We start from the raw sequence: 144,179 nt of genomic DNA, 5'->3' as shown, positions 1-144,179 counted from the left end.
TGTGCCTCTGAGTTCTTTCCCTATGTGTCTAGTTTTCAAGTGTTCTTGTTCACAAAATGAGTAGCATGCTACAATTTGCATCAAAGCTTTATAAAATTCAAAGACAAAGGCTGTCCTTGAAGACTCTATCACCGATACCAGTGGTGGCAATATGGATCTTGAAGCCCAAATTTTAAAATTGCAATCCCTTTGCCCTTTGACAGGGTTCAAACTTGAGTATGACAATGTCAGTTATGTGAAAACTAGGACATTTTTACAAGAAAATCCAACAGAAACCATACAGATTTTGTATTTGGATACTTTATAGACTGTCTACTTGTGCCAGTGCCTATAAATGACATAGGTACATGGTGTGCCAGTGCAAAACCACATTAAACAAGAAGCCTGATGTTCTGGTGATGATCTAACATTTACTCTACTTGATACCCTTAACACTTACACTCATTTTTAGCACTGCATTACTTGGTCTCTTGAAATAAAATTGAAAACTAAATAATCTTAGTGGAAAGTCAAATTAGAAAAGAAGAAATTAGTATTAACATTTTAAGAAATAACCGGGGGAAAATGAGAAAATTATTCCACATAAAAGATTATATTAATACAAATGGAAAAGAAGCTAATCAAGAAGAGAAACCTGAACACCCACAAAGGAGTTTGCAAGCTGTCCTGCATTGATTTTATTCTTATGATTAGAGAGATAATATCTGATGATGAACACAAAAAACTAAACCCTACTTGTACTGTTATATGAATAAAATCATAAGCAGCCATATCATGCCAACCTGCCAAGTGAAGGCTTCTAGTAATTTCCCTCCTCACAGCACACTGCATTCTTACACCACAGACATACTCAGCATGGAGCAGATCTGCACCTGGTCAGTGGCCTCCAGATTCAAGATTTCTACCAGAAACCAACATGCAACAGATGTTCATGTGGTCTTGTTTTGAGGCTTTACATGGTGGGGCAGATTTTGCACTAAAAAACCCTATTTTTTTTAGCCATCAAGAACTCATCTCCAAAATTCAGACCTGAGTCCATGAACTGAAATGTGGTCTATGCCAGCTTCAAAGGAATTGCTCAGGAAGTAGACAATCTTTTCAGAATACTCCATCCCTACATACCATTTTCCTAGCAGCTCAAAACAAACATATATTTTTTCTCACTTTGGAGGAAAATTGGTTGAAAGCATCTGTTTTTCATGCCTCCACACTTTTTTAATTTAAAGAGCAAGCCCAGAAATATATAGCGGAACTAATATGGGCTACAGTCTTTTTACACTCATATGTACTATCTGTAACTGAAGCAATAAAACTTTCAAATACAAACGACCTTTTTTATGTCCACTTTTATTTGTCTACCATTCAAATAATAAAGAAAGTCTATAAAATAGTTCTACTCTGTAACTCTTGAAGTTAAATACAACTCACCAAAATAATGAAGGAACAGCGTTCTTTTAAATATAGATCCGGTGGTAGCTTAATTAAAGTTAAATACATTCCATTGCTATGAGGCACTTCACAGCAATACACAATTTATTATCTGGGATTAGTCACTGGGTGGAAAAAAAAAAAGAAGTTAAATGCTCGCTGATTTAGATTAAGGTAGTAGAAATGTAGGATGCTACCAATCTATTTTGTCATTATTTTTACACCACGCTAGCAATTAGTTTCAAGAAATTAGAAGCAAAGACAAGGAGCTGATTCTTGGATTCTTTTTGTTCATGCAGATAATTTAGTTGTATTTCTACACATTTCAAAATATAAAAATATGGTAAAAAGTTTCAAGTAAGTATGCTTTAATTTTTAAAATGTTTATTAATAGGTTAATTTATTAATTGAAATTACCCTTTATTCTGGGTTGTTCTGAGCAGTATTCTGCTTGTCAGTTAGCATTACATCACTCACGTGTGTGGTTTTTATTGTATATTATTCAGATTAAAAGTTTGTATAGGGCCAGTATAAATGTCATATAATCTACAGCAAGGAAGTCCTGGCTAGGGAGCTGGTCTGTCTCTCTGGTTGCACAAACACGAAGGGGATGACTGGCCAGCACACCAGAGAAATGTCTGCACCCTTGGGACCTCGGGCCTGCCCACGGCTGAGGGTCACTGCTCAGCCAAGCTCTGCCCATGCCAGAGCCCACATGCTGCAGGACTACCTGCCAAAAAAGATGATTTCACAGGTCATGTGCAATGCAGACCTCATTTAACTCATTTAATAAAAAAATTAGCTGTTCTGGAGTGGATATACAGATTGTGTTGATGGTTTCCTGAGTTAAAAATACTTGTGACTTAATCAGACCACAGTTCCAGAAAAAAGACCCCAATACTTGCTTTACACAGAAGTAGGATTGGAGAATTTTGACCAGAAAGTTAACTTAAAAACTGGAGATTGTCTTTCCTTTGTATTATAATGATACCATGACTATGCATTGCAGATGGTTCCTTAGTTATGTCCCCAAACTTACCCAAAAAAGCCCAACATTTGAAGAAGTTTGAATACAATGACTGAATACAATGATTTACTATTTGATTTTTCAGCAACTAGAGAATAGATGTGAGGTGGATCAGAAAATTCCAGTGTGATTTTTTAAAATAGTTTTAGGTAAATTTAGGGAAATAGCTAAACATCTGGAGGTCAGAGTGACAAGTACAAGAGGGAACATACCAAAAAGCAAGTAGGAGTTACAGTGCAGATTTAAAAGTCATGGTGGAACTCTGGGTACTAATAAGCAATTGTGAGCCAAGAGAAAATATAATGTTACTGAGGCACATGTGGCAAGACAGAAATAATGAAAACAGAAACTGTTATGCAATAACAGTCTCAATGCAGAAATTATTCAGTGCCTGAAACGGGCACTTCCATGAACTATCACAGAATGCCAGAAACACAGAATGGTTGAGGTTGGAAGGCACCTCTGGAGGTCATCTAATCCATCCTGCCTGCTGAAGTAGAAAGATAAGTTGGAGAACATGTGCACCTAAAAACAAAAAAGGAAAAAGGATAGAACCCTTGTTGCACAGGAAATCATTACATGAAGATTTCACAGCATAGCACAAGCACGACAAATTACATGGCAAAAGTTCAAAATCACTAATGACTGGTGCATAAAGATGATGTGTCATAAAGGTTTTTGCCTAAAGAGAAGGACTTCGTTTTGCCAACGTGTACCTTCCAACTTCGTCAAAAAAGTCATTGCATTCCAGCAGTACGTGATTGGATTGCATGAAGGTCACGATTACCTGCTGAGCCAAATGGGAAATGCAGATGAGACACCACTTTCCTTTGATGAGCCATCCAATAACGTCATTGGAAAAATAGGCACAAAATCCGTCATCATCAAAACTTTGGGGAATGAAGAAATGTGCATTACAGTAATGCTGGCAGTGTTAGCAGATGGTATAAAATTGCCACCGTATGTGATCTTGAAGCGGAAAACAATGCTGAAGGACCAGCTGCCTGCTGGAATAATTGTTAGGTGTCAAAACCAAGGATGGATGTCTACAGACTTAATGAAGGATTGGCTGAACATCGTTTGGAACAGGAGACCAGGTGTGCTGGTGCACAAAAGGAGAGTGCTTGTCCTAGGTACATTCGGAGGGTATCTAACACCAGCAGTGAAAGATATCATTGGAGGAAAGAATGCAGCCCTTGCAGTTGTACCAGCAGGAATGTCACAACTGTAGGTGCCTGATGCAGCAGAGAACAAGCCCTGTAAAGAATGCTTGTAGCCTTTATGGCTCTTGGCACGGGATCCTGCTGTAACTCCTACAGGGAAGATGAAGTCCTAGTGCAGCACAGCTTTGTCATTGGATCAAGACAATATGGGATCAGAGAAATCCAGATGTTGTCACTTAATGCTTTAGGAAAGACTGAATTTCAAATTCCATGAGAGGGGCCAATGATGAGTTGAGTTCAAAGAGGAAGATGAGGGTGATGAAGACACTAAACACGGGAAAGAATTTGAAGATGGTGAAGAGAGCAGCAGTGATGGAAATTATTGTGCTAGATGGAAAATTTAAACTGCAATTGTAATAAACCATTAAAGATGAAAATAGACTAAATTCAGGTGAATAATTAAAGAAATTTCTATCCTTGATGTATGTCGGTAAACAGACATGTAATATACTTCTTTGTTTATAACCTTTTTAATTACGGATATTATTTTTAATTCAACATCATTGTCCCTGGGTAGCATGAGATATTGTCTTTAACTTAAAAATGCTAGAGAAAACATTTAATAGACAATATTCTGAGAAAGCAGTATTAGATGAAGAAATCTGAGAGCTAACAAAAGCAATTTGTCTCCAAACTATTTACCAATCTGTCATGTAAATAGAAGATTTGTCAAATTATTTTTTAAAAAGCCAACAAAAAACAAACCACTTTTCAACTAGTACTGCTACTGGACTGAATGATAAATTCCCTAAGTTTGGGGAAGACAAGGAGGAGGATTTGTTGTGAATAAGGTTCAAAGACTTGCCCATTGTTTTTATTTCAGTGTTGACATTCATCAAAACCCAAGGAAATAACCCAAGTATTGCTTTGGCAACCTGTAAAATGTGACACAAAAAGGCCAGCCTGGTTCTCCTCACTCAATGGCAATAGAGCTGCCATTGCACACCTTCATCTCTGGAATCTGAAGATCTGGAGAGTTCACAGATCAAGCTGCTTCAGAGACAGCTGAAGAAGGAAGCTACCTCCAAGACTTTGATCCTTATTGAAACCTTGCCAGAAGACATCCAGCTCTTGAGACTTCACTTTGTGCAACGAGGCTGCTGTCTACGAGCAGCAAATCTGGAAGGTTAGAGCTGAAAGCCATGAAATTCTCACCGTGGAAATCAAAAGCTCAGCAGATGCCAAAGCTGTGCTGTAGAACAGTTTAAAAAGTCAGTGTCCAACTTGAAACTCAACACGTATCTGTGCCAGAAATGGCCTCTGCAACGAAGGGCACCAATGCAGCTGCCTGTGCTGGAGAAAGGGAGAGGCAGAGACACCAGCAACAAGGTCAAGAAAAGACAGGCGTGAGCCAACAAAGTCTTTCCACTGACTTCAGAGGGATTTGGATATCTTTGCAAATACCTTCTAACTCAAAGGTCAGCAGTGGAAAATTTGGATGTTTAATATTAGTCTCTTTTTTATAACAAAATATTCTCAGCCTAAGAATTTCCAGGTGTACAGCATTTTTTGTGTTGTTGTGTGGAGGAGATCAATGGTCTTTTATGGTGAAATACACTTGCATTATAACTGGTTCCCCAGTACATTTATTTCTTCAGAAATATATTGCCTTATTTATCCATTCCTATCAGCTTTTCATTTCAGTTTTTTTTTCTAAACATTGGTATTGGATATAGAGAAGCCAAGAAAATTCAAGGCAAGGTCCAAAGCTGACCATTTTTTTCCTTTCTTTTTTAATGAAGACTGCAAAACAGCACTGATGATTTCAAAATGTATGTCTACAGTTTATAAGCACATCGACCTCCCTGCCATTCTGTGATGGAGCCTTAGAATTCACACAATGCCTGTCACTATTTTTCAGATATTTAATAAATCTGGCTCAATGATTTTCTGACAATTCTCTACCAAAATTATTCAGGCAGTCGGAGACCCTCTTAAAAAAAAAAAAGGGAAAGAAAGAAGAAAGGTCAAAAACACTGCTGTATGGATTCAATTTTGAGTCAATAAATTGTTGATTAATCTGGCTCATGGTGTGTATAAACTCAGGTTTAGCTCTATTGGTAATCATCTCCAGAGTGCCATACAGCTGCATGCTTTCATTTCACACCAAGGGAGCAAGGATTAAATCCCTAATGGAGAAGACATATAAACAGGTTTAGTCTTTGCAACCAGCACAGTCCCCATGGCAGCATATTTGTGTATACAGCCTGTGAACGTGTGGAGAAGAAGGAGAGACTGGTTTAAAAAAAGAAAAAAAAAGAAGGTGAAGGGTGACAGCAGAAAGGAGAGGCAGAAATTCAAGTGGAGCAGGCAGTAAGTTTAGCAGGGTGCTTTGCTGTTTGTTAGGCACCTCCACCAGCCACACTCAGGTGGCATAGCATAAAATATCTCTCCTGCTCTGAGTGACAACATATGTAGGGTGACAGTCTGAGACTCTGAGCTGTTGTGTGCAGGCTGCTGATAGCCCTAAACTCCTAACAGCTCCATGAGCTCATTAGTATGCCACCCTGACCATTAGGCCTTCTGTAAAATGTGGTTTTACCCAGACCCGTATTTTCCATCGTATAATCTTCACAAAGCTGTCCCAAGATCTCTAATATAACAGTGTTAAACAGAATGCATTTGCAAGGCTTTCTTTTTTCTCAGAGAATTTTAATCCCATTTATTGGTAACTAGCTTTTAAAATGACATTTTTCCTTGCTGCATTTAGCTTAGTCCAAGGGGAAAAAGAAAAAAAAAAAAAGATGCCAGATGTCACGGGGCCAATAAGCAGGTGGGCCGAAGCTTCTGTACCAATTCAAACTGGCACTGCATCAAACCTGGTGGGTATAACCTTTAATTCAGTGCTTCCCTGGCACCAGATCTAGTGCCATCTGCTTAGCTTTGCTAAGCTGTGCTTGTTTCTGTGCAGGGACGATGCCAACAATGCAAACTGTCTCCTACATGTGCAGGGAATCATCGGTGCAACTAGTTTTTCAAGACCCATATGGTGGCATCTGCAAATGTACACTGTCAGCATTGCTACTTGTACCACCCTTCGTGTTTAAGAATGGAAGGAGAGAGCCCTGCTTTGCAATTCACATCAAGCTGAAAGGATATTCTCTCCCTCTGCACTCCGGCTTTTTAGGGCAACCCTGGGACAAAGAGAACATGTCGCTTTAAAGGAGGAAGCAGTATACTTGGGAACTGGGGAAAATCAAGAAACAGTTGGCAAAAAAAAAAAAAAGATGATTTTATAGAAACCCTCTTAAATCATTGCCTGAAAGCTTGCCCAGTGCTGTTAAAGCAAAAAAAAAAAAAAATCACTGTATCTTGACTCTTGGGGCTATTGAATGGGTTCAGTTCCAAGTCACCCTAAGACATGAACACTTAAGTGTCAGGAATGGATGTCATTCCGTCACCTCTTCTCCATGAGGTGCCACCATCAGAGGGACACAGCAGGTAGAGGCTGGCTCCAGCACAGCTACTTTAGTGTTTATTCCAGGCATTAAGAAGAATGGCTACCCACACAGAGTGGAGAATGAAATTATAGCCTATGCACAAAGATGAGCAAACCAGAGCTATTAAAACTCATTTCAAGCTCCCCAATTTAAGCTTCTCTTTCTTAAGAGAGGAACAATACTTCCTCCCAGCTGCAAGGACAGCTAGGGGGTATGTGGCCATGGACAGCTGGTGCCTCCTCCTGTCCTCTCCTGTCCTGTTCCCTCCTCTTCCCTCCTGCTGCCACACACTGTCCTCGAGAGCACAGGCTTTGCCAGCGCTTTGCAGAGCCAACAGGTGTGTGTGGTTGGAGGGGAAGGGCAGAGAGGCACCATCCTTGCTCACACCTCTGAGCACTGGCTTGGCATTTTCCACTCCATGATTTGGCCAGTCAGGCAATGCCAGTGGCTCTGACACGTTCCCACATATCACTTATGTCACTAAGCGAGTTCCTGACACACTGCTCTGCCAAGCATCATCAAAACACCTCTGTGCAGTCAGGAAAAGTATGTGTTGACCACAAAGAGCAGCTCTCCTCACTGCAAAATGATTAAGTGCTCTCACAAAAGGCCAGAAAAATTGGCACTGAGGGTTTTGAACAAAGACCCTTCCTTCAGATAGCAAATGCTGCGGTAGAATGGTTAAATACAAATAGAAGACTTTTCTTCAGTAGAATACACATTTGATTTCATATTTGATTTCATAGGACTTTTCTACTGATCTAACAGTCTTCCAAAAAAATCACATTTATATAGAGCATAATTCTACCTGACAGTATGGCTTCAATCCTTCGTCCTTCTTCCCTTTCTCCATGTTCCTCTGATTCCCAAACAGTTCTGTAACATTTTTAAATAAGGAAAAGGTTAATCCAGCAGTTGGGGAGTCATGAAGCCTGCTACCATTGTCCTTTGAAACCTCAAGCAGGTCTCTATTCCTACAACAATATGGGCTCCCCCCTCCCTTCCTTTAAGTGTCATTGCACTCCCACTGCATCATCAGTATTTCCCTCTCTGGGTCAAATTCTGCTTATAGGTCAAAGAAGAGGCAAAAATTATTCTTAATTTGCCTGAAAGTTATGAACCCTCACTAATTCATATCTTGGTTTCAAGATGTTTGGATTGAACATGTAACAAACTAAGCTAGTATTACTCTTTCTTTATTTTTAATTCTATCAGTTGTTTTGCCTTTCCTTTATTTAGTGCAAGATAACTGATCAGCACCAAACACAGCTGCAAGCCATGTCATTGGTAATGAATGAGGACTTTTTTGTTGCTATTATGAACTTGCAGATAGCTTTAAACTATGACCTTTAAATCACACTAGTCCAAAGCTGCCATTTTTTATTTTTACACTCCATATGTTCCTTTCCTTGACATTCTATCTCCTGAAAAATTATAATTAAAGATTATAACTAATAGAAATTAAAACTTCCTTTATGGAAGGACCAGTCTCTCTTAGGCAGAAAGATACAAGTAGAAGAAAGATTAATTTATTACTTTGAGACATTGACAAAGAATTTATGCCACAGTAATGTGGCTCTGAGTGTAAGACTATAATTTCTTCCTCTAAAATTGTTCACTATGATTGGTGTACAACCTGCATGAAGTTTCTGAAGGTCTCATCATGCATACTTCTACAAACAGACAAGAAGAAATTGCACTTGTTGCAAGTTTGATTTGGATGTTGCTAGAGCATTGCAGAAAACAGTTAATGGCCCAAACCCACTGCTTGCACTGTTAAGCAGCATTTTTGTTTTTACAGGGAAAGATTATTTGCAAATACTCCCTCTTGTGATCAAAGCTAGAAAACCAATGGAATCATTTCCCACTGGTTCAAAACTCACTGATTGACATTGTTCAGGTGTTGCAAGTAGCCTGCATGCAGGATTTTTTAAGCCCTTCCATTATTTGGTCTTGTAAAAGTGATTGTTGCCTTTCAGAGACATTAAAAAAAGGCTCATTCATATCCTGATGAGACAATGCATATGCTGAGTTTCTTATTTCATTTCCTTACTCATGTGAAGAGGCCATATTTGAAAGGACATATTTGTTTCTCCTTTCCTGGTTGATAAGACAATATTTTAAAATTGCATTGGTCGGTGAGTCTTCAAGGAAATAAAGGAGTGTTTAAAACAAAACATCAAAGATCATTTTTTCATCTTAGTGTCTTCATTGAGTTAGAAAAACATCCTTTATTCTGACGCAAATACCTTGACCCTTGGAATTTCACCCTTTGACATGGAGTAGCCACTGGACATTATGAAGTGCAAAATACCTGCCTTAGACTTTCCAGAAGAGAGATTAAAATGCATGAAAAGATCTAAAAAACAAAACCAAAATGCATAACCCATGTTTGAAAGAGCTCTTAAGCTGCCTTTTCGTGCTTAGTCCAAAAGAAATGTTGGTCTTAGAAAATTTTAAGCCCTTGGAATGACATCTGAGTTCTCACTCAGAAAGCTCAGGTTTGCAAAAATCCGATTGCATCTCTTAAGTAATTTTTATTTTTCATAAAAATATGAATTAGGCCCTCAGTGGTGCCTTGTGCAGGTTTAAGTGTTAAGTTTAATGTCCTTCCATGTTACTGAGAGTTTGTCATTAGTGCCTGCTCTTTGTTTACCTCACGGCTCACTAGAGGAGCGACACCGTTGGTTTTGTTCTATCAGGGACCATGGAAGAGGAATGACACTTCACAAATGAAGTCTTGGGAATGGTTTGACGAAGAGAATTTTGTCTTGTCTTGTTTTGTTTTGTTTCGATGATGAGAAAGTGTTAGTTAAAGACAAAAATTTGCTAGGGAAGTTAGAAATTAAATACCCAGACTTTGATTCATTTATGCCATTTCACTCAGCTCTAGTTGCCCTTTCCAGCTACCCAAGGTAAATTAAAAGGAACCATGATCACTCATGCTTTTCTATGTGGAGACCAAAACTGTGAATGCATCTGGATTTGCTTCTCTTTCTAAAAATTACCGCATGAAATGTACACACACAGTTGCACAGTCAGTGGAGAGCCTCTATCCTGAGCCACAGCCAACCATGTCTGTGGAAGATCCCAGCCCTACATCACTTTCCTTGCACCCCAGTGCAGAGATTTACCTGGTTCTGGTCCCACTGGGTTTGCTTCTGAATGTTTTTCTGGATGATCTTACAAGTACCACTGAAGTGCCTGAATCAACAAAAAGCCTTTGCACGCTATTTTACTGATGCATATTCTATACCATCTACATTCTACATCAAAACCTAGGAAATAACCCTCACGCCTTGGCCAGTTTTCTTCCAGGGTCCTCAAGGCTCAGCAACACAGTGCCACGTGCTCCAGAGTAAGAAATGATCAATAGAAATGTGCCCCCGGTATTTTTGTTCATCCAACTTATTTGTGTCGAAACATTCATATCAAATTATTTATTTCCTCTTTGTCAGCAACAAGTTAACCTTGGTTTGTCTCAGCTTCTGAATGAAAAATCTTCATATAAACTAAGAATAGAGCAGACAAGGCACAGCCCCTAAGCCCAAATTTTGCTAGAGCACCAGACTTGCATTTCACAGGAAACAATGGTCAGGGTAAAACCCTTTAGTGCTTTTCACACTCCACTGAATACTGTTCTAGTGCATTTTCTTCAGGGCCGTTAAAAAGCACATGCAAGAAACAGTCTCTGGCTTTTGGAAGTTTAGAGGACAGCAAGGCTGGCTCCCTGCAAGCAGGGCTGACCTTTCTAAAGCATTTATTCTGGCATTCCAGGGGCTGAATAATCTGAGAGACAGACATAGAGCACATATAAATAAATGAATCACACAGAGGGATATAAGAATTCCCATGCAGGATATGCCTTTTGCAATGTGTTAACCCTTTCTGCAGAAAATTTATGGACAGAGATGTTGTGTTGATAGCTCCAGTCATCTGTGCTAACTCTGCCATAACTTCATCCATGTGGAGTGAACTATGTCTTCAGCAATGTCTGGAATGTTCCCACATCTGCTTAATTTGTTTCAGAAATGCCAGCAGTGTCACAAAAATGTTCATCTACATAGGCTTGTACAGGGTCTCAAGCTCTAATAAATACTAGTACTTATGAATCAGTGACATTATTTTTTGTATATTTAAACCGATTAAACACAATGAACAATAACAGAGACAAGAAAAGTATAATCCCCATTGCTGTTACATTCCCATTTAAACAGATGTTTCCTTCCCTTGTTTTATAGACTGGAAGAAGTAAATTAGTTGCAGAGTTTGACAACACATTTTTTACAGCAGCTTACAAACTATTTTAAATCACTAAGCAGGAGTATTAGCATTGCATTTGCTCCAAGGCTACTATGGTGGTGAAACAGGTTTAAAGGCACTTCCTGAAGCCTATGAATGATTCAAACCCACTTAATATGTAAAATCATATATACATGCCCTCTCTCAGATATTATATGCTATGCCTATCTGCAAAGGAATACCCACCAGCATCTAACGTATAGTCTTTATTGAGAATTCCAGCTCTGAATGGGATCACTTGCCAACCACTGTAGAAACATATAATCTCTGTTCACAAAGAATTTATAGTAGGATTGTAAATCAAAAGGCAAACGGAAGATCGAGTCAATGAACAAGAGTATGAGAAATCCAGGAGAGGCTGTAGCATCCTAGAACACTGAGATGCTTAACCACTCTCAAGATTCAGACAGCCAGGTATATATTGATCTTGTCAGAGTGTGTGATTATCCTTTTATTTCATTCCTGGTTGGCAAAACCAGTCCCTGCTTGTTCAGCTGATGATTATGCAATTATGCTCCATCCTGACATGCTCTCTGTCCCCACCACAAAAAAAAAAAATTATCAAATCACGCTGGGAACAAAATATTAGTATTTATTTGCTGTAAGGAATGCCTGTCACAAGAAAAAAAAAAAAATAAATTGAGGTGGAGTTGGGGAGTTGCACTACCAAACTGTTATAGACAAACATTGAAAAGCATAGGCTGAACATATTTTTATAGAAGGTTGTCCTGGTTCTCACCAGGTCAGGGTTAATTTTTGCAGAGGGGCATGGCTAGGGCCTGGACGTTATTCTATACCACCTAACTTTCTGGGGATGGGGAAGGGCTCCCTTCTGTGTAGGGGTAGGGTGATGGTGGCTCCCTGTGAGATATGGTGAGCATTTGCATCTGAATCCTTCACATCTCTTAAACACCTTTGTTATTAAATATCGTTGCTGTTACTGTTAGTTTTCTTATCTCATTGCTGGGTCCAGTAAATAGTTCTTATATCAACCTGTGCTTTTTACCTTTTGTGCCTCCAATTCTCCTCTGCAGCCTGATGCAGGGGAAGGGGAGGAGTGAGGAAGGGGGGGAGTGAAAAACTGGAGAGTGGTTTAGAGCAGTTTCAGTGGGAACACTAAATTGGAGAACACCATTCCTAAAGCAAACAAAGGTAGATTCCCATACTGTGAAATGCACATGTTTCAAAGAATACACAAAACCTTGGTTTAATTCTTGGCCTCACATGTTGGGTTAGGTCCTGCAGGAAACATTAAAGGTGGAGGCACATGAGTAAATATCCAAAGGTCAGGTCAATCAGCAGAAGGAGTTTGCACAGAGGCAAACTACCAATTTCAGATATGCAAGAGCAGGGAAAGATTTGGGCTGAGAAAACACTGAAATGTAGCTCTTTTGGAGATGGCTGAAGTCTTGTGGCAAATTAACACTTTCTTTTCCTGAGAGCTGTCTTATGACCTTGGTGAAGGAAGTGAAAGGAAACTCTATCCTGCTACAACCTGAAACCTCTCCTGTGTGGCAGTAACACTTGCATGGTGTCAAGGACTGCCTGGTCTTACAGCCTCCACACCCCGAGATGCCAACATGCTCTTAGTGCAAAGGATGGAATCCAAGATTAATAACATCCAGTCTGCACCCATCCTGGAGCATGGCAGTGAGGTAACCCATGGTGGTGAGACAGAGAGCTCCACGTTATGGAAGCAGAATCAACAATTCTTTGTTTTCTTAAATCAGAAGTTTGCTACTACAAACAAGCAGTGCTTCTCCTAATGGCTTCTGTCTTTCCCAACTTCACAACTTCAGCATAGTCTCAAAGAAAATGCAGACAAGAAAAAAAATCTCTGTAGTGCATGTAACAGCTTGTTCAATGCAAGGGAGAGAGACGCTGTGGAATCAAAAGAGGACAACAATGTCTCAGAGAAGTCTCCAGATGATGAGAAAACTGAAGTAGATTAAATCTGTTGGCAAACACACTCTCTTTTATTCACTTCTGCAACTGAACCGCTCGATCCATTAGAAGAGTGGCATTCAAATATAGCCCTCTGGCCTAGCTACCTACCTGGAGGTTGGCACTAGCTCTCTGACAATATGGTTATGAGGAAGGTGCAGGAGACAAAATATCTGTTCTTCACAACAGAAGATTGATATCAGAGACAGTACAACCATATGACTGAGCAGACGGAAAGTTTGGGACACAAGATACATGAGCAAAACTTCAAAAACATTTAAGACACTCTGAAGTCTGTGGAGCAGAAAATCAGGAGAGACATGAAGAAGAATACCATCTTAAGAGGGAGAATTGAAGAAAAGCATGTTTGAAGTTACAGCAAGAACACAAGGACAGGAAAGTACTGACGCAGCTCATGCAAACTGTTACATTGATATATATGTCCTGATCTAGAAAAACTCTGGATTTGAACTTTTTATACATTTAAAAGAAAGGCAAAGAATAAGTAGCATTGAATTGGTTTGAATGAAAATATAATACTTAGGAAATGAGAATTGAAACCTGATCAAGAAAACCAATGGTCCCACAGAACACTAAAAGTAGATAACATACCTGCAATTTAAACTGCAATGCCCGAAGTGACTCTAGCAGTGCTGTCATGGGGTCTAAAAAACCTACAGTGCATCTAGGTGCTCTATGTGCTCCTCTCCCACAGCTCTGCAGATTTCTATGCTAAGAGAAGCAGCAGTGAAAGTAAGAGAAACTTGAAGCACACTGTGGGTTTAGCTCCAAGAAAGGACCAAGCAATCACCTGTAAATGATTTGGAAAACAAATAAACAAACAAAAACCAAAATTTAAGAAAAAAAAAAAAAAAGAAAACCAAATCCCCACAACAATGATAATGACAAAACAGGAAAAGAAATAGAAAAGCAGTTAAGTGGTGCACTCTGAAATGTCTCCACTGAATTATGATAAGTATGTATTAGCTGCAGTATGTTTATCTATGTCCACAGGAGAGGATTAGCTGCAAACATTCTTCTGAGATAAACCAGAACTATTTGGTGCTGGCACTGTTAAATTTTTGTGATATGCAGGTGTTTGAAGTATGTGTGCAGCTTCCTCATTGGTTTTGTTCCAGGTATTTCTACTGAGAGCAGTTTTACACTAGATGTGACGAGGTGCATAGAACAATGGCAAACACTCTGTGCATCTAAGAAAAATAGCTTTATTCACACTGAAGCTTAAAATAGTTTTGTTTATTAAAGGCAATGAATGTAAATACTCCCTTGGGGTCAGTGAATTTCATCCCCTTCCAGTTGGCAGGCATCCCCAGAGGCTGTGCAGTGCAGTGCTCCTTACAAATGGACGTCAGCACAGCTGCCCCATTTCTGATAGGAGAGAGGGCATGCTGTGAGCAGGGGTTTGGGGGCCCTTGGGTAGAAGGGTGGGTAAAAACCCTCCTCCACAGTGCCTGGTATCTTTGCAATGCACCTGTGCTGCACCAGAGCCCTTCTCCCAGCCCACTACAATTTCTGTCCTGCTCTAAATGGTTTCACACAAAGTCAAGATCTGCAGTTTGTCACCTCCCACCTCTTCCTGTTCCCAAAGCCCTTCAGCTCAGCTAGGCTCCAAGGATCCAATTTTCCTAACCCTCTTGAGGTGACAGGCCTGGAAGATTTCTCCAGTGACTTTGAAAGTCACCTGCTTTCTCTCTGTTTGGTGTCTTGTGATGTCCTCTGCATGCTTATTGCCCTGAATGTAGTAGCCATCACATAGCAGTAATTTAGGTATTAATTTCAGAAGTGGTGCTCTATGTGACACAAAATCTAGGCACAATTCTGATGACTCACTCCAATAGCCTTGTTGCCAACCTAGACACCTGAAGAGGAGGTCAGTTAGACAAACTCCCTGAAATTTTACAACTACACATTTTTAACTTCTCCAGTTTTCACTGAAAAGCAGTGTGTTCCAGTTAGAGGATTTTTCCAAAGAAATAATTTCCTACATCAGAAAATATAATCCCTACTATGACTTAGAAGTATTTCAGTGGAATACCAAAGGACTGCTTGTTATTTGTTCTTCTCCTGCCATTCCTGCTGTTCCACCACTGCTTGTACACTACGTGTACCTGAAATATTGAGGCAGCTCTCTCCCTTCAGACTGATTCATGTGTAAGGCCACTACAGACTTTTACACTACATGTTTTAATCTTTTTTCTTCTGCCTGCTGAAATCCACATGCTCAACTCCAATGCAATGTGACCTTTTGTTTACATGTAGTTTCCAGTGTGTTGAATGGTTTATTTTTTTAAATCTTGTCAGTGTTCCAGTTTCTGAAACACATTATTTTGTTCTATGGTGCAATGAGACCTTGAAGTCTCCAACTATTTATCCACATGCACCCTTCTCCACTACACCTGTCTTTCATCACAGGTGATTCCCACTGGAATTTTGAATTACCTATGAGATCACATTGGTATTTCATTACTAGTAACCATAAAACGTGTTTCACTCTTGCTTTCTTAAAATCTCACATTTAACTTCTCATTGAGTCGTACAACTTTCAGATGAAGCCATCAAGGATTTTTTGGCACTTTTTGGATGAAAGAAGTGTATTTCCAAACATTAAAGATTACAAGTTACTGATAGGTTCCAATGGACTGTGGATCTACTCCTGTGTCTCTTGAGTTAATGGGATTTTTACTTCTGGTCATGGCTGGGACTCCATCTGGCTTTCATTAACTGTAATGCTAGAAGCATTAAAAATTTCCATTAAGTAATACACCTAAAGTTTAGGTTTACCTACATTAATTACAGGGCAAGAATATATATATATATACACACATATATGCATATAATGACTTGAAGATAAAGTCTTGACACACTTAATCTGCTCATAATTAAAGGAACAGATTTATTAGTGCTACTAGAAGTTGAAAATACCTATGTTCTAGTGGAACTTATGGACTTATATCTTCCTAACTTTTATTCTGAGTTCTGTAAACAACAACAAAAAATAATTTCGAATGGCTCACATAACAATACGGCATTAAAATATTCTGCTATGCATCTTAAAATGACAGAACAGAACAAAATTACCACAAAAAATTAATGAAAAAAACCCTAAAATATCAGCCCAGAAATCTCTATGGTCTTAATTCTGCAAACTGTTTCAGCAGGTCCTTTAGGCCTTCCACAATAAGCGCAGCACTGTAGCACACAACTAATTATTGCCAAGAATGTCAGTAATAGAACTAGATACAAGGGTAGAGATACAACATACCAGAACATCAAAAAAAGATCAGCAGATATGCACTCTGCTCAAGGCTTTGGAACTACCAACCTGAACCCTTCTCTCATCTTCCTCTGTAAGCCTGTAGAGCATCTTACCCACTTATCAGGTCTTACCAACAGCTGAGACTGAGCCACATTGTATAAAGTGATTTTTACATCTCTAAACAGTTAAAAACCCTACAACTTAAAAAAAAATCTTTTTACATGTTTTTTAATTCCTATCTTTTACATGAGATTTCAAGTTCCTTGAAATTTCAAGACTTTATTCTGAAATAATCTGACAATTTTTCATTCCCAGTTCCACCTTCATGTACGGTCTGGTCTGCTTCTAACTATTGCCTTTAATCAGTTTTGTCATATTTTCAAATATACTTTCCACTTCCTGTTTTTTTTTTTTTCCCCTGCTGGACAATAACATGTTCCTTCCTAGTTCTTTTTCTATGAAGCAAACACACCAAGATCTTCCAATCTCTTCTCACAAAAGCAATCCATCATTCCTCCCAATAACCATTATTCCAGTTTGAATTTAGATGACTTAATATGAGTGACCAGAAACTGCAAAAACTTCTCTGTATGCTCATAATATGTCTTCAGAGTGAGACATGAGGCTCAGCTGATTTATCTAAGGGCAGAGCCTGCCACTTTCTTGGAAGCATCTCTTGGATTTCTTAGACATATCCTGAAACCAACGAGGGCATCTTGCTCTCTCTCCTCTGCCATTTCCTGCCATTGAGCTGATCAGAGAATTCCTCCTAGCTGCCCTTCTAAGTGACTGCTCTTGCACATTTTGCTATTAAATTACAGCTCTTTTCTGCTATTCCAGTCCTCCAGGTAACACAGATCTTCCTGCATTATGCTTCGATCTTCTCCATATTGACAAAACCTCCAATTTTGTCTCATTACCACACTGCCACTTTTTATGCCTTTGTCATTACTAAAGCTATTAAGGAAAGGTATGAGGAGAGGAAATAGTTACCAGAGGGAAAACCTGAACACATAATTTACTGTGCAGCAACTGCCCACATGCATCCAACTACCTGTAGTGAAACAGAGTAGCTGTCTCCTATTTATCACAGCACACTGAGCAGCAAGTGTCTGGAGAGAAATAGGTACTGTGCTTAAGCTGCAAACTCACACTCTTGCCCATGATGGTCATGACAATTGATTAGGTGTCCTTAATCAGTCCCTAATGATCCCTCAAGAATGCACAGTACCTCCTTCCAGCCTGATGATCCCCTTCAAGCAAGAGCCGTTGCATGATTGTGTTGTACTCCTTCAGCTCGTTAGCTTTTTTCCTAAATTCCCTTCTAATCCCCATTCTCCCTATTGCAATTAGTAAATTCCAGTGGAGCACTATGTGAGATGCCCTGCTAAAGTCCAAGTGGATTTGACCTACCCTACTTCTTAGATAAGTCAGTCAGAACCTGTAATATCCCAGATCGCAATTTTTCCTTTCTTAATATGGGTTTATACTTCCTACACTCCATCCATGCTCTCCACCTTGTAACTTATAAAAATAACAGCTATCAAACCCTTACTGTTTCATGTGTCATTGAAAATTAACTTCATGTTTACTCCTGGTGCATGATGAAATTACACTCTCCAGATTCTGATTTTACTTCAACTGTGAAGATTTCAGATTCTCTTCTTTTTCCCTTGGGTACCATGATTATTATTCAATCTTAAATCTTGTTATTACTGAACAATGATTCAATAATTACCTATTATTGAATAATTATTCATCTCTGTCCTTGGCAAAAACTAGGAAAACCAAAACATTTTGGGTCTGACCTCACCCCCTGCAAAGAAGAATGGCTTTCTTTTTTGTTCTTTTGTTAGCTTTGCTACCAATAGCTTTCTGCTATTTCATAGAATCATAGAACACTATCATCTGGTCCAAGATTTCTTGGCAAAAGAATGGTCTAGACAACATGGCCCAGCATCCTGTCCAGCTGAATATCAAATGTGTCCAATGCTGGGGAACCAACCATTTCCTTAGGGAGATTATTCCAGTGGCTGATTGTGAAATATTTTCCCTTTTGTGTCCATCTAGAATCTCTGCACAATTAGAATCACAGACACATAGAATGGTTTGGGTTGGAAGGGACCTGAAAGGTCATGCAGTTCCAACCTCCCCTTGGGCAGGGACACCTTCCACCAGACCAGGCTGCTCAGAGCCCCATCCAGCCTGGCCTTGAACACTTCCAGAGATGGGGCTTCCACAGCTTCTCAGTGGCACAGATTGCCACTGGCAATCTCTTCCAGTGTCTCACCACCCTCACAGTAAATTATTTCTTCCTAATATCTAAGTTAAATATCTAACTTACTTTCTTTCATTCCTCCGTGTCCTCTCACGACATGCCCGTGAAGAAAATCCTTTTACAGATTTCTTGTAGACCCCTTCAAGTACTGGAAAGCTGCAATAAGGTCTCACCAGAGTCTTCTCTTCTCAAGGTTGAACAGACTCAGTTGTCTCAGCCTGTCTTGGTGTAAGCCTGTTTTACTTTAAATTTTTACTTTCAATGTATTTGTGCCTGATGTATTTTCTACATTTTCTCCTTCATATTTTTAGAAAGGTTTTGCAGTTTTGACTTTAACATATCTCAGGGCTCATCCATATTTAAGACACTGAATTCTTAAATCCACCACACTCTGCTCATTGGGTTCTCAATATCTTAAACAGTAAATAAACCTTACTTAAGCACCTATTTTTACTTAGATTTCATTCAATTCAAATAGAAATCGCTGCTGATCAGAATACAATGTAATTGTCTGAGACCGTAATTTTTGTAATGCTCTCACTACTCACACCAATTCATAAATTCTTGTTGGTCTGGCAATTTTGCATCAATAGGGCAGCCACCACATCCAGAATGAACTGCAGCAGGCAAACCTCTCACGTTAGGCTGGCTCCTTCAGCTGTGGCTAAAGTCTCCTTTAACAGCACAGCCCTACAGCTCCTGGCAACACTGCCTCTGTTCAAGAAGCTGTCCATTCTGAATCTAAGTGTGCTGATTGCCACTATTACTGCCATGTGGAAAATAAGGTGTTTATTAGCTTTCTCAAAGGAAATTTATTCCAATTGTGTTATTTTGTGTGCTGTATTCTTTTTGAACAGTTAATTGCACTGTTAGTATTTAAAGTCTTGCACTAATTTTATTTTTTTTTTCCATTTCCTTTGAGCAATTTTTTTGTCCACTCCTGTGGATTGCCACACTCCAAGCTCAGGTTCCCTTTCACCAGGGTTCACATAAAAAGTTTCAGGTGAGTAAGAAGTGTGCCCTGACAGCCAGGAGTGCCAGCCTGGGGTGCATCAGGGACAGCATCACCAGCAGGGCAAGGGAGGGGACTGTGCCACTCTGCTCTGCCTGGGGCAGCCTCACCTCGAGTGCTGGGGGCAGCTTTGGTGAACACAACATTAAAAAGACATTAAACTTTTAGAGAGTGTCCAAAGGAAGGCAGTGAAGATGGTGAAAGGCCTTGAGGAGGAGTCATGTGGGGAGTGGCTGAGGTGACTTGGCTTCTTCAGCTTGGCAAAGAAGAGAGTGAGAGGGGACCTCATTGCAGCCTGCAGCATCCTCCCAGGGGGAAGTGTAGGGACAGGCACTGATCCCTTCACTCTCATGGCCAGTGACAGGGCCTGAGGAAATGGCCTGAATTTGTGTCAGGGGAGGTTTAGGGTGGATATCAGTTGGATATCAGTTCTTCACCCAGAGGGTGGCAGGGGACTGGAACAGGCTCCCTGGAGAAGTGGTCACAGCACCAAGCCTGAGAGAGTTCAAGAGTGTTTGGACAATGCCTTCGGGCACTTGGTGCGATTCCTGGGGTGTCCTGCACAGACACAACAAGTTGTACTTAATAATCCTGGTGGGTCCCTTTCAACCCAGGATATTCTGGGATTCTAGGTTTCCCTTATCTCTGGATTGTCTGCTTTCACAATCTGTATCAGGAAAATATATTTCTCAATTGATGGTCAAATACTTACTTCTCATAAAAGGCACACATTTTTCTAGTCAAAGAGACAATACATTGTATCTCTGCAGCTACTTAATCTGCTTAAATGATCCTTTTCTTCTTAGCAGCCATTCTTTTACAACCTGCTATTTCTTTATCTATGAGTTCAAGAGACCTATATGCACATGAGAAGAGTTTTGAACTGTAGAAATGGCAGGCAGCTGTTGGGATTTTTCTTTCCTAGCTGGGGTTGATCCACCAGCAAAATGGTTTTCTCATGTAACCATTCATCAAAGTATTTGCTGAATGACTTTTAGTTTTGAATAAATGACTGCAACCCAATTTATTGTAAAACATCTCCACTTTTGATACTCAGTTCCATAGTCTGAAAAACAAATTCCTGTGATCAGAAGCTCTTTCTCCAAAACCAGAATTTTTTTTCCTCAGATGAATTAGTTATTTGTCATTAGTATTGCCAGCAAACAAATACATTAAAACAGCAGCTGAACATAACCAAGTAACAAAGTTTTAGTTGCAAAATTAAAAATACTGAAAATATTTACAAAAGCATTTTCTCAGATCTGATTTTTTTGTATTTATCTCTTTTTGATCCAGCCAACATCCAGAACACACTGATACTCAGAAAGAGAAATAAGAAAAAAAACCATCAGTAGCTAAAAATCCCAAGCATCTAGTCTTCAGGAGGAATGGCATTTTGAAGAAAAAGGCTGGAGTTAGAACCATATTCTGTTTATTTTCTCTAAATGAATTGGACACATTTATAATAAAATAATGCAATTTTTTATCTGTTAAATTAATTTAGGTAAATTAATTATAAAACAATTATCTGAGGTTTTTATGTCATGCAGGAAGTGTCATTTATATGCCAGTTGTATGCAAAGAGAGAAAAGGTTGCCCTCTTAATTTATTTTAATGCATGCAACAGTGGAACACGATTTAATTGAAACAAAAGACAAGAGGATGAAAAGAATTTTTTTTCTTTTTTTTTCCCCAGAAAAATCCAAAGCATTTGCATTCAGGGCCTTGAAGCATTTCCACATTATAAATTATATATTTATATGTAAATGGACTTCTGGCTTCTGTTCAGAATATTTGGCAAATTGAATGTTAGATTCTGCTGTCTTTATCTACATAGGAATATTCCCTGAATATTCCTATAGATTTCTAAAGCTTTGCATAACTTAAGCTACCATATGTAAGCTACATGTGAAGGGTTTTATGACAAAATGCATGCATCTGTGAGCTTTCTACTCCCCATTTGAAAAATAGGGTCTCATACCTGCAAAGCTGAAGCAGTTGAACCTTGGGATCAAACTGAAGGTTGAGACTCCTCTTTTAATCTTAAAAAAAATTTCTCCATTGGCATCTGCTCCCTTCCATGTTGGCATGAATTTGTGATAGCTTAAAATGAGTGTTTTTGAGGAAGAAATGGGAAAGGAGAATAAAAGAAAAATCCTACTTACAATAGTCCAGGGATTGACAAGGAATACCCTAACACTGAGCAAAATCGTGATCTCTCAAAAAGGGGACACAAGTGCAGAGGAGAGGAAATCAATTCAGACTATCCAACAAGGTCTTTGTTTTGCTCAGGAATCCCAGACTGAATCCAAGAAATTTTTTCTGAAGAAACTACTTCATATCTTCACAACTTGAAGGTCAATTAATTGTTTCCTGGAAAAATTATTTTGTCAGTGCAGTTCATGAGCAGTTCCTAATTATGAGCCTTATTTCACAATCTTCCATAATGATTGTACTACTGGAAAGAAAACAGGTTTAAATTACTCAACTCTGACTGCACAAATTGACTTATATGTTAAAGGTGACTTGTTAATAGGAGCTATAACTTCAATACCAAGGAAGTGTAGGAAGACATAGAGCAGAATACACTTTACCATACCTCTTAAAAAAGGGAAGGTGATATATTACTGAATCTTTTGTTGTTAGTGGAAAAGAAGTCATAGAAAATTACAATAATATGGCAATATGAATAATAATAAACCTTAGAAGAACTTAGCTTTCCTAACTATTTCTTACCACAAATATTTAATAAAATATTTGTTTTGTTGATAATTGATGCATATTTTCCTCATAATATTTCTCATGAAATTTTGTAGTTGTTTGAAAAACAACAAACCAAGAGAAAGAGAAAAAGAAGAATTTTCCTTCGGTTAGAAAACTGCAGATCTCTATCTAGAGATCTCAAGTTTCAAAGGAAAAGCATTCCAGGTGAATGTTTGAACATAAACCCTCTACCCCAAGGCCTTTTTAAAGAAAACAATTCAGTGGTTTTCTCTTTGGAAAACATTTTAAATACTGCAGTCAGAGACCTCGTGCTGCAATTCATTTGTTTGGGCTGGATTCTCCATCACTACATTTGTCTCCACCTGATAAAAAAGCAAGAGTATATCGTAGGATAGTATAGAAATATCCAAATAAGCTTAACACTGGAATTAATTAAGCTTTATAGCATATTATAATGCACAGGATAGAGTCCCACACTCTTTCTGGAGCCTGGGCCACCTCAGTTCCTGATACCTCTACAGTGCTTTGTGAGAGTCTGTCTGAGCACCAAGTCCACGAGAGCAAGAAGAAGGACAGAGGTACCAAGACATCATCTCCACCTCCATCTAACAAGTCCTGATGCATGCCAAAAGTTCAAATTTCCCACTCCAAAGAAAAGAAATCCTCAGAAAAATTGTTATTTCACAATTTGTTGATATAGATACAAAAATTTGACACTAAATGATAGAGCTGATACTGCAACAATGACACAAGAAACAGGAAAAATGTTCGTTTGCTGTCACATAAAACCATTAAAAAGAATATTTCACAAATACAAATCTGATAGAAAGTCTGTTGGTTTCCATATGTAGATTTCAGAACACTACTTTATAAAAAAGCTTTGTTCCAAAAAGCTACAAAACAAGCATTTTTGGTTGGAGTTCCATAATCCCATAATTTTACAGCAGAATTTAAGACAATAGCTCTACTTGTCAAAAGTTCCAAGGGAAAGGTAGAAGCTCCTGCTGATGACTTAAGATGAAAAATAAATTCTGATTTTAAACTAACACTTTCTATTTTGGAACATGTATTTGCATACAGAATGGGGTTTGTCTCGTTTGAGCAAAAAGCCTTTGCCTTGCAATGGAGAACAGGGGGTGGGCTGTGTCATGAAGCTCAGACACAGTAAATCTGGAGCCATATTTTAGTACTGGGCTACCCACGAGCTCAGAGGCACAGCTGATTTCCTTCAATCTGGAGTCCCTCCTGGAGTGTTAGTAAATAACTAACTGTTCCACTCAGGCAGGTGCTGTTACAAGGCAGATTATAATTACATCTACGCTGTGGTTGCAAAAAGAAAAACACAGTGCCTTGAAACCTTAAAATTAGAATGACTTCAGGTTCAACCAACTCTATTTAAAATGTGGACGACAGCAAAACTAGAAGGCCCAATAAAATAAAGTATCACAGCCACCTAGTATAATTAAAGCGAGTCATGCAAAAGATTTACTGGTTAACTGGTATAATTCCCCCTGGATGGGAATACATCTGATCTGTGGCCAGCACTGCTCCAAACACTCTTTCTCTCTCTGGAGTCCAAAATAAATATCTCTGTTGCATTTTGAGGGGTTACAATCTCCTGCAGGGCAGGAGGTCAGTGCCCTCTTCAGTGTGACACTAAACAGAAAAGGGGAAATTCTGCCGATGAAAGTTTTGCTATTGACTTCATCTAAGCCAGGACTTCATTCCAAGTGTTTCACCCACTCTTAAATTTTAGTAACGCTTATCTTATCTAGCCTAAGAAATTTAAATGGCAAAACAACATCTGACATGCATGTAAATCTAGAAGCTTGGAATCTGGGGTGAAGGAAGACAAGTTCTCAAAAATTGGTTCCACATTCACTGAGATATGCTCAGCCTGCTATGGGAATCTCCAGCATGCTAGTGCTTGATCCTACCTTTCCCCAGTTTCAAGGGCAATATCTCTTCAAACTTCCGAAGGAGAATGTGGTAACAGGCATGCAAAAATGAGTGAACTCTGCCTTTTTCTGGTATCCCTCATAAATCACCTTTGTTTGCATAAAGCCCAAGGCAAAGTCTATTGAAATCAGTATAAGCCTTTTTCTTTTGGATCAAGGCCATTATCTGTGTTTCTCCTGCTTCTTTCTCTTTTGGCTGAAATGTCACATCTCACTTAAGCATAGAAGGGTGGCCAACAGAAGAGATGGAGCCAGCTACAGGAGTGTCATGAGAATACATGAATGAGACATGTATATTCATAGAAAGATTCATTTTAAAACAGAATAGCAGAGCGAAGACACATCAGTTGCTCTTGCACACTGATAATTTACACATTTTACACATTAGTACTTTGCTGTTCTACAGCAAAAATGTAGTTACTATAGCAACTGGTTTGTCATATGACCAGGATTCTATTTTTAATAGCACTCAAAGGTACATATTAACATGCATAATATACGGACTACTTATGGGGGCTGAAAACATATATATTAACATTTTAAACCTTAAAAGAGACAATCCTTGCTAATTTCTCTTACTGTCTGCATTTTTTTTATTAGGCTACCTATCTAAAGACTCACAAAGAGTGACAGAATAAAACTGTCATTGTGAACTCATGCAGTTTTCACCTTTGTGGTGCGGGAGACCAGAGGTGTCTACGAGGTTCAGAGCTCCTGAGAGTTCCAGGGCACTGGCAAGGTCCTGATAGATGTTTCCAAGAGCTTTGGTATCTTTATCACCAGCTTATCATCTTCTCTTTCTCCCTTTTTTTACCATGCTCCTGAGCAAGCTTATTTTTTTGGATGACTTATATTGAATGAATCAAGAAGACATCTTAAGGCATCAGTTTCTTTTCTCAGTCTAACATAGAAATTGTTTCTGTAAAGATGTCATCCATCTGCAACAGACACAAATGAGCCATATCCCAGTATCAGAGAGCTCCTGGAGTCCCTTTCACAGGATGGCTGATATGACACCTTTCTCAGTGCTGTTAAACAGAATTTATTAAATTGTAGATTTTCAGTCCAGTAGTCGAAATTAGCGTAGAAAAGGATGTTTAGGGAAAAATTAATTCTAGAAAAGAGGTGCAAGTGGGTTGTACATTTTTTCTTCTTGTCTCATTTGACTTTAACACTGACAAATTTTTGGTGGTGTGGGTGTGGGGAGGACTCTTACTGAATTTGAAACTCCCATACTGGGACCAGAATACCCCTACAATCATTTACTGCAGCAGCCAGGGAATATACTGCAGCAGAGCTTCTCAGGTTGCACCACTTTACAGTTTGTTTTGGAGGCCAATGCAAAGCACTCCTATTGCTCTATTGAGCCTTAAACTACTTAAGATTGTAACTGGTTAGGGAGGGGGAGGGATCCCAATTCAAATTATTTCAACCTTTTCACTCCCTGTGGAGACTTAACATGCTGTCAAGCCCCCTCTGACTTCAGCTGATGGCAAACTTAGATGGTTTCTACTCCAATATATAGTTTTAACCTTAGAGATCCCTTAACACAGAACTCCATCTATACCGTGCCCTATAGCCTTCAGCAAAGTTGTCCACGCTGCAATTCTGAACTCTCAAAGGTAACCTTGAAGTATAACTCAGGTTCTTTCATGCTATGGGAGGCTTACAGGAATCTGATGTCACTGACTTATGGGTAGCAGAGAGCAGAGAGGCGACAGATGCAGAGCTGCCAGGGGTCAGGAAGGAGGACTTTTGGTATTGCTGCTGCATGTCTGGGCCCAGAGAATCAGGTCAGTTCTCAACATCCTGCAGGAAAAAAGTGCATCTGTCTCTCAGCATGCTCATGTCATCCATGGAGCCTTCAGTCTGTGGTTGATGCTGCAGCTGACATTCACTGGCTGTGTGGCTGTGTTGCTGGTTGTCTGGTGTGGCTAAAATTATTCTCACATTGACCCAAACTTGAGCACCAAAGGAAAGCGTCTCTCTTCTGGTGTCATACTTTTGCAACAAGTGACTTTTAGGGTGCCCACCAGTATTTTTCACATGAAAACAGCCTATGCAGAGACCCCAAATGAAATCGTCCCCTTGCCTGACTGAAAGAAAAGGTCCAAAAGCCAGCAGCTCAAAAGGTTTGGGACCACAAGGAGTGTTGCAGTTAAAGAAGGTTTGTCATATTCAGTGGCTAAATGGTTTCAACAAGTGAAAAAGACCTTGCATTAGATGGTAGCTCCGATATCTTGGCAGGAGGAATTTGTATGCAATTATTTGTGCAGGAGGAGAGAATCATGAAGAATGCCTTATTTAAATCCCAGTAAATAAATCCAAACTGCTATCGCATGCAGCTCTGTTTCTATTACTTTGCTATTATCATGGTATACAACAGAAAGCTTCATTATCTATTTACATCAACACTCTCACAGGCCAGAATGCTTTTTTGCTTTCTGTTGCCATTATGTTGTATTATGTGTGGCAATGCCATAGCAACCCAAGATAACACAAGTAGTGTAGGGCAACAGTGTAATATTTTCTGGCTTTTGTTTTGAATGAGACAGAACACAGCTACCCACTCTATACAAGCTACACACAAACACCAAAGATTTAGCAAAATAAGTAGCAATTAGCAAACCAACAGTACTTATTGCAAGCCAGCATTTGTTTCCCTTGTGTTCTAAAGGTTTAAAATCACTGAAGGGTATCACTACAGCATCTCAAAGGATTGAGCAACACATGCAGCAGTGTTGTGCATAGGTTTGGTGTTTGTCACCATCCACTGATACATGTTTGATCTAATTGAACATATGTATGAGACGTCTGGGCATCTCTGTTGTATCCATCCCATCTGAACTGGGTCAGGTCTTGAGTTAATAGGCTAAAGGCTGAGGATACCTTAGGATATGTTTATTTGGCAATCACCACAGAAGTGTTATTTTAATAGAACTTGTTGAGAATAAATAATCAATATGTGCAGGCAGAGTGAAATGACATTTTCAGTCTCCTGAGACAATGAGTTCAGAGTGCCTTCTCTGAAACATGCACTGATGACCATGCCATGACCTTGTGTGAATAATGTGTTTGGGCAATCAGGCACAGGAAAGTATAGAGAGTATGATCAGCCAAAGTACCTAACTTTCCTCCTGCTTGTTTAGCTTGTGCCCTGAAATCTCTCTGATATCCTGGGGATGATGTAATCTGACAGAGTTCAGCTTTTCAATATATTTGGACATTCACCATAGATTGTCCATTGCTAGTGGTGTGGTTTTGAGTCTTCTATCTAAAAATGACACACAAGCCAGTTCACACAAGCAATACATACTCATGTAGTTGAATTAATTTGAATTAATTTTGCTTTTTTCCCCTTCATCACATTAGAGGGTTTTTTCCTGTGCTGATTACATTGAGCAGGGACCAGATGACAACCATTCTGCAAACTCTGACCTATAGATCCTATCTATGCACAGAAACTAGGCATCTAAAAAGATTTAAATATGCTTTGATAAGCGCCAATAAAAATGGTCTTACTGCCAATGAACAGTGTTACAACTAATATACCATTAGAGTTAGTTTTAAGCATTGCTAAGGCTGACTTAGGAAGCTACTGAGCTGATGTTCAGATGTTTGAGGGGAAGCAAGAAGCATATTTGGGCAAGCAGGTAATGACTGAAATGACTTCCTAACCCAAAATACAGAAGTATGCAAATACCCTCAGGAACCTAACTTACATGGATGCCAAAGCTTTTCTGACCTCCCTGTGTAGGAATGGATGAGGATGAAAGAAAGAAATGTTCTTGGAGGCAGACAAGGCAGATGTGGTTAGTGCCAGAATTAGGATTACAGTGAGCCTCAATGGAAAAGCCCATCTGGAGCAAAGGGTGCTCTCCTGGATAGGCTTAAAGACACAGATAAGACAGAGTAAAGCCCCTAAACAATCTGGAGTAATTTGATCCTCCTGACCATGGAACAGGATATTGATATTTTCTTGTAAGCAGAAGTAATTGTGCATACCTGACTAATATGACTTTTTTCCTTAACTGGTGTGATCTGTAAATTGTTCAAAATACTGGATAGTTTCTTGGGTTAAGAATGGAAATACACTTTATAAATATAGTTGAGTCACAAGATTATTTCACAACCATTTAAAAAGTGCTCATTTTCATACTGCAGGTGAAGCCAGAGTTAATTAGCATTAGTCACTGGAGAGAACAGTAACTCACCTAAATTTTTTTTTTGCTTTTGCTAAATGGATTGCAATTACTCCCCCAGTAATACTGTGATAACAAAGTTTAATACATAGAAAAAGTATTAAAAGCAACAACAATGCATCATGGGAGAGTAGTAACTAAAGAACAGACTGAGTTAAGTTTTTTTGTTCAAATTTAGAAAAAAATATTTCTCCTAATAAAGACAGGTACTTTCAACATGGTTTTCATGGTTTTCTTTCAACCCTGAAAGACTGCAAAGATTAAAAACAAGAAATCTTAAATAAGCATTAAATATTTTTATAATTACATACATCTGTATTATTTTATACAGATGTTTACAATTTGGAAGGCAACATTAGAACAACCAAAGGTCTTTTCTATGTATAAGCAAGCAGAGCCATATGTTCAGGAAACTGAATAAAACCTATGTATTGTCCCTGTAGGTTTGAGGTTTGGGGATTTTTTTTCCCCATTGTTTCGCTTCTTAATTCTGGTATTTCATTTTAATACAGTTTGTTAGCAGAGGTTAAAAATATCCTAGTTCCATCCCATCAAGTGTTAATAGTACTGTTAAAGAATTGGGTATCAAACATTGCTGATGAGATCCCAATAGTCAAGGGAATGGCTAAATCATTCCATAGCAGCACAGTAGGGACACTGCAAGTACAAGGCTGTACAAAATCCAGGGTTTTCATTATTGTCCCTAGAAAACAGTGAGTAATGCCACCTTTGTCCTCCAGATCAAGCTGGAAGATGAAAATACTTTTGCAGTTCACTCATCATTAAATTTTAATATGTCATGAAAAGATAGGTTGCTCTCTTTAGCTCAATGTGCAGAGCAACTCTCTCACAAATCCTGCTGTAGGTAAAAGTTGAAGTCTACAGAATACAAAATGCTTTAGATGTGTATCTATTTTACAATATATAGCATTTTTTTCCCTAAGGACTATGCTAGAGAGACATGCCGTAACAATCCAGAGATGCTGCCAGCAATTAGGCAGTTGGGTGACCTAGAAATCTCTGTTACACTTGTGTTTGCTTGCCAGTTCTTCATGTTCTGTCCTGAAAGACTGTTTTGTTTTTGTTTACACAGCTCTTGTAGGCAGAATGAGTAAACTTCTTTTCCCTGCTTTTGCCAGGTTGCACTGATACAGTATTGGCTTCTCCATTTAGAGGCTTTGGATGGGCATTTCAGAATATTTGGTTTGACCAGAAATCAATTTTCGTGTCACCTAAAAGAAAATATCTTTTTAGAGCTGAAAGTATTTGGAACTATCAATCAGGTAGAGCTGACGATGAAGTTTACATGTGGTTTAGAGAAGTGATCCAGATGTAAACCTTACTTAATCTGAGTCAGGATCAGTGAGACACCTGCTAAAAGGAAATTCCCTGTGGGAAAAAAAACACCTTTCCCAAAAATATCCCAAATTTCCCATCTCCCTCCTTCCTTCTACCACTACCTTTTCACTCTAGGTGTTATGTCTGTTCTGCTGAGATATTTATAATCTCCCATTCAAAGCCCTCCTTTGGGGGTCTCAGGCTGAGAAAGGAAATAAGGCAACGGGAGCTCTCAAAGGAGAAGCAATTTTATTTGCTGCCTGAAATATTTTGGCAGAGACTCATTAAGGATGCATGGGAAGAGTTTAGGCAACTGCCTGAGATGTTTGTGATATCTTCTGCTCAAACTGTCCAAGTATGTGGCCCTGACTGAAGAAAACAGTTCAAAATTCAATAATTTTTCTTGCTTCTTGGAATAGCAAAGATTAAAATTGTACATTTTTGACATATGGAGCACTTTCTCACTTGCCATTGTCTGAAATGAAAAGAGAACAAAAAGAAAATTATTAAAATTATTATGGGCTTTATTTCTAATTTTCAGAATAACTGTTTTCCTTTGGGTGGTATCTAATCACAGTGTGCTCAGAGTAAGGGGAGGAAGTTTCAGAAACTTATACATTCCAAACATATATTTTAAAAACACATTAATGTTTCTCTCAATCAACAAATATTAAAACAAAATGTAAAAATAAATAGTTACTAAAAGTCTAAATATAAATATAGCAGAGGAAGTATAAATTTAAACAATTATAAAAAGCAGAACTCGTATAGCCAATTTCACTGGAAGCTCCTCAAAATATATTAAAGATTAAAAAGCTTAAGACTTCAGTTGCAGTATGTTCTTACATTGAATATTAAGAAAACTCAAAGTTCTACTATTTAGAATAATATACACAATAAAAATGTGATGCTGTTACAGAAAGGTTAACACTTTCCTTACCAGAGCCTGTAATTTAACATCTCTGCTAAAGAGTACATTTTTATGTACTCACCAGAATTACCAGAAGAATCAAAACAAGTTTTTTGACATTAGATTTTTTCATTTCATATCACTTCTTATAGACACTGTCCACTATTGAACATTTTTAGACATTTCCAGCTCCAAAATGCTCTGAACTTCCTTCTCTGCTCTGAAAATTTCTGCAAGTCTGAAAACAGATGAAAATAAACTATTTCACATTTTTGAAGTGGAATAGATTTTATTTTGTAGCAGATTAAAATTAAATACTCTAAAGATAGTACTTAGTTTGCCACAAGCAACCTACATGACTATATTCAAGCCACTGAGTCTATTTCTCTGTGTTCCTATAGATAGCAAAAGATACTTCTATATTTGCCAACTGCAGTGCTTTGTGCATATACTTAGCTGTCATCTCTCAGTTCTTCCAAAACCCATGAAAACCTGGAAAGACACTGAATGTATAACTGCTAACTCCCCATCTCCTTTTGCATCCATTTTCAAAATGCACACAATCCATACCAAAAAACTTAAGCCTGGAAACAGGACATGCTCTAGGCACTAGCTTTAGAGGAACTTGTAAGTGGGCCATAAATTTTACAGCATATAAGAAGCAGACGCCTGCAAATAGCAGGCAAACACTTGCACAACTGAGGCTTCCCTCACACTGCAGTCATCCATCCATCCATCCATCCATCCATCCATCCATCCATCCATCCATCCATCCATCCATCCATCCATCCATCCCTCCACCCCTACCAGCAGGGTCCAAGCTGTGCAAGCTGCCTTCTTCCACGCCAGGGATGTGCACTGCTTTGAAGCAGTTCATCACCTGGATAAATAATGCAGCTGTTTGTTTTGACAGCTAAAAAAACCATCACTGTATCACTGACATGCCACTGAAGATGTCAGAAGCCAGGCCATTTCACTGTGCTGAAGTGCTTTTCCTTTTATTGCCAGGCCTATAACGAGATTATTGAAATGATTCAACAATAGTCAAGCTGCAGTTATAGATACTTGTTGAAAGTAAATAATAAAAGCATTTTATCAGAATTGCTGTCATTTTCCTGTTGAGGGATACATCTGTTTCATAAGTACATTTTTATGTGTGCCTGCCTTATGTGAACCTGCTCTAATTTAGTTACACTGATAGGTACAGTTGTAGCTTTCTTTCTAACAGTATTAACAGATGAATAGGGCAGTCATTTTCAGACAGCAATTTGCCACAGCTACAGTCAAAGTGGATTGCATTGAGACTGCAACCTAGCAAGAACTGGGATTTTATTATTATTGTTGCTGTTACTTTGCTGTTAGGTTGTTTTTTCTTTTTTTCTTTTTTTTTTTCCTTATTTTTTTCCTTCTTTTTTTTTCTTTTTAAGCAGGCTACTTGTTTGGTATGCATTAATTTTAGACAAAAATCCAAAGGAAAACCAAATGGGGGTCAAAAACATTCTTCTGAGAACACCAGTGGTAAAGTGCAGCCTACAGATAGGAAAAGGTACAGACAACACCACCTTTCCTAGTCCCAAATAATGTCCAGAAATGCAAATCCTGATCACTCAATGCAGCTGTCCAAAAGACGTGCAAACAGTCAGGGACTTTCTTAGCAGATGACAGCCAAGGAGAACTGCAGAGCAAGTGGATGCAACATTGCATTTCTGAGGAGAGGAATCTGTACCTGTACTTGGAGATACAGGGAAAACACATGCAGTTTTGAAAACCAAGTGCTTTTGTACTCAGATCCAAACCTCTGAGCTATCCATTTGATAAGTCTAGGTGCTGTTGTTCAAAATAGCAATCCCACAAACCCTGCCCAGGCACCTAAAGGCAACTAACCTCCTGTCCAGGAACATTTGTCCACATTCGCTGCCAAGAATCAACTTGACCACTTCCAACCAGTTTTAACTGAGAACAGTCTGAAACCTATGAAGTTCCACCCAGAAGTCAGTGACCTTACAGGGGAAAGACACCTGAACCAACATCCCCTACCTACAGAAGTGAGGTTCAAGAGCACAGGTTCCCCTTTCTGCTTGACTTCCTGGCTAACTGGCCAAAACACTGCCCAGTGTCCTGGGCCTGCCAGGATCTCTTACCTCCACTTTCTAGATCCTTTAAGAACTGAACCTGTGCTCCTGCAAACATAAAGAGAACTCTATCTAAATCCATGTTCATGTACTATAGGTTTTCAGACCTCTCCCTTCCAGGGGAAGTAGGGAAATGCCTTGTTCTTTGAACACTCACAAGGAAAGCCCCATGGAGCTTTTCTCCCTGTGCTTTCCTCACAGTAAGCTTGTCAGGGAAGAAGATGTTTCACCCAAGTCTTCACCAACACACGTTACTCCATCTTGCAATGTTGCAACAGACAGCAGCATCCACCTTACACCTATTTCCAGTGGTGAACAAGGCAAGGAGTGGTAATGAACAGCTCTAGGAGATCATCTGCATCTCCTCTTCAGTGAAGGAGTGGTTACAGTGACACCCCTGCCCCACCACCCCACCCCTCCTGTGTGATGAGACACAAGGAGGAAGATGGGCATGAGGAAACTATTTTATTGTTAAGCAAATAATTACTTCTGCCTGAGTTCAGAGGCTCTAAAGACTAAATTTATTGGAAATTAAAATGAGCCAATAAACAGTAAGATAAAACAAACACTGAATTAACAGCTTTTCAGCATACGAATTTCCACTGCTAGAGTTTATAGACATCAGTGTTTAACTTTCTTTTCTCTAATTTCCTAGATGCCTATTCTTAGCTAGCAAAATCTGTGTAGTGGGGAATTCTGTTGAAGCCCTCTTTCCTTTAATTTGCAAGGAAAGAAGAACAGGAGCCCAGTCAGCCTCCAGAGACAGGCTGGATTCTGAACAATATTGCAACTTGGCAATAATGAAATCCTTTCATCCTCTTTAATGTTTGCATCTGACAGTTAAATTCAGAAACTCTCAATTACTGGAACCTAGAAATATCAAAGTGTGCTTCATTATTGATTGCTACTACCACTCCAAGAATATCTGTCGGGAGAAACATGGGCATAGGCTGCCCAAGATCTCCTCCTCTGCTCCCAAGAGATATGGGGCAGTAAAACCTTGCAGGGTGAAGAAAATTGCATCATTGCAAAGCCAGCTTGGACTGTGTCAGAAAAGTTTCTTTTATCAACTTTTATTTTTCAATACCCTTTGTTTTGCTTAGAAAAATACTGCTTTCCCGCATTTTTATCTCCATCCTCTTCTCCTTTTAAATAATTTCAGAAGGAGGAGGTTAAGCAATCAACAACCCTGAGGGACCACCTAAGTCAAAGGTTACCTTCAGGGGTATTTTCCTTAAATTTATTTCTATAAAAATATGCAATGGCAACAAGTGATCTATTCCACAGCAGAGAAGAAGGGAGAGCTGCAGCTGCATGAGCTCAGAGACCTGGCATGATGCAGGCTCTGGAGGAAACCCCCCCAAAAACCTCACTCCAGAGTATGGAGGAAGAAATGAGCTCCTCCCTGCTCCTGGGAGTCCTGCCTCTGCTTGACTTCACAGGAGCTGGCAGGAGCACTGATGGGAGCTTCCACAGAGCCAGAACTTCTCCCCAGGATATGAGAATCAGCACAGCACTGTTAAACACATCCTGAAAATCTGCCACGTCTCATGAAAAAAAAAAAATTGGAGGTGGTTTCCCCTTCTCCTCTGCAGAGAGGGAAGCTCCTCACACTGTTTGTATTACATCCAAATATCTTCTTCAAACAAAATATTTCCCTTGTGAAGCAGCACAGCCAAAAACCTGGAAGAAACCTTGGTACAACTTTTCCTCTGAGACGACAGTCCTTACAGGGAAAAATAAGAGCACAGTTCTGTGAGTGGGGAAGACACTGAGACTAGCAATGTGGGGTGTTAGATTAAGAAAGGGAAAATATAGTTGAATGCTATTGTTCCAAAATAAAATCTGGTCTCTTGGTGTTGTTGGCCTTTTTTAAAGGACTGAAGACACACTCAAATTTTTTGTGTATACACATGTAAAGATAAATAATTAATTTATACAAATATATTGTATGTTAGGCATTAAAAGCTTGACTAATTGTGGAAGTTTGTTTATTTTACCTGGAAAAAATAGATAAAGATCCTTGAGGGTATGGCATTTTTCTCCTTCGTCATACAAGGATCAGCACAAGGAATCTTGGATAAAACCAGAGATTCCTGGACAGCACAGTTGCATAAAAGGTAGGTTACCTTTCTTGTCCCGTTGCATTATTTGCTGTCACTTGTGTTGATAAAGATACGCCCATCTTTTTCTTCCTAGTTACTTCTCAAAGCTTTGCTGCTTTTGCATTTAAAAAGAAAATTTCAGTAAGCCAATAAAGATAATTTGCTGTGCCAAAAAATTTGCTGTGCCTTAGAAACCCAACTTAATTGGGGACTCTGTTTACAGTTGTTGTACAGACAGCTGCTTGTTGTCCTTTTCTAACTAAAGTGATCACACTGAAAAGAAAAATTTTGAAGCTTTCTACCCTTCTTCTAAGTCATCCAGCCTGTGAGCTGTGGAACCAGCAAAGTCTCTTGCCCTAAGCATTACCTGCCAGCAACCCACACTACATTCCCATCCAGCACAGATCTTCCCACAACACCTTCAGTTCCTCCTTCAAGACTTGCTGGGTCTCACCCCATCCGACGGACACCTCAGTAGTAGCTTGTGTGGTGGCTTTTTGTGGAACAGGCATCCAGCAGTGTGTTGAGGAAAGCACATCTGTTCCTCCACTGGTGCAGCTACACAGCACACAGCTGCTGGGCTCATGCTGCAGACGCACTCTCAGTTGAGGAATTAATTTTGGCTATCCTCTTCTATCCACTTAGTAAATTTTCATGGATTTGGTACATTTACATCTTTGAAGTCAGTTATTGTAGAAAGGGGTAAATGGGCTCAAAAAGATAGGGGAGATGAGAGGACTAAGATTTTGTGATTGTTTAATTCTTTTCACATAGAGCTAAAAATGCCTACTCTCAAAAAAAGTCTTTTAAAATATATTTTATCCACCAAACATTCCATGCAAGTGGTTAATGTGCCACAAGGAACAGAAAATCTGGAAAAAGATGTTTTCAGACTACTTTTCTTGGGCCCAGCATCTATTTTTTTCATTTCCACATTAAACAAAAAAGCCAGTCATATGTAGGTTAATAAAGTGAACACAAGGGAGATGTACCTCTAAATTGGAGCCAGACGGTGAATAACAGAGCAGGAATGTACTTAAACCTCGGTACCAGCTCGTGACAAGGTCTGCTCTCTGTCTTAGCCCGTGGATTTTGGAAAAAAGCTTCAGGAGCTGAGAGAAAAACTTTCAAGCTGACAAATACTCCTTGGCTGGAAAAGGCTCCTGTTTTAATTCAGCACAGATGTGACTTTTAATGAAAGCATTATGGCATTGCAGCTGCATGGATGATACAAACCTTTTTAAAGGAATAAATGACTCAAAATGCTTTATTTTCACTGCACCATTATGCTTGACCTTTGCTGGGGTACAATCCTAAAACCAGCTACAATGCTGTTTATGCTTACCTGTCTGTTATCCAGCCTAATCTTGGGAGAAATGGGGCAGCCTGACTCGTGCTAGATGAGAAAATAGAACAGCCCTTACCTCCCATGTGGGATTTAACACTTTGCAGGATTAGGTGTCTGGTGAGTATAGACACCAAAGGTAAACAAAAGGAAAAAAATCTAAATGCACCAGACAGGGAACTGCAAAGAAATACTGGGTCACATTAGCACAGAGTCACTAGATAACCGAAAACTAGGTCAATGTGAGGAACACTGGGAGCTTTTGCTACAGCAGTCATTCTCCAGAAATTAAGCTGGATCCAAGGGCCGGCTATTTGGCTCGTATTCAGACACCTGCTTCACACAGGCACAGGGGTAAATTGTAAACCTAATTTCTTTCCTTTGATTCATGTCTTAATTCTGCTGGGCAAGAGACAAGACAGACACCTGTGTAATAAACTTTTTTTTTCTATTTAGTCAGGTAGCATCTTCTTTTTCTCACCTAGCTTCTGTCTGATTAGAGTCCAGTGGTTTCCTTCCATGAAGCAGCAGCTCTGGGGGGTAATTAACCACACATACCTTACAACAGGATAAATCAGCTCCTAGAGAGAGGCTGTCTCTTTCCACCTATAGAAGCTCAGACCAGACAGCTTTCAGATAGCCATTAAGGTGCAGCAAATCCCACCCTTATTATATACAACCCCACTGTGTAATTAAAAAAATAATACTGAAGTCAAGCATATCTTTTCCATCTCACAGAACAAGCACTGTTGCTCTGAACATACAATCTAAGGTTAATTTTAGGCAAAACCTTTTTAGTCCATCTTCTTTCCTGCTACTGTTTCTGTATATTTATTTCAGATTTGTTCCCCTACAAGGAAGAAGAAATCAACCCCCTGTGGTCAGCATTTTCTTTCACCCAAAATGCCCTATATCGACACTGCACTAGTCTGGCCCCGATTCAGCAGAGCACTTGTCCATTTATTTAAAGACTGCTGAATCAAGGCCAGAGGTACCATCCTGTGCTCAGCAGTGAACTAATAAGCCAAATATTGTGGAGTCAAGTTCAACATACCGAAAAATTCACATTTATCAACTTGTATTCCTGGAAGTCTCCACGTTTCTGAAAAAAATTTGGACTTTCACTGATAATACTCTCTGTATTGGAGGTGCAATATGTTGCATCTTCTTTCCTACTCAGTAAAGTTTTAAAAGTATTTACAAATACTCCTGTAAATCATTGGTACAACAGCCTCCAATAATTGACCCATAAAATGTGTGTAATATGCAGAGCATATGGAAATAAAGAAAGCATTGTAAGAGACCAGTTCATTTCCTAGGGTAGCTAGAAAAGGAAATAAGGAAACCCTGGACAGCTGATGAGAGAGCCTAAACAATTCTGTTTAAAGGGAGAAAGTTTAAAGTTATTATTCTTTAGCAAATCATCCTGAATGAATTTCATCATTCTTGATTCAAATGTGGTTTTTTGACACTTTAATTATAAAGAAACCATTCCTGAACTATACAATATGAACAGAGATGCCATAAGTTTAAGTAAAATGCTATTACCAGCTCATTTTGCAAAATTCACAGCCTCATTCAAATTAAACAGCATTTCTCTACAACAGATGAAGTGAATATTACAAAAATGAAATTGTATGCATGGGTTCAGGAATATTTTAACTATTTTATACTTTCTATACATATGCATGCATGTGTGTGTGTGTATGTGGTTGTCAAAATGGCATGCTTGCAGTTTAATAAGTATATTTTTTTCCTCACAGTAAAATACTCTTATGTTCCTGTAAATTAGAGACATTCACTACAGCAGTATAATGAAGCAATGTTCATTAAAACAGGATGTGTAGGTAACACATTTCTATTACCACATTACAGCATCCACTTAACTAAAATACAGACGACTCTACGAATTCACCTAATTTTTTTTGCTTGTATTCTCCTGCTCTTCATTTATTACTGAGCTACCACATTTATACACATTTGGACAAATTTGCTCCAGAATAAAGCACAACCAATCTGCACAGTACAATGTTTACCTCTCACCCCTTGTCTTTTTTCTTTCCTTCTCTTCCTTTTTCTAGTCACAAATCATTTTCAAAAGCTTTGACTGATTAGTTGTCAGTTTTCTCCCCATTTTAAATTTAACAAAAAACCAAAGTTGAGCTCAATTTGTTTTTCTTTAATAAACACATGCTTCTGAATAATGCAGGGTAAGCAGTTACTTCAGGTATTACATAACACTGTAGCTCAATTGATAACATTTTCAGCCTGTAAATCAATTGCTAAATTTGTATGACAAGCACAGTTCGTGTGACATTTAAGCAAGTGACTCACTTTACAAATTTATGGACTCTTCTCTTCCTATAATGCTAGAAAACCAGGAAGCTTTAGTGCTAAAGTATTTTGATTCCAAAATGTTGCAAACTCTGTTTCATACTTAAGGGATCTCTGTTCCTCTGCCATGCAGCAAAAGGGCACTGCAGAGGGTACAAAACATAAAGGGAGACAAACTGTAAGAAGCCCTTTTCAACATCAGCCAGGAGTGAATTGGAGCCCTTTGCTCCACCATATATAAAGGAAAAAAAAAAAAAAAAAAGCAAAAACCTTTAAAAAAACTCTTTCCTTAGGGAACAGAGCAGACATTTGTAGAACTTCTTTTCTTATAAGGTGTCCTCAATTCAATATTAGCTGAGGGAGAAAAGCAAGATGATAGTTGCAAAGAGAAGCAAAAGCACAGCAACAAACCTAATGTCCCATATTACCTCACATTTTCACATTCAGGGTAGACAAACATGCAAATTTAAAAAAACTTGTCTGGTTACACTGAAGGTAAATATGGTGATATTTTTGTCCCACTGGCATTAAGGCAGCTCAGGCTTTCCCTGAGTTACTCAGTTCCTTACTGTACCTCCTTTGTCCAGCTCTATTAAAATACAGCACATGCAGAAGGGTATTAATTCAAATTGCACAGTTGTATATACACAGACTGACCTGATTTATAAGAACAGTCTTCAGTAAGTACTTAACACCTTGAATCTCCAGCTCAGCTGCACTCAAATAACATATATTGGACTCAATTCTCACCTCAGCTTGCTCAAATGCAAAACTCCCTGTGGTTTGGGGAGCTGGTGGCTAATCAAATGCCAACCAATTAATGAAAAATAAGAGGTAAGATATTAGCTACACTGAAAACCACCAGCCAGCACAACAGGAAACAAGGCTGAGTGAAATTATAATTTCAGAATGCTATTAATTATTTGCAACTGAAGAAGGAAAACCAGTCTTGTGGTTAAGAACCTGTAATAGGACTTGGGACCAGACAAGTGACTTGCTTCTTGGTTGTGTTAAAGTTTCTCTGAATAACTTTGTGTTGGCCAATTTCTCTCCCACATCATTATCTTATATATGACATGATAACACCTACACCTGTTTGTCTTCCTGCTTCTCTGTCCTCTTTCTTCACCTTCACCCATAGAAACACTGGTATGGGAAGTACCCTCTCCTAAGGGCCTGTTACATTTTTTTTTCCCTTTTCATGGAAAAATACTCCATGGGGTTTAGGTTAAAGGAATATAAAGTGCAAAATTTTACCGTACGATTGTTTTTTTGAAAAAAAGTCTGTTAGACTTGCTAGAGAAAAATGCTGAAGTCTCAGTGAAACTATATCTATATGCTATTCATAAATCACAAATTGTATGCATATAAAGATATTATATATTTCAATCCTATTCAACTTTATCATATCACAAGCCCTAAGCTTGACTGCAGAAGTACTATTTTTCAGCAACATTGAACTGCACAAAACCTTCTGCAAAATAAATAGAATCAGCTATGAATTAAACATTATTCAATCTTAAACAAGTCTGCATATATAATTTTACTATAAAATCAATAAAATGTTTCATTTTTTATTAAACAATATAGTCAGCATTTTTCTCTAAGCAAGACTGTCTTTTGGTGAGGTTCTAGGGCTTATATTATGCAAAACATCAAAGTCCAGGGCCCACTTCATGAATATATATACCTTTTCTTCCAGCAACCTCAGCAATTATAAAACTTGCCTAATTTTTTTTTTATTCTGCACTGAAATACATTAATTGAATGGATGATATGCATGCTTGTTAAACCACAGGGGGTTGAGTGACCAGATAAAAGCTTTTTTTACCCTTATCAGGAGGCCATACCAATTGACTGAAAGACTTAGTTATCTTCCCACAAATATAATCAATGAAGCTTAAATTTAATATTACATAAGACAAAAACACAGAAATGCATTTTTGAGTACACAGGAAAAATAAAAGCTTTTAAAATAGTTTTCCTCCTCTTTTTTAGCAGTCTGTGCAGCGTGACATATCCAAGCACATTGACTACATTAATACATGTATGCCTTAATAGATCAATACCCAGAACACACTTGCTCATAATGCATTACAGATGGTTCTCTGCTAATTATTTACATTTTGCTGTATGGAGGCTGTGTTGCTCACTGCTTTGATGATACTTTGAGTTACTGTTTTGATGACTCCAAATAACTTTGAAGACTTCAAGGTGATGCTGTGTTCCACTTACAAGTCTTCTCTTGCTCTTATATATGTGTTAGCATGCAAATTGGAAGATTTCTATTTACAGGCCAGACACTAAGTGAAAAACAATCTGCATCAGATAATTTAAAGAAGATAGTAACCTATGCTTCTTATCCATTGCTTCTATACTTGACCAGTCAACAATTCAAAATCTAAAAATTATTTCTCTGCTTGCAGTGTTTGTGTTGCTTTCTTAAGTCTTGTGAATAACTATATTCAATATCTATTCCATGTTTTTCAGGAATAAATCTCACACACTGATCTACTCTATTAAGTGTCATCTTCTGTCAATTAGTTTTCTTCATATTATTAAAATATTTATTTTTAATAACAAAAGATACTTTTGGGGGAGAAAATGATATTATTTCATGTAATTGAAAAGAGCAATGCTATATTTATCAGTCATAATATCATTAACTAATTCATCATTCCAAGCATGTACATTTTTTAATATACTATTTCTATTGTTTAGCTAGAACTATGAAGTCAATTTAAATTTACATATTCTTTTCTGATTATTCTGAAGGAAGAATTATATAAATCAGAAGAGCAAAACACTTCAGAAACGGTGTTGTAGAAGTGGAAGAAAATACTTTTTTAGTTTAAAGGTGGAAGAAGGCTTCTGCAAAAACTTCCAAATTACTTTGTTCTTCTGAGTCACTTTAATCCCTTGCAGAGCATATCTTCTGGAGTGACCTCCTTGAACCTTTGTGACCAAGGCAATAAAACACCAAAAGACCTAGAGATTAGAAAAGAGAGTCTTGAAACTAAAAAGGGTGTTCCTCAGGGCTATAAGTTACACCAACAGAGTGAGAATGAATCCCAGTGGGAAGGGAAGATCCTGTATCCCTATCATTAATTATCTGCTTAGTAATCTACTCCCATTATAATTGCAATACTTTCCAAATGCAGCTCTCCTTTCTCATGCCTGCAGCAATGCACATTGTTCCCCGTCTGACAAAACCAGCCTTTGTTTGGGAATCACAAGCTATGTAAACTGCAGAGAAGTCTTTAGGAGAAGAATCAGATCTTTGTGGTGTTTACACTACACATTTCTCTTCAGTGTTTTATACACGTGATTTGCCCATAGAGCCTCACGGATATCCTTATAGCATAATTTAAGAGATATTGATCTACATGTCTAAATGCTGTTTTGTCCTTTGCACAGTTTTACTCACCCTATGTGTCTCCATTATTTGCTTGTTCTTCTCTATTATGCTTGTTCTTTCCTGTTGTTTAAAAATAAAGGAAACCCATTTTATTCTGGGGTACAACTGAGGACACCAAAACCTTGCTCAGAACAACCCACAAGAACCATTTGGAGCAGAGACAAGCACAGTGCATATGTTTAAGAAGAGGAATGTGTTCAATCCTGCCGCTCACACGAGTGGCCTCACCCCGCGCTCCGAGCGCTGCCCGCCCGTCCAGCTGCTGGCCACACTTCTGCACAAACCTGCCAGAGGCACCACGGCCTGACCCCCCCACTGCTGACCACCCCCTGCCACACTGTCCCTGAAGGCACCGAGTGCTGTGCCCTCTGTTTTTATATATTGCAGAACACCACCCTGCTCCTGCCGGGGCTGCCCTGGCTCTGTCAGTGCTCATGCACTGATAACAGAACATCTCTCCTGGACATGGTCCTGGGCCTTGAGAAAGACAGGAAAGAAAGCTTTCAGTGAAGACAATAAGACATGAAATGCATGCCTGCAGTATCACAACAATGTCAAATTTAATATTTATGTCAATATTCTATATGGGCATATATAGTGTAGACAAATTTGAGAGGCTTTCATAATTTTTTGCTCATGTTTTTTTTCCTTTTCCAAAGAGCGCAAAATTATTGGAACACTCGCACTCCTTCAGTTGGCAATGCTATTTTTGCTAAAGCTAACTCCTGATTATATCAAGTATAATTCAGCAATGGCTCAGCTGTTAATGAAATATAAGAAAGGACATTTAAAAAAAGAACAAGGCCTATGGTTTTTGAAAGGATTTGTGGGAATTGGGGAACAGTTACCATTCACTAAGACACTTGTTTTGCCAGCTGCATACGTATATTCTGCCTCCATGAAGATCCCTAATCCACAAAACTGAAACAGTCTTTCAGGAAAGGCAATTGTTTTGTGGGGTTCATTGTTACAAAGGCAAGCAAGATAATCAAGAACTGATCATTTATAATTGTATCTTTTAGTAATAGATATACTGGCTTGAATGTGGAATGTTTCTAAATTACTTTTTAGCAATTCAATATCCTTTTTGCTTCTTTGCTTTGTTTTTTTTTTTTTTAATAACTTGGGACATATTTTATCTTTAAAGTTTGCTGTTTAATTTTCTAATACTTTTAAAACACAGAAGAGAGGTGGCAATAAAGTAATCATTTTACATTAAGCATCAGGAGAGGAGTAATGAAGTGGAATCACAGTGTTCAAGTCCTTCATTTACAAAACACTCTTTTATCCCAAACACCTGCATCTTTCCCCAGGCTAAGGGAGTATTTTGACTTAGACTATTAGAAGCTCTAGTGCATTATCACTTCAGATCACCTACAGCCAACTGATTCTGGGTGCCAATTAATGTTATTACCACCTAATCAAATGCTACTTAATGCAAACTGTGGGCTATACCCTTGGCTTTGTATACAGCCTGAGATTCACAGCTGAAGAGCAGGAACCATTTGCCAAGGGCAGTCTGCAAATATTACACTAAATTCTAAGCCAAGACAGAGAATTAAAAAGAATTACATCTATTTCAAGAGGGAGATCTTATTATAATTACTTTCAAGGTATTATATGCAAAGGTCTTATTGTCAAGAGTATCACAGGTTTAGAGGTTTCAAAAGCATAAAGCTAAGTAGGAGTTCTGTCGGAATATTCCCAAAACTGGAGTGGGGGAAGGGTGGACTAGGCAATCTCCAGAGACAACTTCCAACCTCAGCTGTTCTCTGCTTCTCTAATAATTAGCCTTCCAGGTGGTGGGCATGCAACTGTGATATACAACCGGCTATGGTACACGGCCTTGTGCCCTCTCACAGCCACGTGAATGGCTGCTCACGTACCAAATCCAAGGTATCTCCCTTTTCACCTTCATCTTCCTGAGAAAACACCTTAATCAGCAGCTTGTAATCTGAGGTGGCATTTTCTGAATTTCTCCTATCTTCTCTGCAGGTGTTACTACAGTATTAATGGTAAATGAACAGACACAGCAAGCTTGGGCTTCCTGAGCTCAGGAGAAAGCCCAAACACAAAAGGATTAGCTGCAGCTTTGCTACACTCATATTATTATATGAAACACCAAAATATGCACTGCAACATGTTTTGGAACTTGGGAACTCAGGAAAAACTTTCCTGGGTGATGCCAGAATCTCTGAATCTCCTTGGATTTTTTGTCCCAGGAGCTGCCAACAGCTCGCCTCCAGATCCCATAAGGTCCTCAGACACTTGCAGCTGTCTCCTGGGAGTTTGCTGGTAGAGTGTCATATCCCTGCAAATGAACAAAGAGGAAGCTAAACCTAAGACAATCTTCCCTTGCAGTTATTCTCCAACTCCTGACACCGACAAGGAAAGCAGCACCAACTGTCTTCACAAGCATAAGCACTGGTCAGCATGGGCTTTTCCACCAGATCAAAGTTCACTAAACAGAACATGCACAAGCCTCCTCCTATAAATTCTGATGAGGCAAAACTAGCAGTAGTCATATGATAAAAAGAGCAAATCAAGCTTTCACTTTCCCAGTACAAATTCATGCAAAAGTTCTGACAAAACTTTCTGACAGCCTTAATGCCTTTGTTCTATTCTTTGTCCTGACAAGGAATGACATAAAAACATGAGGTCTAAACCCTAATGCTAATTTGGTTTGACAAATTTATCAGGAATGCTCACATACTCGTTTTTGATCCAGATCAAATGTGGACTTAACAGACCCAATACTGTACTGTGCAGCCACCACCTTCCTGCAAAGGGGAGTGTGTGCTTCTCACACTCCCAGCAAAGACCATCCTATCAACATGCTCTCAGGATTTTGTGTGTCAGAGCAAACAGCACACTTCTCCACTTCTGACTCAATTTCAGAAAATCTTGCACACAAATGGAAATTTTCTGATATCTTCCTGGAATGCCATTCAATTTGCATGGGAGCTGGGCTTCAGTAGCTGGGCCTGTAAAATGTGTTGGGTTAGTTGCAATCCATTCACAGAATATGAGATCACTATCTGATACATTATTTGAAACCCTGCCAAAACATACTTGAGAAATAAGTTATCTCACAAATTATTTCTGAAGAATTTCTTTTCTATTATAATTAAAAGCCACTTTATATACACTAGGCATCTTATTTCCTTAATTATTATCAAACAGTTCCTGAATGGTTTATGCATTCATCCCCAAACACCCCAGCCCGTTATTCCCCACTGGAATATAACATATGCTGAATAATAATTCTATGAATATCTAAATGGCAAATATTCTTTTCCAATATCTGTTTGCTGACCAAACTTTTCATTATCAATTAGGCAAGACTAAAGAAGGCAGAAAAGAGCAGTGTCATCCCAGCAGATATGCTCTAGGTGCTATGTGATGCCTTGAGTAGAGGCACACTTGGACAATCCTGTAGCTGATTTACATTTGACATCATTGCCAAGGGTTCTCCACTGCAAGGGCAAAGTCCATTAGTAGACCACACTGGGTCCCCAGGCCTTGCAGAATCCATTCTTCAAGTTGTGTTTGATTCAAGTTCATCATGCCCAGACCTTAACTGCTGACACCCTCTTGGTCTATGTGGTCTTCTTTGTTTGCTTTTCAGATCCAGCTTGAGAAATTTCTCTCAGAGTTGGTCACAACTGAGTTTTGGTGCCTACTGCTTTTATTCTTCGCTTTACTAATATTTTCTAGTAAATATAGACACAACCATATTCAAACATTTAAAGCATTCAAACAAAATCATCATTATTCTCCTTTGACCAAGTGCCAAAAAAGTTTAAAATAATGACATTCAGTCCCTTAGTAACACCTTTCTCCAAGGTGAATGTGGCAAAGAAACACTCTGAGTTTTCTGGCTTAACTATTTGGATTTTATTACTGTATCACACATGACAATTTGGATTTTATTACTGTATCACACATGACAATAATCCTAACAAACCAGGAAAACAATATTTTATTAGATAATAACCTTGTTCATTAACAAATTAAATTGTTTTTGTAAAGCTTCATGCATCTCTCAGAAATCCTAAGATATGCTTGAAATTGCATAGAAATATAGGAATTAGAGTTTTAGCAAAAGAGAAAGGCAATCAAAGTCCAGGATTTCTGTGTGCTTGAATCTCATATCTAATTCTCAGCCTAACTGCATGAGGTCAGTGCCTTGATTCTAATTCTCAAAGAAGATTACAGGTAAAGTCATTACCATATTAATAGCTGCTTTTAACTTAGATGCCACCAAGGTAGCTGCAACTCCATGTGCTAAAGTTTGCTGTAAATGGTTGCAACCATAATGAAGGCTATTGAAATTTGGCCGTAGAATATTTGAAGAGGTGGAATCTGTGAAACTAACTCCTAGAAACAAGTCAGAAAAATGAAAGTGCAACTATTTTGGAATGGGACTCCAGAATTCAAGGTCCTTTTGACTTAAACCTGCCTTTGCTGCAATGCTACCCACTTATTTAAGAGGTATAACTGTAAAATATTTGTACCAGAAAAACACAGACAATCAAACTGAGAAAAATGTGAAAGAGCAAAAAAGGGGTTTTATCTGGCCAGGTTTTGAACAAACAAAAAGTTAGTAATGCAAATTGCCGACTAAAGTGTAAAGCTTTCTGAAGTTTTGGCTTTTAGACATCAGGGCTTTTTAAAATTTTGTTTGTTTCTTATTGAATTTCTTTTAAGGCTCTTGTTCTAGCCTATTAAGGAAGTGTGTTCTTGCTGTAATTACAAATGAAATTTTTACTCTCACTTCGATGAAAGAGCACAGCTAGTTCTTTTTGAAGTGATATAAAAGAGTCCATGTAAAAGAAAGGAGTCATATTTTGATGTAAGAAAAATCCTGGCTACAGAGTTTCTTCAGAGAACGCTTAAAACCAAACAAAAGTTGCTTGGGAGTTAGATTAATTTTAATGAGCTTCCAGGAACATTTATGACATATCTACCCCAGTGACCACAGGTGGATATCCCTGCTGGGTAACACTTGGCTGCTCCTGAATAAAACAGCAGAGAGCAAACAAACAGAAGAGACGAAAGACAAAAGGAAGATATTTGTGTCAGGCTACACTTAATGAACACCTGCACTTCACAGGCATGGGTAACTATTTACCACCTTCTTCTCTCCAGATAAATATCTACTAAGAAATTAGTCCTCTTTCTGTATCAGTGACAAATTAAATGAAACCCTTGAAGACTGCTTGAAGGAAAACTACGCATAGGTTAATTTTCCTTTTTTGTATGTCAGGAAAATAATCATCAAGGGAGCATCTAATTAAAAAGGACTCAACCCTTTGAGCACAGTTATGCTTGTTGCTTCATAACAGAATGACTATTGACCTGGACATGGAGAATGCAGTTAAACAGATCTTCCAACTTTAATGGTCCAGCTCCTTGGCATCAGAGCACCCATCAGAAAATCACCTGTGTAAACTTCAAACTATCCTCAATAAGAGAAACCACAAGGTATCATTACGTATGGAAGAAAGGTCTCAACATCTATTGCACCACTGCTAGTTTGGGAACTTTGCCCATTTGTCTGGGTCTGCCTCCCTTCCTCTCATTTGCAATGGTGATTTATGCACTGGGGGGCTGGGCTTGTGCAACATATTTATGAGCCCCAGACAAGTTACCCAAACGGGGCAGAAGTCTGAATGCAAGCTGTGTGTGTAGTCCATGTGCCACAGCTAACAGGGGAAAACAGCTAACAAACACCAAAAGTGCCCAAAAGCTAATTTCACAGATAGTGTAGAAGGGCAGTAAAACCAGCAGTACATTGTAGATAGTGCTAAATTAAAGTCCTGATCAGAGCATGGGAAACAACCACTCCCCACTGCACACTGCAAGCATACTAGTGGCAATTCCACAAGGGGAAGCCATAAGTTCCTCCAGAGCTGCCCAGAGCAGAAGCTGAAATTCTGGCATGTCCAGCACAGTATTGCTCACAGGCTGACATCTGTCCCAGCAGCATGTGCCATCCTGCCCATCAGAAGTGTCTGTAAAACACCAGTGTCCTTGCGGTATGATAAACGAGTATGCCAGTACAGGACAGTGTGTTTTTTCAAAGATGCTCAAGGACTGACAGGAATCTGGAATAGCTGAAGAGTTAATTTTAAAGGCTAGATGTAGAAGTCATCTTAATGAAATTTACTTAGGTGTCCAATACAAATTAGCCACCTGAGCACATCCAGGAATTTTGTTCCCACTTAGTTTGAAATCCTGACCACTGGTTGGATGTCTCTTCCTCTGGAGAGGACTGTTCATGTTCAATGAGCATAAATGGAAATTAGACATTAGTCCAGAATAGCCATGGAGGGCCAGATGGCTTAGGCTTGTTTTAGATTAGGACACTTGCATTTAGGTGCTCAAGTATGGATATCTTAATATCAGACTGAACACTGCCCTCAACTTCTGGCCTAGCCTAGGAAAATGTTGTCTTCATGGGCTGAGGAAAAGGCACACCCCCAATAAATTTCCCCAAGATCTGCAATCAGGCAGAAGTGTGTGCAGGAGATTTTTGGCTCCTGACTAAACCAAATGGGTCACTTTCAGACTTTAAACCTTATGAGCAAAGAGCAACTCACAGCAAAATCACAGAGCAGTTCTTCCCCAGGTATTAATCCCTTATTACTTTTTGGTTTGCTTTTAAAATATTCTAGAGGGAATAATTTCATTTAAGTAATATTAGCGCTTCTTTCCATCTATTCATCTTGGTCCCCTCTTTATTTCTCCTACACCATAAATGATAGCATTTTTGCCTCACCTTCTCTCTTTTCTTGTTGTGTGGCCTCAAATGATTCTTTTTATAAGTGATTACACAATCTTCTGCTGCACTGACCTGGATCTGAAGAAAACAGACCTTGTATTTCATATTTTAAATTCTAAACAAGGAGAAAAAGGATGAAAGTTCCATTGGCAAAAGATTTTTCACTCAGATCCTGTATTGTATCTACTGAGGGTTTTGCATTCAAAAATTTTGGATGCACAGGAAGAGAAAAATACTTAGAGAAAGTAGCAGTACTGGTATTATTGCATTAATGTCAAAACAAATGTTCCACGCTCTGATGGCAAGCAAGTCAATCCATCACCAAGGGTCAATTGCTTTTGCTAAAGGTGGCTTAGTTGTCATTAAAACAAATACACTGTTGTGACAAAAGCATCATAGGAATTATGCTCTGTGCCCCTTACAAAAGGAGCCTTGACATCCTACAACAAAACTGGACCTTTGGTACAAAAGGCCAAAAGCTTCAAATACTCTGTGTATGACAGAAGAGAAGAGGAGAGGTCAAAGTGCACCTCCTGGTGTCTTATGTCCTCATAATAGCCGCTAGTGAAAAAATGGATTATCCTAGGAAATTGGCCATATACTACAAAGACAGAGAAAGTACTCTCAGTGTTCTTTGCCAGCCTGTCAAGGGAAATCCTGACCTCAAGTCCTCAGTGATTGAACAGCCAGGTACCCAAACTGTTTCACAATCAACTTGTGACACCCCTTTGCCTTGCCCAACATCCCAATTCTGACTGTGGCCAAACTCCAGTGCTAGGGAGAAGTATATTACAGAATTTGAGATTCTGCCTTGTTTGGGAGGTGTGGATTTGCAGATTCTTTCAAAAATATTGCAAGATGTTTATCTCACAGCGTGTTGATACCAAAAAGATCCCTGCTACACTGTAATCTTCATAAACAAAACAATATATTGCCTCAAACTAAAATAACACAGTAATTCAATACAGAAATTTATAGACAACATGTGACACTTGAATTAATCTCAAAGACTGGATTTACAGTGCCCCCCTTTCTAAGACATCAGGAGAATCAAGCAAACAAAAGTCTATGTTTCTGCACAGAGTATTTTATGTTCAACACTTCAACATTTATGTGCGGCATTATTTACCCTACACAAAAATATAGGTTTTGTGCTTTTCATTTATTCAACACTTTAGAATTGGTAATACCCATAGGTATATTACACCCACAAGTTTATTCCCCTGAAAACGCTAACCTCCAGAAAATCAAATTTTACATGTTAAATTAAAGGTAGCTCTAATTTGCAATCATAATTCACTGTAAGAGATCATTATACAGTATGTGTGCCCAAGGAGCTACCTTATCCTGGTAAGGTACGCCACGCTAAGGACTGCTGTGAACGAATGTGACACATGAGAATGAGGGAAAAGATACATCAAGTAGCTCCAGCTTCTGACTATAAGATCTCCACACTGCTAAAGCAATTCTAGATGTGGCTGATAATCTGCCAGAACCCACCAATCCCTCCAGCCTGGCAAAGGAACCTCACTCACACACTACTCACCTGCAAAAACAAACCATGTCTTTGTAACTATGCAGAAAAAGTGATGCCCCCAGGGCGTCTCCCTTTTTGAATGGTCTTGGCGTTAACTCTTCTGTCGATGAACATTTTATCAAGAGCTCAATCATCAATGTAATCTTTCTGATTACATTGCATGAACAGGAAATTCTCAATGTACCAGTTATTCATATTCCTACTTAGCCTAGATCTGAGCTGGGTGTCCACGTCAATGATCCCTATTCAAAGAAGCCATTCTGAAACAGAGTTGCTAAGGGTCTTCCCAGACAATTAGCAACTGAAATGCTACCCTGCTAAATTACCATTGTTCAATTCTACTCCCACACCAGGGAAGCTCCTGGTTCATCACTATCCTCTTCCTTCAGAGCTAGGAGCAAGAGACCCCCAAAGAAAGCTTGGCTGTACCATCTCCTGCACAGACTCATATACTGTGAGCGGTGTAAAAAGGCAAGGTTCACTCAGGATGATGCTGCACTATCTTATTTAGGGTTGCCTAATATATATCAAGCCTAAATTGCTCCCTGAATCCCAAAGATCACTCCCACAACCCTGCTACAGCACGCAGTAGTGAATAAATCTTCAGAGTGCTACCATTTCTCAAGGTGTCGTTTGCTGTCCTTAACGCAGCAGGAATAACAGAGTTCATGTTCCTTGACAGCCTTAAGTGTCCTGCAGAAAGAGACTGCCCATCCCTCATAAACTACAAGGTTTCAGAGGATTTGTGGTCTGAAACGGGCCAGATGCTCCCTCAGAGCACTTGCAGAGGTCAGAGGCAGCGGTGCCAAGGGTCCTCTTACACTCCTTGTGTGCATTGGCTGCTCTTCTATTAGAAGAGTGTCTTAAAAAGCCTGTATGAAAACAGACCCCTTTGCCTTCGGGCATTGTTTACTGCCACTGATCGCAGCATCAGAGTTACTCTCCCTGATGTGGTCTATCGAGTATTTCCTGCTTAAAACTAATAAGCTGTGAGAGTGTTATTTGTTCCCCCACCTCCCACTTTTTCTAATTTTCACTGCAAACACAGCTTATTTACACTCTGTCTCTTTTAAAAATCAAGTGTCAACCAAGTGCTAAACTGCTGCTATTTGCCAACGTTTCATTAACACCTTATTAACTTCCAACAGCTGAAGGTGACTGGACCCTCACCTCTGTTTATTTCCTCAAAGTAACAGTTAACTGAAGCATCAGGATAGAGGCACCCCTGCAAATATGACTGAAAACAAATATGCATGCAGAATATAATCAGGCACAACTTCAGCCAGATCTGCTAACTGACACATCTAGTTAATTTTATGCACTGTCACATACTATCAAGTTTTGATTTTTATTAGGATGATAATAAAGATCTCTGCTTTTCTACCCTAGCCCATATCAGAAACTGGCTAAAACAGAAATACAAACCTTGGCCAAATTAGGCCACGAGTAGTTTGCTATTTCAGTTTAAATACCAGGTACAAAGGTGTGATCCTCTTGTCATGTAAATCAGCACAGCTCCATTGATTCCCATAAAAACTGTAGTGATTCCACAGCTGAGCCTCCCCCGTGTGTATATATATGTACATACATTCTTCTGTATTGAATTCCAGTCCACATACATATAACTGTAAAAGAAGGGGGGGGGGAAGGCAAGCCCCTAGAAATGGGACTCCCAGAACAGGAGGATGGGAAACATCCTCCTTCAGAGGTATCTCTGAATAAAAGGAATTAAAGCTTTTCTTCAGCTTTCCCCTATTCTCCTGCCCTAAACTCCCTCTCCTACCACCCACTTGTGTGTCCTCATTTATTTTGAAAGAAAAGGGACAGGAGAGCTTAGATATATACATTTGCTATCTCTCTCTCTTTCTTTGTTTTTCAAACCACAAAAAAATCTTTCCTGACAATATATATATATATATATTTTTTTTTTTGATCCCACCCTTCTAAACTATCATTTTGCACACCTGGAAAAACGAACTGATTTGGTGGAAAGCAATATAGAGTTTTTTGTTCCTCTGCCCAAATAGGCAGGGTCATGGAGCTCCAGTAATGCTGGAGGAGCTGGAGCTGGAGTTATGGTTGTTCTCCAGTGCATACTTTTATTTTTGAATGGCATACTGTTTTCTACGACTGCATCACGTATGTATTGACTGCAGGAGCTCAGCTGTCAGAGGGCTAGTTATCACTTTTCACTGTCCAAACAGGAAGAATATAGACATTTCCAATAAGTTAAAGAGGGGGAGGTCTCTTCTATGAATAAGCATTCAAGAACTTGAACTAATCAACAACAAAATTTTCATGCATATAGTCAAAAAAAATCACTTTCTGAAATAATCATTGGACAAGCTGGTAAATCACAAACCAGCTAAGGTGAGAAGAGTAAAAGGAAAGGAATTGGCCAGTATTTAGTCAAAAGTCTAAAGCCCACAAGTACAAAGAATCATATGGGTGATTAATAAAACATGGATAAAATAAATTGGATAAAATGACATAAAAAAATAACATGGATAAAATGGGATGCTGGTGCCACTAACAAAAGTAATGTACCTAGTTATTTCAAGGGCAGAACCTTGAATTATAGTTCTCATCTCAAAATATTGTGTTAAACTAGAACATTTAAAAATATTTGCAAGCTCATAATATGAAAACTAATGTAGCTTATCTGCATTTTTTATTTTGCATCTACCCAGGAACACTCAGGTTTTACTAGTTTTGGTATAGGCTACAGAATAACTTTTAATCTTTTATTCTGTTAGTGTTCATTCTGTTTATGCTTATTGTTACACAGAGACTTGTGTTCAAGGATTTAAAAAAGTCTGCAGGGTGGTATTTTTTACTTGAGGATTGAAATGAATGCTTTGCTCTCAGATCTCTGCAAGTACATTGGACCAAATTTTGGTCTCATTATCACCAATTTAAATCTGGAATAGTTCCACTACTCTCTGTAATGTTACTCCCAGTACATGCTGATTTAACTGAGTTCACAAGCTGGTCCATTGACCTAAGTGGTGTCAGTGGGAATGTACTGTGAAGAAAATTTGATCCACTAAATTCAAATCCTCGAGGTGTTGTTCAAGCAGCCAAGTTGTTTAGAAAGAAAACACTGAACTTGAATGTTGACCCTCCATCCCAGCTGGATCTCCACGTAAACTGTGCTCCTGCTGTAGCCTTTTAAATAGATCAGCAATTTACATTTTAAATAGATCAGCAATTCAAATCAGTGAAATGCCAGAATGTAGGTAGTGTATAGTGAGGAGAATTAGCACTACCTGAAATTTCATCAGCGTTCAGCAGCATAACTCTCTGTACATTTTCTGAGAGCAGGGACTGGATGAGGAGGGGCTGTGAGGATTTGGCGACTGCATGTCTGGACCCAGGGATGGCAGAGGTGGCTGTTAGATAAAGGACAAGCAGAGATGGACATAGTGTCCCAGATTGTCACCAGACCTTGACTGGTGATAGCAGATGGGGTGAAGCATGAACCTTGCTGGGGAGGAACATGACGAAGAAGAATCTTGGACAACTGCAGGAGGCACAACTGTGTTCTGGCCTGGCGTGGTTTGCTTATGTGGATGCATCCCACAGGTATTCAGAGCGTGGGGAATGGAGTATATGGAGCAGGGATGCCACAAGATGATGGCTCTGTGTTCCAATTTGTACTCCTTCAAATGCCCAAATGTTTCCAAGAATAGGAAGCATTTGCTCCTGGGAGTTCTGGGATCTACTTAAACGGATGTGGGTGCCTCTTGGTTTAAATTACAGTGGCCTATAGGTTTTTATATCATGTTCTTCAATTTTAGTGCTACAGTAAGCAGTCAAAATCACACCAAAGATAAATGACTGGTTGTGAGAGCAATGCATAAACAGAGGTAAATGGAAAGGCCAGTGTTAAAGTGTACAGCTTTGGGTGTTTTCTTCTGAAGGTCCCTGCCCACATCAGTCTGTGTCACACAGTGGCTCATCAGGCCCTGCTAGGCAGAGGTCTGTCTGTCCTTCTGCCTTCCCACAGAGCCACACACACAGCAACAGCCGCCTGTCCGTGTGCGCCCTACAATAATCCTGTGGGATTGCTTGTAAGGTAGAAGCAGCCGGTTCTTCTGAATTACTGGTGGGAAAAAATACAACCATCACAGAGTAAGATTTTAATGAGATGTTTTGTGTTCTTGCTGCCTTTTGCAGTGCTTCCTAATTTCGTTTTTTATTTGGTCCCTCTCTTCTCGTATTTAACCATTGCTGCTGGGCAGTGAAAAGACTTGGAGCTACCTTACGTGCACCTTTGACCTTCAGCACTAATCTTACTGTGAATGGGTCAGATGATTTGGGGGTGATAAAACGCTGCTGCAGTTCTCAAGCCCAAATAATTTCCCCGTCAAATAAATGGTGAAGCTTCGGTACTCACGCTCATCTACATCCTTCCTTCGCACACACAAAGAGACTTTAATTGCTGCCGCCAATTAAAGGCTGCGGAGGCACGCGCCCCTCGCCCCCCGCCGTGCCAGGTCTGTCTGTCTGTCCCCCCCGCCGTGTTAGGTCTGTCTGTCCTTGTGTCGAGGAATTCCGGCGCGTTTTATCCGCCTCCCTCACGGCCTGCCACACGGCGCAGAGCGGTGTCACACACTCCGCGTCCGCCTCGAAAAGCATCTGCGCCGATCACAACACAATTATTCTTAGTCCCTCCAGCTCTGGCATTTGTTCGCCTCACACCGGGAGGAAGGATAGGGGGCATTTGCTTGGGATAAACACGAATGACTGTGGGAGATCCTCAGGAGCAGCTCTGTCAAGGAGGACATTTGCCTCCTTGACAGCCCCACGCAGCCTGTCGGCTCGGCTGCTGCTCTCCGCAAGAGAAATGGCAGCGTTTCAGGCTCTTAAGGGTGTGATTGATGGGTGTTGTCGGTCCCTACCTGTCAGCTCATTGCACTGACAGGAGTGAGATCCCCCGGGGGAGGCAGCCTTGCACAGTACAGCCCAGCCGTCCTGCTCAGCGAGACCCCGATGTCCCCGCTCGGCGCTGCTGGCAGGTGGCAATGTGCCTGGCAGGACGGGGGAAGGGCGCACGAAGAGCGGCGAGCGCAGCTCTCGCTGGCGAGGGCCGTGACATCTCTCTCACAAGTACCTGGAGACGCCGGAGCAGGGCTGCCAGAGCAGCTGAGGCAGGCTGGCTGCTGCGGAGCGCTGGTTCAGCCCGGGGTTAGCGCAGATCCTGCTGCTGCAGCTGCAGCTGAGGGGACGGCAGCGGGAGAAACTTGTGGGATGCTGGCACGGCTCCATGGCTTTGCATGTGCAACATTAAACACGTGCGGAGGGTTTGCAGTATGCGCTCCTGAGCCCAAGGGATGACAGAGGTGATAGAAGCATTTACCCCCGCCTGGAGGAATCCCCCACAGATGCCCATGGCAGGGCTGGCACAGGGTAGGTGTGAATTCCTCACCCCACAGGAGCGAGGCTCAATGTCATCTGACTGCTCCTCTGGTTTTGCATCTAACTACATAGAAGGGGCTGGTCAGGAAAATAATTCACCCTAGGAACCAGGAGCTTTTTTTCTGTTTTTGTGTTTGACAGCAGGAGGTTTAGGGCTATTTTTCAACACCGAAGTTTAAAGAGGATCTTTTCATCCACAAGAACATACAAAACCTCAGACCATTCAGCCAGTGTTAACAGGAACAAAGCAACCCCAAGAAAATCCAGCTGCCTTTCAGCTGTCCATTCCCTTTCTAGCTGTCCCCTTCTCTTCCCCACCCTCTGCCCCTCCAAACCAGCAGCGGATAACCTTCGAGCAGCTTGACCTGCCTTTCCCTGCACCTGGCTCAATCAGCACCGATGCTCGGGCCAGGAAACCCCCGCGGGGCCATCCAAAGCCCAGTGAAGTCAGTGGAAATACTCCCACTGGCTTCAGGGGAGGCTGCAGCAAGCCCAGCTTGAAGCAGAGCCATCTTTCCTTTCAAACTTTTGCTCGACAGTTCAGAGCCCGCAATGTCTGTGCATTAATACTTCTGGGGACTTGCTACGGTGCCTGCAAGGCAAGCACTGACGTCACAGCTGGATCTCTGCTTTCAGCTGTGCCTGGGATAACAGTCTCACAGCTTCCCTTTCCCCTCCAAATCAAAGGCAGCGGCTGCAGCTGCACAGACCAGCGAGTCTGTTTAGTTTCTGTGGGCCAACAGCCACCAGCTGTAGAGGCTGCTGTGCTTTTTGCTGGATGGGAGCTTTTAATTCCAATAGACAATGTGTACAAATATTTCCCATACCAAAATTGTTCCATATCTTCCTAAGTTAATTAAATGCTAATTTTCTAATGAGGTGGCAACAATGGCAACAACCTGTTATCAACATGCTAGCTAGGGCCCATAACCAACCGGTGAACACAGAACCCTTGCGCTGTTATTAAACTGCATTCCTATATTAATTAATTACTTTTGCAGCTGTATTATTCTGAAGCTGGACACAAATGTGGATAGCAATTAAATGAAAAAAAACATTTACATCATTTGTAGATTCCAGGGTTGCTTTGTGGAATTTATTATTCACAGTGTTGTTATAGAAACCCCTCATGTGTTTTCATGTCTGCTGTATGCTAGTTTAACAAGAAATGGTGAAAGGAAAACTCAGGATGAAAATGCTATTTGTTGTGGTCTAAACCCAGCCAGCAGCCAAGTCCCACACAGCTGCTAGCTCACTCCCCCACCAGCAGGATCAGGGAGAGAATCCAAGGACAAAAGGTAGAAAACCCATGGGTTGAGATAAAGACAGTGTAACAAGGAAAGCAAAAGCCATGAACACAAGTCAAGTAAAGCAAGGAATTGATTCACTGCTTCCCATGGGCAGGCAGGTGTTCAGCCATCTCCAGGAGAGCTGGGGCCCATCACACATCATGGTCACTCGGGAAGACAAATGCCATCAATCCCAACATCCCCCCCTCCTCCTTCTTCCGACTACTTTATGTACTGAGCACGATGCCACATGGTCTGGAGCAACCCTTTGGTCATTTGGGGTCACCTGTCCTGGCTGTGTCTCCTCCCAACCTCCCCTGCACGCCCAACTTCCTCGCCATTGTGGCAGTCCAAGAAGCAGAAAGGGCTTTGGTTCTGAGTGAGCCCTCCTCAGCAATAACTAACACATCTCTCTATGATCAGCCCTGTGTTCAGCACAAATCCAAAACACAGCCCCATACCAGCCACAGTGAAGAAAATTAACTGAACCCCTGCCAAAACAGCACACTCTTCAATATACATTCAGCATAAATTAAGGTTAAAAAGTTTCCTGAGTTGTGCAATAAGAATGAAATCTTGGAGTTCAGATGGAAGAGTGTGGATGTATCTATCATGGCTTTATGCTCAGAAGAGGACTTAGGTGCTTACAACCTGGCAGAGTTGGAATTTATGTGCTAGCATCCAAAAGAGAGATTCTGCTGTCGGCTTCAGGAGGTTTCCAAACTCTAAGCTCAGCTGCCAGTACGAAAGCTTCCCAGGCATCTTGAATTTGGGTCATACTCAACAGCTCTTTGGTGTTAAAAAGATGGAGTTGCCCAGCATCCACTTCAGGCACCACCTTAGTTCAGACACAAAAATATGTTCCTCTGTTTATCTTCCCCCAGGGCTGGTTTGAGCACTCCAAGAATTTCTACCAAAGAGCTCTGAAATTGGATTTTTCATAAAACACACTGGCAGCTATTGATTTCTTTTGAAATACGGCTGCTGGAGTCCTCCCCTGGTCTAAGTTACTGTAGTATTTGAATGGGATATGAGAGATGCAGCTCAATGCCTGACTATGCCCAGTCAGAGCTCACAGAACCACAGAGGGTCCTGAGTTGAAAGTGACCCTCAAGGATCATCAAGTCCAACTCCTGACCCTGCACAGGACCATCTCCAAGAGTCAAACTATCTGCTTGACAGCCTTGTCCAAACAATTCTTAAACTCTGTCAGGCTTGGTGCTGTGACCACTCCCCAGGGAGCCTGTTCCAGTGCCCATCCACTCTCTGGGTGAAGAACTTTTTCCTGATATCCAACCTAAACCTTCCCTGACACAGATTCAGGCCATTCTCTCAGGTCCTGTCACTGGTCATGAGAGAGAGAAGAGATCAGTGTCTGCTCTCCTCTTCCTCTCATGAGGGAGTTGCAGACTGCAATGAGGTCTCCCCTCAGCCTCCCCTTCTCCAGGATGAACAGACCAAGTGACCTCAGCTGCTCCTCATGTGGCTTTCTCCCAAGGCCCTTCACCATCCTTGCTGCCCTCCTTGGACCCTCTCTAATAGTTTATTATCTTTGTTCTCTTGTGGCACCCCAAACTGCTCCCAGGATTCGAGATGAGGCCACCCCAGCTCAGAGCAGAGCAGGACAATCCCCTCCCTTGCCCTGCCTGTGATGCTGTGCCTGGTGTATCCCAGGACAGGGTTGGCCCTCCTGGATGCTGGGCTGCTGTCAACTCATTTTCAACTTTTCACTGACCAGGACCCCCAGAGGAACATACTTCTCTTGTGATATACTCTAGTCAGAAGATTTCATCTCCCTGGAAGTTACTGTGAGATCTTCATCCCTTCTCATAAAAAAAGAATGGTAATTTCCATCAGGACCACGACTAAGAGATCCAACAGGTGCTCCACTTTTGACAGCCCTGACACCTACTGCCATCAAGAGAGCATTCAGATGGTGGGGAAATGGACAAGTCCTCTTGATGGCATTGAAATTAAAAGCCTGTTAAAAAGCCATTCCAAAGTGAGGAAGGGCATGGGATTTCAGAGTCCTGACTTCCACATATCTGTGTCCTGTCATCAAGTATGCTCCACCCTCCAGCACTTCCATGTGCTGTCCGTGGACCCTGGACACCCAATCAAGGATCAGGGACTGGGAAATTGCATACATCAGTGGTAGAGTGTTGTGATGGATAAAACCTGCACTGGCTTTGAATCCTCTTAAATCCTGGATTTTGTATTTGGGAAACTCCAAATATTTTTCTGCCAGTGGCCAGCATGCTTCAAAAGTACAAAGGACAAACTTTTCCCCACTGTTGCAGAACAGACTATGGTTTATAATGACTAACAGATTTTATTAGGAATAAATTTTATGCACTATGTTTAGATAATGAGGTAATGCACTTCCACATAGAACATTTTACAGCTGTTCTCTTAATGGTATGAATTTCTTCACAATGAACAACAGGTGAGATGCACCTGTAAAACATTAATTTGAGGGCTTCACACAGCCAGTGCAAAGTGTGTGGCCTTCAAAAAGCCAGTGTCCTACAAAGGAATAATAAAATCTGCCAGGAAAATTAAGACATAATGTAAAATTCATGTTAAATCTGTTTAAAACAGCTTGTTTGCTGAACTCAGACAAATACCTCTCAACTGTTTTCATTACATTTACTACTACCTGAGTTAAGTAAAAAAATACAAAGCTGATAGTAAACCGTGTTTGCTCTCTATCACACTAAGGAATAGGCAGACAATTACCTTGGCTGTAATCCTGTGTGCTGTATTCCTTTCTACTTCTAATGTGGATAGAAAAATCCTTAGTATTCACACTTAGTAGTTGATGACAATGACAGTAATAATAATGATGATGATCATGATGATAATAGTGAAATAATTGACATTTAAATAAAATGTTTCCATTAAATAATTCTACAAACTTTGCAAAATGATGCAGTGGGACCATTTTACTCAGATACTGAAATGCAGCCACCTCTGGACTGAATCACAACATCTGCTCAAATATGGGTAAGATCAATCCTCTATGATAGATTAGGATCAGGAGAAGGAAGAAGTACTATTATGTAACAATGAAAGGGAAAGTATTCGAATTCAGGTTTGTAGAAAAACAACAGCTAAAACACCTTTGCTTCAGAGAAAAGTCCTACCAGGTGTTTAGTAATTATTATGTTTTTGAGTTTTGCTTCAACCTAATGGCAAAATCTTAAGCTGTGCAGTGATCCCTGCACTATACTGGAGGAAGAAAAAAACCTGGCTGTGACATACCAGCACTGTAACTTCCCTGGCTGTAAAACATATCCCAAAGAGGTTTCAGGAGGAAGCCTGTTGGAACCATGCACTGAATGAAGTGAACTGCTTTTTAGGATGACTCCTTTCATCCCAACCTATCACTTTCATCTTAATGAATTTGGTATTATTCAGCACAGTGGATTTAATTAAAGATATTTAAAGTATTTAACTTATTAATGTTTTAATAATTAGAAATAAGTATTTAAATCAGTGACTGAATAATGTATATTATTAAATTCTTTTTTTTTTTTTTTTTGCAAATAATGGACTAGGTTTATTAATTTCTCTGTATTTTCAATTCAGCACTGTTCAGAAATTGCAACTCTATTATACTGGCTTGTTGCAAAATATGGTGAGTGCAAAACATCTTATTTAATGCAGCCCAAGAAAACACACATACATGTGGGAGAAAGAATATGACACAGTCTACTAGAGCTCTGCTAAAATCTCAGTGGTGATTAGATACGGTGGTGTGAAAAACACTGGAAAAAAAACAAATCACAAGTCATAAACAAAAAGGTTATAATTATGCCAGAGAAAATTTACAACTTTTTTACCACTAGAGATAGGACAAGATGTAATGGCATTAAATTGGAAATGGATAGGTTTTGACATTAGGAAAAAATTCTTTACTGTGAGGGTGGCACTCTGAGATGTGGGAACTCAGCGCACCTCTCCTGATGCCCAGAACCAAGAGAACCCTTGGAGGGCTCGGGAGCCTCGGAATGTTGCCAAAAGTACCTGGTGGCTCAATTTTGACCCTTCGAGAGATGTACCACCTGTATATGGGGATATGAGAATCACTGGGGTTTAAAGGGTATAGAAATAGTGTAATTACAGGGCAAAACATAGATTTTAAGATTTTGGTACAGGGGGGTTGGAAAAACAAGATGGAGGGAGTTGGGGCCTGCCACGTGGCTCTTCTTCCTTCTTCATGTCTTCCATTTCTGTGTGGTGTACATATTTTTGATAGGTTCTTAGTAAAGGTACACTGGGTAATACAAATGATAAGTATTGGGGACAAAAGATAAATATAGTTTACGTAGTCTTTGTTATAAAAAGATGCGACCGCCCTGTGGGCAGTCAGAGTGCCTTTGGCTGCCTTGTTGGTCAGACCCCAGCTGGGCAAAAGAAAACTTTGTAGATAAGAAATAATAAACAACCTTGAAGACCGAATCTGAGAGTCCAGCCTCATCCTTTGAAGCCCAATAGGAGCGAACCCATCTCACCCGTGTCTGGGCAGAGACAGACAACAGCCGGCCCGGACACTGCGACATTGGAACAGGTTTCCCAGAGAAGTTGTGGACATCCCATCTCTGGAGGTGTTCCAGGCCAGGTTGGACGGAGCTCTGAGCAACCTGGTCTAGTGGAAGGTGATCCTGCTTAGGGCAGGGGGCTCTAGATGATCTTTAAGGTTCCTTCCAGCCCAAATCATCCTACACTTCTATGCATGTGCCAAGAGGCTTGCTCTGCACAATATCATGCATAATTTGTGTATTCATCCCTCATACAGGCTACAAATGTGGGCTAGCCTGGGAGCAGCTGGAGACAGCCCTTCAGAGACCACACACCCAAGCACACTGACAGGAATTTAATATGGCATGAAGTGGGTCAGACAGGTGGCTGCAAAGGTCACCTGTGATTCCACTGTGGACTGGGAGCAGACATCCTGGCAGCTGGTGGCCCTTTGGTGGCATATTCACACGTCTGCAACTCCAGACTGCCTTCTGCTCTACAGAGACTTCTGGTGTGTCCAGTTGTTCACTGCACACTCAGGATCAGTTGAGAATCAGCCCTTAACCAAACCAACCTCTAAATTCCCTTCATTTCTGACCAGAGTTGGATTCAGACACCAGCCTCCTGACAATTCAGCAAGTCAAGGTTCTGTGTCCCCTGTGGCTTCTGCTCACCCTGCCATGAGCATTCCTGACTTGGTTTTGTCTCCAGGGTATTGCTTGCTCAGGTCCACTGCAGCGACCAGCCCTGCCAATACTAAAACTGCCTGGAAGGCTGATGCAGCAGCAGGAACACATCAGCTGCACTGACCCTGCAGGACTCTGAACTCCCAGAGCGGGCAATACCACTGGGAGAAGTGTGTCATGATGGCATAACCATGAACAGACTTCTGCCTTCCCCAAAACACGCTGCCCTGCCAGAGACACTGCACCCATCTCTGTGCCAGCCACAGTGAATCAAGCCACTGTCTGCGTGGGCTTTTTTCCCCCTTTAATACAGCTGCCATATATCCAAAAAAACAAGTCATTAGGAACATAGCAGTATTAGTCAAATCAACTTTGTTTTTCAGAGGGATGAAAGCAGTGATACAGTTCACAAGTAGGGAGTGTCAGTGGGTGGGAGTATTACGCAGTTTTCCAAGCTATTTTCTTCCCTGTGAGCAAATTTTTATTCTTGCAGAGACCTCCTGCATAATTGCTGCTGGAGGTCACATAAGGTTTGTTTTTCCCAAGCTCCCAGGCAGAGTGAACTGGCCAAAGGCTTGGGATTCAGATGGAAAGGAAGTGCTGCTCCTCCAGGCCATGGCACTGCTGTGGATTTGAGGCTCTGGAAGAAGAGTGTGCTCTGCTTGCTGGTTGCTTTCATTTCACTACCACCTATTCAGCCTTCCACATCACTGATTATTCCTCCACTGGGACATAGATGGCCAAAAGCTTTTTCCATTGGACTTTCCAAAGAGGAACAACAGGGTCTTTCCTGAAATACTTTATTCCAGTTCCACCTCCAAGGACAGCTGTGATATCTGCCCTCAAATAATTAAGACTAGCATAAAGTAGAGGTTTTTACAGACTATCCTCTTTCTCCTCCTCATTAGCCTGCCAACTTCATCTCTCAGCCCATGCTAAGGTCAAGAAACAGGAGAGGACCAACATAATGCAAAAATACAAAATCTCTCACAGTGTCTCTGTATTCCTCAAGACTTCTGAGACACAGAACTTAGAGCCTGAACATGTTGCTGGTGGATCTGTTTTTGATATTTGGCTGTGAGGGATGTAATAGTGGGGTATCTATATAAGCTATAATTTAATGAACTGAGAGTTTTATTTCTGCAGGTCTCTAAACCAGGGCAGTGAGGTAGCCTGGTGTGTTGTAATCCTGTTTTACTTAATTAAAATATTCCTGTTGGCTGGGTGGAAAGATGTGTTACCCTGTGACCACCACATGATGAAAGGAGACATCAAAAGTGTACAGGACTCCTTCCTCAGACTCCATAAGAGCTAGGGCCTCTCTATTTCCTTTGGAAGAGAATTAGCATATGTCTTATTGAAATGTTTTTGGGATTTGGTATTTGGGGTTTTCTTTCTTCTGGTGTGTGTTTTTTCTTTCTCCCATATCCAGCTGCATCAATTTCCTGATTACAAGAATTAAATTGTTTAGTTATCTGTAATGTGCACAGACTTCTGTGAAGCTTTACAAAGGAACCTTCGCTGTTAGGCTAGGAATGGTTTATTGTAGGTTTTTTACAGGAACCTGCAGTTCCTATAATCCTGAATTGTTAATGAACTGAACAAGTTTTCCTCCTTCTTAGCCTGAGAAACACTTCTCATGATCTTACTCATGAAAAGATTGCATTGGGGTCCTCTCATAAGTCTTCTTGGGTTTCTGCCATTGGAGGAGGGAATCCATAAGCAGCAGCATCTGGCAGAACATCTGCATCAAGTCCCTGCTGACATCCCGAGATCTGTCTGCCCAGGCTCACTCCTCCCTTGATACAGAACTTGACACATCGTGTACCCCACTGCCAGACAACCTCAGCAAATATTTCTCTCTCAAAGGGAGGCTGTGTCAGTTTTCCAGTGTGCTCATCCTGTGTTACCTCATTGCTCACCTGATGGAAGGCTATTCAGATCCTTTTCAAACTGCTTAGGCTCTCTGGAAAGAACCTGATGAAGAACCTTGATCTGAGCATCTGGAAAGCCTGGTCTAGGTGCAAAGATCAAACCCAGCCTTCTCCAGACCAATGACCAAGGAGTCTTAATTCTTCACAAATGACAGGAAAACTCAGTAACTAAGATAAATATCAATGAGTGGATGTGACCAAACTGTTCCTCAAGGCTTTGCAAGCAAGCAACAAGGAAGTGGTGAAGGTCCACATGCCAGCTCTGTAGCTGTTTGGTTGAAATCCAGTTATATTTTATTTCCTGTTATTCTACATCACTTTGAGTTATACATTATTGTAAATACCCTTTGATACACCCTTTCAAAGCAATTGAGTAACTCAATGTTTAACAAAGATACATTAATTTTCTTGTTTAAGTTCTGGGAAATACAAGATCATTTTTCATTCTGAGTTGGCAATGACAATCCTTAAACTAGTGGTGGAATAGGGGGAATAATAGCTTTGTGGAAATTATTCTAGAGATCTGTACTGTAAGGAATAGTGGATCAGTGAAATCTTCCTTTCTGTATTTGTATTCATTTTAAATAGAAAGTGTTTGATGCCTATGCACAACTCCTGTGCTGCAGGAATGGTTCTTATTTCTAAATGCCCTTGCTTGTGGGGAACATTTTTTCTTTTTTCTATCTGTAAAGATGTATAGAACAGAACCCATCTTTTTCTGTAGATAGGAATTAATTTAGTAAGATATCTCTTCTGTGTACAGGAGCCTAATAATAGTGTAGAAGAAACACTTGCCACTGTGGGTTTGAGGGTGCTACATTCACAAGCCAAGTGGGCTGTCTCAGATGTGCTGCCTCTCCATCCCCCCATAACACTGCCATAAGCCCAGTCGCAGCCGTGTGTACTTGAGAGGTTGAATAATGCATGGGAACAGTCTCCTGAGCATTTATTTGAGTCCTTTCTTTTGGTCTTCAGGCATTTCCCACTCCATCCTGATATCAACTTGAAAATTTCCTAAGACAGAAGGTAAAACCCACTGAAGGAAAAATTTCAAAGCTATTGCTTTTGTTGGAGTCATACATCTGATATTTCTGTGAAGAATTTACCAAATTTCATCATCGCAGTCTCCAGAAAAAGTCATACATATTACAAGTAGCTCTTATTTTGAGGTAACCCTTAACCAAAGGGATGTAATTACCACCCTGTAACATTTCAGATAAGAAGCTATATTTGACCAAACTGTATCACTGAAAAATAAAGGCCACTCTTCTATTAATTAAAGGCAGCTGATTTATGAGAGGCAGTTTATGAGAAAATAAAAAATTCAGATGTATTCTCATTAATAACACAGTCATGTTTATAACTTATTTTAATGTGAACTCAAAAACCTCCATGTAAAAGTGCAAGGACAGGCTGCTCTTCAAAATAAACATCTATACAGTGTACTGGGAGAATGCCTCCACATATATTGACTAACTTTAAATTAATTTGTGGCTTTGGTAATGATCTAAAAAAGCACTGTACTCTCTTTTCTGTTTAGTGCATCCTGTTATTACTGGAGCAGCAGAGATTGAGTGGAACAAAGGCAGAGTACTGCCTGAGAAAAGCAGTTCAAGAAAGGCTATGATTAATGAACACATAAACATAAATATGGTCATCTGCAGTCATGAACTCTTTAGGGCAGCAAAACCTCATGATACTGTTGTTAAAACAGCCCTGCCTTAAGTAGACAAGCATAGCACCTTAGCTCATCTTAAGTTGAAGGAAGTAATCAAAAGGGAAGTATGGAAAAAACTGTGTTTCACCATGCTTGTGGCTCTAAAGGTTCCTCAGGCAGGAAAGGCTAAATAAAGCTGCCCTGAATTCACAATTTGCTGTCCTCACCAAAACAGAAAAAATTTTAATAGATTACACAGTAATAGTGACTTGAGCTCCAGCCAGGTGAGAGCAGGGAAGATGTCAGGTCACTCCCCAGCCCCTCCTTGCAAAAGGATAAGGGCTCATACTACCAAAGAGCAGTAGGAATAAGTGTGGCATTCTTTGACTGGATAGGAGTCCCACAGACAGTAAGCACAGCAACTATGCAGAACAGTTTCAAAAGAAAACAACAAAAGACAATTTTTCTGGCACCTTCCTGAGAACCTAATAAATAAAAGTGAATTTACTCGTGGTAACCAATCAGGCACCAGTAATGGTAGGAGATTCACCCTGTAGATTAAGCTCTGCTCTATTCTTTTTGTAGCCTGTCCAAAGCAACCCAGGACTGCAGTCCTACTCTAAACACCAGCAGCTACCCACTGAGCAGGAGAGATGCTTTAGGAGTGCAGAATCAGCAAAAGGGCTCCCCTGCCATTTCCCTCCACATCCACATAACAGTCTCACAGGAGAAGGTGCCTCTAGAGAAATGTGGACATTGCCAGTATCAGAACATTCACATTTAACTCTGTTACAGACACACAAAACTACTCTATCTTAGCATAACATGGCTTTTTTACACATGAAGGCAGCAGCAACTACTCTGACCTATGCTTTGTGTAAATCCCCAAACCCTGTTTCTTTGTTACTTAAATAAATGACCAATTGGTCCAAGAAGAAGCTGCTTTGCTCCAGACACCCTTATCTCCTTGTGGCCCTTATATCATCCTATGAAAAAGAAGTAGTTGTGGTAGCTCTGACTTAGCTGTTGAGCAACACGAGTTGTGAGGTGGTTGGCTCCTGGAAGAACTGGCCATTTTGCTTTGATTTTCTTCCAGTCTTGTTTCTGGAGGAAGTGCAATAGAACTATGACATCTGTTTGTCACCAAACTCCATATTCACCTCCTGTGGCTGCACTCTTAAATTTCTACAGTATCTTTGTGAAATGGCAAAAAGAATACTAAAGATCTTTATGCTGCTCAGTTTTTCCACGGTCCAGCAAAACAAAGCTCTTTGTAGCTCATATTCGTAACTGACGTGGACATGAACCTTTTAGGGAGAGTTTGGGCAAGGCATGAACTGTGGTCCAGGGTGGACAGCATTTCTATGCTGTAGCTATGGAGAATAAGACAAGAGAATCAAGCCTATTGATTGACTAGTCAGGTATTTATTTGTTTTTAACATGCAAAACCAGTACAACAATCACAGAAGCTAGAAAAAATGTAGCACTGAAAAAAAGTATTCATGCAGAATGAGTATTGTACTTGAACTATCCTCCACAATCATCAGTCAGTCTGTCCCAATATTTATAGTTCATCATTACAACTGCCAAAACTGGCAACCACCAGGATTGTTGTCTCAATTAAGGACAGTAAACAGATTGTCCCATTTTTTTTAATGAAAAAATCTAAAATGTAATACTTCACAGTTTAACATGTTTATTCATTTAAACGAGCTAAAAAATAGTGGTGTGACATCTGCTTGAGAGACACTGGTACCTAACATTTTGGCTGTCTCCCCACTAATTTGATTGTGATTAAGAGGGGATAAAAGGATGAGTAGAGGATTCTGTCAATTAAATGAATTGATGAACTGCAAAAAAAAAATATATTTTCACTCTTGGAAATGTGTAGAAAGAAATACATCTACAAAAATGCATTACAGCAAACTAAGAGGATGATGGAGAAACGTACTGCAAAATATCTCCATTGGCTCTTTCAGGAAAAAACATTGTAAGCATAAGATCACAGATAATCTTTGCCAATTTATTCATCTCATGGCTTCACTTCCCAAAGTGCAGGCATAATCCACTGTAAAATCTTTTAGGATGCAGTTCCAACATCCAATTTCTGTTGTCTTATTGATGTGCCATACTGTTATTTTCTTAGTCATAAGCACCACTAATTACTATGCTACTGTAAGTAGAACTTGAAATGCGATCAAGATCTGTAGTATCTTTTTTATTGGCACTCTAACTTGCCTACTCTGCTTTTCAAGTACAGTTCTCTACAAAGAATTGTCCTGAATGCATCTGACCTTCACCAACTGGCTCAGTTGTGCTTTATAGGGACAACAATCCCTTATCAGCCATCACTCTGCTGGGAACTCCTAGCAGCATCTTCCCTTTGAAAATGGCAGCATTCAAAACTTGGCCCTAAGTCAGCAGATGAACCTCTTCCATGGTAGCAACCTTCATGGAAGAGGCATGAACTGTTTTGTAGGGCTTCCACTGTGCTTTCCTTTAGTAGAATTGTTTAAAACCTGTGTTGTCAAATAAAACTTATGGGTGAGCTGCTCTAGAAGACACCTATGTAAACAGATGAGTTTGCTCATGTTGTAGCTACTTGCAGTTATGTGTTGCAGCACAATCTCCCAGTCTACATGTCCTGCTACAGACCTGCTACAGCTGAAAGGATGGAAGGAGCTGATTCTGAATCACATGGTGTCTTATATGATATGCAACAGTGAACTTTACTACAACTTTTCTTCAAGAAAAGTTTAAATGTATCTCATGGGTCTGTTAGGGAAATGCTTAACATGCCTCCTAAGCTTCCAGTAAAATATGTTTATGGACTATATGTTTATGTAGTAGAACTAGAGCCTTTCCTTGGCAAGGTTCACTAGAAGCACTATTAGAAATACTAGACTGAGGCTTCTGTCCTGAGATGGTCTACATGCTGGCTCTGCTTTTGAAGAATCAAAGAGAAAAGGAAAACCACCTAGGAAGATTTACAGAGCAAAATCACTTCTGGAAGACTGTTATGCCTTCCTAGCCAGAGATTCTTCCAGACAGGACATCTGCTCCCCCCCCACAGCACAAGGACTCGGCATAGGCATCTCCTCCACAACCTCTGCTAGAAAGAAATTCAGTTTACTGCAGGAGTAGAGGGCAACAACTGATGTCTACCTTTTCCTTCAGGTGAATATCTTTGAAAAAACTCATTAAGCCAGGTTTGCCATGTCAATTATTTGGTCAGCAATCCTTCTTTGAAACAAGCATATAAAATTACTGATTTTATAATAAAAAAAGTCTTGTACAACTGAAGTGATAGAGCTGCATGAATCAACTCCAGAAAGAGATCTGATCTATTAGTATTGGGTAGGATGCCAAAGGAAGTTCTCTTCATTGCCTTTTATGTATTCATAGGCCACATTGGGTTTTATATGAGTTTAGTGGCTAGAACTGCCTAAAGTAATCCAAATAATCTAAAATTGACATCAGTGCTCACTTTTGAACATTGTGCTGTTTAGATTGTTTTAATGTCCTTTCAAATGTATACATAATTCAGTATGTTCAACATTAATAAGAGAACAAAAATAGAAAAAAATCATTTATTAATAGACACCGAACAACTCATACAAAGATAGATGGTCCAAAATCCAAAAGGCATATTTCAATCTTAGATACAATTAAGGGCAAAAAAAGGCCACATGTCCCATTAGGAATTATTGTACTGATAAGAGAGGAAGCATATGTGCTGCAATATTTACCACATATTTCTACATATACTGAACAGAAGTCTACCTGGTCTAAGCAAAAAGAAATTTTCCTGCCACATGAGAATATCCTTCGAGTACCTGAAGGGAGCCTACAAAAAAGATGGACTTTTTACAAAAGCATGTAGTGACAGCAGAACAGAGAGCTGATAGTGAGAAAAAATTATTTATCCTGAGGGTGGTGAGGCACTGGAACAGGTTGCCCAGGGAAGCTGTGGATGCACCATCCCTGGAGGTGTTTGACACGGCAATGGGGCTTTGAGCAACATGCTCTAGTAGAAGGTGTCTCTGCCCTGGAAATAGATGATCTTTTGCATCCCTTCTAACCCAAACCATTCAATGATTTAATGATTCTATGATCTTTCATGCAAATGAAAAGACCTAATCCAAACAAAGCCAATAGACAAACAGCAAACTGTGGGCAATATGGACTCATAAGCCACACATTGGGGAAGCTGACAGAATCACATATATGCACACTTCAGATTTGGTCTGATTCACATTTTGGGAAACGGAATATTCCTGTTCTAGGAACTTCATATTCATAAATTTGACAGTAAGAATTGCTTGCTTTTTAACGCAACCAAATGAGAGGGCAGGTTATGAGAGAGAGAGAGCAGGTCAGCGAGAGAGATGACCTGCAAGAAGGGAGTAACTACGTATCTTTCTCAGACCATACATGACCCAGAGAGCTGTATGCTGACATTAAGGAAGCAATCTTTCCAGCACGTTATAGAACATAAAAACTGCTAATGTAAAGTAAAAGGAGAGGTCTGCAGCTTCTGTGACATGTGGTTGGGTGCTGGTGGAGTGAAAGGCATGGAAGTTGGGCCATGTGTCAGATAATGCTTCACCATAAATTCAACATGTTGGGAGGTGTTTGGTCAAGTGTGCGACTAGTAGTGCACTGTAAGTCATAGGCACACATAAATGTTAGGATTTTGTGTCTGTAAGAGTCATACGTAGAAAATGAGATATATTTGCATATATAATTTTCTCTTTCATATATTTTTCGGAAGACTGTTGAACTCTGAATTTCTAGAGTTGCTGTTTTGCATGGCATAAAGTGAATGAACATTGACACATACGAAGTGGATCCTTAGAGACTCATAATGTATACGGTCATAGTTACTGTATGGTTTAAAAATTAACTGTATTGATCCAAGTTTCTTAAGTGGTGATAATGGGACTGAGTCAATTTAAAATAAATATATTTTCCATTATAATATTTGCTGTGATTTGTATCCCTTTGCCTTCAAAATCACTATAAGAAATCTTAGCCAGGCATCTCAGGAACAAGACAGTAAATACCTCAGTTGCAATTAAATCTAACATTCAGCTCTGAAATTTATGTCAAAGGCAAAACCAAGCCTCAGAATTATGAAAACTTTTCTGAAAGTCAGTCTGCCTAAATTTCCTTGCAACATGCAGCACCAATGGCTCTACACATTCTTGATATCAAACTGAATTGGAACTGAATCTCAGTCAGAGAAAGACTGTCCACACTTTTAAGAGAGTCAAAACTGAGTCTTTACATCCACAAGCTCAGTTATATGCCAAACTCAAAGCAGAACAGGATAAAGCCAGAATTTTAAAGCTCCCTGCAGCTGCTCTGACACAACAAATTCTTCAAGTGGCTTTTGGCTATCAAAAGGAACAAAAATGCTATCTACAGTGCCTAATTTGAAAGGTACTTTGCAAGAACTGAAGGATGTAAAGGAGCCAAGATTTACCAGTTATTAGTGTGCCAGGAGAAAAAGTGTTTTCTTATTACTTACAGCCTCTCACATTAGTTTGATGATTAAAATGATTGTATAGCTGGAATGTTTTTATACAACATGCCCCTAATAGGTAGAGCAAGTTGATACCAAAACCATCAGGAAGAGCATAATTAAAACACAATTTTGACTTTATATTAATAGTAGACCAATACACTAATTAAAACCAACATCGACTAAACTTTCTATTTACACTAGTTCAGACAGCACAGGAGGCAAAGAACTGTGTTTCAGAAGCATATGTGAATGTTAGAGCTTCTGTCATCCAGGTGCCATTTCTAACAGAACACATGTGTGCTGAACAGTTGGCAAAAGAATGAAAAAGATTACTGTAGATATATGGGCACACAGAATCTGGAATGACAGAAAATTAAGTCCATATAGAAGGTGACAGACTGCTTGTAAGAAGATATTCTTTTCCTACAATTTCTTCCATCTTCATGCATGCACACACATGCACAAGAAAGATTAAAAGGGAGAGAAAGGATGAGGGTGTTTTGATATATTATAAACACAAATGAAGAAAAGACTTTTTATTTGGTATTTCTGCTTTCTTTTCAGAAAGATACAGGAAACTAATTTGGTTATTAGGAAGCTCTGATTCCTAAATTCAGTCAAGGCAGACACTCCTGTGAAGTCAGCATCAATACCCATAATAATAGTAGCACCTGTCTTTTGACATCAAAGTTCCCTGCCTGAGAAAAACATAATGTAAACAATAAACTTCACGTATTGTACTGTTGCTCCTGGCTTTGGTGTTAGACAAATACACTTGGCCAGGCATAAGTGTTCTTAATTAGGAGACCTGGAATGTGACTGACGTATTGCAAAACTTTCTTATGAATTTGGACTGCAAGAAATGGCATTGTTTACTGTCTTACAGTGAAGGGACTGTGTGTTCCTATGTAGTCTTGTTGAAGCTGAAGAGATCTTGATGATAGATTCATTGCATCTGCTAGTTTTCATCTGGATCCAGATCAAGGTCAACTTCATTGGAAACATTAAGATAAAAAAAAGCATAGAAAGCCAACAAAAATACCAGTATGGCTGCAAGGACAAGGGCAACTTCCTGTAGAAATAAAACAAAAACAAAAACCTGTTAGAAATAATACCATATTTTCAGATTAATCAGGAATAAATATTATTTCTCTTCTACGATGCACATCAAAATAACATCAGACATAATATAATTGCACAAGGCATTGATACTTTAAGGATTTCTCTGTTGTGGTTACCATTCCAAGTGTTGTAGAATCCATTCACTTAATGAAGATTTTGGTGAGTCTGATATATCATCAGAAAGATGATATTTAGCTTAAAAATCTTTAGTCTTACCTAGAAATAGAAGCTTTATATCTTTTCATTATTCAATTCCTTCTTTTTTAAAGGAAAAGACAGAATTCACAAACCACAGTTTTGAACACAAATTTAAGTTATGAATTTACACTGTGAATTTTGATGTTTTCTAGCAATATGTTACTGCTTTTTGCCAACAAATTTGTAATTTTTTAATGAAGCAAACACAGTATGGTGGAAGTCAATGAAAATTGCTACCTCTACCTCCCAACCTCCTGGCATGCAGTACAACATGGAACTACAAACACCCTCAGAATTGGATGAAACTTTTCTTTCTTCAGCGCTGCAATAAGGCAAAAAGCACAACAATTTGCACTTGCCTCCCTTCCCATAAAATATTGCAACTTGCTGCATCTTCCTTAATTAACATAAAAGAGACTTCCAAAGTATACATGATTTATAGCAGCTTTCAGAAGCAGAAAAATGTTTTTACACTACACATTATACTCATTATGTGGCTGCCTGTCATCTTAAGGCTGGACTCTGTAAAAATGCAATTATAGTACAATCATCCTCTTAATATTTCTTCTATTTCCTGTATTTCTTTCCTTTTTATTTCATTCACAGACACCATATTTCTCATTTTTAAGGTTTTCTTTTTCTGTAAGACCCACCACACTTCCTATAGTGTTGACTCCCATTTTGCTAGACAATGAAAGATGAAAGATAAGCTTGAGAAAAATTCTTACGCCCCTTCAGCTCACAGAAAGTATGACTCTATAGCTACAATTTGACTTCTGATCATCATGATGAACTTTTAAAATTGTGCACTTGAGATGCTCCAAAGTTTAGTTTGTACCTCCAAACCCACTCTCCCTCTAAGGAAAGCAGCAAAACTTCCCCTGCAATTCTCAGCTTCACATTAAGCTATAAAACAATTAAATCAGAATGATCCCAATGTACACTTAAAATGAGAGAAGAAAAAATGTTCGGTGATTTTATAACAACTGATCTGAATTGCTACAGAAGATGTCACATCAAACCTACTCTGTCAGTGGGACTGAAAGAAGATGCCTACACTGAACTAAGACAAGACAATCTTTACTGTTCAAGGGCAGAATATGTCCATCTTGTGTCCTCCAAGAGAGGCCAAGTGAATTCTTCCCAAAAATTACCATTTCTCCCCTTAGACTAGAAGAGAGTGCAGATGGTACCTCGTGTGTGCACTGTGGGATTAATCCTACCCAGCATCTCTAGGTTGGTGGTGGCTTTGTGTCCAGCATTGTGTTCACTGACATGAAGGAGTTAAAACTGTGTATTTCATTTTTTAAAGTCTAGCCCATAATCTGGCATTCTTCTATAGAGCAGCATTTAATTTGCATTTACATGAATGCATTATATAGTTTATCAGAATGTTGGATCAATAATTCAACATATGCCATCTAATAAATTTTGAAATACTACTGCCTAGTTGGCATATGTTCTATAGGAGCATATTCTTTATTCTATAGAAACCTTTGCTTTCTATTTTATATGGATGATTGAGATGCACTTTAAATTTGTTTTACCACATTAAAATTGCTCCTGCAAATTTGCTGAGGCTGTTGGCTACAGATTTCAAATACATTTTCCTCTTAGAATTGTACCATCCTCTGAACTTCATCCTCCTGATATCATGATTTGATTTTTAAAAAGTACATCTAATTCCCTCATATATTAAAGGAAAGTGATTTTTGCTTTGTTGCAGTTGCAACACGTCAACATCTCACAAAAGGGCATGGCAGCATCAGACAGGTTTCATTTATTTCCTTGTATCCACAGCTGTGCTCCCAGACCCATCTGGCCACACAGCTACTAATCTTAAGAGGATGTAATAAACAAGTGACATACAACTGCAGGCTCCATCTGCTCAGGAGAGTGGACAACAAAACCGCACAATGCAGGCACCGTTCACACTTGACACAGAGAGCAAATTCATTCCAGTATTAAAAAGTTTTTTCCTTGTTTGTTTGTCACACTTCCCACGCTTTCTGCTTTACAATAGGTTTACCTTTCCCCTCCCTCCTCCCCAGTCTCCCTTCTGAAATGCAGTGAGTAGCAGCAGCAAACTTTTCAGGAACCTTTGCATTAAAAATTTGTTTCAAAGGACGTGGAGTTGGGAAAATCTTGAGTTTTATTCTCAGGCTGCCCAGTAACTGCTTGACAGAAGCAGCTCTTTAATTCCTCTGCCTAAGTTTCACAATGAGTAACTCTGTGATAACAATACTATTTTCCTTGCACAGCCATTAGGAACTGTGTGGGTGGATCAGTATTTATTATCCCTGGGAATGAAAAGTCTTACTAAAACTCCAGGTTTGAGAATTATGCAAGAACCTTAGTTTTGAATTACTGAAAAAGGCAGAGTAAAAAAAAAATATAAAATAAATGGCCTTACAAAGGACATCTGGCTCTCAGCTAGGGATATGCAGTCTCTTAAGAATTGCATCCAGTTTATGGACTTTTATAAACATAAATTTTGCAAGGTAAATAGCAAATGAGATGCTGCACCACTGTACTGTATTTGCAACAACACACATATATTGTCATTTTAATTTGTTTTATACTTTTCAGGTTTTGCTATTTGTATTTTAAGTCATGCATAGAAATGAAATGTTAAAATACTCCCTGCTTGGCATATATAGCTCCCTTTCTCTTGTACTTTATGGATCATCCCCATCATCCTCTGCAAAATCCATTTACTCAAAGGATTTTACCATGAATAATTAAAGAATAGAGGAAAAAGTTCTATAGAAATAAACTTAAAATGATCAGAGGACATTTTCTCCTTTTTTTTTCTTTTATATCATGGTACAGAACACTAGGAAACAACATTTCTATTTTCAAATCCCAAAGTACAGTCATAGAAGCCTTTAAAAAGGAACAGAATTTTCTATTTTATTCTCTTACATGTAGAATAGCATATGTATCACCCTACTGATTTCAGTTTGGTTAAGTTTTCCAGAACCTTTTCATAAAGGAAATGTATACTATTACAGCATGATGTAGATTTAATTCTCTTATCATTTTTGGTCAGTTTTATGTCTCTCCTGCCAAATACTTGATTATGTCCTCAAATTCACCCTAATGGAGCAAGTGGCAGAGCTGGGATCTAAACAAGACTAATCAGGAGAGGGGGTGAGGAAAAAATGTTAGCTATGATAACACAAATCTGGACACTATGTATGGCAGCATCATATCCTACCCATATAGAGAAATATCATACTTCCAGGAAATGTCTGGGGGGTTTTACATGTTTTTTAATTACCCTTCAAATAGAATCACACCTTTTTAACCTGAAACCTGCTTAAAATTAAGTGAAAGAGTAGCACAAATTGCTCTCTTTGAATTGCTAAATTCTCCCTCGCTCTTTCTGAAAAGAGATGAAAAGAAAATCATGCTGACCAAGGATACCTGTAAAAATAAATATATAGGGACTGAAAATCTTTTTATCTCACATAGTTTTTAACTGAAGACTTTAGGTGGATATTCACTGTGACGATGTTTTAGAGTTTCAGCAAAATTGTATTTATAAATGAATGTTTACTTCCTTAATGCAGGACATTCTACAGCTAACAGAAGGCAACAAAAGTAATTTATGAACTTTTATCCACACTTTTAGGTTCAAATTTTTACTGTGAAAATTTCAGATGGAAGAATCATTGTTGTCTCAAATAATGAGAACCAGGTACTATTAGAGAGTCATCAAAACCACCTGGCTATATGCCTACAAAACAACAGGATTCATTTTAAAACAGCTAGATGTAAAATAATATATACAGGTATCAAAGATGCATACAGCACTTATAAAGTGGAGTATTCTGCCTTGAAAAACTGTGACTCTAAGAAGGTCTTTGGATTTCATGGGTAACTACTCCCTCAGTGTGATTTCTGCATGTACAAAGGTGGAGGGATTTCCAGCAGGGAGATGACCAGTATTTATTGTATCATAGAGAAGAATGAGAGGTAGTTTGGTTACAGCATATCATTATATACACCAGTATTTAAGTAAAGCATTTCACTGTGTGGGGTCCTTTTATCCTTTTTACAAGAAACTTTCAAGGCCCAGCTGCAGTTAGGTAAGTTCAGCCTTGAACTAAGAAGCCATTTTCTAGGAGCAAGAATGATTGAACATTCTTCAGCAAAATATGGACTTCCATATCTGTGAGTCCTTTATCAGCTGATCTCCCTCAAAAAAGTATGTTTTTATTTAGCAATTGGAAAGAATATTTCAACTTTGGCTTGTGTGAAAAGAAGGACCTGGCTGCCAGGAGTCAGCAAACTCAGCTCTCCTAGCTGCTCCTCTCCTTTAGGGTCCTAGGAAAATTCAGATTACTCCCACGGTCAGTGCTACATTCTGAACCCCACAAGTATCAGGTTATTAAAAGTAATAGCACCCTATGCTAACTGTTCAGACTTTTTAATATAGCATTAAAAGTTTTCTGATGTTGACATTTTCCTCCAATTGTATTCATTTCATTTCCAAGATTTGAGGTGTTGTTGTTGTTGATTATTCTTTGAAGTGCTACAGAAGTAGAGATATAAGAAGGTTTGAGAAAGATGGTCTACTGCTCCAAGCTGGTACAGAAAATCCTCCTAAGATTTTGGTGGGTGCATCTTCTTCACATTTCAAACCACCATGATTACGATACTTATGTGTTCAGGTGAGGCAAGGATCTGATTCTGTTCTTCTCTTTGTACATGTTGTTTCCCCTCCCTTTCATTTCAAGGTCAGGGATCAAAGCCTGACTACAGGGATAACTGGGAACATCACATTTTATCCATTGCTGGCACATTAAGCTGCTCTGCATTTTGTGAGACATCTAAGTTGGTTTGAAGACCCAGTATTTTGGCCATTACAAAGTGCTTGGACTTTGCAGAAAGCATTTGGATGAAATTTTATGATCTGTAACATACAGAAGTGCAGATCAAATGATCTAATAGTCTCTTGTGGCCTTAATTTCTACAAAGCTATGAAACTGTATCTTGAAAAATGTAGTTCACTAACTTATCAGATTATGAACAGCATGAAATTGGAGAATATATTTTGTTGAAATACACCAGGAATGTGTTGTTATCTATTCCTATCTAACTTGTTCCAGATGAGAGAAACTCTCCATAGTGAGGTATCTAACTACACAACAGATTAAGCAGATATGCAAAAGCATGACAGACGGTAAGCTCTCACTTTGTTTAGGAACATTTTTCCCTTAGCTGAATCGATGGACTGTGTTGCTAATAATTCTCTGTGTAGTGATATTCTGCAATCAATAATGTCTTTGCAAGTAGTTTGCAAATACTACTGTTAAGATTTGTGCCTACCTTTCAAGAAAAGAGAAAACTTCATTACTTGTTCCATGGACTACTGATTTGTTCTTGCAGCAGCCTGTGAAAAAAATCTCTCCCCAAGAACACCCATAACTTTTGGTCTCTGCATATCAAACTTCAGCTATCTGGGGGCCCAGCTTCCACACTTCTCAAACCATTTTCTGCTTGTCACCCTCCTGCTGGCCTGTTTTCCTCACCCAAAGAGAGCAGAGCTAGCACCAGTGGTGGAAAGGCCTTCCTGCTCTATTTGGTAAGGATGAACAGCTGGGCTTCCAGCAGCACAAACCCCTTGTGGGGGGCCAACAAAATGACCCAGAGAAAGTTCAGAGGCTCCCTTTTTGGTACTGCTACAAAGGATTTTGTCTTATCCAAACACCAGGAGACATATAGCACATTGCTTTCTCTTGGAGCTGTTTCTCGAGACTGGGTCCTGCTTTTCCAAGAGACACAATGTATTTTGGCACTGTCTACATTAGTGTCACATAGAAACAGAGCCAGTACAATAGCCCTGCTACAATATTTAATCTTTAAATATGTTTAAAGAGCAAATATGACACACCAAGTACTAGCATGGTCACCCTGCTTGAACTAACTTTGGATAGTTATTAGTGCTCAGCTGCTTCTCTGACATTATCAACACAGATAAAAATCCCTCATCGGGGAAATTAAAAAGTACTAAATGCCAGTGACTGAAAGAAACTTTGTTACTTTAAACCTTGCATTAAAATGACAAGGCAATCAAAGTTTGACAAGACAAGCTAATTAGTATGCCAGCGATGAAATGTGAAGAATCTCCAGGGGATTGGTTCTGAAAAGTTTTATGTCATTTATAGGGCCTTTTCTTAAGCTAATGTTGTCAGCTCTCATGGTGAAATACACAACAGTTGAATTCCATTATCCTCATTGAAATTAAAGACTAAAATCCCTTCACTATTTTCTAGTCCTCTTTTTTTCTGCCCCAAATACTACACTAAGTCTTAGTTTACAGCCAGGCATGTAATTTCTTCAGGATACTAAAGCAAAACAACCCTAGAGTTATCAATGACATTAAAAAGCCTATTGTTTTAAGTGGCTGTGTGGTGCTTATTGTGTTAGCTTATTGTGTGTATGTATTTCACAGAACTACAAATATATACCCCTTTCCCAAAGACTTTATACTTTTACATTTATCCTTTATACTTTTACATTTATCCTTCCTCTACAATATTTTTATTAGCTTCAACTTAGCTTTTTATAATAAAAGGTTAATTTATTTTGAAATGCTGCATACTGCATTATGTACTGAATAGATATAAACAAAGTACATTCCAAACACACGTATGTGTCTGGTTTCTCCTCAAAGACTTACAAGAACTTTGGACATTTCTATTTAAAGTGCCTACTTTTACACTGCATTGTAGTTATATCACTTTTTTTTTCTCTCAACACAAATTTAAGTTAATCAATTGCTACAGCACAGAACTAGGACCTACATAATAAAAAAGGACTAAAATCCCAGCCTTTGGAAGGTGAATCATGTTGCTTATTACCATTACTCATCCCAGGGAAAAGGAGGAGCTCTTAAGAGACAGTGGGGAGTGGAAATGGTTTTCTGCTTGAGGTGGCAGGTGAATTCCCTGCTGACCTACCTCACCTCTCCAGGGGCCCCTAAACAACAGCTATGAGACCCTGGAATCTGAGGACCAGGGAGATGAGAATGTGGATGAAGATCCATCCAGGTTAGAGGGGTTGCCTAGGGCAAGGGTAATAGTGATTGGTGACTCCCTTTTGAGAGGAATGGAGGGCCCAATATGCCAACTGGACCAAGCTCACAGGGAGGTGTGTGAGCCTTGGGGAAATCACCAACAAACTTCCCAGCTTGGCATGGCCCACTGACCATTGCCCACTGGTTTGCCAGGTGGACACATACAAAGTCCCAACAAGACTAAGGATGATCAAGCGGGCATTGAGACAACTGGTCAAGGGATCTGAAGAACCAATTGTGCTCTCTTCTGTCCTGCCAGTTGCTGTCACACCAACCATAAGTTGTCAAGAATTATTTCAAAAATTATCCAGAAAACAACAGAGGAGGATTTAGGATAGGTGTGGAGGATGGATATGAAAAGATGGCACTTGGCAGCTGGAGGATCTTAACGCCGGACTGAGCAAAACAAGCTGTGCTTGAGAGAAGGGTATCGGTTATGGGGCTTCATAATTAAGCCTCTCCAGGGGAATGGAAGGAGATTTCCCTACAGATACTCCAGGAGCATCCACTGCCCATGGTGAAGTTCTGCTGCTGGAGGGACTGAGCAGGGTGAAGAGCTGTCACTGTGAGGTGGGAAGAGGTGCACCTTTACCCCAAGACATTAAATACACTTCACTTCCACGCTGAGCACTGTGGGGTCTATAAGCAGAAGTGCAGAGTTTACTCTACAGAAATTGCCCATGTTTTGGTAGAAGTATTGTAACATTTACTAAGCCTGAGGTTGCTGGCATTAAACAGGCTCAGTGAGAAGGAAGCATTTAAAAGCCCTGCCTTCCTTCCCCTACAAGCAAATCCCCGAAGGGAAAGGTGCCCAACTTACCTTCCTTTTTGCTTCAGCCTTGTCAGCTTTCCTCAGCAATTTGGAAGCAAAATAAATTACTGTGATCTTTTTGGAGATGATCCATATATTTTTTAAGGTCCAGAAGCACAAAAAAATATTACAGCCAGAAGAAAATACTTTAAAGATTTTTTTTTTTTAAGGCAGAAGCAGAACTGTAAACCTGAGAAATCACACAGTGCAACTAGCAGAACTCCAGAAACACATCCACTCAGGACCTGGAGAGTACATATGCACCTTGATGGCACCTTTATTCACTAATACTCAATTCTTCATGACTTACATGATTACACACATGCTTTCCCATTCACCCTCATTTTTAGGAAAGAATTACTTAAGAAAATAAGGAAATGAAACAGGTTTTGAAGGACTAAATCTCATACTTTTCTCGCTTAGGGAAGACATGCAAAAAATGTGTTCATTTTAAAAGAATTAGGCTGTACACTAAGCCTCCAAGTAGAACATCACTTTTAAAAGGTCACGCCATTGAAAGAAAAATGAAAAGAAAAAGGAAAATTTAATAAGAAAGGAAGGAAAAGGAACTCAAAAGGTTAATAATTTATCCTTTAAACAAAAAAGGCAATCTACTTTTTCTCATTAAAACCTGACACACAGCACTAACTGAGGAGATTATGTTGTGAAAACATACTGCATCATACGGTAATGCTTGATCGAGATCAGCAATCAGGAGCAAAAAGAAAGCACTGTTTCGTGATTATAATAGCAAATTCTGGAAGACAACCAAATACATCATCTGGCAGCCTAACAGCTGTTACAGCTTGGTAGTAATACCTTGGCATTTGCTATAAGCTATAACTTGAAAAAATTGATTTCTCATCTGCCAGAAACAAGAAAATGTTCTCCTTTTAACATTTCAGAAGTTTCTTTTACTAGAATACCCAAATAATGGATCTACTTTTTTATTTTCCTCAGGTTTTACTCTTGCTGTTAAGTTAATAGTGTATCAGATTAAAAAAAAATAAATTTGAGGAAAAAATACTGGAGGCAACATAAGTAATGTGTGTTCAGATAGATCCCGTTTTGATGACACACCAGGTAGTAGATAACAGAGAATATTTCTAATTGTCCTCCTTGCTCATATTCACAGCTGTGATCTAAAATAATTGTTATACTTCATACCTGCCTGAAAAGGGAACATTTTCAAAATAAAGTTTAGTACCTTTCCATATGCTTTCCTTTGCTATTGGTTAAGCCTTCTTTTTCCAAGTCAGAGGTGCTACACAAGGATGCAGACTGAGACAATAATGCTGAGAATTAACAATACTTAACAAACCCAATCTTAAAATTACTACTGGTATAGGATGAGAAGAGGAACATGAGAAATGTTTATTGTAATTTGTCTAACTATATGAAATAAAGAATTTGTTCTGTGTGTAGACAGGCTCCCTAAAACCATCAATTTTCTAAGCACACAGTGCTTTAAACCTTAAAGTAAGCATGCATCATAACAAGGACATAGACTATGTAAAATCTTTCAGCACTTCAAATATTCAAGTCATTTTAGGGTTAAGTGAAAGCAGTTAATCATAAATATTTTAGATTCTAGCAGTCTACTTAGATTTTGAAGTGTCATAAACAATATCTCTCAGAAATCAATATTCACACAGTACATCTATGGGGAAAAGAAACAAACACACAGGTGGTTTGAGCTATCAAAGAAGTCTCTACCTTTACGCCTAGTGCAGTTTTCTTGGCCTCTGCTTTTAATCTTGTAGCTCTTAACATAGGCCTGGTTTTCTTATAATCTTGTTTCCCTAGAGTAAAAAAGCATATTCAATGAAAACATAAAAACAATACAAAGAATGTGAGCATTTATTTCAGTTGAAAAGTCAAATTCAACATATTAAAAACATCCCACAGTCCAGCATTTTAACAACAGCTACTCTGTCACACAGGGATTCAATCTGTGGAACAACCATGTTTAACATAGACAGCGACAGAAACAAGATCTGACAAGCCAGTGTGGAACCTGTTACTCCAGAGTGACATCAAAATAGACCTATGGATAGATATCCACAAGTACAATGTTTAATAAATTGCTCCATAGGAATCAGTCAATAAATAAGTTGATTAAAGGTAGATTATGCTTTTCCCTCTCATTGAAATCAAAACAAAAATTTCCATTAGAATTTTTCCTGCTTAGTCATCTCTAATGCACATGTAAATGTGCAAGACAAGACATTCTGGTGAATGTAAAGGTTTTTATTTTTGAACTGGAACATTATTTGCAGGTATCGGAACTCAGAGATATGGAGATCAGCCTAAGTAAATGCTAATAAAATCATTGCTTGACACCATCTGCTTGTAGAAACATGTTATACAAAATCTTTTAGATTAACTTTCTAGAAGTTACAGAGACTATCTCTTGCAGCCACAAAGACTGCAGCCCAGGGCTTGATTACACTGAGTCCATATGAACTGAGTTCAGAGGAGGACACGTAAGCATTCAGAAATGGTAGAAATGGTAAAAATCATTTACCTCGACTTAATAACAAATCATCAAACACCTGACATCTCTCAGGGATATTCCTGCTGTCTGAAAGGCCTCTTAGTGTTGTATTATGAACTATTAATCATAGCTTCTTTAAGTTAACAGAAGTCAAGGTACAGATACAGTCACAAAAGGAGAAGAAAAAGAAGAATCTGTGAAGAAACTGCTCAGAGGGATACAGCCTCAGTACAACTGCTTTGGCTTTTTAAAAAGTCCTTTTTATTTTTCCCCTCCTAATGTGTACACATATCCTTTTTTTTCTTTATGCCTAATTCCAAAGCTAAACTATAATGCTTAAAGCAGAGTGTTTGGCTTTTTTCAAATCACTGAGTTTACCTATTTCTACATTAGCTTTCATTACTGTTACAGTCAAATAGTTTAACCTTTACTTTAAAACTTTGTCCAGTGGTTTGTATACAAAAATCCCATTTATCCAAGCAGATGTGATTTTATATTCATAATCAATAATGCAAACTTCTCATTTTATGGCTACCTTGAAAACTGGGATATTATTGTGTAGTGATGAAATTCTGAAATGTGAATGTCTCTCTCCAGTAATACACTGGATTCATGGAAACCTACTTCTGACTTTGTCTGCTCCTTGTATTACCCTGCTCATACTCAATACAGAGATTGTCTGTGTAGCATAACGTGAACGCTGAACTCGCAATACAAATTTGCTTTCATTATATAATCTCTCCTCAGCCCTATGGATTACATATTGGGAAGGTCTCCATACTATTCTTTGGTCAGATATTATTCATGAAAGACTTGAAATAACTTAAAAATACTCAATAACAAATGGAAAAATAACTGGAACCATATGTTCCAGTTATTAGGAATAAAAAAACAAAGGCAGCCTATATCCAAGGAAACTCAGAAGACAGAGTGAAGAAAGGATGAAAGAGAGATGATTTATGTCAGAGGCTCCAATATATTCATTCAGTTGATACATCTTACTAGCAGGACAAGACCACTGCAGCATTATTTTTCAGAAGTCAGTAATATCTGATAATAGGATGCATCAGGAATACAGTAATTTTTTTAGAACAGCTGGAGAAAGACTTGCAGAAACCACAAAAATGCCTAAGTCATGAGATGACATCAGCCAGAGAGAGAATGTGTTTCTTCTCCCTAAAGTCCCACACTCATACTTTTGCCATGAAATAGTTAAAAGACCTTTCAGAATTTCCATTACAAATGGCAGGAGGTTATTACTCATAAAAATACACTCCAGGCTGAAATTTGGCATAGACACACCCCAGCCCTGAATTTTTTTGTTTGTTTGTTGGGAGCCAACTTTCACAAGTGATGCAGCTGTTCTTACTTACTTGTGAACAAACTATAGAAATGTATCAATCTGAAATATTTTAAGCATGAAAAATGTCTTCATTTAGAACTATATAAATGACAAACACTAAGTTCAAACTCAGTTCTCATAATTCAGGTTTGCTGCTCTTCCATCAGGGGTAAATGAAACAAGACAGTCAGAAATTTCCCTTCCAGTGATGCAACAGCATGAGATATTGAAAATTAGAAAGCCTGGTAAGGTCCACTAGGAATGGGACACAAGTCAGCTAGTAAAACCCACCTCCCTTTCCTCCCATGGCCCATTCTCCCTCCCATTCTCCACAGCTCAAGTGTGAAGGTGACATGAGCAGGGGCAAATACTGCACAGAAGACCCGTCTGTGAAACATATGTATGGGCAGAACCATGTTTATTCATCCAAATGAGAAAGCTTACTGGTGCTCCTTCCCTTGGTTTCTGGCACCTTGCTACTCTTTATTCCAGTATCATGGCTACAGCTAAGACTGTACTCTACTTACCCAGAGAACACTTCCAGATTTATATTAAGTCAGACATGAACAACTAACCCTCCTATAACAACCAGGCTATTTCAGTGATGACTCTAGAACTGGTAGTTCTCCAAATCCAGGCACCTGCCATTAATTTACCACTCTCCTTGCTAAATGTAATAGCCAAAAGGAAAAAAATACAGTAGGGAAACAGTCTGAGTCCACCAAGTGCAAAAGTTTAAAAAGGGCATCTGTGGACTTCTTTGTAATGAAAACCAGATTCAGCAATCATACTAAAAGACTCTTAAAACATGTGAACTTTCTGAGGCCTTGGGAAAGACATCTGCACTACAGGACTACAAAGAACAATGAAATGCAAAGCTCCTGTCACGTGAATACTGATCATTACCACCTGGAAAACAAGCAGAAAAAAGTAATACAGTCTCCCTACAGCCTCCCTCCTTTTGGGCTTGCAAATTCAACCAGTTGGGATAAGTATATTCACACTCTCCATGTCTTCTAGTTTATCTCACTTATCCTGCAAGCTGCCTTGTATATTTACCTGTCAGAGTCATCAGTTTAAGCTATTTCTTCTTCTCAGGAAGTGATCATCAAAGCCAGTTGAGACAGGCTCATCAGACAATGCCCCATTTGTCTGCTTTATCCAATGCCTATCTGAGACACCAAGTTTTCCTGATGGAATATATGAAGGCAAGAAGAAGCCAAAAAGATACCACTGGAAGGTTTCCAGAACAAATCTTACTTTTCCTATTAAACATAATCCTTACCTCTTTGACTAGTCATTATTCTTATCAATTTGTCATCTCTTCTCTCTAAACTCTAGTGCCAGCTTCCCTAAACTTTTTTTTACAACTACCACTATTTAATTATTTATTTTTTTACAAATGTACTACTTCTTTCCTTTTCAGGTCCTTCACTTCCTTTCTATTTTTAAGGCCAAAGACTTAAAGTACTCCATGACAAGGCAACTATTTTTACAGACTGCAGCTCTCTGCTTGTCCTGCTTCCTGAAAGTGCCTCCAAAGATCATCCACCTTCCCATCCAGTGCTTGAAGAAGCCTTTGGCTGTCAAAAACTCTATAGAGCTCTCCTGGCACCTCCTCCCTTCCTTCCATCCTTCTTTTCCACTCCTTTGGTGGCAAAGTGACCTCAGTAGCACCTGAACTGAGCTGTGCCATGTTTACAGATCCTGATTGGAAAAGTTTCCTGGGATAGAAATGAAGACTATTTTACTGGCTGTAGGATTAAAACAGGGTGAAGATGAGGAAGATTTTTAGCTATATTGTGAAAAATGACAAGGGATGCCTCCTTCAGAGTGCATATTAGAGATTCATACAATATGCAAAGTGAGTTTGTTTCTCTTCATGTAACTAGGAATAAAAATCTATGCATTTTACAATTTTTTTAAAATTTAACTCTGCATACAAGGGAAATTGAGATCCCATAATATGTTACGATCAGAGGTGACCTGATCTTGTATATTCAGTATTCTTTTTAATTAAAACCCTCCAATGACATGATGATAAATGCAAAAAAATCCAAAATAATATGTATAATTTAGGCAAGTTCATTTAAGTTCTGGATTAATTTTTTTTTTTAGTCTACAGAAATACTGTGACACTGCCAGGTAGTATGCACAACACTGTACCTCTGCATACACACCAAGCTCCTTTATGCCTGCAACCAAGAATGCAGGATGTTGAGCACTGTATTACAGAAAACTGACTAGATTTAGGATTGTGTTTAAAGATGCTGCTGTTTAAGACACAACCTGAAAAAAATCTACAGAATAACTTCACGAGAAAAAAAACATTTCCAACCCTTCTAGATATTTAGTCTTTCATTCTAACAATAGCTCATTACTGGAATTGAATAACAGACTAAAGACTGCCTCTCTGCTTTTCAATTCATCAGGCTGAAGCAGAAACAGGACTGCATCTTTGGCCTTTGTTGATGCTGCTGTCCAAGCTTATTATCATATGAATATCTAGTTATTGTTTTATAAATGTTCACATTTCAGGAGCTCCCTGCTTTCTTTTCTCTCAGCAGACTTTACAATATCCACCTTCATTATCATCATGTGGCAGCATTGCTCTTCGCCTGCATTTGCTACTTTAAAAATTAATGCACTGCTATTTTCTGAATACTGTACTGCGTAAGCTGCTTATGAGTACATTATGCTATCAAGCAAGCACATGCAGAAAAGCTTCCTAAACTGTTATTCTTTCAATGAAAATACAGCTGGTTCTGCTTCAAAGGCACTTCTTTTCACCTGCAAATGGACTTGCTTCTACACTTATTCCTCAATTCATTGTCTTTTATTTGTGTCTGCAAATCTTTAATTGCCTTTAATTAGAAAGAAGTAAATTCAGTGCTTTAATCTTGCAAATACATTCAATCATAATTCTGTCTGGGATGAATACCAAGTTCTATTCACTGACTGATCTTTATAACAAAGGTATATAAATTTATTGTCCGTTTATATAGACCACATCAATTAAGCCACAATGGAAAACCAAATAGATAAGAGTCAAAATATTTGAAATGAGAAATGTGCAATCTAAATTTAATTACTCAGACAAATAATTTGAAGATTAGTTATTTACAGCATGCCAAAAAACCTGACAGATAGTTAAATTTTTTAATCACGCTACAGATTTAAAATTCCTTTCAACACTTTCAGTATAATTTGTAACAACCAACAAACTGCTGTCCTGAATCTTTCTGTGCTGGTATTACAGTCATACTCAAAACATTAGTAAGACGTTTTCCATACATTAGCAATCCATTTCATATGTTAAAGTACTGCTTAAGGATCAATAAAACTACAACTAGAGGGTAAATTTTAGTTACCAGTAGCAGTTTAACTAAAGTACCTCACTGTAAGTGATACTGAAAACCATACTAAAATACATACATATCTAATTAGAAACTAGAGACAGATTGTGGCAAGATTTACTGACCAAGTGCAAGTGTGAAATCACACACCTAGTTAAGCTGCAATCAATTGGTTTATCATGATTATTGATATGAATTAGTGAAGGTTCCAGGAATCCTGCACAAAACCCCACAGAACACACAGAAGAAAATGGACTTCTGCTCTTGTCAGGGTTTCCACAGTCTGACTTCAAGCATCCCATCCTTTTACCTGCAGTAACACGGGTAAGGGAGAATTAGATCTCATTAGCATGGAGAAAGGCCCAGGATGGAGAAAGGTTCAGTCATGGCATCCTCCCTATATGCAAGACACACCCATTACACCTGAGTTCAGTTTTAGGTGATTGCTAGTTTAGGTCTCTCTTTACTCCCCATAGCGAGATTTCTCCAAAGAGTGAGTGACAGCAGCCTAGCACAACCTAAAGAGCTCCCTGGTGCTGCCTGTTTTACTGTCAAGAACAACTAGAGATGTTCAGAACCCAAGTCAGGTGGGTTGGCTCCAACTCTGTGGTTAAGCAGAATAAATATGAACCAAGAAATAGCTTGGGATAAGAAGAAGGGATAAATGGAGAGGAAGAAGTAGTTCCTACATGACTTTATCTTGATTCAGGACATTTACAGACACGGCCAAATTACCTTTGAATTAATTATCTTGGGTATCATTAGTACCATAGAGAGAAAATCACAGAGCCATGAAGGGACTGTGAACTGCATTGAACCCACAGCCTGATTTCCACTACTGCCCAGCTATGAGGTGCTGGTTCCCAAGCCAGTTAGCTATGCCTGTGCTACAGAGCCACTGCACTCTGTACCACAGTCAGCACCCTGCTTCTTCAGAACCGCTCCCTTGGAGCAGCTATGGTCCTGCTTTAAGCTGCATTCTCAGGGCATAGGTTAGAAGATGTTCCTGGGGGTCATATGATCCATCCCTCTGCTCAGAACAGAGCCAGTTTTTAAACTGCATTCAACCTGAAAGTCAGCTCCAGTGATTCTGGCAGCTAGGCTAGCTGAGCTTATCCGGCTGAGTTTTCAGTACTTCCAAAGGTAGAGATTCCACAATCTCCCTGAGAAACTCTTCCCAACATTTGGGCATCCCTCTAGTAAAAAATTTTTCACCTACCTACCAAGAATATTCATATTCTTACTTGCCTTTTGTTCTACCATTGTGCACCTTTGGGAAAAGCTAGGCTTTTCTCAAAGCTAAGCTAGCTACCCTGCCTGTAGCCTCCTATTAAGTATTTGCAGATAGCAATAACATCTCAGCTGAACTTTCTCTTCTGAAAGCTGTAAAGCTCTCTCAGCCTATTCTTGTACATCCTGTGCTCCAGCTGGACATCCTGACCTTCACTGGACTCACTCTAGTGTGTCCATGTCCTCCTCGTTTTCTTCTGCATGTGCATGGTCCTTGCCTTTTTCAACTATCAGGGAAACACTTCCATGGAACCAGCTAAATGGGTGACAGCTGAGAGAGAATTTAGTCATAAAATCACATTGCCCGAGGTACCTTGATGCCACCAGTGCACTGGAATTAAAGTGCACCAGAGGAATTCAGTAGGGTCTGCAAACAGCAAGTCAATGGACTAAAAGGTTCAAATCAGTTTGCACTACCACCAATTCCCTAACTTTAGAGTAGTTTGTAGTTTGTTTTTTAGTAAGAGTAAAGGTAAGGATTTATTTTCTTACATGCCCTGGGATATAAGAAAAACTGAGTATGAGCTGAAAACTGATCTCTATCCTCTCACACATAGCAGTACAACTTTTCTTCAAGTGCCTTTCTAAATGCCAACAAGTTAGGTGTCTGGCATGGGGAAAGAAGTGTTTTCTAAAGTGCTTTGTAACACCATCAAAATACCTACACACCTGCCTCCTAAAGTGCATGAACAAGTATTTAATTCTATGATCTTGGAGAGATTTTAATCCAGTCATTGTACGTTCACAGAAAAATAGAATTTATTTCAACCCAGTGAAACTGTGGAACTCTACTCTCACAGAACACATCTTCAACATGCCTGCTTCATTCTGAAAATAACTATTTATTTGGAATGTTGAGGAACCTCAGAAAAACAAGATTCCATGGGAATTTCAAGCCTAACTTCAGTAAAAATCAGTCTGCAAACCACACAGCAGTAACAGTTTTATAACCTCTGTCTGAGAATTGGCAACACAGCCCTAGCTCACATGTATGGAAACAAGATCAAACTCTCAAGTATTTATTATTGTGTGTTGTGTTATGAGTGTCACACAGATAAATTCAATGGCCATTCTTTTCCTGAGAAGCAGAAGTGAGATTTTCTTCTTTTTAATTGCTATGATTCTGAAGGGAGTTTTTGGAGTCTTAGGTTAACAGAAAGATTTTTGTATGTCTTGTACCTACACAAGAGTGTGTCTATACTCAGAAAATGCATGAAAACCCCCTACAGCCTCTCTATTTTATTCAGGTTTAATGGCAGCTCAAATCACTGACCATTTTTCAATCTTGAGAGACGGAACAGCTTGACACTAATAATACATTTGCAAAGGACACATCATCATTTAACACAACATTAAGTGCTCAGGGACAACTTTTTACCGTAGACACAATGTGCTCTGAGCTCAGGGTTGACATTTAATGCTACAAAGATAATCCAACCAGTCATTCATGAGAGGTAAATTAATTTTCAAGCAACTATATTTCAGCTTTAAGCCAACAAGAAGGATGCATTAAAATGAATAACTCCATTTTATGCTGCATGCAAGATTTAAAAACCCCAAAATATAATGCATTCTTAAGTACATCAAAATATACCCATTTAATTATTGCTATCTTTCCCTGATTCCAAACCAGAAGTCTGGTAATATTTGCTAAATATAATATTCTGACTGGAAGCAGAAAATCCCTCAAATTTTCTATAATTGCCATCAAAAGCAGTGTTTCATTTAAAAATGGTTTACATTTAAAATTTGTATTAGCCATACTTTGATTGTAACAAGTAATTAAGAACATATTTAAATTAGCACCTTTTCTGATACCTAAGGAATATTTTAGAAATCTATATAACTGTTTAAGAAAATAAAGTCAGGAAATAAATTATTAATAATGTACAGAACAACACATAAAAACAATAAATCAGCTAATCATTCAGGGGAAATTTGTTTTCAATACCTGTAGCATATACTCAATCAACTGTAAGACTACAATGAAAGATCTGAAGAACAGCACTAAAAATATTGATGCTTACTCCTACTATTTGATAGGCAGTCCTTTTTAATGCCTTTCAGTGCTAAACTATCTGTTGCAATCCTGTGCTGAAGTCCAACAGGTGCATACCTATAGCCATTAAACAGTATTGGCTCCATGTAAAAGGAGCCTCCACACACAGGAGGGCAGCTCTTCAATTCGCCTTTCCAACAATCTCCTTAACATTTCCTACTCAAACAGACAACTAGGAAAACATTAAATACCTTTCTTAAAAATAAATTAAAACAATTAATTTGAAACAGATCACTGGTGGGTGGGTATTTAGCTTCTTGTTTCTCCACCTACGTAATATATACATACATCACTTTGTACATGTTGTTTTGAGTACATTTGTACAACTTTGCTATGGAACAACTGCTTGCAGTTACACTTTCATATAAACAACCACATTTTAGTATAAATTCTGAAAATGAAAAAAGCAAACCAAAACTACTACTGCAGAGACTATTTACAAGAGCACATGATAACAGGCCAAGAGAGAACGGCCCCAAACTTGAAAGAGAGTGGGTTTAGATTAAATATTAGAAAAAAAAATTCTCTGTTGTTGTGAGGGTGGTGAGGCTGGAAAAAGGTTGCCCAGAGAAGTTGTGGATACCCCATCCCTGGAAGTTTCTAAGGTCAGGTTGGATAAAGCACTGAGTAACCTTGTCTGGTGAGACATATCTCTGTCCATGGCAAGGGCTGGAACAAGATGAGGTCCCTTCCAACACAAGCCCTTCTATGATTCTATGAAGTATCCACTATCAATGCAATTAAAAGCCACATTTTTATCAAACATTTGATGAGATGATTTTGGGGGACCAGAAACTATTGTAGTATTTCTTTGATGATTAGAGGTGTGAAAAAGGCAGCGTAAGGTGTGATAGGAGAGACACACAGAACACAATGAGTCTTTCTGCCTCTGATTCAGGCTGCACACAGCTTCAATTTGGCTTAAACTGATTTTATTAATGGTTGGCTGCAAACAGAGGAAATGTGATCTATCCCCCCCAAAAGTGGAAACAGATCTTATTGGTATCTTTTATGTACATACTTTTCTTCCACATTCAATTAGTCTGCCTGTGACTCTACTCACTGCTATAAAGCCTTTCTCCAAGATTATTGAATAAGCATTTCTTACACTTACTCAGTTTGTAGGTTGAATATTTATGCCACAGTTAAGAAACTTGCCCTTCTTCTGCTGTATTTTATTCTATTTTTCCAAGATATTTCCCTGATTTCTCAAATTGAGTTTAAATTTGCCTCTCAAACTGGTATAATTCCCAGATGAAATTCATCATCCCACTGCCAATTAAAATACTGGGTCCAGGCCACTCTGGATCCACTAGTAACTACTGAGAACAGCTTTCATATCACTTTGATACCCATCTTGCAGTAGCTTAATATTCATTTATCTCTAGTTTGTTTACCAGAATACATTGACAAGGTCAAGGTAAATGGCACCTCTTCCTCTTCCCCATCAATGCTAAGTTTGCTACTCTGTCAGAGAAGAAAATTGAACTGGTTTGACAAAACACATTGGCTGTTGCTGATCTCCTTGTTGGACTGTGGATCCTTACAAGAAACTGTCTCTGTCTTGAAGAGCTTACTGTGAAGGATGAGGAAGCTGCAATCAATAATTTATGAATATTATATGTTCCATCTGTCTGCTTGTTACTGAGGTGTTGGCTTTATAATTACCAGAGGTTAGCTCCAATAAACACTGGCCTGAACTTAGGCAGGAAGGTAGAAAAATACTACTAATAGTTCTCTATTGACAGCACTTTAAAAAAGGAAAATATAGAGACTGATAACCAGGTCATCCTATTCAGTTGCCTACAATCAAACATATCCATGTAGCAGATGTTCCACAAAATATCTTCTCTGCTCTTCTTATCTCTGCAAGTACAGAGCCAGAAATTTCTATGATTGTCTTATATTAATTACTGTATTTAGACCTTGAACAGAACAGGAGCAACTAAAATCACTAAAACAATAAAGGAGAAGTCAGATACTCGCTGGGTTATGTTTTTAGGAAAAAATTCAACAACCTTGTATATGATTCTAGCACCAGGATCAAAAGGATCCTGGTCAAAAGGATGCCACCTTCCTTCATTCCTCGCTGAAGAAAATCTGTTCAGCAGCCCTAGCCCATCTGAATTGTCAAGAAATTCTTCTAGACCACATCTCTGGCATTAAGCAGGATCAAATCAACCACTGCCTGAAAAATTTCTTCAATAACAGTAATTTTAAACTTCTTCCTAATTACTCTGGTGTGTATTGTGCTACTGCCAGACAACACTACTAAGTCATTCCAAAAATGGTTGCTGAATAAGCACCATATTACCAAGTACTGTAGCAACACTATTAAAAGAGTCACTGGTGTTTCAGGAGAGGAGGCTGTCTCTCTGCTGTAGTTGACATTGCACTACCTGACATGTCCAACCTTACTGGGTGACTGGGGCCAGTCCCTGGGGCATGACACAGGGACTGTGTCACGTTGGGCTGTGGCACCACAGGAACCTGGAGTCATGCCTTCTCCCATGTCTGATGCTTCCCCAAAAGCACCCTCCAAGGAGGCAAAGACATCCCCAACAATACCTCACTAACATTTCTGCTGTGGGGCTTTGCTTAAAGGAGAGATGGTGACAACTATACCAAGAAGGGAATGACACAATCTGTCACCCACAGCTTCTTTTTCCCAGTAGGAACAGAGAGGGCTTGGAGGTGGCACGGTAAATCGGAGCAACTCGGGGAACAGACGAGGCCACATGAAATATAATAGAGGACTTTCACCACAAATACCACACCACATCTGTTTCTGTCAGCTTCAGTTTTCTGTTCTCACAGAAGGGGATGGCACTATTTGAACAGTATTAAAGCATGTATCTGATTTTAGGAGAAACAAACAAAGCCTTGCAGTAAACAAAGACTAACAAAGCCCCATGATGAACCAGGGACAGAGTACCAGAGACAGTATGGCTCAGGAGAAGCTAGGGCCACTTCTCCTTTGTTGGGCAGAAATCCCTTTAAACGGTAACCTGAGACTCTGCTGCCAAGTTTACATTAATTCACCACTGGTCACAAATTGCTAAAGAAAATCTTCCCAGGTCTGAACCAAACAAAGCCTTGACTGGAGCTAGAACTTGTGGGGAACAGACTAAATTTATGGATTTAGTACAAGGGATAGGATTCATGTTGTTCACCTAGGAGCAGAAGACCTGCAAGAGCTGAGGGGGATATCCTATGAATAATCACAACCATGCTTGGAAAGTGAAAGGAAGAAAACATCTGAGTAAGGACACCTGCAAGAAGTCAGGTCCCTTAAGAATGGCAAAACTGTGATCCTGAATACCTGAACTTCTGATCCAGTGTCTTATCCAGCAGATAATGCTTTTCTCAGAATTGAAAATAAATAGGATTCTCTCTGCCAAGATGCAGAGATTCATTTCTTACTAGAAGTCATATCATTCTGTACCAGCTGTATATAATAAAGCCATCCCAAAATACAAGGTGTAATTTATTAATTCTGCGTAAGGAAAAGGTTTCCAGTAATGCTGACAGCATTTGCAGTTCTCACTTCAATGAAGCACATTGCAAAGGATGCTTCGTCAGACCTACATATCACTGTCACTCCAGAAGTCAATGCATTGACAGTCGTAGCAGAGGTGGATGTCACAGGATACTGTGAAAGTGATTATGTAAGATGGAAAAGCAGATTTTTGGAGTCTCACTTCAGCAATGCAGAAATGAGAAGCTTTTAATGGAATTAGCCAAGAAGGGAACATCTCTTGTACACATCACCGTTATCCCCTGGGATCCTAAAATTACTTGTGAGGAATAATCTCTACAACTCACTCATAATTTTAGCATGCCTAAGAACTACATATCTTCAGTTCACCCGTAATTTAAACTTCTTTCCTTCAACAGAAACACCACCTGACAGGTCTTAACTAAAAGTGAATGACAGCAATAGCAGCTTACTTAAAAGTGTAAAGGAAATGCATATTTATGAGCACCTAGAATAATGGTTTATGGACCTGAGAACTAAAGGTGTAATAATGTCTTGAAGGCATATTAGGAGATGGAATTTTACCTTCAAGAGCCAAACTAGGCTTCTGTCAGTGATGAGATGGGGGTTAAGATAATAGGATAGAGGAGTCTCGCTAACTTTTAAATTTAATTTTTCAGACCTTCAGCTCCATCCTTTTCTGAAAGCTCACAGAAAAGGAACTACACATGTGTGCGTAGGTAAACAATGGCATCTTACTCCTAACTTCAGGACTGGACTTACTGCCTGACAGGTGAATGTCTGGAATCCTTCACAAATACTGCAGTCTAAAATACACACTGAAGCTAGGCTTTACTTCCAACCTTCTCTTTAGAAACACAATTTTGTCAAGTAATTAATACGTTTCATTTTTTCCAATAACTGGCATCAGAGTGATGGTAATGGTTTTATCTGAGATCTTTTGATTTTATTTCACCATTTGCATCAGGATCACTGCTCTGTTGATATTTTAATGAAAAAAAATCAGTTTGTTTCAGTAATAGCCTTACTTTGAACATTACTACATTACAAATTATTTAAATAGTGAAAGACATCTATTAGGGCAATCTATTCAAAGAATCAAAGGTTGCTCCCAGTATAATTTTTTCCAAATCTTTATTCCATAGGATGATATTTTAAATATGATGTCTCTTGTAGGAAACATACAAAAGATGGAAAGACTGTTAGGAAAAAATTCTAGCATCTGGAAAACTATTTGATTAGATCAGATAAGGCATGGAGCTGTCTTCTATTCCTGAATCTTTCATAAAATTACTGTATGACCTTGGGAAATCTCTTTTCCTTGCAAGACTTTGGTACTCACCAAAAACTCTTGAGATCCTAGTCTAATGGTATAATAGAAGTAAAAAAACACTCATTAATGTTATCTATTGGAGATGATTCTCTGATGGCCTATATTAATTTATTTTTAAAGATTTTAAAATTACATTTACAAATATAATGAGAAATAATTAAACAAGTACCTGAAAAAGTAACTGAATCTGCTACTGACCCTTAAATTCAATTTCTTATTCATTAAAAATGTGTGTTAAATATTTATAAATCCATGGACAAAGCAATTGCAGTTTCTGGAATTAAAAGCATACAAAATTAAACAGAATTAAACAGACAACTAACTTTTAGCTATGCTTTGTTCCTCACAAACTGTGTGTGGACATTGCTCTGATCGCAAAGGTCCTGTGTGCCAACCCCTGCATTCCCTTGATGAAGTCCCTCTGTCTGGAGTCACCTAATGTGGTCTAGCATGTGACTCAAGACGCAGAATGTCAGCCACGCACCATTAGGTGGCCAGTGATTTGGTCTTACTTCAACTCCTGTGAGAGAGTCCTGATGCAAACCACCAGCACAGAGAAACCCCCATCTCCCAGGTGGGCTCCCCGCAGACAGGACAGGCGCTGATCTGTGCAGATGAGAGTCTGTTTGTAAACTCTCTAAATGGTCCTCTATTGACATCCCTCAATCTGGCTGATGCTGTTCTTTAAACACAACAGAAAGGACACTTTCATTATGCATAACGTGCAGAGTGAAAAATAGTCAATACATTTCTTTTTCAAAGTAATTTTTCAGTTCCTTGCAACCTAGAGGTTTGTCTTGCATTTGGAATGAAACATTTCTCTGAATGTCTCATTTTGCAGACAGATAGGAGATACAAGAACACAGAAGAACAACAAAAAAAGCCACACACCCTCCCTATGGCCCGTTTTTCAACAGCTCCATTCTTCAGAAGAAAAGAGACACAACGTCACTTTCAGTAACAACACGGTCCTTGTGACAGACATGCTTTTCCTAGAGCCAAAAAAAAAGCCACTGAATCTCATCATGTCAGTTCTAAGACTTTAGCAAAGGGGTTTTGCAAATGCAGAATAGACAACACTAATTTATTAAAACAGTATTAGTACAACATTTGAGTTCAAACACTGCTCAAATGGCAGCCCTAGTCAACACATCAGTGTGATACGTTAGTGACCAACAGTCCCCAGACCTACATGTGTCTTCATAACTTTCCACTCCAGGTGTTTACTCTGCCATAACCCAGTCTAGCCTATATATCAACCCATTCCAGAGCTCTTCCAATGTCCCCCACACTGGTGTACACTTCCAAGATATGAGCAATTCTGTGGGGAAGATTCCAGTAACTGCTGCGCACCTGCATGGATTTCTTTCAAAATGTGATAAACTAAGTTAAAATAATGCTTGGCAAATGATTGGCTTTGCATATGCTGTGTAATAAATAGTGGGGAAAGAAAACTCCACCTAAAGAAAGCACCTCAGTCAGTGATATATGCAGTGGAGACAGAACATATTACCAGTGCTCTTATGCCACCATCTTTGGTGCCTGCTGTAAACTATTTGAAAATCTTCCTTTTTATTTACTAAATAAAATATGCTCCTAGGTTCCTTGTCAACCTACAGACACTATGTGTTTCTTTTCTGTCACTGCCTGGAGATGAGCTAATTGCTAGAAGTATGTGGTGTGAGGCCCTTTTAGTTTCCTACTGAGATTTTTTGATGACAAAATGCCTGTGTCATATCCTGCCATTGGGACATGCTGTAACAGCGAGGACCAATGGGCAACATAGGAAAGTCCTGTCCAAGATGTACAGCTGGGGATCCTCTGATAAACTGCACACTATACTTACTACTAGACTGTTAGGTACTGCACTTCTGTAATGCAAAGAACAAAAAGTACAGCAACACCAAACATGCACTCAACAATTTATTAGAAAGTCCCCAAAACAAACAGAAAAAAACAATCTGTGGAAATATTGTGATAGCTGCACCACAACCTCTGTGTGGGGAGCACAGGCACTAAAAAACAAAGTTTAGTGTTATGACCAAAATGTGTTCCTTATCCCTTATCTTTTATCTCTCCTTTCAGCATGAATTTCACGTTCTCTCCAAAAAAAAAAAAAAAAAGGAAAAAAGGAAAACCCAGTGAAATTCAAGAATATGTTGTCAGCTCTCCTGAAATCTTCATTTTGGTAAAAATATTCAGTATTAATTTTTCCACAAGTAAAACTTCAGTTAGAAAGTTATGGTAATCCTTCCAAATGCATTCTCTTGCTATAAATATCTACGAAAGCTGTTCCACTTCACAGTGAAACTTTGTCCATATGGAACATATGACTAGGAAGGACTTGGTGAACTACTGAAATCCAGTGCTTTGCTAGAGAAGGCACATGTATCATGCTGTTTTCTTTAAAACTGATCATAGAAAACGATCAGTTGGAAAACAAGTTAGAGCTTTCAATTTGGGTTTTTTTTGGGGGGGAGTCTGGTTGGTTTGTTTTATTTCTTTCTTTAGCCTACCAATAGGACATTACCCAAGAAGTTCAATCTCCTGTTGGTAATAAACTGCCTTCTGTCTCCTGTTATGTTTCTTTATGAACAATTTATACAATTATGGACTGTGTCTTTCCCATGTGTTTACTTGGGAAGTTCCAAAAGGAACCATATTTGTCTTAATTCATGTTCAGCTGTGCTAAACACGGCTCTTCTTGGTCTTCCCTAGCAGTTCTTTCAGCATTTCTTTCACTTTCAATTCATCTTTCTTAAACACAGATGAGCAAAACAATACTCAGTACTTCAAACTCACTGTCCCCAGTACCCTATTTAATGGCTTTAATATTTTTTATCATTACTTTAAATACATACAAGGATAAACGACACTTTTTTCATGACCATGAGTAATCACTAGGAGCAAGGGAACCTTTCCACTAAGATTTCCAGCCAATTAATTATCACTGGTTGTCAACTAGCTGGTCATCAATGTCCACAGTTCTTTGATACCACCTTGGCCATAAACAACAAATGGTGAAGAAACATAATTAGCTTTTCCAGCACCAAAATGTTATACATTTTATCTTCACACTTATGGATTGGATTTTGCTCCCACTTACAAGGATAAGCGTCTGAAATAACTGCTAAATTCAGTAGTGTGATACCTGTCCCCAATTTCCACCAAAAGGAAATCCAACCTTCCTACTCATGGTCTCTTGACTGTAGGAAGTGTTTTTCTGCAGACTAAAAATTACCTGAAAGGTAGCTGAATAAAGCAAAAAGAATTTAACACTAAACTATACTTTTAATTACTCTTTTTTCATCTGTGACAGAAATAAGATGAGGAAGAGAACCCTCTGTGGGATACATTTTTTCTGCTTTTGTAAGACCCAAAATGTTTTTTCCTCCCTCTCCGAGGAATACATGAAAGCATTTCCCTCTTTGTCCTTTTCACAATGATTACTCATTAGAATTTGATAATTTTATCCACACAAACATGAGTTATATTTCTTTCTTCCATTAAACCATTTGGATAGAATTTCTTTCATGGAGTATATATGCTACAAGATCTGTGGTTTTCCAAGCTGCCTATCAAGACACACAGAGCCTCCTGTATCACAGACATGAGTCTTGTAACTCTACCAATCTTTTCCATCTGGTATTGTACTTAACAGGTGGATTTTCTGAGACACTTCACACTATGAAGTATGTTAAGGATTGTACCTTCAGTTCTATTTGATTTGCAATTTATTCAATGTTTCTCTCTGTGCACTCTAGTTTGCACAGTCCTCATTGATCCAGAAAAGACAGAGAGGACAGCAAAAGTATTTCTTCAGAGACAGCCCCACTAGTTGGGGGTTGCCATTTCACTCCACTTCTTTCCACTGTTCAGTAGGCAAAACACCACTGCACTACACCTGAATGTTATGGAATAGGCTGTGCCAAAAACAGGACTGCATTCAGGTTTTGTTATGCCTTCCACGTAGGAAAGACAACATCATTGCTCACTGAAGACAGTGTAAAATACCTCTAAAAATACATGGATTTAAACGATTGTTGTTACTATTCATAAAGTAACACAGCCTGTAGGCCTGATCTGACCTACAGAGGCCACTGGATTGAGATCAAAACTGATTCTGAGAAACTGAGGGAAACTAACAGAGGGCATGAATCCTTCTTACGCTTCCTAATCTGTTCAATCTGCATGGTATGTGGAATAACAACTCTTCCTAAACTCAGCTGACATGTGGCTTGGCTTTGCAAAGTGTTCAACAGCAATACTGGCTTATGGCACTTGCTGGCCTGAGTTTTGCCACACCAGTTCCTGCAGTGTGCCGTCCTGGCTTTGATGTGTATTAGTTGGTGCAAGCAGCCAGATGATGAAGCAGATCAGGGAATTCACTCAACTCACAAACTGCTCAGCACATGTTTTACTTCAAGATGGATCAAAATGGTATACAAACAGCTCTGCCATCCCAGAGGATGGTAGACTATACACTGTGACATGGTGGCAGGAACAAGGAGAGAGTGGTAGGCGTTGTTCAAGGTCACTTTGTAATGTTGAACTGTACCCTCCGAATAGCAAGTTGCAGGTGCACCAATGTATTTAGACAACAAGAGCAGGAACTGGAATTAAAGGGTATGCTCACTCCAACTGTTACAACAGCCGCTGACACATGTGCCCACTGTGCCCACTCTCTCCCAAATAATTCCTACACATGGCTTAAGAAGGAACTGAAAATTGCCTAGAGCAATTTTCTATAAGCAGTATGCAAGCAGCCACTCTGTTTTAGGGATAAAAGAGTTTAACAGTACCATCAGGGTTATTCGACCTCTGGGCCAGAAAGCAGTACAATTCTTGCTTAACCTACAAGTGCAGACATGAATCATCAGCCCAAACTCTCACCATTCACCCGTTAGAACAGAAGCCTGTAGAGATTATTCTTACACATCTCCCCTCAGTGCCTGCAAAAGGCCCCATTTACATTCTACTTAACTTAAAACTTCTCCCTGCTCTTTAGTTCACAGTGACTGCAGGTCCCTCAGGCCAGGTCTAAACTGACAGCTCAGACTACTGCACTGGTAAGGTGCAAGCAGGAAATGCATTGCCACAGTACACAACATCATGGCCAGGTTAATTAGTGCTGATAAGAGATAGGTCAACTCAAGGATTGTGCTCAAGAGGCCCAAAGCTGAAGGGTTTAATGCACAGTGTGAGCTCAGACTTACTCAAAACAGCTTCAGTAAATCTGGGCCTCTTACCAGTATGCTGTAACCTTGAGCTGAAGGGACTATGTCTAATGCTGAGACACTGTTTCACTCCATATGCTAGTTCATTATCCAGCTCCTCTCTGTTTTGACTGCCAACAAATAATGATGTTTTTCAACACTTCTCCACTAGGAACTGAATGCAAAAACATCGCATCATAAATGCCACCCAACATCTGCCAGGCAGTTACCATCTTCCCATGACTATCACCTAGGCTGAACCTGAGCAAGTGATTTACTGACAATCTGTGTCACATCCTCTTACCCATCACACCCTAGATCATCCAAATACCAATGCTTATGAATGGCCCACAGGTATTTGGTTAAAATCTCGCAAGAAATTATTTCTAACAAAAAAACTTCCCCATGTACTCTAAAATTGTTCTTAATTAGTTAATGTAAAATTAAATATGGCAACTGAGGATATCAGTTTTGGTACAAATCTTACAGCACAAATGCAAATATGCTGATAATAAGACATTCACAGAAAATAAATGAACGAAAAGCCAGGCTTTTCCACTTTGCCTATCTAACAGGCAGTCAAAATTCTTGAAAATACTATTGTTTACTCTATGAGTTATTCTAGAACAGTATCAGTAGCTTAGCTGAGCAAAATTCCCTCAGCTGATCCCATAGTGAATAAGGTATCTATGTAACTGAGATAATGACAAGGATCAGATTTCAAGTAAAGTATTTCAAAAATTAAGCAACAGATTAGTGACTTGCCTTATATTATCTGCAAATTTATTAAGTGAAACCAGAGTGCTCAATCAGGGCAAATTATTTGTTTTCCCACATTCCACTTATTGTAGAGCTCTTCGTTCACTTCACAGCGTCTTTCTGTACTGATTCAACATAGTACACAAATGAAAATAACTTTGAATGTGTGAATACTTTCAATAGTGCTTATTTTAATCAGCCTTAACCATCAAATAAAAGCTAGTCACATGATGTTTGTGATTTCTGTAACGGTAATTCAAATTAAGCAAATGCCTTTTCTTATTTTCATTCTAGCAGTTTGAGCTTCCTAAGACTATTCTACTTCTGCCCTGTAAGTTCTTTTCTTATCCAACACTTTAAGCCTGCAAGCAATATGTAGAGCTGAACAGACAATCCCATAAATAGTTCAAGACCTTGAAAAGCACAATGTAGCCAGTTCCTAATTTTCTTCCAAAATAAGGCATAATACAAGCAAAAGCTTCCACTGAAAAGAAAAACATTTTTAATACAATCCAGTTACAGAAATCCATGACAACAGGCAATTAATGGACTGCATGATAGCAATTGCTAATGTGATTCATTACACTCATTCATTACAAAAGCCAGATGACTATTCCCTGGTCATGCTTGTCCTGAACACGGACATCTAACACATTCTTTCAAGGCCATAAATAGGTGCAATACCTGATGAACTATGTAATGCACGTGGTCACATACTGAAGCATGAAATACAAAAATCCCTTCAGTTAAACCTCTTGACTTGATCCGAGGTGACTCATATGTCTTTCTTCTTAGACCACTGCCCCTGCAATGCTTGTCAGACTCTTTGCTGCCTTCATTCCTGCTAGCCCAGACAGGGGAGGAGCAGCAGAGACCACCAATTTCCATGGTAGGACAATGGCTGGACAAAACTGAACTGCACCCAAAAAACCCAGAGCTACTTCTCATAGCATTGCAGCTAAAGAAATGCAGTTAACAACTATGAATTATATTCACCTTTAATATCTATCAAGTACATCCTGAAAGATGCATCTGTGTTGAGCATTTCATTCTCATCCGTTCCAGTGCTTTGTTATGATGAAATGAGAGGAAATCCAATTTGTAGTTCACTGTCCAACTCTCCTTGCATTTATATTAATGCAATAGCACCTACAAATATAAGCACATGCACCACACAGAGAGAATGTGTATATATGAACACTGTACACACCAAAAAATTATGTCTGAGATTTTTTAGAAATGGGTGCCTAAAATTAGATTCACATATTCACGCTGAGATGAGAGTACTTTGAAGTCCAGCTTTCACACATGAGCTAAGATTTTCAAAGCCTGGTGAAAGAATTTCTAAAAATGTTAAACTGCTCTGCTCCTGAATGTAATATATACATGCTTCTATGTGTCTATAGTGAAAATGTTATGTATTTTGCAAAGGATTATAAGAGTTCTTTCTCGGTTGACTTTGACTACAGAAATGAATTCATTGAAGAATTGAATGAAGGTGAGAGTAAGTACAAACAAAAACATGTAACATTGCAACAGCCCTGTAGACACCGCATACCTTACAGGAATTGCAAGAGCTTGAAGTAACACCATGCTGAAAGCCAGTTCAGCAACTGGAAACATGTCAAATTTCACTCTCATTTACACCTATACCAACTTGTAGCAACTCCACTGAGTGAAATAGTGATACTGTTGATGTGATTAAAATAAGAGCAGGCTATGAGCCTCCATCTGTAAAAGAGTACTAAACAAGTGTAGTATGAACATATAGTAAAAGTAGTATAATCAAACAAGCTCAAAGAAACTTTGCTGTGGAGAAGGGATGGGAGCCAAGGGTTTAGATACACAAGCCTTCTCCTTAGCTTCTCTTCAAGTGTGTGAACACATTTCCACAGTCCTCTGGATCTGCAGCCACCCCTCTCACTCTTGCTCACACTGAGTCTATGTCTGCCCAACAAATGAAAACTAAATAATATCCTCACATATGTAAGTACATATCCAGATCTACCATCACCTTCTATGCTCTCAGCCAAGAGAGCCAATAAAACACAGCTCCACAGCTTTGGACTTACAAAATATGTGATCACAAGCTGCATGTGCTTAAAATTCATCATCAGTCTTCACAGAACATATTTTAAAACATCCCAATCATCACAAAATGTGGATTAAATTAGTATAGCCAGACTAGGCTTTGCTTCACAGCAGTGTTTTCTTCAGCTGCTCCTGCTTCAGTTTCCAGAAAGTGATTCCACTGGCATAAAATTAAAATCAAAACAGCACTAACTGACCAAAGGATGTAGTTCATTTTTTGTGACACCAAATTCATTCTTCATAAAACTTCCTTCCATAAAAAAAGGAACTACACATGGTATCAGTGGCCTATCCCTGAGAAGTATGAAACTCAAATTCCAAAACTTGCCAACAGTCACACATAATAGCAAAAGGAATGCTTTTTTTCCTACTTCTCTTTATTATGTGCTTAGTAATAGATTTTTATTAGAAAAATTCAAGACAGCAAATGTAATGCTCCATATGCAAAAAAAAGGTACACCAGAACTATTTTTGTGGGTTTTTTTCCAATATAAATAAACAGTAGGAGAAGACTTTCTGAGTAGTCAGTACTTGTTTCCCCTCCTTTCCTTTCCCACAGTAAATAGGCAACTGACATTGAAAAAAGGGAAAAAATATGACTAGTTAAAAAAATAGACTGGAGAATTTTTATTCCATTGACATCTGTCCTGCTACATCTTTGCTTATGGCAGAGGAGAGCAATCTCAATGATGTAGTTGTTGCCTTCTGGTTCCATGCCTTTTCTTAACAGACAAAAGATAGAGGAATTGCTGTTTTGTGAGAAACAGGGAAATTCTGAAATTTGCAGTACAAATTCAGTCCAAACATTTTTTGCTGTTGCTATTATTTCAGAAATTATATGCAAAATTTTCATTCTGATAATAAGCATTTCCTGATCCAAAACAACCACATTTCATGTCACAATGTGCAACATATTTTAAATAAAAGTATCAAAATTATCAATTTCCCTCTTTTTAAGCTGAAAAGGAAGGCTGACAGTGGCCAGGTTTTTTTGAGTATGCAATAGCACTACTCAGGACAAGGAAGATAGAGGCACACTAAGTTCATAAAAACACAGAGAAGGTAAACAGTAAAAGAAAACAGAAAAGTTGAGGTGGTAAGAGTAAAGACAACTCCTTAGCAGTAAGGTAGGTAGAAATGGCAATCTGCCACAAGAAGGGCTTCTCTCTGGGGACAAGACAACAGGTCCATGCTCCAACTGGTAGCTGGAGGTGGGAACCCCAGAGATGGCGCTGCCACTAGCTCCCAAGCTCTTCTCCATCTCAGGGCTACAGTGACATCACAGCCTCAGCCCTAGGATGAGGCACCTTTCTTCTGGACAAGTCACTGGCCTCCACAGACACAGACAGCTGAGACCTTCACAATGCACAGAGTATCACCATGCAATGTCAGAAGGCTTTAAGCATGTGCCCATACAGAGTAACAGCATATCACTTCAGAAGGCTTCAAGTGTCTGCCCTTCTTGTTCTTTAGCCCAACCTTTCATACTTTCACCTTACATGCATTGCCCCTGTGTGCCTCCTGTTCCCTTTGGTGATTGCTCAGTACACCTGGGCACTCCATGTCTCATTGCTTTCCGTGCTGCTCACCTGCTTTTCACAGCTGCAGCCCACTGGGGATGAGGCTGGCTGCAGCCCCACTCCCAAATACCACAAACTGTGTACCTACATATCCACAAAGGCCCAGCTTTACCCCCAAAGTTTTATCTGTTAGTTCAGGTGGGCACTGCTCTCTCTACTGCTGTGGTGCCACAGCAGGACTCAGACTCCTACCCAGTCCCCTTCCCTGCCCCACGGCTCCCCTTGTGTGATGCCAACAAGCACCACCTCCATCACCAAGTCACCGCGCTCACTCTACCAAAGGGAGTAGCTTTGTGCCTTCCAAAACAAAAAGAGAACATATTTTCATTCATAACTTTTACTCCTTCCCAAGGGATGTGAGAAGCCTTATTTGCTCCAAAGAACCCCCGGGCTATGCCTGTATAAGCTCCAGCTCCTAAAAGATCAAGCTGGCAAGTCAGGAGATGAAGAACAGACAATAGGCAGACCTTTGAGTCTACAAATTGAAGGTTGAATGATTGGCAAACAACCTCTCCTCATGAAAAATTATGCTACAGCAACACAATAGTAATGGGAGCCAAAAGTATGTCTATTCCTGATTTGTAGACCAGGTTTTAGTTATGCTATAATCCTCTCAGTATGCCTGCTTAGGATCCCACAATCACACAAGTCATGAACACTACCCACAAATCCTGCAGCTTCCGTGCCGAGCAAGCGACACACCAGATGAAGAAGGATGGAAAATATACATGTGGAATTGTTCTGGGAACTTAAAGCACACATAACAGTAAACAAAGCAAATATGGTACAAAACCTGTTGCTATTTTCACAGCATTTGTGGAGCAAAGCTGCATAAATGCAGAAGGATGCATACTGCCTCACACCTTTCCTCAGATTCCAGCAAATTAAGCACAGCAGCACAAACAGCAGCAGGGAAAAGGAAACGCTCTGCAGAAGAGCTTCCCTGTTTGCTGCTGCACTACAGGTACATATTTGGGTATGTGAGTGAGAGATGAGCAAGAAGTGTTAAAATTACTTTTCCTCATGGTTTCTTCTACAGCCTTGGCTGCTCATGGAGATTTGAACAGGGAGAGATCCCTTGGTGCCATCCTCCCTCCTCCAGGCACAGCTAAAGCCAGTTTGAAAAGGTTGCTGTGGCTGTCCCCTGTCCACCTGGGGCTAGGCTTCACGAAGCCATTGCCAGTTTGGTCTGAAATAACTAAAAGACTGTCTCTGCTCCCCACTGAGAAGGCAGTGCCACTGTCAGATACTGGAGCACTAGCTTAAGTGGCACTACAGACAAATTTTGGCTGGTGTCAGGAGAGATGGCTGAAAGCCAGCTGACAGGGAAGAACAGTATCAATCTCTGTGCTGGGGGAATCCTCTGAAAATGCTACTGAAGCAAACAGCAACTGCTAGCGGCACAGAGGCAAACAAGACACGAGTGATCCTGTTCTCATGGAGAAGAGAAAAAGGCAAACGGCTGAACTGAAGTAATCAACATGAACTTGAACCATGGCACAGGGCAAACATGTGGCACGCCGTATGGAAACTCAGAACAAAACAGAAAGCTTGGAACAAAATGAAATTAAAAATCTGCTTCTATTTCAAATTACTCCACTAAACATCTAACTGAAAATTGTGTTGGAAGTTGATATGACTTTGTGACATGTTGTTCCTTGAAGGCTGCCATTTTCCATCAAAAAAAAGGTACAAAAAACGTTTCAATCTGGTTACCTTCCATCCAGCAAGGCAAGAAAACATTAAGTTGTAAGCTAAAAAATAACATCACACCATTAGTCAGCAGGAGATAGCTGTTCAGCCAGCATCTATCATAATGTTTTCAACAATCCATCGATACCAAATGCCTAGAAAAGAAGGCCAGTAATCACTCCAAGCATGGATTTTGAGCTTTAAATGCATTTGATGATTTTTTTTTTTTTTTTAAGACAGGCCCTGTGCAGCCTCACTTTGCTTACTGTTTCTAGATATAATCTACCTTAGAAAGAGTGACCAAATGTCCTTCTCCAAAACAACTGAGCCTGGAGCATTAGGGTACTCTGTGTTCTGGGATCATATATTGAACAGCTTCACACTAAAACATCCCTGCAAAAGTACCTAAGTGTCGAATCTAAGTCTTAAAGAATGACTGCGTTTAAAAAAATTCTTTCTGTATAATTTCTAACAAGTATTTGAATTAAATCAGGTCAAGAAGAATCAGGAGAAGGTAAAATGAAGAATCTAGAGCATCTCTCCTATGAGGAAAAATTGAGATTTCAGAGTACTTACCTAGGAGAAAAGAATAGGTTCAAAGAGGATTTTATCAGTGTATAAAAATACTTGAAGGGAGGGTGCAAAGAAGACAAAGCCAGGTTCTTTTCAGTGGTGCCATGGGCACACACAGAAACACGTAAGAAATAAACCTTCTACTTTGAGGACAGTCAAACACAGGAAGAGAGGTTGTGGAATTCCTATCTGTGGAGATATTTAAAAACCATTTGAACACTGATCTGGGCAACCAGCTCTAGGTGGCCCTGCTTGAGCAGGGCAGATGGATGAGATGACCTCCACTGGTCCCTGTCAACCTTAACTATCCTGTTACAAACAGATAAATTATTACCAGTTATGCAAAACTATATAAGAAAAAAAAAAATCAAGCAGTAATGACAAAAAAACCCACCAAAACCCAAAGAACAACACCACTTTTATATTCATTAGGGCAATATTGGATGATACACCTATTTGTCCTATAATACACCTAATGGCATAATGAGACTAGAGAGCTTACTCCAGCAAGCTCAGCTACCAGGCCAAAAGATAGCCGAAAATTCTTACGCATAAAACTCAAATACACCTGCCAAACTTGAGTTTTAAATCATATCCACACATTTTCAAACTCCCCCTCTTACATTCATTAAGTTCAGAGAACTGATTTTCATTGGCAAACTCTATAGTGGTGTCAGTGAATGACCAGAGTAGGAGCTGAAACAACCATTATCAGAGCAAACGGCAGAGCACAGTCTATTCATGCTCTCTGTCCTCTAAGGAGTATTGCAATTGCAGAAACACCTCCTAGGTTATGCAGTTTATTTGCCTGCCAGCATGAGATTCTTCCCTACAATAATTTTTAACACTTGCTTTCACCAACTTAAGAGCAATGTGTCACATCTAAAGAAAATGAGTTTACTATGAATGCCCCCCCATAACCCTAGCTCTTTCACCTTGAGAATGCACATTGTAAACAACCTTTTTTCCCCAGACACTTGTTGTTTTCTGCATATTTAAACAGATGTGTGTGCTTAGCAACTGTAAAACAAAATCATTTACTTAAATAACTGCGTACAGATTAAGGTATTTCATTTTATATATAAACTTTCAAAAATACTGTGACTCTTTTATATTATTTAACATGCAGAGAGAGAATCCTCATATATGGATTTCAACAATAACTCACCATTGCATTTAAGCAAAGAAAGAGGGATTTGCATTTGCTATGTGAGTATCTATGTGAAGGTACATGTGTGAATGTACATACTTTGTATACGTGTTACTGAAATAAGCATTAGTCAAGGATAGAAAAAGTCCTAAGGAAAAAAATTAACATGTTTAAAATATCCATTAGTGTGAGAATAAATGCAGTTATACAGTGCAAGAGGTCTGTAACATTCAGTGTATCAAAAATTGTTATGAATGAGGAAAGTATCTTGTTAGAAATGCCTATATATGAAATTAGAGACCAACAGGAGAATCAGGAAAGTTCCAACAGTTCAGAAACATTGTGAAGCCACTTTGCTGCAGTATTTCCCTAGTGTTTCCAAACACACAGCATCTACTTTATCTGAAGTCACTCAAAATACTGTCTTCAGAAAGCTGAATGACTTATTCAACAGCATATACAAAATGAAGGTTTTGAAGAGGAATGCTATGTTTTGTTACACTAGTGGGCCTTGCTGGGAAAAAAAAAGTTTTGTTTTTATTTTAAGCACACAAACTTTTCTTTCAAACTCTTACCTATTTGTTTCCTGTACTGGTCAACAGGAGTCCTTGATGTGGAGGCATCTTTTCTACCCATTGTTTTCAATCCAAAAATCACTGTCAGTATCAGAAAAAACAAAAACAAAAAAACAAACCAAAACAAAAACCACAACATTATTCCTAAATAAATTACTAACAAAATCAATTGCTTATAACATCAGAAAAATGGTAACAAACAACATTTATATAATTATACATAAAGACATAAGCCTTCCCAGAGTACAATGACACACTGGAGTTAATCATCACTATTCTGAAGACTATTAGATACATTCTAAACATACCTTTTTCTTCATTGCATGGGTTATTAACATTACAGAACGCCTGTTAGTTTGAATGAAAATAAAGAAAAAAGAAAGGATTTAAGCTGATTGCACTGTAATTCAGCATTTGGTACCACTGTAATTCAGCATTTGGTACCACCAATTACATTCCTATATAATTTATTTTTTCAATAAACCAGGGAATGAATGTAGTATTATGAGCTGTTTCCATTATTGAAAATACATTTATACCACACATAGGAGTTGGAGGCAGGACTAGGCTGTGTGCATCCACAGGTGAAATTGCTCAGGAAAACCACCGGCAGACGAGCAGATACCTAAAACACAGCAACCCCACTCTCTCCTATTTTCCTGCCATGGGCTCTAGATATTTGTGAGTGAACAGGAAATGGAGAACAAAAACTGAAAGCAGGGGCTGTATGCATTTTACACCTCTCAGGCATGGTATTGATAGTTTAAATCACCTTCATTGCATTTAAGTAACAAGCAGCCAGAGTCTTGAATGGGATTCTCATGATGCACAGTCATGTTGCACACACCCTTACAAGGAGGTGACACTAGGACTGCACAAGGAACTGCATAATCATCCATACAAAGATGCTCCTTCTGGTATATTGCTGCTTCCACACCATTCATGTAACTGAACAAGCATCATCTGAACACTGCTCTAGAAAATTCCTGATGTATCTTTTAACATGCAAAATCTTATGGTTTTATATTCATCCCTCACAGGGCTGCCTCTCAAGTGGCAGATACTACAAACACAGGCATTTCACCTTTTTTTCCCTGGTTACAAAATAACTGGCTGTTACAGTCACGCTTATTGCTCAAAACACTGGGATTGAACCATTTTATCTGGGCTGGAGACATTACTCACCACAGTGACGATAAGCCCCACCATCTGACTGCCTCTACAACACAGGAGTCCCAACATAAACACCCACACTCATGAGAGGTCTGACGTTTTCAAGAAGTGTCAGATTTACTGTTCAAGCACAGAAGATGCACAGCAGCCAACCCCTGCCTCTTCCCAACTGGCCCTGGTGAGAACCATGCCAAGGGCAAACTTTGGCTGAATCATCCTGGGTAGCCACAAACCATGTGCAGATTGTGCACATATGGCCATGGAGTTATCTGCAAGAGTTGTACTTTTCTGTTAGGCATAACCAGCTGTGCTACAACAAGACAAGAGTCCCTGGTCGCTGCCAAGGCACGCTTTCTGGGAAGCGCAACTCTGGAAGGCACTGAGATGCCAAATCACGACCCAAAAAGCATGCCATGGCACTGCTGAACACTACTGCCAACACCCCAAATTTAAAGCAACCACCATTATTTTCTCCATAGCTTCAAACATGATTTAAAATATAGCTGCAGGAATGATGCCCACTAGTTATTTGTGCATTTTAAAACTACAAAGTTTATTATTTTATATTTATCTGTTCTATAGGAATTACTAGCATTTAACCTCAAGTGACAAATCCAGGCTCCTTAATTTTATTTGTGGGACACATGGCATAAAATGAACTGGGATACTCCAAAGTCAGCAACCTTTTAAAAAACTTATTCAGGAATAATACCAAGGTAGAGAAGAGTGCCACTAGTTTTGAATCAGAACTAAAAATTAAATTATAGCATTTTAATTTTTCCATACATTACTTTGGTTTAATTCAGAGAATACTCCCTGTTTTATGTAAAACACTGTTGCAGTGAACTGTAATTCATTGGATTGCATTTCTTTCCCCTTTTATTATGCTTCACAGGACTGGGTTGTATTTCATAACATTCGCTTCATAATAATTAGAATGGAAAAATAGAAGTACAATTTGAACTTTCAGCTAACTGAAGAGGTAACAGATACATTTTTACACTGCACAACTGGCTCTTGGCTTTTTTATGCCACTGTTAAGAGACTGTTTTGACTTGCCTTTTGCAATTTCCATAGTCTACTAATGGTTTATAACAAAACATCAGCTGTGAAAGATGTTTGCAGTTTTAGCAATGCCAATAAAACAGAAGAAGAAAACACAGACAAAGATTATTTCATGATTTAAAACAAGCCACAGAGATACTGGCGTTTGTCTGCGTGGCTCAGTGTCACCAACTCTCGCATCTAGAACCTCGAGTCCTCTTTGTTCTTCAAAGGGATGCAGTAATCATTCATTCCCACTGCTTTGATGGTTACATAGCAAATGCCTAAGAAACCCACAGAGACATTGGCACATAGAGACCAGCGTCTAATAAGACAGCTATTTGCATAGAAGATCAGCCACAATTTAGAATGTGTTGTGATAGATGTGGAAAGGGAATAACAGGTCTATATTAGCATGTTCAAAACTGAGATTGTTTTCACAATTTAATTCCTTGGGGACTATGGCTCATCACCTTCTCTTGTAAAGAATCCAACATTCTTGGGAAATTTGCCATGAGCTAGATTTAAACTAAAATATGGATTAATAAGAGGTAATATTTATTTATGAACCTTGCTGTAGGAGTGATTTTCAATGCAACTTTCTAACCATTTTTTGATAAAGAAAAAGCCTGAAACCTTTGTGAGTTACAACTAATCTTCCCCATTTAAAACAGGAGTGGTATTCCTACAATAAGTGATCATCTTTACTGTAAAAGAAATTTACACTTAGGTCTCTGACCCTTTTGCTGCTTCTAACATCAGCCAATGTAGGATATTCTGGAGGCTCCTCCTGTATTTCTTTGCCAAACCAAAGGGGCAGGCAGCACACCATGCTGCATGCATCCCAAGCAGCCTTCAAACCCCTAAAGTTTTAATGATTACACAACCATTTAAAAAACCATGTAAAGGAGCTTATCACTGCTCCTTTTACTGAAAATACTTGACAAGTAATTTCAGATAATATGAAAGCAATGTGAGCCGTCCTCAACTTTCAAGCTTTTATAAAAGATGGTTTTAAGAAAACAAAGCAAGGTCCCAATGATTTTTTGTTTATTTCTGCTTCAGAGATGCTACAAGATTAAAAGACATCTTTGTTTTTCTCATACCCTTCACTATTTTTTCATTTCCTTTGACTTCCCCTCTAGTAATTCACCTTTGAAAGTTACACACTCAGAAAAACACTTTGTTCCTCTCTTCTTTTACTTCTAAGCAGTGGCTGATAATATTTAAAACACAAAATAAATTGTTTATTATAACCTCTAACTGTCAATAGCATTTGGTGAGATAAAAACCAGTCCTAAATGTCCACTCAAGGTCTGGCTACACTTTCAATCCCAACTCACTTTTCTTGATGTATACATAGCATTTTCTACACCAGGTTTTTTTCTAAAAAAAACTGAAGAAATTACATTAATGAAATAGAAACTTACTATGAATGACTGTAGAAATACTAATAAAAAATAAGAATAGGATCTACATATACAGAGATTGCACTTTGAACATTATTGGTGCAATACAAATGATTAATAGCAATAATAAGCCTTAAAATGTAAATCAGTGCACACTCACAATACATGCATATCTGCATGTGTACAAACTTTCTTAGCAGTGCTATCCGACAGCATGCCTGCACTCTCCCAGTATGTTGCCTAAATATTAACAGTGGACACATTAAAGAAATAATCAGTGAAATTACTGGTTTTGTAGCTGACACATAGTTAGTCAGCTGAGGGAAAATAAGTAAAACTTCAGGACAGAAAAGAACCACTACAGAACGTAAAGGTACCGAACCAAGTCTTTGCCATTTGTATATATGTAAAAGCTCCTCATCTTTAATTGCAAATAGATATCTACCTTAAACATAACTCTTTGTTTGTTTTGTTGGATGTAATGCAGGTTGATCATCTGAATTCATAAACTGATTCCTTTTTAACGTGATTCAAAGATGCTATGAAAACTTACTGATATCATTGAAGGAACTGGTCTTCTCCCAGTTAACTCCATAGATGATAGCTTAATAACTAATGGATAGTAAAATATTTACAAACTACAAGAAAGCAAAACCAGCCTTTTTATCTACCTCAGGTAAAATTCAAGGAGCAAATTGGATCATCTGGAAACATCAAGTTATCCCAAAGAACTGGTAGCACTAAATCTAAAGTGGAAAGCCATCTGGACTTAGGTATTTTGGAAATTGTTGCTGCTGCTTATTATAACTGGATTTCTTTTATTGTACTGCTGAAGTACAGTAACTAAGGTCTGTCTACACACTAGTGGAAGCAGCCTGCAGCCAAAATTGCTAAAATAATGTAGATTAATTATTTAACCATACTGTATCCAAGAAAAAGAATTAAAAATCTTTACTACTATTACTACCTTAAAAAAAAAAACAACCTACAAACAAAATACATTCATGTTCTTTTGGTAAGCCTTACAGTAGTCTTCCATTCCTCTGGAAAGTCTCTCTCAAAGAGTGAGACTATTATTTCCAGGGAAAGAGTCCCCTGTCCATGCTGCTTCTTGCAGAATCTATCTCTGCTTTATCTGGGGATTTATTTATTCTTATGTTAATAAAAGGAATGCAATACTTCTTTACTTAATTTAACCTTGACAGCAGCAGAGGTGATTTAAATTTAATTAAATTCAGGAAAATTAATCAAAAACACAGGATCCATAACTCCAGTCAGATATTAAAATAAATTCAACATTCTACACAAGGACAACAAACACTGTACCACATCCCAAGATTCAAACAATTTAGGAACTACAAGTTTTACTCAGACATATATCAGGCTGTTTCATAGCTTCATGTAAGCACTAGGAATAAAACACACATTGTTACTTCCATTTATGACCCGCTGCACTACAGGGAAAGGCGATGCTCTGTTGTTTTTTAGCTATACAATACCTATAAACTGCATGAAATTAACTCTGCATTTATTTAACAAAAGTAATAAACACGTGGTAGTTCACAGGAATTTTGAGCATATCCTTGTGAATATTTCAAAATCCTGAGGAAATATATTCTGAAAAACTAATTTCATCAACAACACAGATTAATCCCACTAAATTTCAGGAACATAACTCAGACACACAAGTTTCACAGGGGGCCATGTCCACTCCCTTTGCAATGGGTGAAGAAAGAAATGCAATAGTTAGGATTGTTACGCCTTCAGAACAAGATTCCCTACTTACTTTAGAGATGAGTAGAACTATAGCATGTGTGAAACATATATTCCATTTAATATGAAGACAGATCTTCATCTGAACGAATTTAAAATTCCAAATGTCCAAAGAGGAACTTTCCCCCCCCCATTTTCATTAATCTATGATGGCACTGATGCATCAAGAAAATATCCTTAAAGAAGTTCACGAAGGAAAAAAATCAGTACAAAAGGTTCATTTCTGCCTTGCCAGACAGTTCAAAATGTAGTACTTCAGAGAGAGAAAAGTAATCTCCACTAAAGGGACAATTACACAGTAATTGACACCATATTTCAGAGTAACATTCTTCAAAATAACTGAATCTGTCTAAACATTTTTGGGGGGAGAGGGAAGACATGGGACTATGGTAGAAATCAGAGCTACAAAGGGTAGAAGAGCAGACACGCAGAGAACCCCATTGCCCAGAGGCAGATCCACCAAGGATGGATAGGGCTTCCATGGGAGCACCTGCAGATGCTGTACAGACACCTCTGGGGCACGAGGTGTAGGGAAGATGTCCCCACCACCACCACACAAAACAGGGTGAAGCACAGCTCTCTGCCTCAAGAGTCAAAAGTTCATAGAGTCAACAGTACAATGAGAAACAATTATTTCGTCTGAGTAATTGACGTGTGTTGCATCGCGTTTTTATTTTGCAGGTTGTTGTTTGATTTGTCCTTTTGGGGTTTTTTCTCCCTCTGTGTTAGAAGGACACAGACCTGCCTTTGTTATTCACTTGAGCCAGGTGTCTCATCTTTTTGCTACTTAGCTACTTTTCTGCCAAGTTTCAAACCCCTTCCTCCCACATCCAGCTGTTAACCCCTTCTGTCCCAAGCAGTTTTCCTCCCTTGTATCCCTTGTCTAGTATTCCACCCACAGTTCTTACATTGTATCCTCCCTTGAGACCTGCCCCCCTTTATAAACTGCTGTTTGCCCCCAGCTCATTGCCTGGGACCCCGAGACTCGGGGAGTGTAACATCAAATAAAGGAACCCAGTGCCACCCCAGGCCCGGGCTGCTGCTGTCCTTTGTTCTGCACTGCACCTCCACTGGTAGCTGGGATCCTGTGGAGCCCCGGAAAAGGGGGACTGTCTCCCCCCCACTGTCACCATCTAGCCGGGACGTGAGACAGATGTGTCAGCAGAGGACACTTTTGCAGTACAGTTAAATCCCAGCAATTTTACTCCCTCTTTGATCCCCGCCACATACCCCTTCAGCACTCATTTCCTTTGATAAAGTAGGGACTAACTTAAATAACAGGTATAAAGCTAGAGGTTAAAGACCTTAAATTTCAAAACCAGCTAAGTCTGCCTAAGCACTTCCAGTAAGATACGAAGTTGCCATTATTAAATGCAATAGAGGGCCATACGGTTTTACTGAAGTCTTACTCCAAAGTCTCAGAGACTGCTTTGCCCTCCTAGGTGTTACAGGAAGGGAAGAGTGACTTCTTTCCCTTCCTTAAATGAGAAATTAGGGCCTCTGTTCTCCCCTCATTAGTTGTGGGAACTGACAAAAGTTCCATTTTTCCTAAATGCTACTTCTTTCCTTGAACTGCCACAAGCCATGACCTTGCTGTAAGCCTGAATGCTTCGATTACACACACTTGTTAATTTCTCATTTGTAGATTTTTAGGCTTAGGCTCATTTTTGATGGAAATTAAATTCTGATTTCTTCCTCCAGTGAGAAGAAGTATTTAGGGATTATCCTTCCCTTTAGTATATCCATCCTAAACTACAGTTCTCAACCATCCAGAGAACAGTGTTTCACAAAGTTTTCAATATTGCAAATGGGACAATGACATTTATTGAAAATAAATCTTGGGACTTCTAAAGTTATTCACACACACACAAAAACTGGAACAGGTAGCAATTTCATATTTACATGTTTTTATTTCTGCGATGCCTTTCTTTTCACTTGCCTTACCTTAAGACTACTAAAACCAAAGGATTTCAGAGCAAATTATTTCAGCAATTAAAAGCGGAAATAGTTTTTTAAAGTAATATCTCACAACAAGACAGTTTGAACCTGTTGTAATGTTTCCTTTCTTTTCATGCTCTCATACTGTTTATAAAACACCCAAACTTTTTAAAGTTGTGAGGTTAAGTCTCCACTTAATTCTTCTCCATTAATTCTATCATTGATATCCACTTTCTAAAATTATCTTAATAACTGAAAACCAGAAGAGAAAATGTATCATGCAGGCACAAAGTTGGGAGGCAGACAAATGTGCACTTCTGTAACATATTTCACTGTAGTATCACCCAACGTCCCATCATACAACTTCAAGTCATAGTAACTGCCAAAATTGGTCACATGTTTATGTCCAAATGATTGCTTCCCCTCTTACCCTGAGCAAGCCTGCAAAAGTTGAAAGCACTCTGCAAATGACAGCAGCAAATAATAATTCAGTCCGCATAAACCTAATTGTAACACTTCAGCAAAACTAAATTATTAGTTCCATTACTAAACCTGGTGTACAACAAGACTTAAAGGATAATCCTAGAGGGCTAAAGGCCTGCCACCAGAGCTCTAACACCTCGGCCCTGGAGAGGCCAAAGCAGGCAAGGAGAAACACCCCGCTAAGATTAGGGTCAGAAGTGCCTCCCTCCCATAGGCCTCTGCAGGCACATGGTAACATCTTAAGTTCTATTGGTTTGTACAGTTGTTCCACCCCAGTTCAACCCTCGCTCACTCTATTTGTGTTCTCCCCTCTCCCGATCCCCACTGGTCCCAGTTTGCTGCAGTGTTCCACCCCTGCTACCCTGTTGGTTCCCCTGGTTGGCTGCCCTCCCCCCGCACCACTTTCACCTGCTCCCACTGGTCCTTGACCCTCAGATCGACCCCTTTTTCCCCCATATAAAACCCTGTGCCCGCAGGCCAAGTTTGTCGTTGTCCCTGGAGCCCCTTGGAAGCAATAAACAGCTTTCAGATCTCCAAAGAAAGACCCGCCCTTCGCCTCTTTCGTCAGTCATCGTGGCAAGCATGCTCCAGGCCCCGAAAGTGCTGGTCACTCTCAGACGAGCCCATTGAAGCTCACTGCTTCAAGTAATCTCTCCATCCAGCATTCAGAACAAATGCACGTTTTTTTCCTTTCTCTGAAGCTACTGCAGCTCAATAAGTATTAAAAAGGCTGATCTATGAATGAAGAAAAATAATTTTATGCCATTTTTTTTGCTTGTTTCACATGCCGTATTAAGCATTCAGGAAAACAACTCAGCTTTAAAAAAAAAATCATCTAGTCTAGTCACCAGGCAAAAGAAACATTAAGTATAAGGAGTTTTAATTTGGTGGGTTTTTCCTCCATTATTCAACAGCTCATTAAAGACAGAGCAATCACAGAATTGGTCAGGTTACAAGAGACCACAGTGGGTCATCTGGTCCAACATCCCCGATTGAGGAGGGTCTTCCTGCAACACATGGCACAGGACTCCACCCAGATGCAGATCTTCCCCATAAAGATCAGAACATAAAAATGCCATGCATTTCATCAGCCTTAACACAATATATCTTTTTTTGTACTTTCTTTCTTTAAAATTGAGACAAAGACCAGTAGATAACCAGTAGCTAACTTAAGTGTTAACAGAAAAAATGTTCAGCCCTACAACATTTAATAATGAGCTTAATAGTCAGCCTTGGTGAACACAGACCCATAGATGTTAACAGCATCATTTTCAAAAATAAGTCCTATTTCGTTTTGAAGGTTTCGGCCATAAGTGGGTGAGAAGTTTAATATGGCATAAATAACATCAGCTCAGTAGTTTCCCAAGTTGTTCAAAACAATAGGCCAAGTACAGGCTCTGCAGATCTTATCTAAATTGCTCAAGATTTAGCTCTCCTGAAAACTACCTAGAGATCCCATTAATGGCAATGATTTTTAAGATAAAGAATAAAGTAATAGCTTACATGATACCATCTCTTTGGGAGCTTTATGTTGTATTTGGGCAAAAAGGGGAGTGTAAGATCATTGATATCTAGCTACAATCTGAACCTTGAACAAAGATTGAAATAAATGAATGGATCAAAATCAGGCTAAAACTTTTATATGCACCAAATTAAAATATAAGCTTTGATAATCATCAGAAAACCTGGTAAACTGTTTCCTTGACTCGTTTTAAGGCAGAGAAAATTGTGGAGTACAGCTGGGAAGAAAGGCAGCAAAATGAAAAACCATCGACCAGCAGAAAATTATCAGTTGAAATAGAACGTCATGTGAACAGCTAAAGATTTTGGATTACACCAATTGTGCAAATGCCTGTTTGGGCTCTTTACATGGCTCTTCCCACTAATGGGAACAGGGCTGGAGGAGACTACAGCCCCATCTCTTCCCTCTGCTTCTGAACATGCAGGTGTGTGTCATAAGGAAGAGATTTTGCTTCAGGGTTCGTTGTCCAGAAGAATGCCAAAAGAAAGGTGACACTGAGATAAAAACATTTTAAAAAGTATTCATTTTGTTTTGAGTAATTCAGTATGAGTGAAGTTTTATTTACCATGAAAATAGTAGTGAAATACAAAATTCAACACTTTTTTATGGGTGGCTGCTTTAGAAGATGGCTCATTTGTGAGATCCTGAATTCTAAGGCATTAAAGGTTGGCTTTTTCTGGCCTAAGAGATACCACTGATGAGAGATTCCTATACCACAAACCAGTTACAAACAGAACAGTAGTAAAACTGTTAAAAGACATCATTTGAAAAGCAGTTTGTGAGCATTTCTTATGGAATCTAGCCTGAGATAAAATGGCAGATGACAATCCACTCCATTTGCTCAAATTTCCTGAGTCCATATCTCTAAGCACTAGGGAGTCCTTGGGTGAGAAACCAGGACAAGGGGTTTGCACATACCCTTGGCTAGAGGGAAAGCAGAATGTGTGCTTCTGCCATAAAGTTTTATTAGGAGAAGGTGATTGCACTGCCTGAAATCTAGCCTTTTAAGTGACATACAACAATGAAAAACCTTCTAGAGCATACAGTAAAATGAGTTCAGATTGGTCTTCTTAAGAACACACCAACATCACAAGAAACTACGGGTCTGTTCCCTTCTTGCTATAACGGCCCAGTCTGGCCACTACTGTATCAACAGCTGTACAGCTCTGTAAGTAACTTTAAAAGTTTAAGGAGAGCTGGGTCAACTCCGAAAATGAAGCTGAGTTGCCTCCTCTTTTACCTTTCAGAAGACTTTATCCCCACACTCAGCTTTGCAGCTGTCCCAGTTGTTTCCACACGGATCTATATATTTATTTTAGTAAGGTGAGTAAATAAAAATGTGTAACAGTATAGTACAAGGGAAACACCCTTCCAGCTCTTCACTCTTTCCAGCAATGTGCATAAATGTGAAGGCTCAAAACCAAAAAAGAGACAAGTTTGGTAAGAGTTTGGTTTGGTCATCACCCTGAGCTTTTTCCTACACACATTATTCCCTCCCCTTCAAGGTCCCCTCAAGGTAGAGTACATATTCTATAGTGCCCTTCTATGGTCAGGATACAGAATTGAACTAAGCCTATACAATATACATTACTTGTGTGCAATAAATGACAGAATACAAATGCTTTGAATTCCTTAGTCTGCATATATGGCTATGTTTTAGAACAGCATCCACATTTACATCATAATTTCCACGGGTCTATATAAACATGCATGAAGATAAACAGGCACTCTTCCCATGCAGAACTGGAAGAATTCACCCAGAAGCCTTGCTCTGTAAATTATTTCAGATGTATTTTAATGAAATCATAAAAGATATTAGCAAGTGTGCCAGGAACTTTAGTTTTAAATTATTATGATCTGTTACTCTAACAGAAGTTATTAGCATTATTTAGCCCCACTGGTGTACTTAAAATGAAAATAGTTTCAAGTTTTTTTCAATAGGTTTTGTCTCTATAATATTTTTTTCAGAACACCCTCCCTCTTTAGCCTGCTTGTCTCTAGCTTTGTATACACAGAAAGATACCAAAAAAACCCAGGCTGTCAAATTATCCTGTCTTTCAGAATAAAACGTAAGCATCAATCTAACAATGCTTTATTAACCTTTTCACTCCAAATTACAGAAGATTCATTCATAAATTAAATAGCATGTCAAAAAATTCCAAGGAAAGCAATATCCACCCTTGCTTTTACCATTTCATGATTTCAGAATTTAAAAAAACCAGTAAACTATTAGCTGCTGCAATTCTTAGCAGCACCATTAAAATAATATTCTAATTTGTTGAAAAAACATATTCTTGAAAGCTTTTCATGCTGCATATATATATACAACAAAACAGAAACAATGCTTCTCATGTCCTCTGCATGGGGAAGAAATGACAAATTGAAACAGATTCAGCATAGCCTTGCCTAGGACAATAACAGTACATATGCAGGAGGGCCTCTGCAGCAACCAGGTGGGAGGGAGAGCTAAGAGAGCTGGCTGAGGTAAGGCAGATGTGTGGTCAGAAACACCACAGCAAGCGTGAACCCAATCTCAAACCCACCTCCCAAGGGCAGTTCTACAAATAGAACTAAGTCTGTTCAGGACCTTCATCACGCTTTCAAATTTTTCAGGACAGGTTTTCCATCAAAATAAAACTAGACGCAACATTCCTGCACTGGTCTTATTATTCAAACCGTGCTTCTACCTCTCCTAGGCAGCACGTTCTTGACACTGCCCTGCACTTGACACTGCCCTGCCCCTTTGTCTACAGGACTTTCCTCACAAACCTCTAAGTCTTCCCTCAGCCACACCTCTAGAAGCTAAGAATTTTCCATTCTGCACACACATCCAGCATTCCTTGTTCCTTGGCACACACACATGAACTACATTCTAACAGACTCCTGTTACCATGATCTCAGCCGTGCTTTAAACTTCATCCTTTCTTCATCAATCCAGCAATCACTGAACTATGCATCCTTTGCCACTATGCTTCTATGCTTGTATGTTTACACATAGACAACTGACCAAAACGACAAGCACATCACACCTGATGCGAATGCTGGGACAAGTCCCCACAGGCTGTCAACCACTGCCAGTGGCCTCCCAGCCATAACTTCTGAGTGCTGGCAGCTCAGCAGCTCTTTATCCATTTTATTGTTACTGTACAGTTTGAATTTTAAAATTAATTTTAGTTGAGTAACAGTAAATCAAGGACCTAACCAAATTTAAATGTTAGCTATATAAATAGTGTGCTTTCACTTTGACAGTCAAGACACAAAAACAAAACAAGTAATCCACTGCTTCAGGTTAACAATTTCCTTTTGGCAAGAGTGTAAGTAATACAAAACTGGTCTAGCAGTAAAGTAAGTGATGCAATCTTAATTGGAGGCGGTGTAACCAGCTCCTCACACAATGAGAGAAACACACGGCCTACTAAACAATTTCTATAGCGTACATATTACATGAAAGAAAGATCTATGGTTTTTAATATAAGCTTTTAGGCATGATCACTTCTAAAAGTAGACAGAAGTCAGAGTTTAAGCAGAGGTGGTGATATGGTAAAGCCAAGCTTGGAAATATCCTCACACTGACTTGATACAGTGACAAATTGAAAACATAGGTAATTTAAAAAAAAGTTTTAAAACATATTCAACTCAAAACCACAGAGGAATTTCTTCAACAAGCTCTGGGTATCTGAGAGGCTTTAAGTTGTTGCTGACCCAGGTGCTTAATCTCCTGCCACAGTTTAGGAGGCTGTAAGAAAGGACAACAAAAGGGGGTAGGTTCTGTGCCCAGGACCCAGGATCTGATTCCCAGCCTCCACATCAGCACACAGCACCCTAAAAGGAGTGTGAGCTCAGGTGAGGGAAGTGAACTGAGGGGCAGGTATTACCAGCTCCTCCATACAGACTGCAATCTTAGGGGTGGGGAGAAGCGACCAGCTGGCACCAACTTAAACTACAGCATTTAAGGCTTCTAGACTACATCTGTCAGAGCCATTTGTGAATAAATTTCAGCATAAGAGTTTGTAGAATTGAGAACTTCATTTATAAAGATTACAATGAAAACATAATAGATAAAAGCACTAAAAGCTACACAGGCTGATTGATAATGTAAATGTGAGAGGGAATTATCATGGGTAAATGTAACCTTTTCTTCATTTACAACACAGCACAGCCAGGGAGACAACAATTGAGACTTCGAAACCTACTACATTTGCAACCCAATCTGTTTCCCCAATATAAAAAACAGCTCATGATATAAAAGGTTATTATTTTGTTTCACTACTTACTTTATTTTAATAGAAATATATGAGAATTAATTTAGCTTTCTGGCTAGAGGCAAACAACTACAGAGAATGCAACCCCATTTTTAATTTGTTGTCTTACCCAAAACTAGAAATAATAGCATTGAAAAGTGACAACAAATTTGTGTAGAAAATGGTGTGCTTCAGCTTGTCCTCTGGATTTTAACTTTCCAAGTATCATTCCCAACACTAACCTACTACCATCATTTGCTCTTTTCCCCTCTCACACTTGTCCTTTCTGCCATGACTTCTCCATCATAAGTTTCTGCTGGCAGAACAGTCTTTCCTTATTTATTCATTTTACCAGCTCAACATCAAGCCCTGGATTTCTACTGCACCCTTCCTTTCCTATCTCCAATCCTTCTTTACAAACCCTTCTAGGTTTACATTGGCTAATTCATAAGCTTTTCTTCCCAATTCTGCCTCTTTTCTGATTGTTAAACATACTGAGTGAAGGATGATGACAAGAACAATCACAACATATGAATGAACAATATTTTGATTATGTATGTATTATATTTAAAACTGCAAAAATCTTGGACACAACAAACTGTATTGTGCACAGCTCCACTGTATCACTGCAGTGTGTGTTTAGAAAGCCAGAATCAGACTTAAAAAATCACTAATGATGATTTTTGCCCTGTGGCTAAAAAAACGCAGAACAAATGAGAAACAAAGGAATTAGCACTGTCCCTGTCAGGAATGCCTCAAATATTTACTCAACTCACTGATTACAGGGGTGTCTGTGCGCAGCTAGTGATATAAAAGCACCTGGGATTCCATGACATTTTCCCATGACCTTCAAACAAAATTCTAAAGAATAAAAATGTATCAGGAATCATAGGCTGTTGCAGATAATTCTGTGATATTAAGCTGCATTAATGCAAGTTCTATTTGAAAACACACATGCAAGAACACACATTGCAAACACACATTGTTCTTCCACAGCCATGCCAGTGACCATCTAAGTTTGTCATTACATGCAACAACAGCTCCTTGCTCTACAGCAAACAGCACATTTTTTCTACAACAACCTTTCCTTCCTATTTTCTTTTCAAAAAGAAAAAAAAATTGTTACCAGCTTATTTTGTGTATCAAAAAATACTTCAAGAAACCTGATTATTAAAGAGCTATAAGAGACACTGTTTCTTCATCTCCTCTACCAATCATCCCACAAGGTTTATGTTGTACATAATACTGCAGTGATATATAGGATCATCAGGTTAGTTAACTAAAAGCAGTTTCACTGTGCCTAAGATTGATCAACTATGGGACTATTAAAACATTTAAAATGTTAATCTTTGTAATAATCTCCTGAAAAATTTTTATAATAATTTAAACCATGGATCATTTTAATATTTAATCATTGCAGACTTCACTTGGAATGAGGATAGCCATTCACTGAAAAGCACTTCATTTTTTATTTTGAAAAATGATCAGCTAGTATTTATTTTGTAAATCTCTTCACATATTTTCCTCAAGCAAAGTAAACCTGCAAGCAAATGAAAAAATCCACAAGAGCAGAAAAATTTAAGGCAGAGCTTGGGTCAGAAAACATTGACTTTCACACTCCTGTTTCCCAGGAGTAACTGCATTTACAAGAGTAGCACTGTATGAGAGTCAGAGGACTGGGGGAGACTTCTACTGCAAATAGAAATGACTGCCTTCTTTGTCTACATCTTACAATCACCTATGTTGCATTCTCTTCACATATCTCATAACATGCAAACATAATAATTCACTTTTTCTTCACAGGTACTTAACAGAGTGTTTTTTAACAGGCAACACAATTTTCTAACATTAGCCCAACTCCTAGCCTCTCCTATAATTCACAGCTTGCATTAATGCAAAATTTATATTAATATGGAAATATCTCAAAGAAAGAAACCTAACAACTTCCTAGTCATAATAAAAACTCACAGAAACTCTCAAATTCCAACTGTGATTAACAGTAACTAGTCTTCACAGTATCAATTAATTTTAAAAAGTATTTAAAATTATCTAACCAAAACTAATTCATGGTCTAGAGAAACCAATTTCACAGAAAAATTCAAGAACAGTACCTTCACTGCACTGCAAAAATATAATCCAAAGAAAACAACTTCTCTCTTGTTTTCTATGTAGGGTCTACTAAAACTGGATGTTCTCTGGAGCTACTGCCATAAAGTACAGATGCCCTTTAGACTGGGCTGCGGGAATTTGGCTGAAATATTTGAATTAAGTAAATCCTAAAAATACCCTGAGTGGTACCAGAAGTTAATATATTTGCTTACATGACTAGACTTCATTCTGTATTTTTGACCAAGAGTGAGGTAGAAGATTTTCAAACTGGCACACAAACTGGCTTCCTAATCTGAAGGGGCTGCAGAGTCTAACAGCAAGAACTACGAGATCCAGAATGGGCAGGAGTGAGTGCAGCATCTTTCAATGCATATAAACTTACTCTGCATAGTTCAAATTCATGGGAAAAAACCCACAAGTAACCCAGCAAAAACCAGTAACAAAGGCACTGCCTTTACTCCCAATTTTATGAAGAATGTATGTATCTCCTTAAGTATTATCTTTCTCTAAAGTATGTTCTTAAGGAACAACATATGGAAAAATGCTGGTCATTCAATGTGATGCAGTAATAAACTCTGGAATTCAGTTACTTGTATCTGATATAGAAACCATAGTCTGGCTTATATGACTTTATAAAAGCCACATATATGTCTTTGTACAAAATTCAGTGTAAGACTTAAAGCTAAATACATAAGAAACTTTACGACTGTTGAAAGCCATCTCTGCTTTAGTAATCTGATTTGAAGTAATCTTTCAAAACCTGGATATCTGAAGAGCTCCCACATTTGCATTGAGAAAGTATTTTCTGTATTGTTTTTGCAAAAGCAAAATACTAATTTAAGCTCAATAAGTTAGTTGTAGAACATTGTGATAATCTCTTCTTGACTACATAAATCGAATTCACAGAATTCCCAAGATTGTTGATGGACCTTTTGAGGTCATCTACTTGTGCTCATCTACTCCTGCTCATCTACTCCTGCTCAATCAGGTTTAGCTAGAAGACTTACACATAAATTGTATCTGAAGCAGACTTACATATTTCCAACTTTCACAATGACATATAATAAGTCCTAGATGATAAATTGTATTAATGAATGATGAAAGACAATCATGTCAACAAAAAAACTGGCCAAATTTTTCTTTAGGCGAGCAGACAAGCTATTTCGTGAACAATGGTTTGTCTCCAGCCCATTTTGTACCAAAGAGCAAAGTGATTCAGCCAAGGATGACATGCCAAACCACAGTACTGAAGAAATGGTTCAATTTTCCCCGTATTTGTAGAACTGAGTGTATCTCTCAAACATCACTTTATATAGTTTTCCACTATAGAAATACATCTTTAATAGCAGGTACCCTTCCATTCTGATTAGCTCTTTAGGAATGAGCCTGGGCTCCAAAAGGAAGGAACTCCGAACCTATGACATGCAACTGAATTACTGAGTGTGAAGGTGTGTGCTGCATATACTGCCCAATTACACCATAAGCTCTTTCAGAGGGGGTCTCCGATACTACCGTGATCTGTCCTTGTAACTGTGTGGGCTGATGGAAGGTGGAGCAGCTTGAAAGCCACATGAACAGTGTGGCAGAGAATCCCCTGCCAACACTTCACATTTAGAAGTTTTTGCAGCTCACATATTCTCAGATATTTCTGTGCAGGATTTTCTGAGCACAGGCATGACCAGAGCACTCTGCAGAGAACACAAAGGAGTCCAATGTACCCGGAACACATCACGCCTGTAAGGCAAACATAGCCAGCTCAACACTCTGGGTTGCATCAGATTTACTGCACACCCACAGCCGGCCGAACACATCCACCAGCACTACACGGCCCAGTCTCACTGCACGTGGGGGGCCAGCACACACAGAGCAGCGGATTGTCCAGCTCCAGACACCCTAAAACCTCACACAAGACAGAGTTTTGTGTGCACACACACCAAACCACGGGCCAGCAGCATGTGAGCATGTGCTCACGAAGGAAAATAGTGAGCTATCCTCCCATGGAGGCACTGCAGGCTTCGGCCAGTTCGGCCCCGCTGGCGTGCCCGGGCCAGGCCTCGAACACAGCCCCGCCGAGGTCACCTCGGTGAGGGGTTTGTTCCCCTTCACTCTGGCTGCCTGGTGAGGGTCGTACTTCTTCGAGCATGGAAAAGTAGCCCTGCCAGTCGAGGGGTCCCGGCACGGTGAAACGGAACACCAATCGCGACCTCAGGACAGCGCAGCACGGCACACATTCCCGCCCACGCCCAATATGGCGACCGCACCGCCGACCCTCTCCCGCCCCAGCCCCTTCAGCCCGCGCTCCGGGGGCGGGGCCGCCCGGATTGACAGCGAGCTCCGGCCAATCGCGGGGCCGCGCGCTTCCCACCGGCCAATGGCAGGGCGGGCCAAGGCGGGCGTCGCTGTCAGCGGGCCGGCCGCGCGCGCCGCCGGCGCGAGCCCTCCCTGCCCGCGGGCCAATGGCGGCGCCCCCGCGGCCGGGAGGGGCCGGGGCCGGGGCCGGGGCAGCGCCCGCTCGGGCCCGGCGGCCGCGGCCGCTCGCCCGCCCCGGGACGCGGCGCGGTACCTCGGGCCGAGCGGCAGAGCTCCGCCTCCTCCCTCCTCCCTCGCCGGGGCGACTTCCTGTGCTAGCGGGGCTCCCGCCACCTCCTGCCCGAGCGTCCCCGCCTCCCAGTCCCGCCCGCTGTGCCCCGGCCCCGCGGCGCTTGCGGCGGCCGGGTGGGTGCCGCTGGCCTGTGGCGCTCGGGTGTGTTGCAGGGTTTTGCAGGGAAGGTGCCGTGTTGCTCCAGAGTTGTGGAGTGAAAAGCAATTAGCCACTTTCAGATTGTAGAACCACAGGATGGTTTGGGTTGGAAGGGACCATAAACAATCATCTAGTTCGCAGCACCCCATCATCACAAGGCAAGTGGAAACTTAGATTCGAAGTCCTAAAAACAAAACACGTGGAAAATTATGAACCTCAACTTTTACTTCTGCAAGAAGCAGGCCACTGACTCTCGGAACAGTTTATTGATTAATATTGAAAGTACATGCCTTGATTCATGAGAAATGGCACTTATTGACCAAGCGTAGCACTCCCTTGTAAGGAAAGATACACAGAAAAAGAAATATTTACATTTGTTTACCTCTGCAACTTTGGAAGTGAAAGCCGTACGCAGGTGAACTTTCCCATCTTTCTAGATGACATGGAGAATGAGCCTGCAGAACAGTTATTACTCAGAGTTTGTATCTGGCATGCGTACCAAACCACCGTTTTCTCCAGTCATTTCTATAGCAAGATTAATAGATGCTTTAAATGATACAGGTTTCATAGAAGAGTAGCCTGTCCTGATATTGAGTCATGTGGCAAAATACCTTTTTTGTACCCTTTTGTCAGGAAATCTCACGCTGAGGATATTTAGCCGCTTTGAATGTGGCAGTTCACTGGACGCAGCATTACGTTTTCTTCCCAAGAAATCTTGTGCCCCTCTGGGACTGGAGTTGCCCCAGCCACCCTGGGCACCTTCTGATTTTTGTGTGTTCAAAATTTTCAACAATAATTTTATTTCATCCATACTCCTAGTGGTAGGGCAGAAAGCATATATGTGTAAAATATTTTAGTACTTCATTTTGATTCCTTGATGGTTTTAATATGATTCACTTAAACCCAACTCACAATTATGCTCATGGATTTTTGCGTATGGTACTATGAAAAAAACAGCAGTCACATTCAAACAGGAATTACATGTGATCTTTGACTGTAGAATCACAACCAGAAAAATTCCATGAAGAAATATCAGGATCAGTGTTCTACGCTACATTATTTTGTATTATCTGAACCACTGCTGAGGACTTTGTCCATGTGAGTCTTAGTAGCAAAGTACATCTGGTTCTAGTTCAGTTTCACCTAATTTGACCTAATCACAATATTTATTTCACTACTCAGTTGTTCTTCTAAGTAATAAACCAGTGTATGCCCAGCAGCCTCAATTCTAATCTGTAAAAAAGCCATAAGGAATTATGACTTCATGAAAAAGAACTCTATAAGCACTGAGATGTTTTCATCATTTTAGTTTCACTTTTTCATTTCTGCATTCTTAATCCTCATTTTATGGGAAAATTGTTTCCCACTGTGATTTTTTTTCTGCAAGAAGGGATTCACACTGGTCAGAATGGAATGGTCAGAAGGGCAGTTGACTTTTAGACAGTGAAGTGCTACTGACAAGCTTGCTGTGTTTCGTGGGATGAGAAGCAGCCTGGGTGGAGTCTCTTATGAGTAGTGATAGAAGAGGGGTACCATTACTATTATGTGACTGTAACTGCAATGTATGTCAATCAGAGAGGGATTTTTATTGACCTTGCCACACCCATCAGTTTGCTGTCATATCCCTGGATCAGATTAGTGTAAAACTCTCAATGTATTTTTAAATTACATCGGTTCATTTCACATTTTTTTAAAGCAAATATATCAGCCGTTGTTTTCAGTGACTGTCTTCTACTGTTTTTCCTCCTGTTTTCGGTCTTTCATAAGATCTTCAGCTTCTTCTGATAATTTAACAGGAATCTGTCATTTTTTGTCCTCATCATATGCAATGGTTTTTAAGTTTCTGATTTGTGAATCTTTTCTTAACAGAAGCGAAGTTGAGCTCATTGAAAATAGGTTTCCTTTTTTATTTATCTTTTGCAAAGCTCCAAGAAGCCATTCCTGAGCTTTTAGAGTTTAGTTACTTTAGGTAAGAGGTTGGGAAATGATGCTCAACATCTTTGTTCCAAGTTGACAACATAGATTAAATTAACATAAAGAAAACTATCTCCCTGAAGTGCACCAACTTGTCTGCTGTCTAACCTGATGTCTCCTAATGTATGTCTAAACACCAAGTTCAAAGATGTGAAACAATGTTCTGAATTATTTTTGTTCTATTAATTTTGTTATCACCAAGTAAGAGTTTTTTCCCATCGCTTTAGCAGAACTGCAGCCAGTATTGCCAATAAAACAGCTATTTGATTTGGGCTACTATTCACACTAACATTGTAGCTTTCAGGTAGTACCTTACTTCAGAACTTCTACAGTATTCCCCATCTAACCACAAAGCTAAAACTCTCTTCATGCTCCTGTCACTTCCTAACAATGTAATTTCTGGTGGCTTTGACAGATACAGTCTTGCTCTTCTCATACCCAACCAGAACTGCTACTGAAGGAACTAATCACCTTAGCTCATCCCATTATCCATGTAATTCCTCACTTTGCATCTCTCCAATGTCTCCCTATGCTGGCTCTGTACACACTACGTCTTCATTTTCAAATCCTTTCTTCCTAATCTGTCTCATTTTTATTTAGCTTTTATATGTCATTTCTTGCCTCTGCCTAATAAAGAATTCTGATTTTGCTACTTTTTTGTTTGTTTGGTTTTGTTTTTTTTGTTTTAATAGCTCTGTTTTGCTTTCCGCACAAATCTATCCAAAAGAGAGCTACTGTAACTTCATGCTGCTGGTGTGCTGTGCCTACTCCTATCATGCTTGACACCACTATCCCTAAAATCAGGCATTCCTAAAATCCCTGCAGCATAGCCCCAGACAACTGTCCTTACCCATGCTTCCTGCAGGGATAGGAGGGTTGTGGAGCCCATCCTCTGTTCTTCCAGCCTTCCAGCTGAAAATCTCAACATGATGTCAGTCATGATGGATGGTGCATTTTGTGACACAGACAGCCTGCCATTAGGACAAACCCATTTCACTGAACCGTCCCATGGTAATGACTTTCAGTGACAGACTGACCTGGGCTGGCTCAAGTCAGCGTGCTGGAGGTGAAAGGCTTTGTATTCCATTACCAGGACTCTGAGCCATCAAGTCTGCTCCATCCCACCCCTGCTTTAATCTGTATTGATAGACTTGGTAGCATTTTCCTAAATGCTGTCATCCATACAGATGTCTGCCCTTGTTCGGTTGATGCGGTCAATCAATACTACATTAAATGTTACCTTCAGTTTACCCTTAGTTGTCTAAAGTAGATGTGATGTTTTCATTATTCATACAACTATGCCATTAAATTATGCATTCCAGATTAAAAGAATAAAAGACTTGTTTACATTATTATTATTGCTCTGGCATCAACTTTTGGATTTCTGTGTAAAGAAATTAATCTCCTATCAGAGGGGGAAATGGGGACTGACAAGCTCTAGCTCCTGTTGCCTCTGGGACGTAATTATGCTTGCAAATACAAAACCAGAAAAAATCATAAGCTTAACACAGTAGACACCCTTGAAAATTTCATCTCAGCATGAAGCTATGTTTTAATTATTATTTTTGTCTACATTGTGCAGATCGACAGTGCACCAGCTAGAGTAAGTGCTTATCCTAGTTAATTCTTCATGAGACTTATGTCACTGGAAGATGCATTTAATTTATTGCCTTTTGCTTTCCTTAAGCTGGCACGGACTAAATGGTTATCTATAAACATTCCACAAAGGTTTTACTACTTTAGGGCCAGATCCAAAGCCTGTTGAGTTGATATGAAGCATCAAAGGTCTTTGGAACAGGCCCTATTACAAGACAGAAGTAAGCTGTGATTTGTTTGGGAACCTTGAAGAATAAAAAGGAAAAAACTCCTTATTTGTATTCTATAATATTAACAGATCTCTTAGTGTGGTAGAGATTTTCCATTCTTATGAAGCAAATTTGGGCACTTAGACATCCCCACTTACCTCAAAAATTATATATGTGTGTGTATATATATATACACTATGTATATGTATGTGTGTGTATATATATATATACACACATCTCCACAAATCTATATATGTATGTCCTGATTCTAAGTGAAGATTGGTAGCATTATAATAAAATCTTTTTCTGCTAAAATTTCTGCTTGCAAATAATTGTTCTACGTAATACATAGAATTACCTACAGAACACATAGTTGTTATACCTGAACCACTGTCATCTCTGTTGTGGAAGATTTTCTTATTTGCTGATTTAATTAGGTAATTACAATAGTGTATTTTGTATTGGGGGAAAAAGCATGTTTTGAAAGTTACTGTGACACTAGTTTGGTTAATTTTATTTTAAAAAGCTTACCTGCTAAGTATCAGAATAATAGCTGTCTATTACAGGATCAAATAAAAAGTTCAGCTTCCAAGAATGAATGTGGATTTTGCAATGCCAGAATTAACCTAAGAATTGCACTGCCTCCAAATATTAGTGTTGTCATCTAGAAAACAAAAACCTATATACAATTTTATAAATTATTTGTAATATATTTTGAGGTACGTACTCTCCAAATTGCATGATAGTCCCAAATTATTAGGCTGATACAGTTAAGGCTATTTGGAAATATTTCTTCTCACTAAATGTTTGTTTAATGTGGACACTGTTAAACTTTTATATAATCAATACATTTTATGGACAGCTGACAAAGTGATTCAATTGATTACACGATACAGACCAAGGTATGTATGGTTCCTACAGAGTTTTGTTTCACTCCTCCTGACACTTATTCCAGAGAAAGTTTAGCTTGTCACAGGCAGCAGTTCAAGGATGTCTGTGTTCTCCAGATTCATAGTTTACATCAGAAGATAATGTTCTTCTGTCTTAATCCATCCAAGAAGTTTTCAGCATCTTTTCACTGGGAAGGTACTTATATACTGTAATCAGACCACAGACTAACCCTTCTTTTAATAAACTGAGGTTTGGGAAGTTTTGCTACGATTTCTTATCACTAGGAATTTCCATCAGCTCTCACATAATTTTTACAGGTGTCTGCTGCTGTCTGCCTAATTTATCAAAATGCTTTCCGAAATACAGATGATAGGAGTGCATGATTTATTCAAAAAATTATCCCATCAGTGACAAATTCAGAATTAAAGCATGCCATTAATCCTGGAAGTTACTTTCTTATCCAACAAGTAAGCATGTGCTTTGTCAAGGCTTTGCTTTGGCAAACTGCATTGATTCATTTGGAAGCAGTGACCATAATAGTTTCAAAACATTAGTTTTTGGACTAAAGCTTTCCACCTTTCTAAGTATCACTTGTAATTTTTTTGTTTGGCTTCACTTAAAAATGGTTTAATGATTCCAGACCAGCAGTGGATTCTTAACACTCTTTCAATTTCATCCTCAATGTTACTTGCTATTGGCCAACCTTGTTGTTCTCATTTTTTAATTAAAATGAGTTTCTGTTGCTAACTGGAGCTTTGGCAAAAACCTTAAAGCCTCTCTGGCTCTAATTCCCAGAAAAACCTTATTAAAGTGTGTCATCAATAATAGCTATTTTTGGGGTTCGCTGTCTGTTTCTTAGTATCTTTAATGTGTGCTCTATTGATTTGTTACGAGAAAAGTCACCCTTTACCATTTCTTCCCACAAACACAAGTGGACTGACAAAATTCTGTAAAAAATCTTAACAACAAAATTCACAATTAGAAATCAGGTCTTTTAGCTTGACAGCCTCTGCCTACTTATGTCTTGTGCTGTGACTACAGGCCACTGAAGTGTGAGAGCAACTTCAGGAGTATCCTCTTGGCTATTTTTGCCATTTTGGGAGGGATGACAGCAGAAGTGGTGGCAAGAGCTCTTCAGCCACCCAGGCACCAGCTCACTCCCTGTGTGTCTGGCATGCTGTTCCTGGCAAGGCTGCCCATCCCAACACCTTTTCCCTTTGGTAATGATTGACACAAGACAGAAGGATCCTTCCTAGAAAGATCCTGGCATCACCTGTGAGGGAAAACAGATGGGATTTTTACACAGCCTGAATTCAAGAATAATGTGGATGCTTTTTCTGTCAGCACTTCAAACCACTAAAGTAAGTACAGAGACAACCCATGTTTCCTGGCTGGCCACGAGTCCAAAGATGTAAGGTGATGAGGTCTTGAATTCCCCTTTGCTGAGATATGGCTTTGTGGGTGTCATTCTCCCCTGGGTCTAAATGTTATCAAACCCAGAGTTCAGACACTGAATCTTAACAGCAGAGTGGCAGACAGCATTCATGGAGAGCATCCCTGTTCTCCTCCTTGCTTTGCAGTGCCAGGATAAGATTAGAGCAATAAGAAGCTGGAACTTCTCAAACCTTACAAATAATGGCCAAGCACTGTTCCAGTTAACTGAGACAATACTGAACCAAAGTGGTGCAGCTTTGCACCGAAATGTTTTATCCTATCTGCTGTATATTGAGGCTCTTCTTGATGCTGCTTTGCTTTAATGGCTACATGGATTTAATTTTTTAAAAAATGAGATTTGTATCAGAATGATCTAAATATAAGCCAAAATTACCTCAAAAGGATATTCTAGATTAGTACAGCCGAAGTGAGGCATGTTTTTAATATCTTTATTCAAATAAAACATGTACCAAAATGAAGGGCAGCCAGATCTGACTGGAATTGCTTCAACACATTTTGTAAATACATGGTTACTGATAGAACTAATATGTTGAATTATGCATTATATAAGTATACAACAAGAAAGATATTTTTTGCCTGAAAATGTATAAAAATGAGCTTTGTGTAACACTATTGAGCTAGTGTCCAATAACTAAAAAGTGGGTCAGTTTCAAAGGGGGTCATTAGCTTCCAAGGATCTGTAAAAAGGTGTCAACACCAGTGTAGGATTAAATATGAAAAAACACCCCATTGCATAATAGGAAGCTATTTCTTAAACATCAGGTGTAAAAAAAGTTTTAAGTAGCTCAAAATAACTGGAAAATTTATGGTTCAAACCCAGTCTGTATTTATAAATAAAAAACTGGTTTCTCAAAAGATCAGGAATTAGGATTAACTTTCTACTGCAAAATCTTTTCCAGGATAATTGAATTCTGTAGTGACAAAGAGAAAGTACATGCAGATAATTAATCAGCAATAATTCAGCATGGAGAATTAATACTTACTCTACATAATAAGGTGAAAGGTAGTATAGCTGAAAACACTATTATTCTTAATTATGGATATTTTTGTGCATATTATTCTTTCATCCAGTATCTAGTATTTTCATTCTTATTGAAATATTAATTCCTGAGTTATATGCAAAAATTCTCATCCTGCAAAAATTTATGTAAATGTTTTATATTATACAATCTAGTGCTAAGTTAAGAAAAGTTCTAGCTTCTAGGGACTTCAGTTTTCAAGCACTTCTTTTAAAAATCAGCTTAAAATAAAAACAGCTTTTCCTTCCTAACAGGCTGAACATTTTCATGTTAACAGAATAAATAATAAATTAATGTGACAGAAGGTAGGATAAGTATGGAGACTGAAATGCTGCATTTACAGCTTTACCATGTTTTGAGAAAAATCTGGTCAAAGCCATTTTATGAACAGAAATTTTCTATTTCCCTTTTGGGGTAAATTGTCTTTACTGTGGAAAGAGGAGTACTACTGGGAGCAGATATCCTTTTTTAAAAAATCTTTTTTTTTAGAATGAGTGCTTTACTTTTTCAGATTCATAGCCTGAATCTGAACAGTCTTTTTCTAACCCTAATCATGCAAGTGATGTCATAAAAAGTAACTTTTCATATAAGTTTTAATCACATATATTTCAAATCTCAAGTAGGCTGTTCAGAGAAAACACTGTTTAGAAGACCCTATTATACCATGCAGTAGTGTGTGATGAGGAGATGCTACATTTATTTTAGGAGAGAAAGAAATCTGTATTTCATTTGTTACACTGCTAACTTCACTTTAGGTAATTGCATTCAGCTTTATTATTGCCCAGAGCAATAACTGATTGTTAGTTATTGAAGTCTGAAATGATTTTTCTCATTTCCCAGGGGAATCTGGAGATTTACATGGTGCACAGCAGTAACTAATAGCTATAATCTGGTCATAATGTAGCCCTGTAATGTGTTATTTACTTGTTGAGAACATGGATGTTGAACATTTTAACATTTCCTCAAGAAGTGTTGCAGATTTTACTCATGATATGTGAGCTTTAAATGTGTATTTCTCTTATTTTCACAATGGTTGCAGTGCTAGCAACCATTAGAAGGTATGTAAAACACTGGGATCACAGACCTGTACTTACCAGCTGCACAGGAACTTGGACACATTTTATCCTCAATTTCTAAAATGTACACACATGAGTTAAAAATAAACTATGATAAGTAAATTTCATCAATGAGTTTGACTTGGAATACTGTGGAAAGGTGATTACATTGGGACAGAGAAAGGTTTTTAGTGAGCACAGCTTGCTTTTCTTGCTCTCCTCAGAATTATTTGTATTAATTTCAGTACCAGTGTATATGCAACCTGCAGTATTTTAAGTAGCTGTGTGCATTGTTTTATGAATGTCTTGTGCTACTCTGTAGCCAAAGGACATTGAAGGTGTGCAGTCACAAGCAAAATGTCCCTGGATGTATTCTGGAAGCATCAAATGTTTTAAAGATGGGATTAAGACGCCTGAACCTGTGCATCTAATGCTATTTTGCTTGCTGTGGGGCATTAAGAGCCTGCCCCCCAGGACTGTCATATAAGGCACAGAGCCTGCAGGAATTTTTGCTTTTGGAAGCAGCCAAGAAGTGAAGTACCTTAGGGCATATCAGGTGTCTTGTGACACACCTTTGTAGTCAACAAACTAGCCCTCTGAAAATCTCCTGCATTTATTCAGCGCCCAGAACAAAGGACCCCAAGCTAACTCCAACTTTCTTTAAGGCAGTAAATAAACCTTAAACAGCAGTTGCTTCAAACTCATCTGTTCTGTGTCTTCCTTTGAACCACATTCAGGAAAAGGGTCTTAGAGAAAGGAGAAGTAGCTGTTCTGTAAACTTGGGCTCGTTCTGGCTTTCTTAAAATGCTGTTTTGAAGTTGCAGTAAAATGAACTGTTAATGTTAGATAAACAAACCAATAATATGAAGTAAAGCAATCTTAGCCTAATAATATATAATAACCATGCAAGTATGTTATACATTATACTCAAGTAAATAAAATACCAACTGCTGATTGTATAATAGTGGTAAACATGTTTTATTAAAGTAGGTTTTCCTTTCCATCAAATATGAATGTTTTATGAAGGTTTCAAAGTATTCCTCATGGAAACATTAAGGAATCTGTTCTTCTCTCAGTCCTCGGGGGATTTGTGACTGTTATTCACATTAAATCTAATGAGAATTACTGACATAAATACCTGGTGCATCAAGAGGCATCCAGGCTCTTAATCCTTAGTGTCTTCATCATCCTTTCTGCACAAGCTCCACCTCTTCTCAAGTTGCTGCTGCTTCCATTCCTAGTGCTCATTTCTGCAAACAAAAACATTCCTACTAATGTGGGAGGAGCACTTACTTCAGTGAGCAAGATTGCTTGAGGAAAATCCCCCTCTTTGACTAATTGTGGTGTGCGCTTTCTTTTGTGCTAGAGACAGATGCTATTCCACACAGCAAAGATCTGGGTGCCATTTTAAAGTTTTATTGGGATCTGTACTGGATGGGGAGGGAGTCAGAGCTGTGTCTGCTCTCTGGATTCAGCTCCAGACTGTTTATTGTCGGGGTGGGAGATGAAAGGCAAGAGAGAAGGAAGAAAGCAGTAAAGTGAGGACTGCAGGAGAAAAGGAGGGGGAGTGAGAAAGGACAGGATGGGTCTGTGCTCTGATAAAAACAAAATATACAATTAAGAGTTCAAAGCCATTCCTTCCCAAACAGCAGTGAGAAAGAGCAAAATAAATTAAATACAAGCAATACCATCCTCCCTTGAAACACCAACACTTACTATACTCCCTCCCTCTCAAAACACAGAGCAAACATCCAGATCTGTGTCCTGGAGTTGTGTCCCTTTAAAGCTTACAATAGATGTTCAACATAAGATGTTCAACTGACTGACCCTCTCTATCTCAAAGCACAAGCCAGAAGGAAGGTGCTTCTTTTTTTGAAGCCTTCCAATGCCAGCCTAGATTCATTGCTTCATTTGCATCTGCACAAACTATAAATAAAAATACTTGAAGCCAAACGACTGGGTTCCAGTGGGTAATCTTACATATTTGATGGATCACTGCTGATAACATGTACTGAAAATGTCACATTTCACACTAAAGCCTTATATCAAGTAACTCCTGCTCTGGACCATCAGCCAAGGCCACATACATAATTACTAACAGGTTATGGCTTGAATTTTTTTTTTAAGGATTTCAGTCAAAATTAAAATTACTTAATCTCTCCAAATCTTCATTCTGATCTATTTCATCATTGTGCTATGTTCTCTGTGTCGTGGTTTGAGAGGAAGTAGGTTTTTTTGGGGATGCTGTGGTCAAACCAATAGGGGCTCAGATTTGAATATTGGCACCTGGTGTGGCCACTGAGGATATGGATACGCCTCTGAGAACACAGGGGGATAAAAGCTGAGAGCTCTGCTGGTTCTTTTTTCTTTCCCCAGTCCCCTCCCTGAAATTCTTCCCTTCATTTTGTCCCTGCACTTGCATACTGTAGAAAGGTGCTGTATTAAAGAAACTTTCAAACTTCTGATGCTGGCTGTTACAGCCTTTTGCCCTCACTAATCCCAGCTCTCACACATCGTCTCTTTTAAATTATACGAGGTTTTTTTAGTAGGATTTTTTTCTCGATAAGTAAAAAAAATCTATACAGAACTAGAAGATTGTGAGAACTTGTCATACAATTGCTTACCTCTTGAATTTACTGTCTCTAATTGCTGTACTCATGCATTTTTCCTATAGCCACACCTGTGTTTGTCTGGCTAGATCAGAACAGCAGCTCCCAGTCTTTAATCAGAGCTCTCTTTTCTATTCTGATTACAAATCCACCATTTTGTGTTTGCCATAGCCCCCTGCACACCAATTTTGTGCTCTCTTCTGAAGACACTCTTCTGCAAGATTCATCAGCTATGTTTCAAAAGAATCAGGTGAATGTGGAACAGACAAGGAAAAGCTTTGGATACTGATGTAAATAAGTAATATTTTGTGTGGCAGTGGAATAAAAGACTTGAAGTTTGGTAGGGTAAATGCCCAGGGAATGGTATTGGCTGGTAGGAAAACATTTAAGTCAGATGATAAAGCTAGTCAAATACCCAAAAGGAGTATGGTAATACTTTCATAGAAGAGTAATACAATGGTAAAATTTACCATGGATAACTTCTTTTTACTAAGAAGATTTCTAACCATTTGAGGGCAGAAGGACTGGAGTAACTTTCAATGAAAGCATTTATAACAAGAAATCTGACCCTTTTAAAAACAGGCATTAAGAAAAGGGCCTGGTGCTTAGATAGCCAGGAGGTAAACTTAGTGATTTTTATTTATAAAAATCCAGGGATTTTTATTGTTCCTTGCTTTGTTTCACTGACCTTGAAAATGTATCTGTGAATTGCTAGATCTCTTTCTTGGGTGCTGTATGAACAAGTACCTCTGCTCTATGGCTTTGTGTTGGGACCTCCCAGTTTATTCAAAGTGCTGGTAACATTTCCTCCTCTGAACACATCTACCTGATAAGATTGAAGAAATATTTTTCTATTTCAAGTGTAATATACTTTATTTAGTGGTCTTTTGTAACTTCATTACTAAGCAAAGTAGGAATCAAAATGCACAAGTTCCTTCCTAATGTAAGGAACTGACACTCTAACTTGGTAAAACCAATTTTATTGAAGCTCCAACAAACTGTTAGATAAATATGTCAATACTGTACATACCCTCTTTGGCTTGCAACCATGTACCTGTTTTGGACAGATTGACTCAGCAAATAAGGCAAGTACACATTAACATTATTGACTGTCAGGGGAATAACATGTCAAATACATATACAAAAAATAGACTACATTTTCAATAAAGAAACCAGGACCTATTAAAATCAGCTTCTAAAATTAACTGTTTCAGTGCTTACTGCTGTTTGATACTCTCAGACTGTGTGCTAAGAGTTAAGAACAATTATTGGCTCCTGCATTTCCAGAAGACACTTCATTAGGAAAGGTGTTTTCTTTCAGAGGCAATGGAAGTTTCCACCATTCTGCTTGTCCATCAAAGGCTGATAAACAGGTCATCAGCTACTAAACCTGCTTGTGCAGAACGGGAGAAAGTCCTATTGAACTGATTTTACAGTTCCTTATGATATTAGTAATTTTTGCTGCAGTTCTGATTTCTCAGAAATTGTTTAATTATCTCCTCACATCTTTTGCCCACACCTTTCTTCAGGGTTTGCACTGAAATATCTTTGTGTGTTTCCTAACATACTCCTTATGGACACAGTCAAGACCTTTATAAGAACAGTCATAAAAATTTCCCTAGACCTTGAGACACAAATTCTAACACCCTATCTGATACAAAGCCTTTGGTATGGTCTTCCATTAAACAGCTCAGGACAACAAGATATTTTGATGGTGTTAGTAGGGAAGCCACTGCAATATTCTGGTAATATCTTACATATTTTTATTTGGCAAGGTGAGAGCCACAATAGCAGGATACAAGTACTTTCAGGGCAGAAACATCACTGTCCCTGGGTACATGTGGTAGACATTCCAAGCCATTTGTACACAGACTGTTACACAGTCTTCCTCCCATGTTTTACCTTGTAGGCTGCACTATTTGTTTAAAGCATGAGATTGCAGTTCTTATGACTATAATTTTTTAATTGACCTTTTTACAAATAAAAGTGAACTACACAAAAATGATGTTTTCCCACACTTTAAGGGATTATTAAATGACCTTGTCAACTCCAAGAGGATAAGAGAACCCAATGTTTTTCAGTTAGAGTTTTTCCCTGTTGAAAATTGCCTGTTGTTTTTATTATTGTAAGAACTGGTCCACTGAACTTAGCACAGCCTTTGAGGTCTCAGTGAGAATCCTATGATTAATGAGGTAGCCATTAATGTCAGTAGATTGAACAACTGAAATCTGATTATATTAAAGTGCTTCCCAAACATTAGGGTCACATTAACAGTTTATTGAAACAAGCTGATAAAATTTAAAATGGTCATCCAATTCCCGAGGGTTCCTAATTGTTGCATGATAAATCACTCTTAGAGAAATCTATTACAATGTTCCAAATGTGAAAATGTAATTTACTGTACCATTAGTGGGTGTTTGAAGCACATCAGTTCTTTCATGGGGAAGTTTTGCCAGAATAAGACAAAACCCTGTATATGGAGGGTTTTTTTCTTTTAGATTGAGGTAATGCATGGGCCTTGAGCTGCCTAAATTATATAAGAAAGATGAGCCCTCTCATGGAAACTAATCATCTGACAGTGACTTGCAAGTCTATTGCAAAAAGTACAGCATGAATGAGCATTCATCTATGTTTATGGTATTATTCTACTTACAGGCATATTTTTGCAGAGATTAAAAAGTTTTCATGGCTCAGTTATGGTGGCTTCTTACAGAGGAAGAATCAACTGAAAATTCACACATTTCTGGTTTCAGAACTTCAGATGCTGAAACAAATTACTGCACAGAGGGCCTGAGTTATTCAAACTAATATCTGCAGGATCTGGGCCTCTCTTGATAGTGTTTTTCCTTTCAATGTCAGAAAATTCCCTCACACACCTGTATTTACATCTTTCTTTCCCCAGTTTATTTATTGTATAATTTTATTACTCTCAGTCTGTGCCTAGAATTTGAGTTTCTGAGATTAATGCACTTATTTCATTGTGTGCATGTAAATAAGTAGCTGAGTGATGAGCATCTCAGCATGCCCTAATTTAGTCTCTGGTTCGGTGGTAACCCCGGTCAAGCAATCACAATGACCTTAACTTCCAGCAAGAATGAAAAGTGGTTTAGTACTCAACAGAATGATTTTTAAAGAAGGAAAAGTATCTCAGCTTCATCCTTTTCATGAAAAGAGGGCTAAGATATTGTAAAAATGAGTGATAGAATGGGAGAAAAATCACTGAGTCATAGAATGGTTTGGCCTGGAAGGGACCTTTAAGATCATCCAGTTGCAACATCTCTGCCATGGGGAGAGACACCTTCCACTAGATCAAGTTGTTCAGAGCTCCATCAAACCTGGCCTTAAGCACTTCCAAGAATGGGGCATCTATACCTCTTGCAGTGCCTCACCACCCTCACAGAAAAGCTTTTCCTAGTATCTAATCTACACCCTTCCTACTGTGTTGCTCTTTTATTTGAAGCCCATTCCCCCATGTCCTGTCATGTTCTTATAAAATGTCCCTCTCCATCTTTCTTGTGGACTCCCTTCAGGTACTGAAAGGCTGCAACTAGGTCTCCAGGCTGAACAATCCCAATTCTCTCAGCCTTTTCTCATAGGAGAGGTGCTCCATCCCTCTGATCATCCTGGTGTCCTCCTCTGGACCTACTCCAACAGATCCGCCTCCTTCCTGTGCCTGGGATTCCAGGATGGATCTCACCAGAGCGGAGCAGAGGGGCAGAATCCCCTCCCTGCTGCCCACACAGCTTTGGATGCAGCCTGGGACACAGCTGCCTTCCTGGGCTGGGTCATGTCCAGCCTCTCAGCCAGCAGCACCCCCAGTCCTTCTGGGCAGGGCTGCTCTCAGCATCCCCAGCCCGTGCTGATACCGCGGCTAGCCCCAGCCCAGGCGTGGCACCAACCGTTGGTTAAAAATGTTGGCATTTGTACTTAACATCCTCCCAGTGGGTACCTGGCTTTTTAAAGTGTGCTGTTCTACCTGTGACAAAATGTGATTCACATTGCGTGTGGATTCAAAAAACTGATGGCAGGATGTGAAGTTATTAGTACTGCTCGCAGCTTGGTAGCATCTGGGAGTCTCAGCTGCACAGCAGAGTTCTGTGTACAAGGAGAGGCACAAGCAGAGGACAAAAAAAAACATGTTTCAGTAAGTTTCAGAGGATGAAAAAATATAAGGCAGATGGATGTAAGGAAGTGAAATGGAACATTAAAACAAGCTGCTGTCTTAGCATTGTTTGCTGTAGGTTTCACACACACACACACAAAAAAAAAAGAATTCTAGGCTGGCTGTGCAGAGAATAATAAGGTGCAGCTTTGTGAAAATTTGCTTTTCCCAGAGAAAGCACATCTGGAAGAGGAATTAATGCCACTTCTTCTTTTTTATACAGTGCCTCAGTGGTCAGAATAGCCTCATGGGAAATTCAAGTGCAATTTTCCAGGCTTAGTGTAGAAGTTGGATTGGAGAGGATACAGAAAAAAATTTTGAACAGGAAAAACTCGAGATTTTTTAAATGGAAGAGACAAGAATGAAATACAGTTACAGTTGAAGAGCAGTCTTTTAAAATGGGAAAAACATTTGGATTTATATTCAGATGAAAGAGGAAGATGAGATTAACCAAAAGCAGAGAGTAAGAATGACTCTCAGGTCACTATCTTATGGGGGCTTAGGAGAGATCAATCAGTGGAAGTAAAACAAAATATATAGTTAAGCTGTGGAACTCATTGCTACATGATTGTGAAGACTAAAAAGTGGTGAATTTTTGTTCAGGTTTTGGGTTTTTTTGGGTTTTTTTGGGTTTTTTTCCCAAAAGAGATTAGACTTTTATGTGAGATTGGTTCATTCATACCTATTAAACATGACTGACCCAATGGGACCTTCAACTTAAGTCAGTGAACAATGGTGTATTTAATTTTTTTTTCTTCTCACCCGCTTATTACTTTGATTTCAGA

General features: G+C 39.2%; 1 protein-coding gene across 2 annotated transcripts; it reads right to left on the bottom strand.

Annotated features, from left to right (window-relative positions):
• Positions 1-42,843: 42,843 nt before the first annotated feature.
• Positions 42,844-128,261, bottom strand: TRIQK (triple QxxK/R motif containing). 2 transcript variants are annotated; one of them, XR_014617030.1, is made up of 4 exons: positions 109,993-110,187; positions 82,697-82,782; positions 72,647-72,834; positions 42,844-42,874 (listed from the first exon to the last, which is right to left on the bottom strand). XR_014617030.1 is itself a non-coding variant. In XM_084226904.1 (4 exons), the coding sequence occupies exons 2-4, from the start codon at positions 110,051-110,053 to the stop codon at positions 72,721-72,723; spliced, it is 261 nt and encodes an 86-aa protein (XP_084083030.1). In that variant the 5' UTR covers positions 110,054-110,073; positions 128,248-128,261; the 3' UTR covers positions 72,348-72,720. The 2 variants fall into 2 exon arrangements, 1 of the variants encoding a protein (XP_084083030.1); XM_084226904.1 differs by lacking the exon at positions 42,844-42,874 and adding an exon at positions 128,248-128,261 and having other exon boundaries at positions 72,348-72,834; positions 109,993-110,073.
• Between the last annotated feature and the right edge of the window lie 15,918 nt (positions 128,262-144,179).

The sequence above is a fragment of the Fringilla coelebs genome, assembly GCF_963513975.1.
Source record: "Fringilla coelebs genome assembly, chromosome: 1".
NCBI lineage: Eukaryota > Metazoa > Chordata > Aves > Passeriformes > Fringillidae > Fringilla > Fringilla coelebs.
The sequence above is the reverse complement of the archived record's forward strand: the minus strand, read 5'-3'. Positions and strand labels throughout refer to the sequence as shown.

Bases quoted from the DNA above. Each gene is read 5' to 3' on its own strand.
- TRIQK (XM_084226904.1), bottom strand. From the start codon at position 110,053: ATGGGTAGAAAAGATGCCTCCACATCAAGGACTCCTGTTGACCAGTAC. The intron at 82,783-109,992 runs GTAAGAGTTTGA...TTTTTACTCTAG, and splicing joins CCAGTACAGGAAACAAATAG to GGAAACAAGATTATAAGAAA. The intron at 72,835-82,696 runs GTAGAGACTTCT...TTATTTCTACAG, and splicing joins AAACTGCACTAGGCGTAAAG to GAAGTTGCCCTTGTCCTTGC.